The 144,179-nt window shown below is 43.1% G+C and overlaps 5 protein-coding genes and 1 pseudogene across 14 annotated transcripts in view; 2 read left to right on the top strand and 4 right to left on the bottom strand.

The window, feature by feature from the left end:
- LOC106613116 (cell division cycle and apoptosis regulator protein 1) overlaps positions 1-2,616 on the bottom strand; it is a 37,256-nt gene extending 34,640 nt beyond the window's left edge. For 3 of the 5 annotated variants that reach the window (XM_045722543.1, XM_045722552.1, XM_045722556.1), the window contains exons 1-2: positions 2,533-2,616; positions 652-815 (exon numbers count right to left, since the gene is read on the bottom strand). In XM_045722543.1, coding sequence (XP_045578499.1) covers positions 652-763 — 112 coding nt within the window. In that variant the 5' untranslated portion in view covers positions 764-815; positions 2,533-2,616. Of the gene's footprint in view, positions 1-651; positions 816-957; positions 1,076-2,524 lie in introns of those variants that run through there. The other 2 variants (XM_045722545.1, XM_014215062.2) reach the window with 2 other exon arrangements.
- A 14,789-nt stretch (positions 2,617-17,405) lies between these two features.
- LOC106613154 (NFU1 iron-sulfur cluster scaffold homolog, mitochondrial-like) lies at positions 17,406-28,505 on the bottom strand (annotated as a pseudogene).
- Positions 28,506-28,558: 53 nt separating this feature from the next.
- LOC106613146 (transmembrane protein 150A) lies at positions 28,559-39,656 on the top strand. Its single transcript, XM_014215124.2, has 7 exons — positions 28,559-28,940; positions 33,010-33,057; positions 33,435-33,497; positions 33,829-33,896; positions 34,876-35,006; positions 37,342-37,519; positions 37,921-39,656. Exons 1-7 carry the CDS (start codon positions 28,681-28,683, stop codon positions 38,106-38,108), a joined length of 936 nt encoding a protein of 311 aa, XP_014070599.1. The 5' UTR covers positions 28,559-28,680; the 3' UTR covers positions 38,109-39,656.
- A 5,923-nt stretch (positions 39,657-45,579) lies between these two features.
- if4e (Eukaryotic translation initiation factor 4E) lies at positions 45,580-73,584 on the bottom strand. Of its 2 annotated transcripts, none has more exons than XM_014211689.2 (7): positions 72,942-73,584; positions 70,739-70,839; positions 54,764-54,859; positions 54,138-54,201; positions 48,091-48,204; positions 47,582-47,721; positions 45,580-46,808 (listed from the first exon to the last, which is right to left on the bottom strand). In XM_014211689.2, exons 1-7 carry the CDS (start codon positions 72,957-72,959, stop codon positions 46,694-46,696), a joined length of 648 nt encoding a protein of 215 aa, XP_014067164.1. In that variant the 5' UTR covers positions 72,960-73,584; the 3' UTR covers positions 45,580-46,693.
- Positions 73,585-76,222: 2,638 nt separating this feature from the next.
- Positions 76,223-126,058, bottom strand: tet1 (tet methylcytosine dioxygenase 1). 3 transcript variants are annotated; one of them, XM_014215163.2, is made up of 12 exons: positions 125,767-126,058; positions 122,184-124,813; positions 96,373-96,423; positions 87,157-89,500; positions 86,891-86,981; positions 84,844-84,937; positions 84,273-84,481; positions 83,910-84,060; positions 83,105-83,332; positions 82,144-82,320; positions 81,332-81,482; positions 76,223-80,992 (listed from the first exon to the last, which is right to left on the bottom strand). In XM_014215163.2, the coding sequence occupies exons 2-12, from the start codon at positions 124,647-124,649 to the stop codon at positions 79,818-79,820; spliced, it is 7,137 nt and encodes a 2,378-aa protein (XP_014070638.2). In that variant the 5' UTR covers positions 124,650-124,813; positions 125,767-126,058; the 3' UTR covers positions 76,223-79,817. The 3 variants fall into 3 exon arrangements, with proteins under 3 accessions (XP_014070638.2, XP_014070645.2, XP_045578475.1); XM_014215170.2 differs by lacking the exons at positions 122,184-124,813; positions 125,767-126,058 and adding an exon at positions 96,933-97,213; XM_045722519.1 differs by lacking the exons at positions 122,184-124,813; positions 125,767-126,058 and adding an exon at positions 89,736-89,775 and having other exon boundaries at positions 96,373-96,417.
- A 311-nt stretch (positions 126,059-126,369) lies between these two features.
- Positions 126,370-140,709, top strand: LOC106613176 (graves disease carrier protein homolog). 3 transcript variants are annotated; one of them, XR_006770710.1, is made up of 10 exons: positions 126,396-126,738; positions 127,197-127,329; positions 133,381-133,473; positions 133,738-133,935; positions 134,098-134,219; positions 134,365-134,431; positions 134,518-134,680; positions 134,848-134,916; positions 137,349-137,561; positions 137,843-140,709. XR_006770710.1 is itself a non-coding variant. In XM_045722534.1 (9 exons), the coding sequence occupies exons 2-9, from the start codon at positions 127,233-127,235 to the stop codon at positions 137,503-137,505; spliced, it is 966 nt and encodes a 321-aa protein (XP_045578490.1). In that variant the 5' UTR covers positions 126,370-126,495; positions 127,197-127,232; the 3' UTR covers positions 137,506-140,709. The 3 variants fall into 3 exon arrangements, 2 of the variants coding, with proteins under 2 accessions (XP_045578490.1, XP_014070653.1); XM_045722534.1 differs by having other exon boundaries at positions 126,370-126,495; positions 137,349-140,709; XM_014215178.2 differs by having other exon boundaries at positions 126,397-126,738; positions 137,349-140,709.
- The last annotated feature ends 3,470 nt before the right edge of the window (positions 140,710-144,179 follow it).

Raw genomic sequence — 144,179 nt, 5'->3', positions numbered from 1 at the left:
TTCCTTAGAGGGGGGCATATTAGTATGTTGCCCAAACTGTTCGGACACTACTGACAGAAGTTGGCACATCGGCTGTACCGACTTTAGTCCTGTGACGTTTGTGGGGGTCGTAGAGCAAAACGGAGAACACCATCGTGTTCGTGGGAGTCATCTTTAGTTTGTAGGTCAAACTGTTCGTACGTTATAGATGTTTTCGTGAGAAGACCGATTTTCGGAATGTTTCATGATCTGACAAACACTGCTCTAGCTCTGCCACCTTCACCGCAGATGCGGAAGGGCGACATCGGTAGATGCTGTGGATTGAGACGCAGCCCATGCCAAAAAAAACCCTGACGGATATTGATGGGAAATATTTGATTGTGTTAATTAATTTAGACTCTAGGGGGTGAATATGAATTACCATAATCTAAATGTGATTTCTGTCAGTCATTCTGAGCACCGTGGGTGGACACCCTAATCAGGGTACGCACCCAATGCATATGGGTCCGGTAAATTTCACAAATGTCTGGTAAATTAAAATACTGCCGGTCAAATGTCCGGCGTCACATTTTCCTAACTGAAATCCTGCCTCAACCTCACATTAATTGTATCCCACAGATGAGTACAGATTACAGAAGAAAAGGCAGTAATCCAGCAAAATATCATACTCACAGTGTAGGCTGTTGAGGTCCAGGGACTGTCCTGAGTGGCTGGGCTGGGACACCCCCGTGGCAGTGAACTGAGCCGCCCACGGTGGGTTCTTCTGTCCCCCAAACTGGGCCATGAGTCACGGCTCGAGCTTAAGTGTATTGCCGGAACTGATTTAGGTTTATATCCTGTCAGAACAACAACCGGAAATGGGCCTATTTGTATAAGGATTCTTCATTTGACATTTACCTTGCTTTCATTGAACACAAACACTGGCAACTAGCAACAAAAACAAACAATACAGGAGGAGATTGTTACAGATTTACTTACAGCTAATACAATACCTAGCTAAATCATATCAGGGCGGGATAGTGAGACTAGCAACAACAGAATTAATGGGCAGGTTAGCAAAATTTTCACTGCTGGAAAATGTCGCTTAGTTGGCCAGCTAGTGTAACAGTGTAGGTTCCGTCCCTCTCTTCGCCTCAACCCGGGCTCGAACCAGGGACCCTTGCACACATCAACAACTGACACCCCACGAAGCATCGTTACCCATCGCGCCACAAAAGCCGCGGCCCTTGCAACGAACCCTACTTCAAGTCTCAGAGCGGGTGACGTCACCGATTGAAACGCTATTAGCGCGCACCACCGCTAACTAACTAGCCATTTCACATCGGTTACACTAGCTATCCCTTGATCATGACTCTCAGTTTTATTACATTACACATAAGAGTCATTGGACGAAGGCGTCTTCTGTATGGGACTTTTTGTTAATAATTAGAAAAATTTGAATTAATGAATGTGGCATACTATTTATAGCTAGCCTCTTCAACTCTGATGCCCTCTGGTGGCATTTTCTAAACTACGCATAATATTGTATACTACCCTCAAAGTACATTTCAGTTTCAGAACTAAGTCCGACAAACACAAGCTTAGTACTGTTAGAAAGGTGGGAAACAATGTGTTTCACGGAGCCTGAGATACAACAGATTCCCAGTTCGTCCACTAGACAGCCTTCACATGATGTTTCTTGGCCACTTCAAAATCAAATCGTATTTGTCACACACACATGGTTAGCAATGTTAATGCGAGGGTAGTGAAATGTTTGTGCTTCTAGTTCCGACCATGCAGTAAAATCAGTTGAGTCACTGTGCCAAAACGGCTGAAAGGATTTTCAAGCCTGACATTAAAATGACCCTAACAATCAGGCCATACAAATTATCGAGGTGAGAAAACGTATTTTAATCATTCACGTTTCCTATTGTAAACGAGTGAGAAATCAACGGTGCATGTGGAGGATGCATACAGGGTAATTAATGTGGATGGAGAAGAAAATGCATTGCTTTACAATGACAATTAGTGTGTATCCTTTCCAACTAAATGTTTGGGGGGGTCTTACAAAAGACTGCTGCTTTGTAGCTGTCAAATGATTTTTACTTTCTATTTTCTGAACAAACATTTGTTTGGCGGTACCTGTACAGGGCCCAAAACAACCGAGTTTAACAGGCCATCTAGCTAATGCACATGCTAGGCAATTACAGATACCATCTACCTGGTTAGCCTTTAACTATAAATAGCCATAGGCTAACTAACAACATTTGCTGGGTTAGTTTGCTAACAGAGATAAATAGCTAGATAGCTACCTAGCTTGCTATTGAGATAGCTAGCTATGATGACTCGTGGGTTTTGTTATCAAAGCAAAGACGACTAGTAACGTAGCTAACGTTAGCTATAACGAGGCCTAACCAAGGCAACACACGACGCAGCTCTATAAAAGACTGATGGACAGCAAGGCTGATGGACATTCCAATTTTGCGACAATAATTGCATTCTGCAGTAAGGAAAGCATCCAAAATGTTTATTACATTAACAGATAGAGGAAAAATATTATCCTCACTCCTTTACCTCTGTCCTCTGTTCATTCGCCGGCGGAGATAGAGCAAAAACTGTCTCTGCGCATGCGTAGATCAGGGGGCGCGCACGCGTGCTACATACTTTTCTTTGACGACAAAATAACAAGGTCGGTCAGGCAATCTGTGTGCAGAGCCTTCAGAAAGTATTCATATCCCAAGATTTATTCCATATTTTGCTGTGTTACGGCCTGAATTCAAAATCGATTAAAAAAAAATTCATTCTCGACCATCTACACAAATATCCCATAATGACCAAGTGAAAACGTTTTTAGAAATGTTTGCAAATTTATTGAAAATTAAATACAGAAATATCTAATTTACATAAGTATTCACACCCCCGAGCCAATAAATGTCAGTCACCTTTGGCAGCGATTACAGCCGTGACTGTTTCTGGGTATGTCTAACATCTTTGCACATCTGGATTGTACAATATTTCCACATTTAAAAAAAAAAAGATTCATAATCTGTCAAGTGGGTTGTTGATTATTGTTAGACAGCCATTTTCAAGTCTTGCCATAGATTTTCAAGCCGATGTAAGTCCAAACGGTAACTAGGAACGTTCAATGTTGTCTTGGTGAGCAACTCCAGTGTATATTTGGCCTTGTATTTAAGTTTTTTTTTCCTGCTGAAAGATAAATTTGACTATGTGTCTGTTGAATAGCAGATTGAACTAGGTTTTCCTCTAGGATTTTGACTGTGCTTTAGCTCTATTCTGTTTATTTTTATCTTAAGAAACACCCTAGTCCTTGCCAATGACAAGCATACCCATAACATGATGCAGCCACCACCATGCTTGAAAATACACTGAACAAAAATATAAACGCAATATATTTACTGAGTTACAGTTCATATAAGGAAATCAGTCAATTCAAATAAATTAATTAGACCCTAATTTATGGATTTCACATTACTGGGAATACAGATACACATCTGTTGATTACAGATAACTTTTGTTTTTAAGTAGGGGCGTGGATCAGAAAACCAGTCAGTATCTGGTGTGTTCACCATTTGCCTCATGCAGCGCGACATCTCCTTTGCATAGAGTTGATCAGGCTGTTGATTATGGCCTGTAGAATGTTGTCCTACTGCTCTTCAATGGCTGTGCAAAGTTACTGGATATTGGCGGTAACTGGAACACTCTGTCGATCCAGATCATCCCAAACATGCTCAAAAGGTGACATGTCTGGTGAGTATGCAGGCCATGGAAGAAGTGGCACATTTTCAGCTTCTGGGAATTGTGTACAGATCCTTGCGACAAGGGGCCGTGCACTATCATGCTGAAACATGAGGTGATGGTGGCGGATGAATGGCACGACAATGGGCCTCAGGATCTCGTTTCAGTGTCTCTGTGCATTCAAATTGAAATTGATAAAAAAGCAATTGTGTTCATTGTCCCTAGCTTATGCCTGCCAATACCATAACCCCACCTCCACCATAAGGCACTCTGTTCACAACGCTGACATAAGCAAACTGCTCACCCACACAAAGCCATTACCTGCCATCTGCCCAGTACAGTTGAAACCAGGACTCATCCGTGAAGAGCACACTTCTCCCCCGTGCCAGTGCCCATCGAAGGTGAGCATTAGTCCACTGAAGTCGGTTACGACGCCGACCTGCAGTCAGGTAAAGACCCCGGTGAGGAAGACGAGCACAAAGCTGAGCTTCCCTGAGACTGTCCGCGTGGCTGGTCTCAGACGATCCCGCAAGTGAAGAAGCCGGATGTGGAGGTCCTGGGCTGGCGTGGTTACACGTGGTCGGCGTTTGTGAGGATGGTTGGACGTACTGCCAAATTCTCTAAAACAACATTGGAGGCGGCTTATGGTTGATAAATTAACATTACATTCTCTGGCCACAGCTCTGGTGGACATCCCTGCAGTCAGCATGCCCTTTCTGCAGTCAGCATGCCAATTGCACGATCCCTCAAAAACTGTGGCATTTTGATATGTGACAAAACTGAACATTTTAGTGGCCTTTTATTGTCCTCAGCACAAAGTGCACCTGTGTAATGATCATGCTGTTTAATCAGCTTCTTTATATGCCACACCTATTCAGGTGGATGGATTTCTTGGCAAAGGAGAAATGCTCACTAACAGTGATGTAAATAAATTTGTGGCCAAAATTTTAGAGAAATACGTTTTTTTTTGTGCACAGGGGAAATATCTGGGATCTTTTATGCCTAATGAAGACCTAAGGGTTGAAACGTTGTTATAAATAAATATCACCTGGGAGCATGAGCAGCAGTGTGCAGCGTTTTCCTTTCTGTTTTCAACTCATGAAATATGGGACCAACACTATACATGTTGTGTTTTATATATTCTTTCAGTGTATGAAGAGTGGTACTCAGTGATGTGTTGTGTTGGATTTGGCCCAAACATAACACTTTGTATTCAGGACATAAAGTTCATTTATTTGGCCATTTTTATTGCACTTTAGTGCATGTTTTGGAATGTATATTCTGTACAGGCTTCCTTCTTTTCACTCTGTCATTTATGTTAGTATTGTGGATTAACTACAATGTTGATCCATCCTCACTTATGTCCTATCACTGCCATTAAATTATATAACTGCTTTAAAGTCACCATTGGCCTCATGGTGAAATGAATGAGCGGTTTCCTTCCTCTCCGGCAACTAAGTTAGGAAGGACGCCTGCATCTCTTTGTAGTGACCGGGTGTATTGATACACCATCCAAAGTGTAAATAATAATTTACCATGCTCAAAAGGATATTTGTCTCTCTTTTTTACCCATCTATCAATAAGTGCCCTTCTTTGTGAGGCATTGGAAAACCTCCCTGGTCTTTGTGGTTGAATCTTTGTTTGAAATTCACTGCTTGACTGAGGGACCTTACAGATACTTGTATGTGTGGGGTACAGAGATGAGGTAGTCAATCAAATGTCATGTTAAACACTATTGCACACTGTAAGTCCATGCAACTTATTATGTGACTTGTTAAGCACATTTTTACTCCTGAACTTATTGCTATAACAAAGGGGTGTAACATTTTTTGTAACATTTTCTAAAAACATAATTCCACTTTGACATTATGGGGTGTTTTGTGTAGTCCAGGGACACAATCTATATTTAATTCATTTTAAATTCAGGCTGTAATACAACAAAATGTGGAAAAAGTCAAGGGGTGTGAATTCTTTCTAACTACTGAAATGGGGTCAGGTCTATGTACAGGTGTAGTGTATTTTACGGTCATGACTCATGATACATGTAGGGAGTTATTACCGGTAACAAGGCTCATCTTCGACCAGTGGCTAAATAGTCTAAAGACGAGCAATAAGTGTGACCCACACTGGGGGAAAAGATTGAAGTATCATTGCTGCTCTGTTAAACTTGGAGAAAATATTAAATACTGTGTGAGAAATAATAAATACATTATAATTATATGGAAAATATTTCACAGTGTACAAAACATCTGCTCTTTCCATGACATAGACTGACCAGGTGAAAGGTATGATCCCTTATTGATGTCACTACCACTTCAACCAGTGGAAATGAAGGGGGAAGACAGGTTGAAGGATTTTTAAGCGTTGATACATTTAAGACATGGATTGTGTATTTGTGTCATTCAGAGGGTGAATGGGCAAAACAAAATATTCAAGTGCCTTTGAATGGGGTATGGTAGTAGGTGCCAGGCGCACCGGTTTGAGTGTGTCAAGAACTGCAACGCTGCTGGGTTTTTCCCGCTCAACAGTTTCCTGTCTGTATCAAGAATGGTCCACCACCCAAAAGACATCCAGGCTGTGGAAGGGGCGGCAGGTTGCCTAGTGGTTAGAGCGCTGGACTAGTTGGACAAAATCGAATCCCCGAGCCGATAAGGTATAAATCTGTTGTTCTGCCTCTGAACAAGGCAGTTAAACCACTGTTCCTAGGCCGTCATTGAAAATAAGAATTTGTTCTTAACTGACTTGCCTAGTAAAATTAAAAAATAAAGGGCTATTTGACCAAGAAGGCGAGTGATGGAGTGCTGCATCAGATGGCCTGGCCTCCAGAATCACCCAGCCTCAACCCTATTGAGATGGTTTGGGATGAGTTGGACCGCAGAGTGAAGGAAATGCAGCCAACAAGTGCTTAGCATATGTGGGAACTCCTTCAAGACTGTTGGAAAAGCATTCCAGGTGACTACCTCATAAAGCTGGTTGAGAGAATGCCAAGAGTGTGCAAAGGATGTGTACTCTGAGCATCCGCTGACCAACTGGCAAGTGTTTACACTGACATTTTCAACCTGTCCCTGACTGAGTCTGTAGTAATGGTAGTCATTTTGTCCAAAATCAAGGTTTTAGGTATGGAATTTTGATTTGTAATGAAGGTTTTGATGTTGAAGTTAGTATCCTGTGTAACTCCTTGCGAAAAAAAACTTGATTTTATCTACATTTATCCAACTGTAAAATCTTTTTGCAGAAGAACTATAGAAAACTAGTATGTGTGTGCGTGCATTATCATTAAATTGTTTGTGTGCAATTCTCTAATCTTTCTCAAATCATTCCGTTGTGTATGTTTGTCACTCATGTTTTTATGTTAGTGGTGTTCATCAGATTCCTCTCCCCGAACTACAGATCTCACACAAGTACAGCAAAAAAATAATGTCAAACTGTCTGTGTAAAAAAAGTTTTATGTTGAGCAACAAGCTAAAGACAATAATAGGATGACGACATCTTGAAAACAGACACTTCTTTTCGGTGCTGACAGAGTCTTTGACATATTTAGAAATGCCAAAGAAAAGTATTCAGCTTTCAGAATACTGTACTACAATCACCCTATTATCACCTTGTCTCTGTAGAGGTCCAGCTTCACTCAAATCCATAAGCTTGGTATTGAGACAGTCAAAATGGAGGATACACTTCTCTCGATCGAGAGCACATTCATGTAAAACAAACCCAACTTCAGTAAGGAAATATTAAGGGAAAAGTGAGCGGCTCTATCACATTTACACCAACCCCCTCCTTATTTATGCTGCTTGATTGACCTCCCCCTACTCTGATACTTATCATTTATTTGTGATATTACACTTTTTATGAGACCCTGCCATCCCACAGACATATTCATCATATGGGCAGAGTCATGTTTATAGGACTCCGCTTTATTGACTTTAGTACCTTTAATCTTGCATGGCGCTCGGCTCTGCCTGCCTGGCGTCCTCTGCATGGAGAAAAACACTGCTGCTCCTTCCGGTTCTCCCAGGACCCAGAGGACATGAAGAGGGATGTAATTGGTGCAATTCTTCATCCTGGGGAATAAATATGTTATTGTGATGCAGAAGCCTTTTGTTTTCTCCCAGGAAGAACACTGTTAAGGTATCTTAACCCTGATTAATAGATTTGCAGGGAGGTGTATAATTACTTCTCTGTCTAGCCTGTCCTCATCCTGTCTGTATGGAAATGAATTTCTGATCGCTCCGTGGTCTACACACGTTCTTTTACAGAATACAGAGACGGTCGAGATACTCGCTGTATAAGCTGTAAATATGCAGATCTTTGGAAGTGACTGTTTGTGTTTGACTTGCCTCTTTTGTTCTGTGTTGCAGAACTGGGGCGGCATGCGGTGTCCATACAAGCTCCTCGGCATGATTCTGGTGCTGGTGTGCAGTAAGTTTCATACTATATCCATATTTTCATTCCATAGCCACACTATATTTATTCCCAAGGAAGCCATTGGTGTTATGATCATAGCTGCATCCTGACATAATTGGTGTGAGGTGGTATGCTCCATTGAAGACTTTCCTTTTTAACTAAACAGTTAGGTGTGCGTATAACACCCCTTAACTTTCAGCCTCACAGTATAATTTAATTGCGAGGTAATTATAAATTGAGTGGGATTTATTGGCCTCCTAAAATGAGCTGTGGTACTGCTTCAAGTGCAGTTGTAAATGGGGAAAAATAAGTGGCCCTCGGGTTCAATATTGGGTATGTTGTATTTTGTTCAGACGATATGACCCATGCTATATGGCAGTGACTTTTCCCCACATGGGGGAAAAACAACTTTCGTTATTGTTCAATATGTCCCCTCATCTGTCCCTCGTCTGACTCATACCTCAACCTAGTCTATCCTTAGCCAGAACCCTAACCATTAACATAGCCCTAGTCTTGACCATAATTGTAACTCTTATGTAATCTGCACCCTGGCTTTTGCCTTCTACTGAACTGTACTCAAAACCATAAATCTGCCAAATCCCACATTTCCACTGATATTGATGACTTACGATATGATATACTTTACTGGCCATTTCCATAGAAATTCATTTTGTGACATCAGCACACAAATTCACAAACACAACACAATATATTACATGCAGTAAGGAAAACTGGAAAGATAGTACACAAGTCACAAATTTACATTTTCACATATCAAAGTCTCTGTGGCCTGCATCTCTCCCATGTCCCACTGTTCAGTAGCCTAAAGGAGGAGGAGATTAAAACTTCCTCCACTCCTTTCCATTGCAGTGAGTTCGGAGGTGGGCCGTGCCGTGTGGCTGCGCTTCTCCCCGCCTTTGCACTCTTCAGGGCCCCAGCCCAGCTTCATGACCCACCTGTTGGGGGTGGTGGTAGGCATCAGCATGGGCCTGCTCATCCTGCACAGCTATGGGGAGAGCCCGCAGAAGCAGTGCTCCTGGTGGGTCATCATCTTCTCCATCATCATGTTCCTTATCTTCGCCATCTTCTGGAACATCTTCACCTACAAGTTGCTGGGGGTGCAGCTCCCGCCCACTCCCTGACACCAAGAAGCTCCTTCCCACTCCATTACATTGTCCCTCTCATTGTTATATGTCAAGACCCATCTCCTTCACCATATCCTTTTCTCAACCAACCTCCCGACAACACCATTCAAAACACAAGGTTTTTTAATTTAAAACTGTACAGAGCAGGAATTATTCTTTCCATGTACCCATTTCATCAGAATTATCTGTTTTGTGGTGGGAGGGAATTTGGTAGCAACATATGCAGGTGAAAGCTGTGTAGCTCTCTTCATATCCTCATTGTGGAGCAGCCATGTAAAAAGGTCATCCCTTTTGTCTTTTCTGTTGAAGCTTTACCCACCTCGAGGTCAAACATGTCAGAGAGACATTTTGATAAATACCCATGCAGCTTCAGTTCTCCTCTGTGTGGGTTCATGACCTTCTAGGTGCTTCTTGTGTGTGTTCTATCAGTATCCCTCACTGTCCCTTTGAAAGCCACGAGGCAGTACGGCACCAGTGTTATATTGCTCTACATGCACCTAAACACTAGATCTACACTGTGGAATAATGATAGGAATTCACAGGAATATGTATTACATGTAACAAGGCATGCAGCTAGGAAGTATAGAGGTGGAAAAGAGGGAAAAGGGAAAAAATAGATGCTGACCATCTCTTCACCATCACCACCTTGGTGCTCATGTTCCTAGTAGCCATTGTCACTCTCCTTTTCCACCCAACCTAAATGCTTCAGTAGATTAGCATAATCTCAACCAGTACCATATGCTAGCCTGCTAAATCACCAGCATCTCATCTAGCTAATGCTATAAGGTTGGAACTAAAACGCTTGCCCTGTGCACCCCGGACACACCAGCCCTCACCCTTCTCCTGTGTCGCCGGGAATGCAAAGAGAGAGACGCACACACTGGCCTCTGTCAATTCTCACTCTAACAGACTAAACTGGGGAGGGCAAATGCCATGTTATCATCACCTGACCTCGGACTTCCGTGTCCCAGCGGGCATTGGGGTCGGTCTCTCAAGGCCCAGTCTATACCTCAGTGTCTCATTTTTAGGGACTGTACACTTTTGTAAATAATGTACGCATAAAAAAGGGGTGTTAATCCTTTCTTTCTGTTTTTCCTTTGATAGTGGATGTGTATATTACTATATGTTCATAATTAAGAGTAGATTTATTTGTATTTTTTCCTCGTTTGGGGAAACAAAAGACATTCGAATGGCGCAGGAGAAGAAGGAATACGTTTTACGTGCCCCCAACCGACTTGTTTTTTTGTTTGTTTATCTGCGTTGTTTGTAACTTTATTTTTTTACTATTTTTGTACATAATGTTGCCGCTACCGTCTCTTATGACCGAAAATAACTTCTAGACATCAGGACTGCGATTACTCACCACGGACTAGCAGAATCCTTTTTCTTCTTACACGACTCTGACGAGCCCGAGGCGGAGGATATACGGCTCCCTCGGGAACAGGCCCCGACCCCAGTGATCTGCGTGAAGAGGAGGTGGACAAAGAGAGGCCAGAGGGCAGGCTGCCTTCTGAGGAGTAGGAGGCAATCGAATAAACCCCCACTCCCCTCAATTCTACTCGCAAAATGCAATCTTTGGACAATAAAATGGACGAGTTATTGGGAAGACTATCCTACCAACGGGACATTAAAAACTGTAATATCTTATGCTTCACGGAGTCGTGGCTGAACTAAGACAATATCAACATACAGCTGGCTGGTTATATGATGTACCGGTAGGATAGAACAGCGGCGTCTGGTAAGACAAGGGCCGGCGGTCTATGTATTTTTGTAAACAACAGCTGGTGCACGATATCGAAGGAAGTCTCGAGCCATTGCTCACCTGAGGTAGAGTTTCTCATGATAAGCTGCAGACAACATTACCTACCGAGAGAGATTTTGTCTATATTCTTTGTAGCTGTTTACATACCACCACAGTCAGAGGCTGGCACCAACATATCATTGAATGAGCTGTATTCCACTATAAGCAAATAAGAAAATGCTCACCCAGAGGCGGCTCTCCTAGTAGCCGAGGACTTTAATGCAGGGAAACTTAAATCAGTTTTACCTAACTTCCTCATTTTTGTGAACCATCAAACAGGCAAAGCATCAATACAGGACTAAGATCAAATCGTACTACACCGGCTGTGACGCTCGTCGGATATGGCAGGGCCTGCAAACCATTACAGACTACAAAGGGAAGCACAGCCGAGAGCTGCCCAGTGACACAAGTCTACCGGACGAGCTAAAGTACTTCTATGCTCACTTCGAGGAAAATAACACTGAAAACATGCATGAGAGCACCAACTGTACAGGAAGACTGTGCGATCACGCTCTCCTCAGACGATGTGAGTAAGACCTTTAGACAGGTCAACATTCACAAGGTCGCAGGGCCAGACGGATTACCAGGACGTGTACAGCGAGAATGCGCTGACCAACTAGCAAGTGTCTTCACTGACATTTTCAACCTCTCCCTGTCCTTGTCTAATACCAATATATTTTAAGCAGACCACCATAGTGCCTGTGCCCAAGAACACTAAGATAACCTGCCTAAATGACTACTGACCCGTAGCACTCACGTCTGTAGCCATGATGCGCTTTGAAAGGCTGGTCATGGCTCACATCAACACCATTATCACAGAAACCCTAGACCCACTCCAATTTGCATATCGCCCCAACAGATCCACAGATGATGCAGTCTCTATTGCACTCCACACTGCCCTTTCCCACCTGGACAAAAGGAACACCTATGTGAGAATGCTATTCATTAACTACAGCTCAGCATTCAACACCATAGTGACCTTAAAGCTGGATCCTGGACTTCCTGACGGGCCACCCCCAGGTGGTAAGGGTAGGTAACAACACATCCACCACGCTAAACACAGGGGCCCCTCGGGTGCGTGCTCAGCCCCCTCCTGTACTCCCTGTTCACTCATGACTGCATTGCCAGGCACGACTCCAACACCATCATTAAATTTGCCGATGACAGAACAGTGGTAGGCCTGATGCCCGACAACAATGAGACAGCCTATAGGGAGGAGGTCAGATACCTGGCCGTGTGGTGCCAAGACAACAACCTCTCCCTCAGTGTGAGCAAGACAAAGGAGCTGATCGTGGACTACAGGAAAAGGAGGGCCAAACAGGCCCCCATTAACATCGACGGGGCTGAAGTGGAGCGGGTCGAGAGCTTCAAGTTCCTTGGTGTCCACATCACCAACAAACTATCATGGTCCAAACACACCAAGACAGTCGTGAAGAGGGCACGACAAAACCTATTCCCCCTCAGGAGACTGAAAAGATTTGGCATAGGTCCTCAGATCCTCAAAAGGTTCTACAGCTGCACCATCGAGAGCATCCTGGCTGGTTGCATCACTGCCTGGTATAGCAACTGCTCAGCCTCCGACCGCAAGGCACTACAGAGGGTAGTGTGAACGGCCCAGTACATCACTGGGGCCAAGCTTCCTGCCATCCAGGACCTCTATACCAGGCAGTGTCATATTCAGGCCCTGAAAATTGTCCAAGACTCCAGCCACCCCAGTCATAGACTGTTCTCTCTGCTAACACACGGCGAGCGGTACCGGAGCACCAAGTCTAGGTCCAAGAAGCTTCTAAACAGCTTCTACCCCCAAGCCATAAGACTCCTGAACATCTAGTCAAATGGCTACCGAGACTACTCACATTGCCCCCCCCACCTCTCCACACTACTGCCACTCTCTGTTTATCATCTATGCATAGTCACTTTAATTAACTCTACCTACATGTACATACTACCTCAACCAACCGATGCCCCCGCACATTGACTCTGTACCGGCACCCCCCTGTTATTTTTTACGGCTCCTCTTGAATTGCTTGTTACTTTTATCTCTTATTCCTATGTCTATTTTTTTAAACTGCGCTGTCGGTTAGGGGCTCGTAAGTAAGCATTTCACTATCTACACCTGTTGTATTCGGCGCATGTGACTAATAAAATTTGATTTAAAAAAGACGTTTCTAATTATGTCATCTGTTACTTTACTGAGAACACGTTCTCATTTACAGCAACGACCTGGGGAATAGTTACAGGGGAGAAATGAGCCAATTGTAAACTGGGGATTATTAGGTGACCATGATGGTTGGAGGGCCAGATTGGGAATTTAGCTAGGACACCGGGGTTAACACCCCTACTCTTACGATAAGTGCCATGGGATCTTTAATGATCTCAGAGAGTCAGGACACCCATTTAACATCCCATCTGAAAGACAGCACCCTACACAGGGTAGTGTCCCCAATCACTGCCCTGGGGCATTGAGATATTTTTTAGACCAGAGGAAATAGTGCTTCCTACTGGCCCTCCAACACCACTTCCAGTAGCATCTGGTCTCCCATCCAGGGACTGACCAGGACCAACCCTGCTTAGCTTCAGAAGCAAGCCAGCAGTGGTATGCAGGATGGTATGCTGCTGGCAAATGGTGCAGACCTAATACTATGATTGTTCTTATGATCACTCTCAGAATACAGCTTTGATCCTCTGAAATTAATCGGCGAACAGAAATCCCTGGTTATTATGACGAATGTACACCAATGACGCAAGTTACACTCGTCTTTATAAATCTTAGTGCTTCACAGAATAAGCCATAGAAGAACCATTTCAACATAGACATGGATAACAAAGGATGAGTGAAAACAGTCAGTGAATGGTTGCTGGTATATGTCTCAGTGAATGTTTCTGCCGTGTAGTCATTATTAAGGTCAAAGCTGATAACAAAATATATCATGAGTTATGTGGTAAATAAAAGACAAGATGACAAAACCTAACTCTTTGTGCAAGAACATGCTTTAGACACAGCATTACTGTATGGTTGACAGATTCCAAATCACTGTAAGGTCTAGACAACAGCTTACAGTGAAATGCTTACATTCAAGCCCTTAACCAACAATGCAGTTTTAAGAAAAATAAGTGTTAACAAAGTATTTACTAAAATAAACTGAAGTGTGTGAGGGGTGCAAATAGTCTGGGTAGAAGTCTTATGACTTGGGGGTAGAAGCTGTTAAGGAGCCGTTTGGACCTAGACATGGTGCTCCGGTACTGCTTGTCGTACGGTAGCCGAGAGAACAGTCTATATGACTAAAGTGGCTGGAGTCTTTGTCAATTTTTAGGGCCTTCCTCTGACACCGACTGGTATAGAGGTCCTGGATGGCAGGAAGCTTGGCCCCAGTGATGTACTGGGCCGTACGCACTACCCTCTGTAGTGCCTTGCAGTCGGAGGCCGAGCAGTTGCCATACCAGGTGGTGATGCAATCAGTCAGGATGCTCTCGATGGGGCAGCTGTAGAACTTTTTGAGAATCTGAGGACCCATGCCAAATCTTTTCAGTCTTCTGAGGGGGAATAGGTGTTGTCGTGCCCTCTTCACGACTGTCTTGGTGTGTTTGGACCGTGATAGTTTGTTGGTGATGTGGACACCAAGGCACTTGCCAAGACATTTCACAACCAGTCAGGGAGCAGGGAGTTTAAAGAGATTTCTCTGCTCATGGAAAGTAAGTAAAGCACAGCTATATTTATCTCATTTCACATTATTACCTTGAATATCAGAAACATCTAACAAATGGCATGCACCACCTACTATTGAGTCAATAAAGCTCTGCATCTATCTGCACTACAGTACTTAGTGAGTATCCACTCCATCAGTTTCACCAGCTCTGGCTGGGTGAGGTGTATTTGTAAAGACACCCAGCGATGGCTGCAGGCAGCTCCTCTTGATACCTGGCCGGAGACAAGTCTCAGACTCAATATCCCATGTTAACTTACATCAATCAAAAGCATGGTGAATAGTGCTCCACTCATTGCTGTACAGGGTTAATGGTGGGCTGAAACTACCTCAGACCTGGGGAGACAGCACACACAAGGGAATGTTTTTATTACCCAAAACTTCTGAGGGTGCCTTTTCCCCTGACACACACTGCAGGCGTAATGGAGGAAATTGAGAAAGTTAGTGAAGCAACAGCAGTGGTGGAATGTGAACAATATGGCTGTCAGTTCTGATTATATGGAGCGGGAGGATGAGGGTCAAGGACCGGAATGGTCGGTAGTGGAAAGACATGGGAAGAAGAGAGATCATGATACAGAAAGCAGTGAAGCATCTCATAAAGAAAGCATAAAGAGGGCCAAGGTAGGAAGCAAGAGTAGTGATGTGTTGGAGTGGAAAGTGGTGATAGTGTTTGATGAGAACACAGGGCCTCACACCCTATCTGACTAACTAATGCAGTAGAGAAAGAGATAGGTGAAGCAAAATTAGTTTGGTTCATTGGAAATGGTAGATTGTTCATATTTTGTGGTAGCCAGGCTCAGCAAGAGAAGATTCTGAAAATGGAAAAGCTAATGGGAAGAAGATTAAAGAAGATTAAAAATGTCCCTGGTGCTTATACTACATTGAGGGGAGTCATCACTGGGGTCCGAATATCTATGTCTGTAGATGATATGAAAGAACATGTGAAGGGAGGCAGAGTGATTGAGGACAAAAGGTTGATCAGTAGGAAAGAAGGTCAAAGAAGTGCCTATCAGTGCTGCTGAGGTTTGACAAGGTTATGCCTGGGAAAGTACACATAGGATTCCCTAGTTTCAATGTCAGAGAATTTGTCCCATCCCCATTGCGGTGTTTTAAATGCCAAAGAAGGGGACATGTAGCTGTTCAATGTAAAGGAAGGAAAAGATGTGGCGACTGTGGAGGGGAACATGATTCCTGTGAATGTGGGAGCAATGTGAAGGTTAAGTGTTGTAATTGTGTGGGGGAACATAGTGCAGCATTTGGTGGATGCCAGGTTCAGAGAGAGGCTCAGAGATATAGAATCAGTCATGCTGTATCGTATGCAGAAGCTGTAAAACAGATTGGTGGAATGATGGAGTTTCCATGGCTGCTCCTGTACTAAGTGAACCTAATTTCGGGACTGGGTTATTCCTAGTAAGCGGTGTCTTTTCTTTTCTCCCCTGTGTGTGGCCAATTGTGCGCCGCCTCATGGGTCTCCCGATCACGGCCGACTGTGACACAGCCGGGATCGAACCTGGGTCTGTAGTGACGCCTCAAGCACTGTGATGCAGTGCCTTAGACCGCTGCACCACTCAGGAGGCCTAGCGGTGCCTTTTCAGTCCCCAGAAAATAGAAGTTCTTATTTAGTGTAAAATGTGGATTCCAAAAGGCTTTAAATATAATGTCAGGTGTCCTTTACCTTAAACACCAAATATGGATCTTGAAAGGGAATTTTATGCATTTTAAACACATTTGTTAGTGGATGTAAGCATTTTTGCCATGTCCCAAGGTGTTATCAACTTCCACAAGAAATATAAGTCTTAAAATAATAACATGTTTAAAAAAAATTCTTCATTATTTTATAGTCCTAGTTAAAGTATCTTTCATCAATATTTTTCTTCTTCATGATTATTGTATTTATTATTATTTTATTTAAGATTTTCTGCGATACCACTTTCCACCCTGTTAGTTTGCTGTAATTCTCTATTTAAGAAATCAACCCCTTCCTACAATATTCAGGAAGTGACATGGAAACCCCACACCCTTGAACCTGCTACAATATACAAACATTTTTCCAAAAGTTTTGAGGTCCAAATGGCACCGCATTGTAGGAATAACCCGGCTGGTGTTTCTGCAGGTCCTGTCATGGTTTGGACGCCTGTTCAGAAATCTTGCGCTCATGAATGTGCACTGTAAAAGGACACTTAGCTATGAAGTCAACTTCATTATCATTTATTGGTAAGGTTATCAATACGACTCAGGTTGTGGAAAGCAGAAATGCCAGGTTGAAGGTTCTTGTGGAGATGGCAAAAGAGATATTGGGGGTATGAGATGTTAATGTTGAAATGGTTGTTGACATGCTGAACAATACTAAGGGTGGAGTGTTTCAGCATGATATAGATCAGGGGGGGTTGGGGAGTTTTTTGGGGGGAGGGGAAGGGTGTGATAGAAGTTAATACGGATTTATTTGGATTTTATTTTCATGGTAGTACTGAATTGGTCAGATCATGATTGATCGTATATTCCAGCACAAACGATTGTTTGCGGACCGCCATGATATCGGAGAAAAATGAGGAATTAATTCCTTTTAGAGCACGTACTTCCGTTTTGTAATCCTTGTTTTTGCTAGATTCGTGGGAATGACAACTTCCAGTTCTTCAGTGCGGTGAACTACATTTTTTATTCAGAAGCAAGGTTAGTCCTACAAAATTACGGCCAATTACGGTGCACTGAAAATATTTATGTAGAGTCAATAACAGTAATTTTCTCGCCACACTAATAGACAACAGCACACAGAACACTTCTAGATATTTTGAAATTGCAATGCTGAATATTATTTTCTCATCATGAACATTGCACTAGGGTAGTGGAAGCAGTGTCTACCTGGTTTGCATGACATCTATACAACAGGCTGTTTATCTATAGGCATGGGGGCAGACAGTTTTTTGTCTCCAAACATGCATTTCAACTCGGTGAAAACGTTTGCGTTGACATGATCCACTTCATCTTCCACCTACAGAAATAAAACAAAAAGAACAGTTATAACTGGCAGACATAAAAGCTTAATGCTGTTACCCTCCTCCCTCCCTCCCTCCCTCCCTCCCTCCCTCCCTCCCTCCCTCCCTCCCTCCCTCCCTTTATCCTCATTCTGCCTCTATGGGTTTCTCCCTCCTTCTCACTCTCCTCTTCCCTGTCCCTCCCTCCTCTCTGTCTCTCACCTGTTCCACCTCAGGGATGTAGAACTGCAGCATGTTCAGGATGCTATTCTTCAGGGTGACAGTGGAGCTGGGGCAGCCGGTGCACGAGCCAACCAGCTTCAGCTTTACCGTGCCGTTCTCAAAGCCCTTAAAGATTATATCACCGCCATCCTCCATCACTGTGGGCCTGTGTGAAACGGGAGGGTTTATTAGTAGAGTTTGTCACTGAACAACATAACAGGTATTATTACAATTGTTATTAAAAACTAGGAGGGAGAGAAGAATGGAGGGGAGGAAGAAGAGAGGTTTAAGAGGGGGGAGGGGATGGGAGAATTTGTACCGAGCTGTCCTTGAAGATAAAATCACTATAGTATTTATTTCATATCTACATAATTTCTATAATTTGTTTGTGGAACAACTTCAGTGCCCAAACAATCTGCCTGAGGGTGGTCTACAGAGATAGGTGGAATGGGCTGAGTGTAGCTGAGGGGTGGGATTAAAAGCGCATGATCTGTAATGATTATGACCGAAAACACTACATACATTCAGGTTCGAAATTATTGGCACCCTAGATAAAGATGAGCAAGAAAGACTATAAAATAAATAATTAGAATTGTCTCGCTGGAAGATCCACTTCCGGTCATGTTTCAGGCTCCTGGCAGAGGCAACAAGGTTTTTGTTTAAAATGTCCTGGTACTGGGTAAAGTTCATGATGCGGTTGACCTTAAAGGTCGACTCAGCGAAATTACGTTGCCACGAGCAGCATCGCAGATATTGAGATGAGCAAGATGCAAGACTTCACTCTCACAGTCACACACAGTATCTGCGCATGTGCACGGGTTCACTTCATGCTGTTCACAGCATGACCCACTATGCTATTTACGTTTACGTTCTTCATCTATATTATAGTCGCTGAATCTACCTTTAACACGGGACCCAGGACCAGTGGAAGCAAAATAGCCCCATAACATCAAAGATCCACCACCATATTTTAGGTTAGGTATGTTTTTTTATTCTGCATATGCATCTTTCTTTCAACACCAAATCCACTACTGGTGTGCATGGCCAAATAGCTCTATTGTCATGTCATCTGACCAAAGCACCAGTTCCAATTCAAGTGCCAATGTCGTTTAGCAAACTCCAGGCATTGTTTGGATGACATGAAAATAGAGCTCTTTGGCTACGCACACCAGTCGTGGGTTTTGCGTCAAAAGAAAGATGCATATGGTGGTGGATCTCAGATGTTATGGGGTTATTTTCTTCCACTAGTCCTGGGGCCTTTGTTTTTTTATTTTGTATAATCTATATATATATACATACACACACACACTGCTCAAAAAAATAAAGGGAACACTTAAACAACACAATGTAACTCTAAGTCAATCACACTTCTGTGAAATCAAACTGTCCACTTAGGAAGCAACACTGATTGACAATACATTTCACATGCTGTTGTGCAAATGGAATAGACAACAGGTGGAAATTATAGGCAATTAGCAAGACACCCCCAATAAAGGAGTGGTTCTGCAGGTGGTGACCACAGACCACTTCTCAGTTCCTATGCTTCCTGGCTGATGTTTTGGTCACTTTTGAATGCTGGCGTTGCTTTCACTCTAGTGGTAGCATGAGACGGAGTCTACAACCCATACAAGTGGCTCAGGTAGTGCAGCTCATCCAGGATGGCACATCAATGCGAGCTGTGGCAAGAAGGTTTGCTGTGTCTGTCAGCGTAGTGTCCAGAGCATGGAGGCGCTACCAGGAGACAGGCCAGTACATCAGGAGACGTGGAGGAGGCCGTAGGAGGGCAACAACCCAGCAGCAGGACCGCTACCTCCGCCTTTGTGCAAGGAGGAGCACTGCCAGAGCCCTGCAAAATGACCTCCAGCAGGCCACAAATGTTCATGTGTCTGCTCAAACGGTTAGAAACAGACTCCATGAGGGTGGTATGAGGGCCCGACGTCCACAGGTGGCGGTTGTGCTTACAGCCCAACACCGTGCAGGACGTTTGGCATTTGCCAGAGAACACCAAGATTGGCAAATTCGCCACTGGCGCCCTGTGCTCTTCACAGATGAAAGCAGGTTCACACTGAGCACATGTGACAGACGTGACAGAGTCTGGAGACGCCGTGGAGAACGTTCTGCTGCCTGCAACATCCTCCAGCATGACCGGTTTGCGGTGGGTCAGTCATGGTGTGGGGTGGCATTTCTTTGGGGGGCCGCACAGCCCTCCATGTGCTCGCCAAAGGTAGCCTGACTGCCATTAGGTACCGAGATGAGATCCTCAGACCCCTTGTGAGACCATATGCTGGTGCGGTTGGCCCTGGGTTCCTCCTAATGCAAGACAATGCTAGACCTCATGTGGCTGGAGTGTGTCAGCAGTTCCTGCAAGAGGAAGGCATTGATGCTATGGACTGGCCCGCCCGTTCCCCAGACCTGAATCCAATTGAGCACATCTGGGACATCATGTCTCGCTCCACCCACCAACGCCACGTTGCACCACAGACTGTCCAGGAGTTGGCGGATGCTTTAGTCCAGGTCTGGGAGGAGATCCCTCAGGAGACCATCCGCCACCTCATCAGGAGCATGCCCAGGCGTTGTAGGGAGGTCATACAGGCACGTGGAGGCCACACACACTACTGAGCCTCATTTTGACTTGTTTTAAGGACATTACATCAAAGTTGGATCAGCCTGTAGTGTGGTTTTCCACTTTAATTTTGAGTGTGACTCCAAATCCAGACCTCCATGGGTTGATAAATTGGATTTCCATCGATTATTTTTGTGTGATTTTGTTGTCAGCACATTCAACTATGTACAGAAAAAAGTATTTAATAAGATTATTTCATTCATTCAGATCTAGGATGTGTTATTTTAGTGTTCCCTTTATTCTTTTGAGCAGTGTGTATATATATATATACATATATATATATTTTTTTATTCCCCAATTTCGTGACTACGATCTTGTCTCATCGCTGCAACTCCCCAACGGGCTCGGGAGAGGTGAAGATCGAATCATGCGTCCTCAGAAACATGACCCGCCAAACCGCGCTTCTTAATACCAGCCCGCTTAACCCGGGAGCCAGCTGCACCAATGTGTCGGAGGAAACACCGAGTGGCGCAGCGGTCTAAGGCACTGCATCTCAGTGCGAGAGGCGTCACTACAGACCCTGTTTCGATCCCGGGCTGTATCACAACCGTCCATGATCGGGAGTCCCATAGGGCGGCGCACAATTGGCCCAGCATCGTCCGGGTTAGGGGAGGGTTTGGCCGGGGTAGCCCGTCATTGTAAATAAGATTTTTTTCTTAACTGACTTGCTTAGTTAAATAAAGGTTAAATAAAAAATAAACTGAAGCTGGGCCAATTTTGCGCCGCTCTATGGGACTCCCGGTCGCAAACTGCGATGCAGTGCCTTAGACCACTGCGCCACTCGGGAAGCCCCTGGGGCCCTTATTAAGGTCAACGGCATCATGAACTTTACCCACTACAAGGACATTTTAGCCAAAATCCTGGTTTCCTCTACCATTAGGCTGAAACTTGGCCTAAAGTGGATCTTCCAGCAAAATAATAACCCCAAGCACATCAAAATCCTTTTTTTTTTATTGACCACAACACAACATTTTGCAATGGCCAGCCTAGTGAAAACCTGTGGTTTGAATTGAAGAGAGCAGTCCATAAGCGCAGATGAATGATATCAAGGATCTTGAAAGATTCTGTATGGAGGAATAGTCCAAGATCCCTCCCAATGGGTTCTCTAAGGCTCAGTGCCATTATCCTTGAAAGGTGTTGAAAACAAGGGTGTCAATAATTTTGGCCCCTATCTTTTTGAGAAAAACAATTATTATTGTTTTCTCTTTCTCTGAGCAGTTGTATTAGTACAAAATAATATCTTTTTTTTGCATACAACATAGCTCAATGTTTTAATTATTTATTTTATACAGTCATTTTTGCTCATCTTTATCAACAGTGTCAATAATTTCAGACCCCACTGTACATCATACTAATAGTATATGGGGATTTTACCTGATCCGTGTATCTAGAAGCTCGTTAATCATTGAAACAATTTCATCATCTTCAAAGTGACCTAAGACAGGAACAGCACGTCGAAAAGTCTTAAATTCATAATACAAAAAAAATAACATTTTCATTAGATGTATGTAATTTATCAAGATGACAATACAGTACAGATTGACCCTCAACACCCATATGAAGAAGAGTTTTGTTCCTGTCATACTCACTGATCTCATGGTGGGTCACCCCCGTGGTCATGGGGTCTCCACTTAGTGATGGCATCCATGACATGGTGCTTGATGTCTGTCCACTCCACATCGTCATCTGCCTGACAAAGATAATACAAAACATGCAAAGGCCTGTTAGTAAGTGAACATGGCCCGATACCCCACGCTTCTCCCGAATTCTGCACTTGCATGGATTTAGCAATGGTGAAAACTCACTCTTGCCAATGCTTATACCAATCCTGTTTTCAAATCAATGACAAGGATTGTGCAAGTGCACAATTTGGGAGAATGTTGAAAATTTGGACATGGCCCATGAATTGAATCAGAAAATGTAAGTTAAATTGTATTTGTGACATGATCCATTCAGTCATCATGGTCTAATTGCACACCATATCCCAGAGCAAATGGATAGGGTGCAGGCCAGGCAGCAGGCTGTTAGCCAGCCTACCAGCTTAGTGGAGTCTGCCACTAGCACAGTTAGTGTAGTCAGCTCAGCTATCCCCATTGAGACCGTGTCTGTGCCTCGACCTAGGTTGGGCAAAACTAAACATGGCGGTGTTCGCCTTAGTAATCTCACTAGAATAAAGTCCTCCTCCATTCCTGCCATTATTGAAAGAGATCGTGATACCTCACATCTCAAAATAGGGCTACTTAATGTTAGATCCCTCACTTCCAAGACAGTTATAGTCAATGAACTAATCACTGATCATAATCTTGATGTGATTGGCTTGACTGAAACATGGCTTAAGCCTGATGAATTTACTGTGTTAAATGAGGCCTCACCTCCTGGTTACACTAGTGACCTTATCCCCCGCGCATCCCGCAAAGGCGGAGGTGTTGCTAACATTTACAATAGCAAATTTCAATTTACAAAAAAAACCCCGAAGTTTTCGTGTTTTGAGCTTCTAGTCATGAAATTTATGCAGCCTACTCAAATACTTTTTATAGCTACTGTTTACAGGCCTCCTGGGCCTTGTCTCAGGATGGTAAGTTGGTAGTTGAAGATATCCCTCTAGTGGTGTGGGGGCTGTGCTTTGACAAAGGGGGTGGGGTTATATCCTGCCTGTTTGGCCCTGTCCGGGGGTATCATCAGATGGGGCCACAGTGTCTCCTGACACCTCCTGTCTCAGCCTCCAGTATTTATGCTGCAGTAGTTTATGTGTCGGGGGGCTAGGGTCAGTCTGTTATATCTGGAGTATTTCTCCTGTCTTATCCTGTGTGAATTTAAGTATGCTCTCTCTAATTCTATCTTTCTTTCTCTCTCAGAGGACCTGAGCCCTAGGACCATGCCTCAGGACTACCTGGCATGATGACGCCTTGTTGTCCCCAGTCCACCTGGCCGTGCTGCTGCTCCAGTTTCAACTGTTCTGCCAGCGGCTATGGAACCCTGACCGGTTCACTGTGGTTACTATTATTTGACCATGCTGGTCATTTATGAACATTTGAACATCTTGGCCATGTTCTGTTATAATCTCCACCCGGCACAGCCAGAAGAGGACTGGCCACCCCTCATAGCCTGGTTCCTCTCTAGGTTTCTTCCTAGGTTTTGGCCTTTCTAGGGACTTTTTCCTAGCCACCGTGCTTCTACACCTGCATTGCTTGCTGTTTGGGGTTTTAGGCTGGGTTTCTGTACAGCACTTTGATATATCAGCTGATGTAAGAAGGGCTATATAAATACATTTGGTTGGTAAATGAGGGTTTAAACTTTAAAGTGTATTTATTGGGTACCTTGGTCACTGTGATGAAGTCAGGGCCATAGAACGCACTTTTCACTCCTTCCATTTCAAACAGGTTCCTGTGAAAACCAAGGGGGGGGGGGGGTCAACAAACAGTGGAGAAGCACATTGCACTTTGCAATAGATTTTTACTTGAGGCATGCACAGAACTGTAACTTAGGCTAATCAATACAGTAAACCTCTAAGAAATATGTTCCTAGACCAGAAATTATTATCTTTGGTTCGAGTTCTCCTACAGCAGTTCATGTACAAACGTCACTGGTTCTCCCACACTCTGAAAAGCAAACAAGCTGATGTTTAAAGAACAATTTGTGATTCACGTTGGAAAACCTCAGTTTATTCACACTGTCTGGTTTTGTCATGGTTACTGCTCATTGTTCATATTTCCAATATGGGGAAAAGATGCACTGAGTACAACCCAGGGAATAACACATTAAATCAATTCCACTTGTTTCCAACGTGATCCCCGATGGAATAAACACAATATAGACAAAACCAGAAAATGACAGTAATCCCTACAGTAAAAAAAAAAAAAACGTATTACACAGCATAGAATAAATACATTTAAAATAAGAGATAATCAACCTATCCTATTCCCATCATTTGTTCTCACAGACTCAATACATTATACATCAATAAATCTATATTGCTATCAATACAACTGTAACCGCAATCATTTGAGCATATAGCTACAGGTAACTGCCAAAATAAAGGAAACACCAACATAAAGTGTCTTAATAGGGAGTTGGGCCACCACAGGCCTTGGCATAGATTCTACAAGTGTCTGGAACTCTATTGGAGGCATGTGACACCATTCTTCCACGAGAAATTCCCTCATTGGTGTTTTGTTGATGGTGGTAGTAGAAAACGCTTTCTCAGGCGCTGCTCCAGAATCTTCCATAACTGTTCAATTTGGTTGAGATCTGGTGACACACACACACACACACACACACACACACACACACACACACACACACACACACACACACACACACACACACACACACACACACACACACACACACACACACACACACACACACTAATCCTACTATGCTCCATTGAGACCCTTCTTTCAAAGGCACTGAGATCTCTTCTTCTAGCCATGGTAGCCAAAATGATGGGCAACTGGGCATTGTTATACATGACCCTAAGCATGACGGGATGTTAATTTCTTAACTTGGGAACCAGGGTGCGATGACACAAAAGCATAAAAATGGCACTAGGTACATACCTACGTCTCCTGAGTACAAACCTTTGTTCAATCATTTTCTTCTCCTGAATACAAACCAAGTAAAATTACCTATAAATCTACTTGTGCTCTTGAGAACATCGGTCAGCAGTAGTGAGTGCTCTGAAGTCGAGCCAGACCAGGATGAAGTACCTGCAGCTACAGGTGTGGTAGACACTTCCAGTGGTTGCCATGGGAGTCCTGTCACAGATTATTTTGGACCGGTTGGAGTGAGATTTAAGGAAAAAGTGGATTCCTGCTTTTTGGCCAAACCGTACATTGTTTCAGGCACGGTAAAGGACAAACTGGGAGCGGTTACATCTGCCCAGAGGCAGCGGGCGCTGAGCATCATGCATCTCGTGGCTCAGCCTGTGTCGTGCTCAAAGGGGTGACTGGTGGGGAACGTTGAGCATAGAGGTGGATCAAATGAAAAAGAATATCCCTGGTGTTTGTGATTCCTACCTTTTGGTAAGATGTAGACCCAGTGGCAATGCAACTGAGAATAGCCTGTCTGTCTTGTTGAACTTTAACAGAGAGTTTCTACCTGATAAGGTCAGGTTAGGTTATATGTGCTAATTCTGTGAGGGCCTATGTTCCAAACACGCTACGGTGCTTTAGGTGTCAAGGATTCAGACATGTTGCAGCAGTGTGTAGAAAGGAGATCCCACAATGTGAGAAATGTGCAGAAGGGCATAGTCAATGGGAGTGTAAAGTTGGGTTAGAAAAATCACTGTGTGTCAACTGTCCATGCAGTTGGAGATCCGAAGTGCCCTGTGAAAGAGAGACCGGTTGAGTGGGGCATTAAGTTTCCTATGAGGCAGTGAAGAGACTAGAGGACAGCCCAAAGGTGAGTGATTCAACTGGGAGTTCCCCAGTGAGTAGGCCTGAAGAAAGACCCAGAGAGGATGAGTTTTTCAGTAAGGTTGGATTTCTTGCGTTTATAGCAATGGTGATCAACTGCAAATCACAGAACATAGATGTGGTAGTCACATGGGCGGAAAAATATTTGGGTGAGAGATTGTAGTGCAGAAGATCTACAGGGAGTTTTGAGAAAAGGAGTTAGATGGTGGTGCAATTTAAGAGTTTCCCCTTCCACTTTTTTTTGGGACCAAAATGTGCAATCTGCACTCCGACCTGTGAAAGGCAGAAATATGCAAAGCACCGTCTAGTCTGCCAGAAATTCACACGAAGAACTCCGGAACCACACCTGTGTGGAAGCACCTGCTTTCAATATACTTTGCATCCAAAATGTACGCAAGTGTTTCCTTTATTTTGGCAGTTACCTGTAGTTCCACTAGTATTCCTACGCAGTATATACTACAGAAAACATGACAACTGTTGCCTTTGAATGTGGTTCTTCTAGTTAGTAAATGTGATCAGAAAGGACGGTTTCTCACCTGCGAACTGTGTGGGTCCCGTCAGAGGCAGCCGTTTTCTGAAGTTCTGGCCAATGTGTATTGCGTGTGGAACTGGTTTCTCGTTTTAATTGTAACCCTATAACAGACAGTTATGTCAGGTCATGTATTTAGATGGTCGGACATTCATTCAACAGAGTGGGTTTATCCTTACAAACCGACTCTGTTGGATGAATGTCCGATGGTCTTGAAACATTAACTTGAAACTGTCAAAAAGCAAAGAAACGACAAAGCAGCTAACGTTAGCTACCTATGGTTGTGCAGTGACACTGACTAGGCTAGGTAATGCCTCAATGACCAGCTTGCAGAACAAAACAGAATGGTTTTTAGATAACGTCGTTAGCTACTTCACTCAATCAAGTTGCTGATGACGGGTTTAATGTTAGCTAGATAACTGAAGAAGACCCAGGCAAACAGAGTTCTTGTTATACTTCTTGGCCCATCGTGATTGACTGAACTTTATCATTAATACATTTAGGGAAATTTCAGCTGCGCAACATGAGGATGCGATTAGGCTATGACCTGGTTTGACATCGACGATGTGGCAGTTAGGGTTTGGCTACTGTAACGTCCTAACGATATTGGTAACCAATCGAGCTGAAATCACAGCAAGACGTTCATTAAGTTGGTATACCCAAGTGGAACTCTTAATTTAATAGAAAATGTTGAAACTCAAACCTAAAATGTGATGTATTTCGTGACCGAATCAACTGTAGAAAACTCAATTTTACGCGTGCCGCCATGATTTTATTTGTTTTGAAAATGAGGACTCCAGACAGCTGGCTTGACATATCCTGTTTAAAATGGATTCCAATTGCTCCACTGTTTATTAATTGTACGTCTGCTAAGTAAATATTCTTAGTCATTACAAAAAATAAACATAAATTCAACCTATATAGCTAGCTAGATGCATTTATAGAAAGTACGAATATTGGCATCTTGAACAGCCAGCTACTATTGAGATTAATTAACTGTTGGTTCTGCAGACTATGCAATGATAAACATAAATCAGAATTCTTGCATGGAATGTTTTGGGATTTTGTTGCTGCTACTAAAGCAAAATATAGGTATTTAATGTAAATGATCACTGAAGTGGGAATATGTGTGATAGACTACATAAATAATCATCTCTAAATTTGGTATGCATTTTGTCAAATTTGCCACTATAGTTTCCGAAATTTGCAACAAGATGTTAAGGAATGACAAGACATGCATTCAAATCAGAACTTCGACACCCATTTACTACAAAGCTGCAGTTCTCTCTCTCTCCCCCCTCCCTCTCTACTCCACTTTCATGAGTTGTGTTGGACAATTATTTCAAATCAATCTCATCATTTACCATAGCATAAAGTTTGATTTCAGGACAACTTTAATAACACATATTTTTTAAGCTCATCTGAAAGTTATAGTTTTAGTTTACAGTTCAGTAAAGGAATCTAAGAAACATACATTTTACATTTTAGTCATTTAGCAGACGCTCTTATCCAGAGCAACTTACAGTAGTGAATGCATACATTTCATACATTTTTTCCCCGTACTGGTCCACCGTGGGAATCAAACCCACAACCCTGGTGTTGCAAACACCATGCTCTACCAACTGAGCCACACGGGACCACATATAGTTGGCTAGAGCTCCACACTGCCCCTGGGGAACAGTGTGGTCTTCCCTGTGGCTCAGTTGGTAGAGCATGGTGTTTGCAACACCAGCATGGTGTGTGCAATGCCAGGGTTGTGGGTTTGGTTCCCACGGGGGGCCAGTACAAAAAATAAATAAATATGCATGAAATGTATGCATTCACTACTGTAAGTCGCTCTGGATAAGAGCGTCTGTTAAATTACTAAAATGTAAATGTAAAAATGGGAACTAGAGTTTGACCGCTATGCAGTCTACAGTGTGTGCTATGTAATTTAAAACAAACAGGGAGATAGCGTCGAGAGGGCCCACCCATTGTTTCCTCACGTCTGTCCTCTGACAGGACAAGGTGGTACTCCCTTCCAAAAGGAGTGGCAATAGTGGTTAGAACTTTAGTTTCCTCTGCTGCTCTCAAATGGCAGGAATGTTGCCTGGGTGGTGGAAGGTACAAAGACAAACTGGTGCTACGTCAATCTGCTGGATATACTTGAATGATCGAGTTTGGTGACAGGACATACCTATTGGGATTCTACAGTTACGATGAGGCGTCAGGTTTATGGGTGACTGACTCTGCTGTGGGGGAATCTAGAGGCAGAAATCTTCAAAGTGCCAGAAAGACAGACCGTGTCTGGACCCAGATTGTCACTACTGTACTTCTGCTGCTGCTCTCACTGAACTACCAAGGCATGGTCCTCTGGAGTCTACTCCCCATCTCCCTCTCCTTGGTGTCTCTCATTGGCACATGGGTGACGTAAGTTATATTTATATTTTCTTCTAATGTCTTATAAGATAATAATAACATGTTCTTGAGTTTATTGACTTAGATTTCTGTTCAGCCTGGTCTCATAGACTAGATGTAATTTAGTAAACGTAAATCCGGGACACTCAAATTAGTATGTTACGTTACACTGAGTGTACAAAAGATGAGGAACTCTTTCCATGACATAGACTGACCAGGTGAATTCAGGTGAAAGCTATGATCCTTTATTGATGTCACTTGTTAAATCCACTTCAATCAGTGTAGATGAAGGGGAGGAAACAGGTGACATGGATTGTATATCAAATCAAGTCAAACTGTATTTGTCACATGCGCCGAATACAACAAGTGCAGACTTTACCGTGAAATGCTTACTTACAAGCCCTTAACCAACAGTACAGTTCAAGAAGAGTTAAGAAAATATTTACCAAGTAGACTAAAATAAAAAGTAATAATAAAAAAGTAACACAATGAGAATAACAAGTAATCCATTACTTTTTTATTATTACTATTTTTTTTGTCTACTTGGTAAATATTTTCTTAACTCTTCTTGAACTGCACTGTTGGTTAAGGGCTTGTAAGTAAGCATTTCACGGTAAAGTCTGCACTTGTTGTATTCGGCGCATGTGACAAATAAAGTTTGACTTGATTTGATATACAATCCATGTCACAGGTTAATTGAGGTAATTTGTACATGTAGGTGGGGGTGAAGTAACTATACATAGATAATAAACAGCGAGTCCCTTTGTACAAAAGGGAGGGGGGGTCAATGTAAATTGTCTGGTGGTGATTTTATTAATTGTTCTAGCAGTCTTATGGCTTTGGGGTAGAAGGTGTTGAGGAGCCTCTTGGTCCTAGACTTGGCGCACCGGTACCACTTGCCATGCGGTAGCAGAGAAAACAGTCTATAACTTGGGTGACTGGAGTCTCTGACAATCTTATGGGCTTTCCTCTGACGCCACCTATTATATAGGTCCTTGATGGCAGGAAGCTTGGCCCCAGTGATGTACTGGGTCATTTGCACTACCCTCTGTAGTGCCTTACAGTCAGATATAAAGCAGTTGCCATACCAGGCGGTGATGCAAGCGGTCAGGATGCCCTCAATGGTGCAGCTGTAGAACCTTTTTTATTTTACTAGGCAAGTCAGTTAAGAACAAATTCTTATTTTCAATGATGGCCAAGGAACAGTGGGTTAACTGCCTTGTTCAGGGGCAGAACGACAGATTTGTACCTTGTCAGCTCGGGGATTTGAACTTGCAACCTTTCGGTTACTAGCCCAACACTCTAACTACTAGGCTACTCTGCCACTAAGAACCTTTTGAGGATCTGGGGACACATGCCAAATCTTTTCAGTCTCCTGAGGGGGAAAAGGTTTTGTTGTGCCCTCTTCACGACTGTCTTAGTATGTTTGGACCATGATAGTTCGTTGGTGATGTGGACACCAAGGAACTTGAAACTCTCGACCCGCTCCACTACAGCCCTGTCAATGTTAATGGGGGCCTGTTCGGCCCGCCTTTTCCTTTAGTCCACGATCAGCTCCTTAGTCTTGCTCACATTGACGGAGAGGTTGTTGTCCTGGCACCATGCAGTCGTGGGTGAACATGGAGTACAGGAGGGGACTAAGTACACATCCCTGAGGGGCCCCAGTGTTAAGGATCAGCGTGGCAGATGTGTTGCTACCTACCCTCACCAGCTGGGGGCGGCCCATCAGGAAGTCCAGGATCCAGTTGCAGAGGGAGGTGTTTAGTCCCAGGATCCTTAGCTTAGTGATGAGCTTTGAGGATACAATGGTGTTGAATGCTGAGCTGTAGTCAATGAATAGCATTCTCACATAGGTGTTCCTTTTGTCCAGTTGGGAAAGGGCAGTGTGGAGTGCAATAGAGATTGCATCATCTGTGGATCTGTTGGGGCGGTATGCAAATTGGAGTGAGTCTAGGGTTTCTGGGATAATGGTGTTGTTGTGAGCCATGACCAGCCTTTCAAAGCATTTCATGGCTACGGACGTGAGTGCTACGGGTCTGTAGTCATTAAGGCAGGTTGCCTTAGTGTCCTTGGGCACAGGGACTATGGTGGGCTGCTTGAAACATGTTGGTATTACAGACTCAATCAGGGACATGTTGAAAATGTCAGTGAAGACACCTGCCAGTTGGTCAGCACATGCCCGGAGCACACGTCCAGGTAATCCGTCTGGCCCCGCGGCCTTGTGAATCTTGACCTGTTTAAAGGTCTTACTCACATTGGCTACGTAGAGCATGATCACACATTTGTCCGGAACAGCTGATGCTCTCAGGCATGCCTCAGTGTTGCTTGCCTCGAAGCGAGCATAGAAGTGATTTAGCTCGTCTGGTAGGCTCGTGTCACTGGGCAGCTCGCAGCTGTGCTTCCCTTTGTAGTCTGTAATAGTTTGCAAGCCCTGCCACATAAGACGAGAGTCGGAGCCGGTGTAGTACGATTCAATCTTAGCCCTGTTTTGACGCTTTGCCTGTTTGATGGTTCGTCGAAGGGCATAGCAGGATTTCTTATAAGCTTCCGGGTTAGAGTCACACACCTTGAAAGCGGCAGCTCTACCCTTTAGCTCATTGCGAATGTTGCCTGTAATCCATGGCTTCTGGTTGGGGTATGCACGTACAGTTACTGTGGGGACTACGTCATCGATGCACTTATTGATGAATCCAGTGACTGATGTGGTGTACTCCTCTATGGCATTGGAAGAATCCCAGGAACATATTCCAGTCTGTGATAGCAAAACAGTCCTGTGGTTTAGCATCTGCTTCATCTGACCGAGTCACTGGTGCTTCCTGCTTTAATTTTTGCTTGGAATCAGGAGGATAGAATTATGGTCAGATTTGCCAAATGGAGGGCGAGGGAGAGCTTTGTACGCGTCTCTGTGTGTGGAGTAAAGGTGGTTTAGAGTTTTTTTCCCCCTCTGGTTGCACATTTAACATGCTGATAGAAATGAGGTAATACTGATTTAAGTTCCCTGCATTAAAGTCCCCAGCCACTAGGAGCGCCGCCTCTGGATCAGTTGTGGCAGCTTTGCGTGATGTATTGTTGTCTTTATCGTCTTGCCCTTTGTGCTGTTGTCTGTGCCCAATAATGTTTGTAACCTGTTTTGTACTGCTACCATGTTGTGCTGCTACCATGTTGTACTGCTGCCATGTTGTGCCCATCCCCCGTCCCCGCAGGAGGCCTTTTGGTTGGCCATCATTGTAAATAAGAATTTGTTCTTAACTGACTTGCCTAGTTAAATAAAGGTTAAATAAATAAAATGTCGCTTAGTGGCTAGGGCCGACCCTGAACAAAACTTTCCAGAAAGAAAGTCCCATGCTGATACTAAATATTTTCATTCGGTTGAGTTATCTTTTAAGATACCTGTAGAGCCAGAGCCACCACCTTACACCCCACCTCACAACGTGCAAAATATAAACCAATTGTTTCACTGATTCATACACTGTGAGACATTTTATTTAACCTTCATGCTAATAATATTCTAATGACCTCCAACTGTGTACTCTTGCTTAGTCACCCTCATCAGTTCCTGGTTACCCATTGTACCTCTCAAGATTATCAGTGTTTTTTTATGCGAGCGTACTGTATATCATATTGTAAGTTGAGGGTGCGAGTACAAGTGGATGGATGACTTTTCTGTAGGAGCAAAGCCTGGATGGAGACGGATAACTATTTAGCAGCTTTAAAGGTCATACCACATTGAACACCATCAGCAACCATACTAGAACTGACTATCACTTTCTGGTTCAATAAAACGTATGCAACACAATTAATGCATTGGGCAATAAGAAAACAGGTAATTAGTTACTAGGTAAAGAATTAGGTAAACAGTTATTTCCTAAAAGACCGATTCACCACATATACTGTAAGCAATGTGTATAAAAGCCAAAGGGAACAGGTTATTTAAGTTTGACAAAATATAAATGCTCATAAAATAATTATTACAATATTACAATATTAGTACAATATTATACATTGAAAAAACATACGCCCTAACATAGATAATTAGGCACTTCAATCATATCAAATGGGTATGTTTGTTTTTTTGTTTCAGGTATGGCCTGGCTTACAGCTATGACCATGTGTGTTCCCTCAACAACTGGTACGTTGTGTTCTGTCTGTGAGAATTCCTACAGACCATTGTGAATGGTTATCTCAGCCAATTCTATGTCAACGAAATACATTGCTTTAATGTAACACAAGCATATTTATAAAGCAGTATTGTTCAACACAAGTCCTGGAGATTGACAGGGTGTCCAGTCTCTTCATTTTAGCTCAGCACCAACACACCTGATTAAATGAATCCACTAATCATCAACTTGATTAGTTGAATCAGGTGTGTTGCTGCTATTGGGTTGGAACAAATGCCTGCACACCCTGTAGCCCTCCAAGACCAGGGATGAAGACCACTGCATACTATATACACACTATACATAAAAGGAAGGTCTGTAACCATGATTATTTCCCCTCTGTCTTCAGGGCCCCCGGGAACCCCTGCGGAAACAATACAACTATTGCATGTTGTCAAGTTCCCACCATAAGGTAACCATAGACCACTATACCAAGGCTGGGGTCAACTAACAGAATTTAATCTTAGTTCAGAAAGTGAAGAAAATAATTGAAATTATAGTAAAAAATTCATACAAATACTTACTGAACATACATTTTTTTGAATCAGACTTTCATTTTTAAGTTTGTCAATTTAAATGGAATTTAACATAGAATTTGAATTTGAACTTTAACTCTGTTCCATTCACATCAGAACACTTAGTCAGCTTTTTAACAGACATTCCTTAGAATGTTCTCTGTCACTGGGGAATTTGCGTATTGTTTGAAATAATAGTTTCTTACACATGCTTTGGCCTTGTTGCAGCACGAGTGGAACAAGCTCACCAGAAAACTCTTTGTTCACAGCCACCATCAATGCTGCTTCATTTCTGTGTAAGATTACCTCTGTGACTGTACAGATTACCCACTCTATACATACACAGGTCAACCTGGATCTCTATGCACTATGCAGATGTCTATACTGACACAAAGATGAGAGTGTGCGAGTATGTGCTCATAATGTTGTAATGTAATGGGAGAATCATGAGGCATCGTACGGGTTAGGGTAGGGTTTGGCCAGGAAGGCCTTGTCCCATCGCGCTCTAGCAACTCCTGTGGCGGGCCGGGCGAATGCGCGCTGACACGGTCGCCAAGTGTACGGTGTTTTCTCCGACACATTGGTGCGGTTGGCTACCGGGTTAAACGAGCAGTGTGTCAAGAAGCAGTGCGGCTTGGCTGGGTCGTGTTTCAGGGACGCACGGCTCTCGACCATCACCTCTCCCGAGTCCGTACGGGAGTTGCAGCGATGGGACAAGACTGTAACTACCAATTGGATATCACAAAATTGAGGAGAAAAGTGGTAAAAGTATGAAAAAATTACAATAAATAAAAAAGGGTTTGGTATGTCATATTTAGGGCCATGTGTTTTGGATAATCATGTCACATGACCTGGATTTTAACCTTTATTTAAAGCTTTTTCATCAAACTGTCCCATTTTCTTTTTATATCAGATGGTCCAGCACCATCCTCAGACAATTGCTTATATTTTTTGTTGAATTCTTGTTTCTGGAAAGGCTTAAAATGAAGGTTAAAATCCAGGTCATATGACATGACTAACCAAAGCACAGGGCCCTAGTCCTATTTCATATCAAATGTGTTGCTTGTCCTGCTCAGAAAACATCTTCCCGAAAGAAAAGTTATTACGAGTTGTCATTGTTGTGTTATTGAATAATAATCATATAAACACATTGTTTTAGATCAGATGTGATGTTGCACCTATTGTATAAACATGTAATAAACATCTTATGAACATTTGATCAATTATACTGTTATAGATGCATTATAATATCAATTTTTACTCTCTCCTCCTTAGTTATGGTGTTCTGTATCTTCCACCATGCTCACATCTTGGAGAGGAACAGTGTCCACTCCATGCTCAGTAGAATCGCCCTGGTGTTTGGTGGAGTGGCAGCCGTCGGGGCCTTCGTGGCTGGGAACTGCAATGTTAGTACTTCATGTATTACATACAGTAAATATAATATATGCCATTTAGTAGACACTTTTATCCAAAGTGACTTACATGCGACTTAGGCCTGCGCGGCTGGCTACACTGTACACAACGATGCAGAGAATACATTTTTTTTTAATAATAATGGAGCTATATACAGGGAGTACCAATACCAGTTCAAGTTGCAGGGGTACGAGGTATTTGAAGTAGATATGTACATGAAGGCAGTGTTAAGTGACTAGTCATCAGGATAGATAAGAATAAAATAAAGAACAGAGTAGCAGCAGCACATGATGAGTATAAAAGCGTGTGTGTGTGTGTGTGTGTGTTTGTGGTGTCGGTATGTGTGTGTGTTTGTCAGTGGAGGCTGGTGGGAGGGGCTATAGGAGGATGGGCTCATTGTAGTGGTAGGAATGGAATGAATTGAACGGAGTCAAGCGTGTGGTTTCAATATGTTTGATGTGTTTGATACCATTCCATTCATTCCATTCCAGCCATTACAACGAGCCCTTCCTCCTATAGCTCCTCCCACCAGCCTCCACTGGTGTGTGTTTGTGTTGTGTCGGTATGCGTGTGTGTGTGTGTGTGTGTGTTATGTGTGAGTATGGATATGAAGTGTATGTGAATGTGTGTGGGTTTTATGTGAGAGTGGTAGTGTGTGTATGTACACCACCTCGTTCACCATTTTGGTGAACGGGGCATTCAGTTACAGTTCGATTGCATATTGGAATGGGCAAAACGAGTGACCTAAGCGACTTTCAGCATGGCATGATCGTCGATGCCAGGCTCGCCGGTTCCAGTATCTCAGAAACGGCTGCCCTCCTGGGCTTTTCACGCACGACAGTGTCTAGGGTTGACAGAGAACTGTGGGACAAACAAAAAAACATCCAGTCAGTGGCAGTCCTGTGGGCGAAAACAGCTTGTTGATGAGTGGTCGAAGGAGAATGGCAAGAATCGTGCAAGCTAGCATGCTGGCCACAAACAGGCAGATAACAGCGCAGTACAACAGTGGTGTGCAGAACAGCATCTCGGAATGCACAACTCATCGGTCCTTGTCACGGATGGGCTATTGCAGCAGATTGAGGGGATTCGATTAATCTGTCTCGGGCACCCGGGTAGGCGTGAGCCAGGTGCCACATTCAAAGCCCAAGGCGACGTTGGTGTAATAATGAGTAGGATTCTGTGTTTTCACATGCAAAAGTGATTGCTTTTGATAAAAACACTTCATCTGCCTTCCCAAATTCAAACATACTGTATATTTTATGGAAAAGAGATGTTGTATGTTTCTGGACTAAACACCATGCTGCCTGGCTGACAACATGACAGAGCGGCATAGATTACTGAGAAGGGAGCTTCTCCCTCACCGCTTTTGCAGCTCAGCATAATCCAATCCGCCCATTGCTATAACTTATGTGGTTAGCTGATACTTAAAATAACTATCCAGCCATTGTAAGATCTGGCATGCATCAGCAACACCTGGGCAGAGGAACACACCAAAAGTCTGTATAGGCCAAAAAATGGGAGACGTCGTGACCTGTGCTCTTAAGGTCGTAATGCCTTAGTTAGCGACCGGAATCACACATACACCTATTCAGTTGAATGGTACGACCTTTCCGTTTGTCTCTAGAGCTGCCACAAAGACACATTCAGAACAGAGAGGAAAAGGCAAAGCGAGAGGGTTTACTCCGCCCAAAATCTGCCCACGTTAAGCAGATCATGAATTATACTAAACAAAAATGTAAAACATGCAATAATGTATTTTATTGAGTTACAGTTCATATAAGAAAATCAGTCAATTGAAATAAATTCATTAGGCCCTAATCTATGGATTTCACATGGATTTCACATGACTGGGCAAGGGCGCAGCCATGGGTGGGCCTGGGAGGGCATAGACCCACCCACTTGGGAGCCATGCCCAGCCAGGCCCAGGAGCTTGACACTGCTGTCAAGCTCCTGCCTCTTCCTCTCTTTGGATTGGTGGATACATCTCGGTATTTTAATACTTTTTGGAATATTTGGTGAGAGGTGTTGATGTCAACTGCCTGTATTCAATGGAAAGTGAGATGCTATGCTAGCCTCATGAATATGCATAGACCGTCCTGAATTTCAACAGGGACAACTCCGATAAGTGTTTTTTAGGTTCCTAGAATGTTCTCTGTAACACAAACATATCCATCATTGAGGAATTGGAGTATTGTGTGACATAATGGTTTCTTAGAAGTGCTTTGGCTTTGTCATTTGACGCTAGAATAGTTAAATGGAACCTTGTCTTAAGCCTCTCCTCTAGCCAAGGTACCTGATACTAACTGTAACCTGTCCTCTCTCCTCCAGCCCGCGTACCTAACGCTGGCCCATTACCTGGGGGCTGCGGTGAGCTTCCTGTGTGTCTGTTTCTACAGCCTGCTCCTCACGGTGCTCACAGGGAAGTGTGTTCTGACCCGGATGGAGTGGTTCCTCTACCCAGCACGGATCATGTCTACTGCGGTCCAAATCATTGTCACTATTGGCTGTATCCTTTCACTTGCTCTGATGAACACTATAAGCCTAACCCCTGAACCCTGACCTTATAACCCCTGAACCTATTAAACTCTGCTGGGTGTGCATACACTCAGGAAAATTATAGGGACGACACAATGCAAGAGTAAATATACAAGAATAGGAGTGTCCTCTTCCATACGTCTTCAACTTTGCAAACGCTCACAGGCCCTGAAAGGCACAGAACTTTCTAGGTAGTAGTGGTATTTGATAATAAGATACCATCCAGAACATTGACAGTGAGGTTGCCTATCTGTGTGTTTTGTCTGTTTACTGATGAGTAATGTTTGAACATCTTCGACGTTCCTTTGAACATATGCGTAGGGTTACTATTAACAACTACAGTTCTCCCTCCTTGACCTCTGACCACGACAGATGCAATCTTGTTTGTACAGGAGGAATACATGTACAAGCACTCAGCGGCCGTGTTTGAGTGGATACTGAGCGTCAACCTGGAGCTGTTTGAGCTCAGCTTCGCTGTTGAGTTCTGTTTCTTCTCCTCCTCCATGTTGTGTACGCTGCTGGGGAAGAAAGATGAGGAGAAGCCTATCCTTCTGGCCTGAGAAGATAAGATGCTACTGGGCTGGGGGAGACCTACTGTAAGAGATACTTGGGTCATGTGATGCATGAAATGGAAGAAAACGTTCCAAAACGGAGAGACCAGCTGGACTTGTCCATAAAAAAAAATCACGCTGTGCCCTAATGAAATAACCCAGTAGTTTACACATTTTTCTATGTTGTGACCAATCTAAAGCTTGTGGAATTGGACCAACCAAATAAAGGGAACAATTGTTTGTAATCGGTTCTGGCTGCGACCAAAAAACGAATCAGCTGAATTGTCCACGACCCACCGTTTGGGGAAACACTGACCTAGTGGCATCAAAGATGGGGATCATACATAACCTTTGATCTCGTCCTCAGACCAAGTCTTATTATTGAGAATGATTTTAATTTTTTTTTAATCAGGGCCGAAATAATTTTTCTTATGCAGTCCCTAAATACAAAACGAAAGATGAGTTATTTGGGTCACAACAAATCAAAGTATCTCTGAAAGCTTTGGAAAAGGAAAACTGTCAATCCTACAACTTTCATAGCCACTGATGGACCAATACCAGGACACCTTAGCATTTGAGTAGTAGTCACTGTAAGTACTAAAATCATTATTTCTATTCCCATGTTCCTAATTGATCAAGGTGAAATGTCCTATTTTATAGGCCATGGAGAATTGTGAATGATGTTATTTTTTCAATGTTTTGTCTATATGTCTAAAACGTAAAGTCTTGGGGGCATTACTCTGCCTTTGAAGTATGCCAGGCAACAACAGAAAAAGTTTTAATATACACTGTTGTATAAAAATGTAAGTGTCTGCAAAGTGAAGTATTGAGGTGTAATGTTGTGATGGAATCTGCGGCCAGTAATCTCTCGACAGCTTTAACATTAAAATGATGATCAAGCAGCTGATTTGGTTATTAGTGTGGAGATTAGAAACCAGTGATGATTCTAAACCTTTGTGATAGAACAGGTGATGTAATGTGAAGGAGGCAGGAAATTCAGGCAGTGGTGGTTAAGATTTATTAATAGAGGCCTCTGTGTTTTGTGATCGATCATTCTGGAAAACTTTTTGATGGCAGAACAGCTGGTTGTACAAGTGTTACTGCATACCTGTCAAATGAGAGAAGAATCAGAACATAAGCAATCATTCATCCAGAAACAATGTAACTGAAAATGTTATGAACAGAACAAATTTCTTAGCAAGGCATAATACTTTGTATTTGTTCCTTTCTTCTTATGTACCGGTCTCATTTTCTACTGCTTTTCTACAGTGTTCCTATTCAGGGATCTGTGCACTGATGATTCAGACTTGTTTACAACAACAATATATCATGGACTATATGGTTACATCTTAGCAAAGTGGTACATAAATAAAGAAATATATAAGGAAATAGTGACAAACTGATATTTACTAAGGGTAGAAATAAATAAAAGCATTTAGCCTAATTCAGTATGAAAATATCGACTTGGAAGGTTTCCTTAAAAGGCTCTTAATTTTTGTAGGCATTTCTTTTGCCAAGCGTAATTGAATAATAAAACGTGTGTAAGATCAAATCTAATCATTGTTGTATTTGTGATTCCTCTGCAGGACTGTCCCATGATATCACACACTTTATAACAAGTTCTAATCGTCACATCCCTTAAGCTGTCATATCAGTGACGTGAAAACTTCTCTGACAAGTTCAACCGCATGGTTTCCGGATCGACACACCTCACTCCAGGGTCTGTCGTGTTTATGTAATGCTCCAAAGGGGACATTGTGTAGGCCGTTCGTTATAGGTGTGTGTGTGTGTAGGAATGCAGACAGGAGTCAGTAAAAAGCATGTAATGTCAACATATCTAAGGGGAGTGACTTAGCTATTCCTGGGGTATACTGTACAGAGTTGGGGTCAATTCTGGGGACAACCCTGATACTGTATATGAGTTGTGTCCACAAAAACATCCCCCTTGCCTCACTCATATGTGGGAAGATGTGGAAACAAGTAGTGCTGTCTCTTCACGCTTGCTCAATTGTCTGAGGAAATGTACAAACACAATGAATGTCAAAAACATGCATACCTCTGGAACACAAGTATTAAGTGTTCTTAGAACACAGGCATGACTCATGTCAGTGGTGTTCGGTACAGTAGGTGTTGTCCCATCATTATATAATTACTATGGCATTGTGGAGTGTTAACAGTTGTTGGCTCCCAGGTGGTATTTGCGTGGGGACAGGTGTGTACTGTAGGTGCACAGGTAACTCAGGTGGAGTTTGAACCGGAGATGTTTGGGAAACCTAGTCATTGTGTTGTTGACTCTCACTGTGGACTGATAGCTGTCTGAATGTTAGGGTCTTGGAAGAATGAATGTCTGTTGGGTGTGTGCACTGGCTGAGGATGACTTGGGAATGTACAGAACAAGAAGTACTTGAAATTGATTAGCCTACTTTATGTACAAAGGGTGCATAATTATAAAAAATATATATAAATATGTTTTTGTCACTTCCCCCAGATAGGTGCAGTGAAATGTGTTGTTCTACAGAGTCAGCCATAGTAGTACGGGTCCACTGGGGCAAATTAGGGTTAAGTGCTTTGCTCAAGGGCACATTGACCAATTTTTCACCTTATCGGCTCGGGTATTCGAACCAGCGACGAACACTCCAACCGCTAGGTAAGCAATATGGCAAGGTGAAGCTACTATATCCAATCCTTTGAAATGTATGTACATTGTAGGGGTAGGGAACGATCTGGATTTCAATATAGAGCAAAAGTAGATACTGGGTGCATTTTATTAGGAGATTATTTGATGTTCATACAATATGTTTCCTGGGATTGTTATTAAACACTACAGGCTTTGTACAGATCGGATTATCTATTCAGACCAGAGCGGTATACTATGATTGAATCTAGTTCTACCTAGGGTTTTCTAAAGCTAGCAGGCTACCATCTTCACATTCCAGCTCAGGCTTCATCTGTAGAGACCCCCAGCGCTGCTAAAACCAATGACAACTACGTGCCGTTTAAGGGATTGTTAAATAAATGTTATAACTATTTGGTTTTAAATAATATCATCACCTCTTGTCAGAACTACACATTTCCAATGATTCCACATTTAGCTATAGCATCAGTTGCACAGCAAGTAACGGCATGCTTTTCATGATCAGTAAACATCCATTGATCCTCATCCTGATAAAGTTGTCAGTCGGACTACTGTCATCACCACTAGATGGCAAGTAAATATAGCCTAGCCATCTAGTTTATCCCTTGGAAGTTAGCTTGTCTAGCCAATTTGACGTGGTCCATCAATCACTGTAGCCTACCATGTCTGTCAACATAAATCGCGATTAAACACTCACAATGTTGAAAAGGGGATAAAATAATGTTAGCTAACTTCGCTAGGTAGGCCTACGTTGGTTGGAGAAAACAATACATGAGCTCTACTTAACTTACCAATATGTTTAGCCAACTGTATAACGTTTCTACCGGTAGCTTGCATTGTAAATATTATGCCTATAAGCTACCGTACATCTGCAAATGCGACATTCTGCTAGCACGCAGTTGTCAATGGTTTTGGCGGAGCTTGGAGTCTCGTTGGACCTCGAAGCTACTCCATCAGGCTTGTAAATTGCGCGGGCATGTCGCACGTGGCTAGACGAACGCTGAACTCGTCATTGCCACAATGCTAACACGTCAATCTATGGGCGACTCCGTGCCACATAAAGATAAATGCTCTTGAAAATTCCGCAGAATATGCTGTGAAATGTTGAAGTACCGTCTTTATTTTATTACTTATCGTTAATGCCTACTGTTAACTCTTTGGCGTGCTTATCTATGCACAAGCAACATTTTCCCCACTCATATCAACAAAATGAATGTATTATGTCATACACTAGTTTTACTGTCAAGTTTCAAATGCATTCTGTCATTAAATGTGTAATGTGATAGGTATTTTAACATTACAAATGTTTAAAACACACAAAAAAATGATTCAACTATTGAATCAGCTGTTTTACTCAAATGAATGGGATGATGAAGCAATCTTTGCAAAAGGGAGGGGTTCTGATTTCATTTATCCTGAACTTGCAGCTCTGAAGTATTTGTACTATCATTCATGCAAATTGTTGACAAGCACTTCAAGAAATGAACTGTGAGAACTGTTAGAGTCCCCTGGATTGATGACGAATAAAACAACGCTATGGTTCGATGAAATGATGCAAAAGAGGTTGGTTGACACACTGTACATTGAGAAATGTTGTGGCTAAACTTAAACTAACAAAAATAAGAAATTATATTACCAAACCAAGATAAATGGTAAAGTTAGTGTGGGAGAGGTGGAAAAACTATTGTTATCCATCAATAATGATAAGCCACCAGGTATAGACAACATTGATGGGCAACTATAGAGAATGGAGGCAGACTGTATTGCCACCCCTATTTGCTATATCTTTAGCCAAAGCCTAAAGGAATGTGTGTGTCCACAGGTGTGGAAGGAAGCTAATGTAATTCCCCTGCCTAAAAATATTAAAGCACCCTTTGCTGGCTCTAACAGCCACCCAATCAGTTTGAGGATTGCAATATTTTTTTGTGAGGTGATACTGTAGTTGGAGCTGCATTGTTAGATTTCAGTGTAGTCTTGTGTCATTGATCATAAATTGTTATTGAAAAAAACTGCCATCACATGGTTGGAGTTATTTATCTAATATAACCCAGTGTTCTTCAGTGGGAGCTTCGCTAACATAAGATATGTACAGTGCGCTGTGCTGTTACTGTTTTCTATTTTTACAAATGATTTGCCACTGGTCTTACACGAAGCTGAATGAATATGTATATGGATGATTCCACACTTTTGTCAGCACCCAAAGCCAGTGAGCTCACTGAAATTCAAAATAATATTTTAGTCAGTATCAGAGTGGGTAATTAATAACAAACGGGTCTTAAATACATCGAAAACTAAAAGCATTGTATTTGGTTCAAAACATTCTCTAAGACCTAAACCAGAGTTTTGCATAAAGGGTGTAACCTTTGAACAAATTGAGGAAGCTAAACTCCTAGGTATAACATTGGATGGTCAAGTCATCTTGACAAAGTTGTTGTAAAAATGGGGAGGTGGTATGTCTGTTATAACAAATCAACTGTACTAGTTGTTCGGGCTTTGCTCTGGTCTTGTCCCATCTTGATTACTGTCCAGTAATATGGTCAAGTGCAGCAAAGAAAGACCTAGCAAAGCTGCAGCTGGCTCAATGCAGAGCAGCACGTCTTGCCCTTAACTACACCTAAAGAACATCAACAACATGCATACCAGTCTTTCCTGGTTGAGGGTTGAGAGATGAACTTATCTTCTAGTTTTTTATAAATATTAGTCATAAATTCCAGATTGTCTGCATTGTCAAATAACATACAGCTCAGACACCCATACTTGCCCCACAAGACAAGCCTCCAGGGGTCTCTTCGGAGTCCAAGTCCAAAACAAATTCATGGCACCTCACAGTATTATACAGAGCCATAATCGCATAGAACTCCCATCTACAATTACTCAAGCAAACAGCAAAATTACCTTTACATTTTTTTTTACAAATAAAACATCATGGCACAATAGGGACTGTGACATGACATACAAACACAATCCACACTGAATTGAGTAGTATTGTTTGTCTATTGTATTTACAATTTGTGTGACTGTTCTTGTATATTAGTGTATCAGTGTTTGTTACTTGTTGTGTTTTACGTTTTTGTGTGGACCCCAAGAAGAATAGCTGCTGCTTCAGCAAAGCTAATGGGGAGCCGAATAAACCAATAATTGGACACTTCATTCAGGATAAATCGGGGTTAGTTTTAAAGGATTCGTTACCATAAAAATGTACCTGGCTAAAAGGTGAGCCACTTTCATGGTACCGGTTATCCCGAGTTGAACTCAGTTGACCAAAGTTACCGAACTACCTGCACAAACCACATATCAGTGCATTCAGAAAGTATTCAGACTTCTTGACTTTTTCCACATTGTTACGTTACAGCCTTAGTCTAAAATTGATTAAAGAAATTGTATTCCTCATCTACACACAATACCCCATAATGACAAAGTGAGAACAAGTTTAGACATTTTTGCAAATGCATTAAAAATAAAAACATTAATACCTTATTTACATAAGTATGCTATGAGACTCAAAATTGAGCTCAGGTGCATCCAGTTTCCTTTGATCATCCTTGAGATGTTTCTACAACTTGATTGGACTCCACCTGTGGTAAATTCAATTGATTGGACATGATTTGGAAAGACACACCTGTCTATATAATTTCCCACAGTTGACAGTACATGTCAGAGCAAAAACCAAGCCATGAGGTCAAATGAATTGTCTATTGAGCACCGAGACAGGATTGTGTCGAAGCACAGATCTGGGGAAGGGTACCAAAACATTTCTGCAGCATTGGTCACAAAGAAAACAGTGGCCTCCATCATTCTTAAATTTGAGACGTTTGGAACCATCAACACGCTTCCTAGAGCTGGCCACCTGGCCAAACCTAGCAATCGGGGGAGAAGGGCCTCGGGCAGGGGGGTGAAAAGAAACCCGATGGTCACTCTGACAGAGCTCTAGAGTTCGTCTGTGGAGATGGGATAACCTTCCAGGAGGACAACCATCGCTGCAGCACTCCACCAATCAGGCCTTTATGGTAGAGTGGCCAGACAGAAGCCACTCCTCAGTAAAAGGCACATGACAGCCCACTTGGAGTTTGCCAAAAGGCACCTAAAGGACTCTCAGCATCACGTCTGGAGGAAACCTGGCACCATCCCTACGGTGAAGCATGGGTGGCAGAATAATGCTGTGGGGATGTTTTTCAGCGGCAGAGATTGGGAGACTATTCAGGATTGAGGGAAAGATGAACAGAGCGAAGTGCAGAGATCCTTGATGCGCGCTCAGGACCTGACTGGGGCAAAGGTTCACCTTCCGGGACAACGACCCTAAGCATGCATGAGTGGCTTCGGGACAAATCTCTAAATGTCCTTGAGTGGCCCAGCCAGAACCTGGACTTGAACATCTCTGGAGACCTGAAAATAGCTGTGCAGCGACACTCCCCAACCAACCTGAGAGCTTGAGAAGATCTGAGAATGGGAGAAACTCCCCAAAAACAGGTGTGCCAAGCTTGTAGCATCATACCTAAGACTCAAAGCTGTTATCGCTCCCAGGGGTGCTTCAACAAAGTACTGAGTAAAGGGTCTGAATACCTATGTAATTTATTATTTTTGAATACATTTGAAATTCTTTCTAAAAACCTGTTAACTTTTGTCATTATGGGGGTACTGTGTGTAGATTGAGAGAAAAAAAAAAGATTTAATCCATTTTAGAATAAGGCTGTAACTTAATAAAATGTGGAAAAGTCAAGGGGTTTGAATACTTTTCAAATGCACTGTATGTGGTATAGGGCTCTGATCTATGTATAATCTGTATATTGAACGCACCCTCATGACCCTATAGGAAGTGATGCTAAACAGACGACACAGAAAAGGAGACCGTGTGGTTCTGGTTTTAATGCAAAGCACTTAACCTTTACTTGAAAGAAGGTAATATACATCCTGGAATTACAGATAAGATACATTATCAGCTAAATCATTTCACGATGGATAGATATCCTTTTTGCTCCACTCGCACAGGCCCCAGAGTAGTGCGAAATGTTCTACAGTTTGTTAGGAAGAAAACGGTAAGAAGCAGACCTAAAACTTGTCCAGGCATCTTTACTTCGTATGATACACTGTAAAAAATGTTCTATATTATTAAGCAGTAGTCCATGTCGTTAACCTCCTCAAATACAAAAAAACTGTAAGGAACTTGAGTTTTTTTTCATGGTTGTCCTCCAACTATGTAGTTCAACTGCAATGCATATATATCATAAATGCATATAAGGGAAACAAAAGTTCAAAATAGTTCTACAAGCAAAGGATCCACAATCCCAGCATGGCTGAAACTATATGTGGCCGTTCTTCTGTTACCGCTACTATTCTTTTACACAAAAAAAAAAAATGAAGGTACCGTTGTCTTTTCTGCAACAGGTGCATCTGCAATCCCTTCTCATGCCAAACACCTCCAATTAAAGAAGGTTAAAACGCTGGTTGCCCTTTAAAATCTGCTGAATGAATGAATCTCGTTTACTTTTCTATCCTGGGTGGTTGGTGAGAAACACTTTTCATAACAGGGAATGATCATAAACTCTGCATGAGAAAAGGAAAAGGTTTTACAGCTAAGAAAGTTGTCTGTCTTTTAATCAAGCCTTAAATGACAGATCTTCTCCACAGTTACATTAGTAGGGGGAAAGCCACTGGTATTATTAGTCACATATACTCTCCAATTCTAAAATTAACTCATTTAACGATCTTCTAGCTCAAATCCCAACAGCTTCAGCTGACACTGTCCTTTCTTTCTTTCCTCTTCTTCCCGACAAGAACCGGAGGTTAGCCAGCCGGTCCATCGGGTGTCAGGGAGGCGGCTCTAATTTTGTATACGTTTCAACAATTCTCTCGTCTGTAAAAAGGAAGGACACTAACAGCAGTTGACAACTGAAAAGTATTAATGGGTTGGTGATGCAGGGAGTTGATAGTTGAGCTGAGATGGGGGGGTAGGTGTTGTTGATCAGACTGAGTACATGTTCTTGGTGGTGGAACCACTCTTGCTAGACGTGTCGTCGTGTGACTGGTAGCCAATCAGGAGCTTGATGGGGATACTCAGGCGCTCTTTATACTGTTGTCTGGAGAGAGATGAGTGAGATAATATTGAATAGGTTCTCAGTACAGTCTTACATGCATTGTCTCTACTTAGTGGGGAACTAGAAACAGTGCAGTTCTGTTAGTCTCAGAACTGATGGCATTTCTGCCAACTACACACTTTTTGCACTCCCGGGTTAACTTAAAAGAAAACCTTTTGATCTGAAAAGTTTCACACTTCAATAACATACATATATGATTATCTGAACCTGTTCAATTCACATAATATACAGAATGCACTTATGTGCCAAATTAAATGTGTAATGGATAAAAGAGTGTGTGCGCACGAGACTCAATTGGGTTTTCTCAACTCCTCACGTTCTTTCCTCACCTCCATTTGAAAAAGGTCAATGATAAGCGAGGAAACGTAGAAACCAATGCGCGTGTATGAAATTAAGCAAATTCCGTTTACAGGGGTGCAATCCCAAAATACATGTGTAAAGTGGTAAAAAGAAATCCGCTAGTTGTGCTAGACATTTTTTTGATAAAATAATAAGCAGCATATTGTTTTTAATCAATGTGTGCACGCCTTTCTCCTTCTAGAAAACAACTGTGGTTTCAAAGGGTGTGTGGCTGATTTCAAAACTCTTCAGCGGTAGGGTACACCTGAGCATCCTCTACTGGAGGAAGGCATTCGAGGAAGAAAATCCTCTTCACTTATTAACAAAGTGAACACTTATCGGTTTCCAAGTCACAGAGGAGTGGAGGAAAGGACAGACTTTTGCCCAAATGACAAAAGGCCAGAGAGATGACCTACCCTATTGTCACGATGGCTTCCTTGTTCTGACAGTTTCCGGTCCAGATGGATATTTTATCTCCCTTGGGTCGGATGTTGACCACCGCTCCACACACATCTTCACTGGCCTCGTCAAACGACTCACCGATTAAACACAACAGCTACAACACACACAGTACATGATATTATGGAATTAATAAAATGTTATTTACAGGTTAAGTTGCCCTCTAGCAATCCATCCCATACATTAGATTATTTGACAATACTTTGGAAGCATAGTCATGGATAGTTCCAGCAGGGTTGTGTTCATTAGGTACCATATGGAAGAAAACTGACTGGACCATCCCAAAATATTTTTGTGTGTCCTAGTGAACTATTCAAAACTCAGGGCCGTATTCGTCAGGGCACACAACGGGAAACATTTAGCAATGAAAATGAGCTTTCAGTTCAGGTAGTCCATCCTTGTTTCAGTCCCATTTTCTTCCGTTTGGTGTCTAAGAACAGGACCCAGGTTTAAGGATGATGCTGACCGTCTCCATCCAGTAGCGGTCGAGGTCGATTTGTCTCTGCTGTTTGCTGAGGGTCATCAGCCACCTCCCACCCAGCTTGTTCTTGTCATCCTCCCACATTGGCTTCACCCCATCCTGAAACACACAGAGAGCAGTAGGGGAACGTTAGCTAACTTGACCCCAATCTACATTCTGGGCAGGGTTTCCGTTAGCCGGCAAATTTTGAGACATGTCTTACCTTGCCTTAAAGTAGCCTATAAACAAAATCAGAGTTAGTTCATAAAAGGAATTCAGGCAAATGAAATAAATTCATTAGCCCTAATCTATGGATGTCACATGACTGGCAATACAGATATGCATCTGTTGGTCATAGATACCTTTAAAAAAAGGTAGGGACATGGTTCAGAAAACCAGTCAGTATCTGGTGTGACCATTTGCCTCGTGTCGCGACTCATCTCCTTCGCATAGAGCTGTTCAGGCTGTTGATTGTAGCCTGTGGAATGTTGTCCCACTCGTCAATGGCGGTGCGAAGTTTCTGGATATTGGCAGGAACTGGAACACGCTGTCGTACACGTCGATCCAAAGCATCCCAAACATGCTCAATGGGTGACATGTCTGGTGGAGTATGCAGGCCATGGAAGAACGGGACCATTTTCAGCAACCAGAATTTGTGTACAGATCCTTGCGACATGGGGCCATGCATTATCATGCTGAAACATGAGGTGATGGTGGCGGCTGAATGGCGGCGGCTGAATGGCACGACAATGGGCCTCAGGATCTCGTCACAGTATCTCTGTGCATTCAAATTGCCATCGATAAAATGCAATTGTTTGCTATCTGTAGCTTATGCCCGCCCATACCATAACACCATCGCCACCATGGGGCACTCTGTTCACAACGTTGACATCAGCAAACCGCTCGCCCACACGACCCCATACACGCTGTCTGCCAACTGCCCGGTACAATTGAAACCGGATTTCATCCGTGAAGAGCACACTTCTCCAGTGTGCCAGTGGCCATCAAAGGTGAACATTTGCCCACTGAAGTCTGTTATGACGCCAAACTGCAGTCAGGTCAAGACCCTGGTGAGGACAACGAGCAAGCAGATGAGCTTCCCTGAGACGGTTTCTGACAGTTTGAGCAGCAATTCTTCAGTTGTCTCAATTTGAGACGTCTGTGGCATTGTGTTGTGACAAAACTGCACATTTAAAAGTGGCCTTTTAATGTCCCAAGCATAAGGTGCACGTGTGTACTGATCATGCTCTTTATTCAGCTTCTTGATATGCCACACCTGTCAGGTGGATGGATTATTTTGGCCACGGGGAAATGCTCACTAACAGTGATGTAAATACATTACGTGCACCAAATTTGAGCGAAATAAGCTTTTTGTGTACATGGAACATTTTTGGGATCTTTTATTTCAGCTCATGTAACATGGGACCAACACTTTACATGTTGCATTTATACTTTTGTTCATTGTGTATTATCATTCGCAATGGATGTAAAAAAAACAACACTTTCCTTCATGTCCGCGCAGCAGGCCAGGTAGTTCTATGCGTGCTCAGGCACACACGCTCCCTCAACATTATCAGGACAGAGAAACCAGGCATGCTCATATGGAGCACTCCAAATAAAAGACAATGAAAAAATAGACAAATCTCATTAATGATGGTTATGAAATAAACCAAAACTTGTTTCTCACAAGTGTAGCGGGTTGTGAACTCCGCAAATAACGTTTCCACTCCGAGAATGAGAACGACAAATGACTAATACATGCATTAAAATAAATGTAACCAAAATGGGGATTAATAGTACATCTACTACTGGTGACATATGAAATGGGTATTTATTTTAATTTTTATCTAAGTGCAAACAATTCACACAATGAATGCACAAGTATTGGCAGGAGATAGCTGAGCCATTCTGGAGAGACTCGTCTATATCTTTGCCACACACCCCTCCCCTTATTGTCTCAATTTTTTATTATACTCAAGACACATTATCTTCACACATATTTTAGATGCTTTTCACTGACAGCCCTAACTCAATAAGAAACTAGGCCTATTGCCACGCGCACTGCCCAAACTGCGGGCTTCCCAAATAGGCATAGGCCTACGAGCTTGTGATTTTAAGCAATCCACATCTATTTTTTAAAAGAAGCTAATGATCCTCGATTCCTCTATGGCTAAGTTCTGCTTTCTGGTGAAGTATTTGGAATGATTTAATTTATTTCTCTGTATAGACGAGTAATTATATAATTTTGGAAAATGTATTTCTATTTGCTTCCCTATTAGACCTACCACTATGCCATTTCTCTCCTGTTCTACTGGTTTTCATAGCAACTTTCTTTCATTGTCCAGAAGCCAAAGGCATAATCCTAGTCATATTAGCAACACATCTTAGTTGTTGCATCTTTAGATTCCCCCTCTAAGTTTTCCATCTCTGTCACAAATGGAACCACTATCAGGTGCGCCGTTTACAGTGGTGTTTTCCCAGGTGCGCCGTTTACAGTGGTGTTTTCCCAGGTGCGCCGTTTACAGTGGTGTTTTCCCAGGTGCGCCGTTTACAGTGGTGTTTTCCCTAGGTGCGCCGTTTACAGTGGTGTTTTCCCTAGGTGCGCCGTTTACAGTGGTGTTTTCCCAGGCGCGCCGTTTACAGTGGTGTTTTCCCTAGGTGCGCCGTTTACAGTGGTGTTTTCCCTAGGTGCGCCGTTTACAGTGGTGTTTTCCCAGGCGCGCCGTTTACAGTGGTGTTTTCCCAGGTGCGCCGTTTACAGTGGTGTTTTCCCAGGTGCGCCGTTTACAGTGGTGTTTTCCCAGGTGTGCTGTTTTGCCAAATTGTATTTTGGGAAATGTTTGAAAATAACGTTTTATTGGCTGCTTCATTACATGAGTTGCATGTTCTGTTAAGATGCATTGTAGAAAAAAAGAAACGCACACCTTTAAAGGCGAGGTGCTGGCTAGCGGAGTAGAACACTAGAAAATAAAGGAAAGCCGCACACTCTAAGAGCTCAGATGCAAAAATGTAATCACCAACGTTTCGACAGCGAAGCTGTCTTCATCAGGGTATCATCAAACACTGCGAGATGAGTCATTTATATAGTGTCAAGAGACACACAGGTGTTTGTAATCATGGCCAAGTATGGCCTAATATCATTGGTTAACTCAAATATTTAAAAAAATGGCATACAAAGAACATACAAAAAGACAAACAAATGGATAGCATACGATCATAGCATTTGTAGTCTAAAATGTATCTAACAAACAATTACAATGGCAAAAATCACAATTATCACAAGAATGGCTTCAGATCAAAGTCTATGTTGAGACCGAAGGGAGCAAGGGTCTTTAAATTAAAGATCCAGGCAGCCTCTCGTTTTAACAATAAATTATCAAGGTCACCCCCTCTCCTCGGGAGGGTGACATGTTCAATACCAATATAACGCAGAGACGAAATCGGATGGTTTGCTTCCAAAAAGTGGGCCGCAACTGGGTAAGTTAAGTTTTTGCACCTAATGGTGCTACGATGCTCTGAGATACGTACTTTTAATTCACGCTTTGTTTTACCCACATAATTTTTACCACAAGGACAAGTTATAAGATAAATAACTGCCTTAGTGGAACACGTAATAACACCTTTAATTGGGATAGATTTCCCTGTTTGGGGGTGTTTGAAGGATCTACATTTATAAGTGCCACCCTAAAATTGCCACTTTCTATACTTTGCCGAAATTACACAAGAATGTTACAAACCCTCCAGGGCGCCCTATTGTAGCGGGCATTGATGCAGTAACGGCCCCTCTATCTACTTTTGTGGATTTTTTTATTAGACCACTTGCAGAACAGCTCCCCTCCTTTGTAAAGGACACCAGCAGTATGATCTCTATCATTGAATCTCTTGATCCTCTGCCTGAGAACACCTTGTTAGTTACTTTTGATGTTGAGTCGTTATACACAAATATTCCACATGAGGGCGGTATTGAAGCCATGGAACATTTTCTTCTGCAACGTGACCCTAATGAGCTACCTTCCAGTGCCTGCATTATAACATTGGCTGAAATAGTACTCACACATAACTACTTCATGTTTCTAAATGATTTCTTTATTCAGACGAAGGGTACTGCTATGGGATTCCCCATGGCTCCTAACTATGCTAATTTGTATGTGGGTTACATGGAGAAACAATCCATTTTCAACCCTCTCAAAAATGTTTTCTTGCCTAACATCATTATTTGGAAACGGTATATTGACGATATTTTTGTTCTATGGAGGGGTGATGCAGAACTGCTCCAGGCGTTTTATGCTTTCCTTAACTCCTGTTCTGAACATTTGAGATTTACTATGCAATCTGATACACGTCAAATTCGTTTTCTTGATCTTCTGATCGTGTGTGAAGATAATGTTTTATACACTGATCTTTACAGGAAACCTACTGATCGTAACAGTTTGTTGAGGGCTGATAGTTGTCACCCACTGCCCTTGAAAAATAGTTTGCCCTACAGCCAATTCTGTCGAATCAAAAGAATTTGTATTAAACAATCAGATTTCGACAGAAATATGGCTGAGACTCAGGATAAGTTCAAGGAGAGGGGGTTCAACAATGATCAGATTAATATTGCCATTGAGAAAATTCAAAACAAAACGAGACATGACCTTTTTCAAGGTCAGTCTCGCAAAAAGACGCATTCTTGCGTTCTCACTACCCGCTATTCAAAGTGCTCTGAACAAATTAAAGGAATCGTTCACAAACATTGGCACATTCTGAAATATGATGATAGTCTCGTTAATGTGTTTTCTGATCTTCCCCTGGTCGTATTCTCGCGGGGAAGAAATCTCAGAGACCAATTGGTACTCTGATTTACCACCCCAAGATATTCCTGAACAACGTCTATTTGCGCCCATACTGGATGGAAATTACAAGTGTAATGGCTGTGCTCAATGTAATGGCACTTATAAATGTAGATCCTTCAAACACCCCCAAACAGGGAAATCTATCCCAATTAAAGGTGTTATTACGTGTTCCACTAAGGCAGTTATTTATCTTATAACTTGTCCTTGTGGTAAAAATTATGTGGGTAAAACAAAGCGTGAATTAAAAGTACGTATCTCAGAGCATCGTAGCACCATTAGGTGCAAAAACTTAACTTACCCAGTTGCGGCCCACTTTTTGGAAGCAAACCATCCGATTTCGTCTCTGCGTTATATTGGTATTGAACATGTCACCCTCCCGAGGAGAGGGGGTGACCTTGATAATTTATTGTTAAAACGAGAGGCTGCCTGGATCTTTAATTTAAAGACCCTTGCTCCCTTCGGTCTCAACATAGACTTTGATCTGAAGCCATTCTTGTGATAATTGTGATTTTTGCCATTGTAATTGTTTGTTAGATACATTTTAGACTACAAATGCTATGATCGTATGCTATCCATTTGTTTGTCTTTTTGTATGTTCTTTGTATGCCATTTTTTTTTAAATATTTGAGTTAACCAATGATATTAGGCCATACTTGGCCATGATTACAAACACCTGTGTGTCTCTTGACACTATATAAATGACTCATCTCGCAGTGTTTGATGATACCCTGATGAAGACAGCTTCGCTGTCGAAACGTTGGTGATTAAATTTTTGCATCTGAGCTCTTAGAGTGTGCGGCTTTCCTTTATTTTCTACTGTTAAGATGTATTACCATAATCTAAATGTGATTTCTGTCATTCTGATCACCGTGGGTAGACGCCCTAATGAGTTATGCACCCAATGCATATGGGTCCAGTACATTTCTCAAAATGGCCGGTAAATTAAAATCTTTCCGGACATATTGTCCGGCGCCACATTTTCTTAATGGAAACCCTGATCCTGGGCCCGTATTCATAGTGTCTTACAGTAGAAGTGCTGATCCAGGATCAGTTTTGCCTATCAGATCATAATAAGATTTAAATGGACAGGAGAAACCTGATCTTAGATCATCACTCCTACTCTGAGATGGTTTATGCATATGGGCCCTGATGTTTTCATTTAACAGAACAGCGACAAGTCCTCTGAAGGGATACGGTTTGTTTCAGAAGTGAACTTACCTTAAATAAGCAGTAGTCACAGCCGAAGCCCAACTTGCTGGGCTGCTGTATGTGGTTATATAATCTACAACACAAAACCAAGAGGCACACTTAAACAAAGGCCCATATGCAACAATATTAGACACCACGATTATAAACATCAATGTCCTATTCCATGTCATTCTCCATCATTTCTATTTGGAGAGAACTAATGACTAATTTGGGCTCCCGAGTGGCGTGGCGGTCTAAGCACTGCATCTCAGTGCTAGAGGCGTCACTACAGACCCTGGTTCGATTCCAGGCTGTAACACAACCGGCCGTGATTGGGAGTCCCATAGGGTGGCACACAATTGGCCCAGCGACGTCCGGGTTAGGATTTGGTCGGGGTAGGCCCTCATTGTAAAATAAAAAAAATAAAAAAAATAAAAAAAAAGTTCTTACCCTACTTGCCTAGTTAAATAAAGGTTAAATATATATATAATAATACATGAGGCATAGATAGCAATGCAATGCATAGAACTGCCAGTCATTTACCCCACATAGAAACTTGTTTCCATTCTGTACAATGCACTCTGATTGTCATGGGTACGTCATAGCGTGGAGAGGAGAAAGAGGATAAGGAGAAGAGAAAGAGGACAAGTACTCACGCCCAGAAGTCTTCCACTGTGTCAAACTTTGCGATGAGACGGAGGTTCTCTGTCCAGCTTTTGCTCTTGTCGTTTTTGAAATACCACAGGGCCCATCTGAGGAGAGAAGACTCAGTCAGAGATTCCCCATCGTGCTCCCCAGTACCCACAGACAGAACAGGTTGGACGTTTACTGTCATCAATCAGCAGTCATAAGACCTGATCACAGTAAAATTCCACGTGACCGTTGAGTAACTGTGATCTCCTCTTATGCACTCTGGACATGCATTGGTAGTACCTAACTCGCTAATGACCAAGCTAATGGGCTAGTACTCAATTGTCCATCTAACCACTCTGACAATACAACTGCAATAAAAAAACACTCACATCACTGTGATTGATCAATTTGAAGATAGAAGTTCAACAACTGTTTGAAACGGAGTGTAAAATATGGTCGTTGTGGATGTTGTTTCAAAGCCTAACAACGAAATGGACAGCTTTCTAAGATGATGATTGATTAAACACGCATACGCATATTACAGTTTATGCATACACATAGCTCAGACATTTATACAGTGCATTCGGAAATGTATTCATACCAATTTACTTTTTCTACATTGTTACGCTGCAACCTTATTCTAAAATGTATTAAAATATATATTTGTCTTATCAATCGACACATAATACACCATAATAACAAAGCAAAAACAGGTTTTTAGAAATTCAGCAAATGTATTAAAAGTTAAACTGCACGTAGCCATTCCTCTGGTGCAGTGGTTCCCAAACTTTTTATAGTCCCGTACCCCTTCAACATTCAACCTCCAGCTGTGTACCCCCTCTAGCACCAGGGTCAGCGCACTCTCAAATGTTCTTTTTTGCCATCATTGTAAGCCTGCACACACACACACTATATGATACATTTATTAAACATATAAATGAGTGCGAGTTGTCACAATACAGCTCGTGGGAAGTGACAAATAGCTCTTATAGGACCAGGGCACAAATAATAATAATCAATCATTTTGCTCTTTTATTTAGCCATCTTATATATAAAACCGTATTTGTTCATCAAACATTGTGAATAACTCACCACAGGTTAATGAGAAGGGTGTGCTTTAAAGGATGCACACAACTCTGCAATGTTGGGTTGTATTGGAGAGAGTCTCAGTCTTAAATAATTTTCCACACAGTCTGTGCCTGTATTTTGTTTCAAGCTAGTGAGGGCCGAGAATCTACTCTCACATAGGTACGTGGTTGCAAAGGGCATCAGTGTCTTAACAGCGCAATTTGCCAAGGTAGGAAACTCTGAGCGCAGCCCAATCCAGAAATCTGGCAGTGGCTTCTGATTAAATTCTATTTTCACAGAACCACTTGTTGCAATTTCGATGAGGCTCTCTTGTTCAGATATCAGTAAGTGGATTGGAGGCAGGACATGAAAGGGATAACGAATCCAGTTGTTTTTGTCATCGGTTTCAGGAAAGTACCTGCGTTCTTTCAGGGGCGGCCGGTAGCCTAGCGGTTAGAGCTTTGGGCCAGTGACCGAAAGATTGCTAGATCGAATCCCCGAGCTGACAAGGTAAAAATCTGTCGTTCTGCCCCTGAACAGTTAACCCACTGTTCCTATCAACGTTAATAAGAATTTGTTCTTAAATGACTTTCCTTGTTAAATAAAGGTTAAATAAAAGAAATTGAACACTCAACTCACTCAGCTATATCACATTTGACATTGCCCGTAAGCTTGAGTTCCTTTCCACCCCCCCCAAAAAAAATCATACAATGACCTGTGTTGTCCTTGTTAATGCAGACAGAAAAGAGCTCTAACCTCTTAACCTCTATGGGCTTGGTGGGACGCTAGCGTCCCCCCCGTGGTGCACTCCATCAACAGCAGGTGCATTTCAAGAGCGGCAAATTTGAAACCAAATAAATGTCAAAATTCAAATTTTTCAAACATACAACTATCTTACACCCTTTGAAAGATAAACATCTCCTTAATCTAACCACGTTGTCCGATTTCAAAAAGGTTTTACGGCGAAAGCATAAAGTTAGATTATGTTAGGAGAGTACATTGACAATAGCTGTGTGTAATGTTTTGTCAATTCAAAGACAGGGTCAACAAAACCATAAAACCAGCTAAAATGATGCACTAACCTTTTATAATCTCCATCAGATGACACTCCTAGGACATTATGTTAGACAATGCATGCATTTTTAGTTCTATCAAGTTCATATTTATATCCAAAAACAGCGTTTTACTATGGCATTGATGTTGAGGAAATCGTTTCCCTCCAATAACCGGCAGTCAAGTCAGCACCACAAATTAAATAATTACAATTAGAAAACATTGGTAAAATATTATATTGTCATTTAAAGAATTATAGATTTACATCTCTTGAACGCAATCAACTTGCCAGATTTAAAAATAACCTTACTGGGAAATCACACTTTGCAATAATCTGAGCACTGCGCCCAGAAAAATACGCGTTGCGATACAGACTAGCCGCCATGTTGGGGAGATCTAAAATCGAAAATACTATGTAAATAATCCATTACCTTTGATTCTCTTCATCAGATGTCACTTCCAGGTATCACAGGTCCATAACGAATGTAGTTTTGTTCAAAAAAGCTCATCATTTATGTCCAAAAATCTCCGTCTCGTTAGCACATGATCTAAGCCCGCCGGACTTCACTTCATGAACGAGGGGAAAAAATATATTTACGTTCGTTCAAACATGTCAAACGTTGTATAGCATAAATCATTAGGGCCTTTTTTAACCAGAACATGAATAATATTCAAGGTGGACGAATGCATTCTCTTTTATAACGTATTGGAACGAGGGTACCCAACATGAACTCGCGCGCCAGAGTCTAATCGGCCATCACCGTTCCATGGCTCTTGTTCGGTCAGATCTCACAGTAAAAGACTCAAAACACTTTGTAAAGGCTGGTGACATCTAGTGGAAGCAATAGGAAGTGCCAAAACATTAATCAACCCCTGTGTGTTTCAATGGCATAGGCTTAAAGGTAATTCAACACATCAGGTATCCACTTCCTGTCAGAAAATGTCTCAGGGTTTTGCCTGCCAAATGAGTTCTGTTATACTCACAGACACCATTCAAACAGTTTTAGAAACTTTAGGGTGTTTTCTATCCATATATAATAAGTATATGCATATTCTATTTACTGGGTAGGATTAGTAACCAGATTAAATCGGGTACGTTTTTTTATCCAGCCGTGAAAATACTGCCCCCTAGCCCCAACAGGTTAATCACAGCCTCAATTTTGTCCCGCACATTGAATATAGTTGCGGAGAGTCCCTGTAATCCTAGATTAAGATCATTCAGGCGAGAAAAAACATCACCCAGATAGGCCAGTCGTGTGAGAAACTCGTCATCATGCAAGTGGTCAGACAAGTGAAAATTATGGTCAGTAAAGAACTTGAAGCCCGTCTCTCAATAAAAACAAAAAAAACGTGTCAATACTTTGCCCCTTGATAACCAGCGCACTTCTGTATGTTGTAAAAGTGTTAGTGCATAGTGCAGAAAATACACAAGAGTTCAGGGGCCTTGCTTTAACAAAGTTAACCATTTTCACTGTAGTGTCCAAAATGTCTTTCAAGCTGTCAGGCATTCCTTTGGCAGCAAGAGCCTCTCCGTGGATGCTGCAGTGTACCTAAGTGGCGTCGGGAGCAACTGCTGGCATGCGGGTTACCACTCCACTATGTCTCCCTGTCATGGCTTTTGCACCATCAGTACAGATACCAACACATCTTGACCACCAAAGTCCATTTGATGTCACAAACCTGTCCAGTACTTTAAAAACATCCTCATGTTGTCATGGTTTCCAGTGGTTTGCGGAAGAGGATGTCTTCCTTAATTGACCCCCCATAAACGTAATGGACATATACCAGGAGCTGTGCCAAGCCTGCCACATCTGTTGACTCATCCAGCTGTAACGTATATAATTCACTGGCTTGTATGCGAAGCAGTAAGTGTTTCAAAACATGTCCTGCCATGTCACTGATGCGTCGTGAAACAGTGTTGTTTGATGAAGGCATTGTCTGTATACTTTTTTTGGCATTTTCCCCCAGCATTGTCCCAGCCATATCCGCGGCAGCAGGAAGAATTAAGTCCTCCACAGTGGTCCCGTGTGGCTCAGTTGGTAGAGCATGGTGTTTGCAACGCCAGGGTTGTGGGTTCGATTCCCACGGGGGACCAGTACGGAGAAAAAAATGTATGAAATGTATGCATTCACTACTGTAAGTCGCTCTGGATAAGAGCGTCTGCTAAATGACTAAAAATGTAAAAAAAATGCTATGGAGCTTGCCTGTCCTAGCCATTCGGTAGCTCACCATAAGATGCTTCTAGCCCCTTCTTATTAATGGTATTTGTTGCTTTTAAATAATGTCTTACTACTCAAAAGTCATCTTCATTCTCGCTAAAAAAACTTGTGGCTTATTTTTCAAGTTGTCATGTTTCGTTTTTAAATGTCTGCGCAAGAATGAAGGTATCCCGCGAGAGCAACAGTTAATGTGATTGGATGTTAATTATTTGACTAGGCTACCTGTATTTGACATTGTGTTATTTCGGTGAACACTAAATGGTTACATTTTATTTTTGGCAGTGAAACGAGGCTACTCACACAACAACAAAAAAACTCACCCAAATGTATAGCCCCGTTGGAAAATATAAACGTACTGTTTAAAAATGTGAAAGGGATAACGAATCCAGTTGTTTGTGTCGTCCGTTTCGGGAAAGTACCTGCGTAATTGCACACCCAGCTCACTCAGGTGCTTGTGCCAAGAAACACGAGCAATGGACATTAGAGCGTTGGAAGTCTGTCCTTTGTTCTGATGAGTCCAAATTTGCGATTTTTGGTTCCAACCGCCGTGTCTTTGTGAGGTGCAGAGTTGGTGAATGGGTGCTCTCCACATATGCGGTTCCCACCAATAAAGCATGGAGGTGGTTTTGTGATGGTGCTTTGCTGGTGACACTGTCAGTGAATTATTTAGAATTCAAGACAGCATTCTGACAACGATACGCCATCCTATCTGGTTTGCACTTAGTGGGACTATCATTTGTTTTTCCACAGGACAATGACCTAAAACACACCTCCAGGCTGTTTGACCAAGAAGGAGAGTGATGGAGTGCTGCATCAGATGACCCGGCCTCCACAATCACCGGACCTCAACCTAAATTGAGATGGTTTGGGATGAGTTGGACCGCAGAGTGAAAGAAAAGCAGCCAACAAGTGCTCAGCATATGTGGGAACTCCTTCAAGACTGTTGGAAAAGCATTCCTCATGAAGCTGGTTGAGAGAATGCCAAGAGTGTGCCAAGGGTGTGCAAAGCTGTCATCAAGGCAAAGGGTGGCTATTTGAAGAATCTCAAATATATTTTGATTTGTTTAACACTTTTTTGGTTACTACATGGTTCCATATGTTATTTCATAGTTTGTCTTCACTATTATTCTACAACGTAGAAAATAGTAACGTACAGAAAAACCCTTGAATGAGTAGGTGTCCAAACTTTTGACTGGTACTGTACCTTAATAGGATAACACAGTGCCACTGACGCGGCCTGCTACCAAAGACTGTGGTCTCTCCTCCTCCGTGGCCGACGTGAGTAAGACATTTAAGCGTGATAACACTAGCAAGACTGCTGGCCCAGACGCCATCCCTAGCAGCGTCCTCAGAGCATGAGCAGACAAGCTGGCTGGAGTGTTTACGGACATATTCAATCTCTCTCTATCCCAGTCTGCTGTCCCCACATGCTTCAAGATGTCCACCATTGTTCCTGTTATCAAGTCAGCAAAGGTAACTGAACTAAATTACTATCACCCCGTAGCACTCACTTCTGTCATCATGACTAGTCAAGGACCATGTCACCTCTTCCTTACCTGACATCCTAGACCAACTTCAATTTGATTACTGCCCAAATAGATCCACAGACGATGCAATCGCCATCCCTCTGCACACTGCCCTATCCCATCTGGACCAGACGAATACCTATGTAAGAATGCTGTTTATTAACTATAGCTCAGCATTCAACACCATAGTACCCTCCAAGCACATCATTAAGCTTGAGGCCCTGGGTCTCAACCCCGCCATGTGCAACTGGGTCCTGGACTTCCTGACGGGCCGCACCCAGGTGGCGAAGGTAGGAAACGAAACCTCCACTTCACTGATCCTCAACACTGGGGCCCCACAAGGATGCGTGCTCAGCCCCATCCTGTACGCCATGTTCACCCATGACCGCATGGCCTCCAACTCAAACATCAAGTTTGTAGACGACAATTGTGGTTCCAGGAAAATAACCTCTCACCCAACGTCAACAAAACAAAGGAGCTGATCGTGGATGTCAGGAAACAGCAGAGGGAGCACCCACTATCCACATTGACGGGACAGCAGTGGAGAAGGTGGAAAGCTTCAAGTTCCTCGGCGTACACATCACAGACAAACTGAAATGGTCCACCCACACAGACAGTGTGGGGAAGAAAGTGCAACAGCACCTCTTTGACCTCAGGAGGCTGAAGAAATTTGGCTTGTCACCTAAAACCCTCAAACTTTTACAGGCACTTGCAATTGAGAGCATCCTGTCGGGCTGTATCACTGCCTGGTACGGCAACTGCACCGCCATGGGTGGTGTGGTCTGCCCAACGCATCACCGGGGTTAAACTACCTGCCCTCCAGGACACCTACAGCACCTGATGTCAAAGGAAGGAGCAACTGCCTGTTCACCCGGCTATCATCCAGAAGGCTAGGTCAGTACAGGTGCATCAAAGCTGGAACCGAGAGACTGAAAGACAGCTTCTATCTCAAGGCCATCAGACTGTTAAATGGCCATCACTAGCACTTTAGAGGCTGCTGCCCTATATACACTAGCCACTTAAAAAAATTAACACTAGTTACTAATAATGCCGCTCTGACATTGCTCGTCCAAATATTTATATATTCTTAATTCCATTCCTTTAGATGTGTGTATTGTTGTGAAATTGTTAGACATTACTTGTTAGATATTACTGCACTGTTGGAGCTAGAAACACCAGCATTTTGCTATACCCACAATAACAGCTGCTAAACACGTGATAAATAAAATTTGATTTTAATAGTAGAAAGCGCCTTTCCTTTGTCTAATCATTCCTGTAGAAACGACAGGATTACTGGAATAGAGCACTGGAATGGCACTGTCTGATTTAGAGCACCATTCCACAAATACGCAACATTTACAATCATAAAGGGACCTGGTGGATGAGGCTGTAGTACTCTGAATAGTTGAAATGACATTTTGGGGAAGCCCAGCAGTGTTCAAGTTGAACCGTTCACGAGCCATGCCCAGAGCGCCAACCATTCTGGTTGAGGAAATCTCCCGGCACGACTGGGGGGGTGGGGGCACGGTTGACCGCATAGTAGTTGAGTGATCTCCTCTAGCCAGTGTTTCTCTGTCCAATGTGGTGCTATTAGTATGAGAGACCCTTCTCCTGCACTTTGGCTAAGGTGGTAGAAATCAGGGCCAGTGGGGAAAATGCATACAGGAGGACCCGTGGCCACTTGTGCGCCAACGCGTCCAAAACGTTAATGCTAGGGACACTGCAAGGAGTTCCAGGCAGTTTGTGTGAGCAGAACAGAAATGGGGTCCCCACACCCCTCTGACCGTTCTGCCCTTGTGGTTTGCACCCCAACCCAAGAGAGACGTGTCCGTCGTGACTACTTCTCTGGATAAAACAGTGCACATCTGGGCACCCTGTGACAAAAACGTTGGGTGTCTCCAGGAATGCAGTGCTACCATGCAATCTAGTGAATTTGTACACAGTGATGGTTGTAACGTAATGGGCTCAGACCTAGAGACGAGACCCAGCATTGAAACCCTCTCATATTCAAGCATCCCAATGGGGTGACTACTAAAGCCGATGCCATCAAACCTAGCAGCCTCAGGCATGTTTTGAAGGAGACCAGGTTCCCTCTGCGAAACAGTACTAGGCAATTCTGGGCAATTCCAGACAGGTGAGCTTTGAATGATACCGAATCTAGGGTTAAACCTAGAAAAGAGATTGTTTGTTTGTGTGGGAATCAGAATGCTCTTTACGGTGTTTATTCTGAAACCTAGAAATGTCAGGTGTTCCAAGAACAGCTGACTGTGTTCTAAGACAACTTGTCTCGATTGAGTGCACAGCAGCCAGTCATCTATGTATGTCATCAGCCGAATGCCCCGGTACACTTCGTAAAAACCTAAGGTGACAGCGAGAGACCAAAACGGAGGACCAGAAATGATTAGATTACGCACTGAAAAGCAAATCTGAGAAATTTCCTGTGAGGAGGGTATATTGAGATGTGAAAGTAAGCGTCCTTCAGGTCGACGGATACGAACCAAACGCCTGGGCACACAGAACGTAGCAGAGAAGTGTGTGTCAACATTCTGAACGTGTACTTTCGCATGTGTCTGTTCAAAGCACGTAGATCTAAGATCAGGCGTATGCCGCCACCCTTTTTTGGAACCAATAAATATATTGAGTAAAAACCGCAGTCGCTTTGCTCGGGAGGAACAATTCTTATTTCCCTTTTCCCTATTAGCGATTTCTTCTCAGAGGACATGCGTGGAATCCACCAGCTCTCTCTCCGCTCCGAGGGAGGGCTGACGGGGGCTTACCCCTACAGACAATGCAGCAGCACCCTCTGTCGGGGGAGGATGTATGACAGTCCACGACGAACTGCACATGTTCAGCTGGCCCACACCGGGAGAGCACTTATGTGGCCCATCACCACAGAAGGATTGGTAGCTCCCTCTGGAGGCATTATAGGGAAGCACCCTGTTTGTTTCTCACAAAATCAAAACAACATGTCTGACGGCGCCCTTGGCCTGTAGCCTGGTTGCACTAGTGTCTACATTTTTTATGTGAAATGACATTGGGGAGCGTTTGTAAGAAAAGAGGGGTGCCTTATAGGAGCGTCCACCTGAACATTGTCTCTTCTCTTTGGGCTGTACTCTGACTACAGACTTGGGACAGGTACGCCGGAAAGAACACTGAGGTGCCTGGGAACTTGCAAATTGGAACAAGCTCAGGATTGGCAGAGGAGTTACAACTGCGCTTGTGGGAGGCCGTTCTCACCGCTCTGGCGATGGGGACACCGCTAGGCCAATTTTTTTGTACCCCACCAATTGGTAGTTACAGTCTTGTCTCATCACTGCAACTCCCGTACGGACTCGGGAGAGGCGAAGGTCGAGAGCCATGCTTCCTCCGAAACATGACCCAACCAAGCCACACTGCTTCTTGACACAATGCTCGCTTAAGCCAGCCACACCAATGTGTCGGAGGAAACACCGTACGTGACCGTGTCAGCGTTCATGCACCTTCCAGGTTAAGGTTAAGTGGGGTCGACCTCCTGCAGCCTGGGCGAAGGTGTGGCAAGGCAGACAGAGCTGGAGGGCTTCACCCTTCCTCATTTTCTCCTTGCACCGTTTCTGCATCATCTCGACTGTGGGACCGAAAAGGCTTTCAGGAAGAGCCCCATCGCTCTTCCTGACGCCTGGACGGCGGCTTTCAGCAGACGCAGGGTGAGGTCTGTGGCAATGCAGATCTCGTCCCATAAACCCGGATTCGATGTGACTGCCATCTTTTCCTGTGGCTTAGCTTGGTATGCCAAGAGCAGGGAGGCGGTGCTGAGAGCCCTCACCGTTGGGGCAACCGACCTGTAGACCTCTGTCGCGGAGGATTGGAAGCGCTCGTACGTGGTAGTTAAGGTGGGCCTAGTCGAGGTCATGGAGGACTTCTGGCTGGGAAGTAGATGGGACGAGTTAGCTGTGTTACAGCTGTAGCCGTTCCTCCCTCTAACTATGGTTAAGGAAAAGGAAAATTGCCACCACCGCACAGTCCCGAGAAAAGCACCCGGTGAGTGAGTTGTAAGCTCTGTCTGTGTGCAGTTAACCTCTTCGCTATAGGGGGCAGTATTTTCACGGCCGGATGAAAAACGTACCCAAATTAAACGGCCTACTTCTCGGGCCCAGAGTCAAATATTTGCATATGATTAGTAGATTTGGATAGAAAACACTCGGAAGTTTCTAAAACTGTTTGAATGGTGTCTGTGAGTATAACAGAACTCATATGGCAGGCAAAAACCGGAGAAAATTCCAAGCAAACATAATGTCCTAGGAGTGTCATCTGATGAAGATCATCAAAGGTTAGTGCTTCATTTAGCTGTGTTTTGGGTTTTTGTGACATATATGCTTGCTTGGAAAATGGCTGTGTGATTATTTTTGGCTATGTACTCTCCTAACATAATCTAATGTTTTGCTTTCGCTGTAAAGCCTTTTTGAAATCGGACAATGTGGTTAGATTAACAAGAGTCTTATCTTTAAAATGGTGTAAAATAGTCGTATGTTTGAAAAATTGAAATTATTGCATTTGAGGTTTTTGTATTTCGCGCCACGCTCTACCATTGGATATTGGTGAGCGGAACGTCTAGATGCAACAGGTTTAAGCTCATTTTGGAAAATGCAGTCATGTCAGTAAGCTTTCTGATGAAAAGCGAGATGTGTTTGAATGACTGAGACGCTGTGTCTGACCTTTTATACGGTATGAGGGACACCCTTCCCCAACGCACACGTCTCGACGTCCAGCCCTAGTGGTTAGAGCATTGGGCCAGTAACCGGAAGGTTGCTGGATCGAATCCCTGAGCTGACACAGTAAAAATCTGTCGTTCTGCCCCTGAGCAAGGCAGTTAACCCACTGTTCCCCGAAGACGTGGACGTCGATTAACCTGTTTGGGACAGGGGGCAGTATTTTCACATTCGGATGAAAAGCGTGCCCAGAGTAAACTGCCTGCTACTCAGGCCCAGAGTCAAATATTTGCATATTATTAGTAGATTTGGATAGAAAACACTGAGTTTCTAAAATTGTTTGAATGATGTCTGTGAGTATAACAAAACTCATATGGCAGGCAAAAACCTGAGACAAATCCAACCAGGAAGTGGGAAATATGAGGTTTGTAGTTTTTCAAGTGATTGCCTATCCAAACTACAGTGCCTGTGGGGTCATTTTGCACTTCCTAAGGCTTCCACTAGATGTCAACAGTCTTTAGAACCTTGTTTCATGCTTCTACTGTGACTGGGGAGAGAATAAGAGCTGACTCAACAAGTGGACTGCCTGAGGCCAATGAGTTGTTTACTACGCAGGCACGCCGTTCCTTCTTTTTCCTCTGTAATGAATACGCTATTGTCCGGTTGGAATATTATCGAAGATTTATGATAAAAAGACCCTAAGGGTTGATTGTAAACATCGTTTGACATGTTTCTACGAACGGTAATGGAACTTTTTGACTTTTTGTCTAGGGTTTTGCGCTCATGCATTGTGCCTTTGGAATAGTGATCTGAACGCGCGAACAAAACAACCTTTAAGTCTTTACTGAAGACTTATCTCTTCAGTAGGTCCTATGATTAAGTATAGTCTGGCCCAGGAGTGTGAAGGTGAACGGAAAGGCTGGAGCAACGAACCGCCCTTGCTGTCTCTGCCTTGCCGGTTCCCCTCTTTCCACTGGGATTCTCTGCCTCTAACCCTTTTATAGGGGCTGAGTCACTGGCCTACTGGTGTTCTTCCATGCCGTCCATGGGAGGGGTGCGTCACTTGAGTGGGTTGAGTCACTGACGTGGTCTTCCTGTCTGGGTTGGCGCCCCCCCCTTGGGTTGTGCCATGGCGGAGATCGTTGTGGGCTATACTCGGCCTTGTCTTAGGACGGTAAGTTGGTGGTTGGAGACATCCCTCTAGTGGTGTGGGGGCTGTGCTTTGGCAAAGTGGGTGGGGTTATATCCTGCCTGTTTGGCCCTGTCCGGGGGTATCATCGGATGGGGCCACAGTGTCTTCTGATCCCTCCTGTCTCAGCCTCCAGTATTTATGCTGCAGTAGTTTATGTGTCGGGGGGCTAGGGTCAGTCTGTTACATCTGGAGTATTTCTCTTGTCTTATCCGGTGTCCTGTGTGAATTTAAATATGCTCTCTCTAATTCTCTCTCTCTCTTTTTCTGTCTTTCTCTCGGAGGACCTGAGCCCTAGGACCATGCCTCAGGACTACCTGGTATGATGACTCCTTGCTGTCCCCAGTCCACCTGGCCGTGCTGCTGCTCCAGTTTCAACTGTTCTGCCTGCGGCTATGGAACCCTGACCTGTTCACCGGACGTGCTTGTTGCACCCTCGACAACTACTATGATTATTATTATTTGACCATGCTGGTCATTTATGAACATTTTAACATTTTGACCATGTTCTGTTATAATATCCACCCTGCACAGCCAGAAGAGGACTGGCCACCCCTCATAGCCTGGTTCCTCTCTAGGTTTCTTCCTAGGTTTTTGGCCTTTCTAGGGAGTTTTTCCTAGGGAGTTTTTCCTAGCCACCGTGCTTCTTTCACATGCTTTGCTTGCTGTTTGGGGTTTTAGGCTGGGTTTCTGTACAGCACTTTGAGAATATCAGCTGATGTACGAAGGGCTATATAAAAATAAATTTGATATTTGGACATAAATATGGAGTTTATCGAACAAAACGAACATTTCTTGTGGAAGTAGGAGTCCTGGGAGTGCATTCCGACGAAGATCAGCAAAGGTAAGTGAAGATTTATAATACTATTTCTGAGTTTTGTTGACTCCAGAACTTGGCAGGTAACTGTATAGCTTGCTTTGATGGCTGAGCTCTGTACTCAGAATATTGAACAATGTGCTTTTGCCGTAAAGCTGTTTTGAAATCTGACACAGCGGTCTATCTATAATTCTTTCAATAACTGTTGTAAATTTTATCAACGTTTATGATGAGTATTTTTGTATGTAAAATGGGGTTTTTGGATATAAATATGAACTTTATCGAACAAAACATGTATTGTGTAACACTGAGTCCTGGGAGTGTCATCTGATGAAGATCGTCAAAGGTTAGTGATTAATTTTAGCTGTATTTCTGGTTTTTGTGACGCGTCTCCTTGCTTGGAAAATGGCTGTGTGGTTTTTCTTGTCAAGGTGATGTCCTAACATAATCTAATGCTATGCTTTCGCCGTAAAGCCTTTTTGAAATCGGACAATGTGGTTGGATTAACTTGAAGTTTATCTTTAAAATGGTGTAAAATAATTGATTGTTTGATAAATTTGAATTATGAGATTTTTGTTGTTTTGTATTTCGCGCCCTGCTATTCCATTGGCTGTTGGCGAGGGGTACCGCTGGCAGAACGTCTGTCCTCAACAGGTTTTAAGGCAACCTGCCGCACCTCTCTGATTCAGAGGGGTTGGGTTAAATGCAGAACACATATTTCAGTTGAATACATTCAATTGGACAATTGACTAGGTATCCCCCTTTCCCAATCATGACTGACATAGTGTAATAAAGGCTTCTGACGAATACGCTGGGGGCGTATCCAATAAGTTAAATACTGAAACGAATACTAGAAAAAGAACAGAGCACAAGCTTTTTTAGCGACTTTCTCAAATCCTCAATAATGTTGAGAAACAAGACGGCGTGTGCCATGACTCGTCTGGTGAACCAGGGTGAGGTCACAGACAGATGCGTAAACAAACACTAATGTGTCACTTGATGTAAAGCCTGTGACTTTAGGTAATTCCTACTACAGTCACACAGTGTGAGTGTGTGTTGAGTGACTCCAGACTTCCTAATCCCTGGTATCACCCTGAAAAACATAATAAACAGGAGGAAGAAGTTTCACAAGGCAGTGTTTGGCCTTGTTTTTTCTCTGGTGCAAAGACACCCCAAAGTAACATTCAGAGGGCTGCAAAGTACCAACAGCAAAACCAATAGAATCTGAAATCCACTGGACTAAGATCACGTTTTCAAACAGGAAAAAAGACCAGAACCATGGAGTTTTAAAGCATCATACATGTCCAGAATCGGTGGCTAGGGAGGAACCGCCTCCACCTGAGAGGCAGGGACAGAACAGACGGAAAGGTCTAGAGAGGGTCTATCCTAAGGCTGTGCTCTATGTCAGCAGTTCTACCCAGCCTGCTGTACTGCCTACAGTAGTCTATGGCCTAGCGCCCTATTGAATAGACAGCCACTGGATGGGATGTGCTAGAAGAGACAAAAATGGTGATATCACAATGTCACATCTGTAGAGCGCAAGTATGATCAGCTTTGTTCTTCATCTAGGTTTAGGGTTAAAGCTAGCTGTGAAAATGTAAAGGGAAATATGGGAAAAACATTTTGGGAAGCACCAAAGCGTTTTATTGGCCTAGTGAGCGTGACCCTAGTATCCCAACTGGGTCGTGTTCATTTGGGCACACAACAACGTGTTAAAACGTTTTGCAACCGAAATCAAAACTTAATTTGACAAGCCCTGCTGTCCTTTTCTTCCGTTTAGTGCCTATGCCTAATGAATAAACACAACCCTGGTGTCAACAATGAGCAGCAAGTGTGTTGTAATCAGCAGCCAGTTATCAAAAAAGTTGAACTATTGTACCAAACAAGCACTACTTCAAGCTGAAACATCTACAGGACCCAGAGTGCATTCGTTAAGTATTCAGACCCCTTGACCTTCTCCACATGTTTTAAAATTATTATCCCCAATATACACGCAATACCACATAATGACAAATCAAAAACATATTTTTAGAAATAACTGCAAATGTATAAAATAAAAACTGAAATATCAAATTGGCTGTGTGCTTAGGGTCATTGTCCTGTTGGAAGGTGAACCTTCTCTCCAGTCTGTGGTCCTGAGCGCTCTGGAGCAGGTTTTCATCAAGGATCTCTCTATACTTTGTTCATCTTTCCCTCGATCCTGACTAGTCTCCCAGTCCCTGCCGCTGAAAAACATCCCCACAGCATGATCATGCCACCACCATGCTACACCGTAGGTAGGCCAGGTTTCCGTAGGCCAGGTTTCCTCCAGACGTGACGCTTGGCATTCATCAGACCAGAGAATCTTGTTTCTCATGGTCTGAGAGTCCTTTAGGTGCCTTTTGGCAAACTCCAAACGGGTTGTCATGTACCTTTTACTGAAGAGTGGCTTCCGTCTGGCCACTCTACCATAAAGGCCTGATTGATGGTGTGCTGCAGAGATGGTTGTCCTTCGGGAAGGTTCTCCCATCTCCCCAGAGGAACTCCGGAGCTCTGTCAGAGGGACCATCGGGTTCTTGGTTACCTCCCCGGCCAAGGCCCTTCTCTCTCGCTTGCTCAGTTTGGCCGGGCAACCAGCTCTAGGAAGAGTCTTGGAGTTTTCAAACTTCTTCCATTTAAGAATGATAGAGGGGCACTGTGTTCTTGGGGACCTTTTTGGTACCCTTCCCCAGATCTGTACCTCGACACAATCCTGTCTCAGAGCTCTACGCTCAATTTATTCGACCTCATGGCTTGGTTTTTGCGCTGACAGGCACTATCAACTGTGGGACCTTATATAGACAGGTGTGTGCCTTTCCAAAATCATGTCCAAACAATTGAATTTACCACAGGTGGACTCCAACTGAGTTGTAGAAACATCAGGACGATCAATTTCTAAAAACCTGTTTTCGTTTGGTCAGTATGGGGTATTGTGTGTAGATTGATGAGGGAAAACATTTATTTAATCCATTTTGAAATAAGGCTGTAAGGTAACAAAATGTGGAAAAAGCGAAAGGTTCTGAATACTTTCCGAATGCACTGTAAGTCATATGTCTTACACAGCTACTGTACACCACCTGGGTCAGAGAGAAAGTCTCAGCTACTTGCTGTAGTGTGTCACGGGATACAGTGGCAGACACTGCAGTTTCTCTGTGTATTAACCTATGGTGAATAATATGGCAATCACTGACAGAGTAGATTCAATTAGGTCACATTCTCTCTATTCTAGTTCTCTCTCGCATGCTATATAAACCCGTTATTCTGCAAAGTAATAAGCTTATGTTTCGGTCTACCTTTGTCACTAATTGTTGCATGTGCTAACTTCCACAAGAATTTGTCTTGCTGGAAAATGCACTAATTGTAATGCCTAAATAGAGACAGACATACAGACAAGCACACACACACACCCAGCGGTGTCCATACTTATTTTGCAGGGGGTGTTTGATGTACTGTTGAGAACCATCAACCACAGGTGGTGCAGTGAGGATAACTTCAGGTTGGGGCTCTTCTGTTTCAGGTGCATTCTGGGTGGGATGAAACCAAAAACAATCAATAGAATATAAGCTGTTTGCAGGAAATCTGACACTAATATCCTTAGACCCATCCTGCCAATAGTTCTAAACATTTACAATCATGTCAAAATCAAGGATAATCATGTATACTAACTACTTCTGATACTAGATCAATACTAAATGTGCAGGTATTCCATTCATGTCTGACTAGAATATACAATTTTGATTCAAGCCAAACCTAGAATTTTAGATCCATGTCAGCCATTTCTACAACTGAATGATGCATACAATGACTCAACATGCCTACTGAATATCTACCAACATCTCTGTAGGAGTGGTGAAGATCTAGACTTTCACTATTGAAAGATCAAGAACAAGCTCTAACAAACACACTGCCCTAATTTGGGTGAGGAGACATTGGGTAGCTAGTCTGCTTACTGAAGAGCTCAGTGACTTTCAATGTGGCACCGTCATAGGATGCCATCTTTCCAACAATTCAGTTCATTAAATTTCCGCCCTGGTCAACTGTAAGTCCTGCAATGCACAATGACGCTGTAGGTGTGATGGAGGCATAAGATCATCATGCGCAATGCCAAGTATCGGCTGGAGTGGTGTAAAGCTCCGCCGCCATTGTACTCTGGAGCGGTGGAAATGTGTTCTCTGGAGTGATGAATCCCGCTTCACCATCTGGCAGTCAGAGACGAATCTGGGTTTGGCGGATGCAAGGATAATGCTACCTGTACAAATGCATAGTGCCAACTGTAAAATTCGGTGGAGGAGGAATAATGGCCTGGGGCTGTTTTTTTTTCTCTTCATAGTTCGGGCTAGGGCCTGTAGTTCCAGTGATGGGAAATCTTAACGCTACAGCGTTCAATGACATTGTAAACGATTCTGTGCTTCCAACTTTGTGGCAACAGTTTGGGGAAGGCCCTTTCCTGTTTCAGCATCACAATGCCCCTGTGCAGGTCCATTCAGAAATGTTTTGTTGAGATCGGTGTGGAAGAACTTGACCTCAACCCTGTCTAACACCTTTGGGATGAATTGGAACGCAGACTGCAAGCCAGGCCTATCGTCCAACATCAGTGCCCGATCTCACTAATACTCTTGTGGCTGAATGGAAGAAAGTCTCCGCAGAAATGTTCAAACATCTAGTGAAAAGTCTTCCCAGAAGAGTGGAGACTTATGGGGGGGGGCGGCGAACGACGACTCCCATGATTTTGGAATGAGATGTTCGACGAACAGGTGTCTACATACGTTTGGTCTGGGAGACTCACTCACTAACGTTATCTACCTAAACCACTTTCAAACACTAATGTTGGCATCTAGCTACCCAATTAATTAATGTCAGAGTATGTCGTATAGCTAACGTTAGCTAGTTTACGTAGCTAGGTAGGTAACATTAGCTAATTCAAATTAGGAACACCATTTAGCTAACGTTAGCTACCTAGCCTAGAAAGGAAGCTAATAATTAGCTAACTAGTTAGTTACAGATATTCGAATAGTTAATGATAGATCAGTTGCAAATTCATTACGATTGGCCCCAGAACTGGTAGTTACATTCGGAAAAATCGTTCCGATTCAAATGGTCTAGGTAGCCCCATGGCCCCAGAACAGGTAGTTACATTTGGACAAATCCTTCCGATTCAAAATGGTCTAGGTAGCCCCATAGCAACTAGTTAGCAAATGAATGTAAAACTTAGCTAGCACAGGCAGCACGGACACACGTGTCCAGATGTCACCAGTTTTTGATTAGTGTAAATAAAACCGATCACAAATACGATCAATATCTTTGAAAGGACACAATTAAAATGATAGGTAGTGTGATATATCAAAGTATATTGAATTAAAGATCCAAGTGTGAACCACCGATGTCCAGTCCCTCCTTATCACCAATGCCACCCCCTAAATCCATCGATAACGTTAGCATCCATTGCTGAACATGTTGGAACCAGACACCCAAGGTTTCACAGCTTCCGAAGCCAAATATTCAATTGCAACCGGGTATATTTAACTGCCATAAGATTAAACTTAATATAAAAACATGATTGGTTTTATTTTTTGTTTTATGTGTCGTGTGGTACCACGAAATGTCCATATACCTCAATCTCGCTTACCGGCTCCGAAGTCGCCATCTTGCCTGTCAAAATTATCCTGTCCGTTCCGCGCTAGTGCGTCACGAACCACTAAAAAAATTCTACGGAAACCGAGTAAGCCCACTATATTTGAGGGTATACTTTCCGCACGCAGGACTTGTATCACTATTTATGGACAATTATAACAACTCTTTCAATTTCCATTACAGACTGATAGGGAAATATGTTGACTTCTGTTCACAAAAGAAAATTCCTCACATTTCGAGTAGGCCTACACATATATCAGGAGTCTTGCTATAATAAAAGGTTGTGTCTGAAGAAAGATTATTTATTATATTGACCCGATTGATATTCAAGTGGCGGCTCTAACTAACAATTAAAATAAATGTCTTCAAAAATGGAAGGCAGTTGGCAGGCTTAATTATACCAGATATTTTAGAGAAAGGAGGAGATGGGAATCCCGATGGACAAGAGAAGTAGAACGTATAACGCAGCAAACTGTCGACCAATCGTGTTCACGTTGTCATACTGCTTCACGCAGTTGATAAACGAATCGCATGCAATTCTTTCTCAAAGTCAGGGTATGAGTCTTGAAACGTGCCTATTTTCCTCGAAAGTACGTAATGTCACGATTCCAAAGCTGTACAATGTTACAGATAGCAAGTTAATTTTCTCACATCTTGGAAAATAATTATATTGTTGTACTACTTGTTCACGAAATTCATGCTAATGTTGGATTTTTGAGCTGGCGGCCAATTCACTCCTTGGAGGAAAGCTCGCCTTGTCCCAAAATGCACCGCGCGGCCTGTTGACGTAGCAAGGGCAACGTCCACAATGGTTGTTAATACGACTCCAAGGAAGTTTGTTATCTCCTTAAAAATATCTACGATTATACCTCACTGTCGGGAGCGGGCCACTATCGGCAGGGGACAAGATCAGGTGGGATCATTCTAGCCAATGAGAGGGCAGATACGCGGAGCAACTACGGAGGTCCAGAGAGGACATATGCAAAAAATACAATAAATCCCTAATTATTTCGAGATAACAACTTATTTATCTCGTGATCATGATGTAACAAATGTTGTTTTGTTGGGCCTCACGAGTGGCGCAGCGGTCTATCCGGTGTTCGATCCAGGGCTGTATCACAACTGGCCGTGATCGGGAGTCCCATAGGGCGGTGCACAAATGGCCCATAGGGGGAGCAGCATGACCATTGAGGGGGTGTGGGGACCAAGTGAAATAAAAAAAACTATAAAAATTGTAGTTCAATTGTAATAATATACATATTAACAACTGCAACAGTGATGCATGTTGTTGATTCATAATCTTAAAATTCATGAATTCTGAGTGGATAGACTATTGTAAGTATCTAAAGCCAGCTACATCTGAATCAGCCGTCTGAGTTTGTGTTTGATCTGAGGTTTGATACTGGGTAAGAAGGGATTGTCTTTGGGCAGCAGGAGACAGAATGTAGTTCTAGTGGTGGCTATTCAGCAGCCTGATGGTCTGAGGGTGGAAACTATTGGCCAGTCTTTCAGTTTTTGCAATGATGCTCCTGTACTACCCGTGTCTGAGTGATTGAAGCAGGAAGAAAAGGGCATTGCTTGGGTGGCTGGGGTCCCTGATTATCTTCTTGGCCTTCCTTCGACACCTGGTGTTGTAGGTGTCCTGTAGGGAAGGCAGTGTGCACCCAATGGTGTGTTTGGCTGCATGTATCACCCTCTGAAGATCCTTGCGGTCCGCAGCGTGAATTTGCCGTACCAGGCTGTGATGCACCTCGACAGTATGCTCTCGATGGTGCTCCTGTAGGACACTGTGAGGGCCCTCAGGGATAGGCCAAATTTCTTCAGAATCCTGTGGTTGAAGAGTCGCTGTCATGGCTTCTTCACTATGGTGTCCGTGTGGTCAGACCATTTCAGCTTCTCTGAGATGTGTATGCCGAAGAATTTGAAGTTATTGACCGTCTCCACGGTGGCCCCGTTGATGAGGATGGGGGTGGTCCAGCCTGGTTCCTCCTGAAGTCCACAATCAGCTCATTTGTTTTGCTAACGTTGAGGGAGAGGTTGTTTACCTGGCACCACACCTCAAATGTGCCTACCTCCTCCCTGTAGGCTATCTCGTCGTTGTTGGTAATTAGGCCTACTACTGTCATGTCGTCAGTGAACTTGATGATGGAGCTGGAACTGTATACCACTATGTGACATTTGCTGATGTAAAAAGGCTTCATAAATACATTTGATTTGATTTGATCGGTGTGAGGCTACGCAGTCGTGGGTATACAGGGAATACAGGAGGAAACTGAGGACGCACACCAACCTCGACATGTGATTCACTTCACCTGCTTTACTATTTGTATTTTTCTGTGCAACTTGTTAATTGTTGTTTGTGACTTTGTTTTTTCTGCTATTGACAGGCCAACCTCCGTAAAAAATATTAAAATCAACTTTTATTGGTAGTCTGGTAAACTTTGGTAAGCTTTCATTGGTAGTCTGCAACCACAGACCTCAATGTTAACTTTTCTTGCACTGAACATTTCATTTAATCCATTTAAAATAGAAGTGAAACCACACTTTTACATATCTTTAAAATGAGATTGGAGACAAAATTGGAAGACATCTATAACTGACAGGCATAATGACATTTTCCCCTGGGTTAATCCCTGAACAAAATAAAAATGGATGTGGTGATCCACCGTGGACTCTGCCTCCTCAGCTATAATTTCAGTGTCAATCTATCATCAGTAAGTCCACTCCTATTTTATAGAGTTTATCTTGTGATATCGACAAAACAAGGGATTTTTTAAATGTATATATATATGTCAATATGTCATCTCTGGACTTCTGTACTACAACTCCAATATAAAGTGTTTTTTTCTCAAATTTGCCTACTTATATCAGTACACTCGCAACAACCTAAGCATTACGAAACATATATTTGATCAAATAAGCCACAGGTAGAAAATAAGCCATATAATATTTTGTTAACCAAATTTGACACTCTCATTAACTTCCATACAAAAACTCCTAGCTTGGTGAGCAAAACAAAACAAAAACGGCACCTGCTAGAGAAGACAGATTTTGGGCCCGGTTATCCCTCTCGCTTCGCCTCTTCCTCTCTGGTCTGAATGAGTTTAATTCACATTTCAAAATGGGTCAATGTGACACAGTGGACAGACAGAACACACACACACACACACACACACACACACACACACACACACACACACACACACACAATGTTGTATTATAGCTTGTACAGTTTGAAGTAGCTTATTGTCAATAATGCAAAAACAGACACACAAGTCCAAAATATAAATACATCTTTATTTCAAAATCACCAGAGGGCAGCCATTGACAGGAATGCTGAATTTAGTATTTTTTTCAAGTCTGTCAAATTGATATACACACCTTTCAGTTATGTACAGTAATTTTGGCAATCAGTTTCAAAATATCAAAACTGCTCGTTATCTACAAACCATGAATAGTACAGGAAAAACAGTCCGTTTCACATGATGTGTATTTTATATAGTATTATTCCAATAAAAACCTTGAGTTTTAAATGCTGGTGCTAGTTTTTCCTCCTTGATGTAAGTTACATTTTTCAAGTCACACATAAAGGAAGATCCGAGAAATCTTCAAGTGAAGCAATTACAAAAGTTTACAGGATAATATTTTTCTTACAAACTGTCTTATGTAAAGGTGGAAACATTTTAAAGTGACTGTTTTCTACCACAACAGTAACTTGCAACGGCCTACATTCAATATAATGTAATAGACTATATATGTACTGTATATACCTTTCTACTTTGTATAAAATGTATTCAATCTATGTGTCAACATACTTATCTCAGAGGAAAGGTCTAAGTATATGGTTTGACTTTGTGAATCTGTTAAAGACATTATTGGAAGACAAGAGAGTTTTTTAGGAGACTGTCTGCCCTAGTTGGGTTGAAGACTGGGTAATGCCCTAGTTGGGTTGAAGCCTGGGTAATGCCCTAGTTGGGTTGAAGCCTGGGTAATGCCCTAGTTGGGTTGAAGACTGGGTAATGCCCTAGTTGGGTTGAAGCCTGGGTAATGCCCTAGTTGGGTTGAAGCCTGGGTAATGCCCTAGTTGGGTTGAAGACTGGGTAATGCCCTAGTTGGGTTGAAGCCTGGGTAATGCCCTAGTTGGGTTGAAGCCTGGGTAATGCCCTAGTTTTGTTGAAGACTGGGTAAATTAACAACCTCACTCACACCTGAGAAACAAAGAGAAAAACAACAGAAAATAAAGATGACAAAAACCAAACAAACATTTCCAGCTCTGTGTATTAGTAAAATGAAAGCACCAGTGAAATCTTTATCTGCGTTGAGCTGATTTAGATTCATCATATGCTAAGACAGATCAATACAACAGATGCCTAATCGATTACATTAGTAGCAGTGCTTGACTTGGACTGCACTAGGTGTCGGTACCTCTTTTGGATGCCGGTACTGTTTATATGTATTTTGCAGGAGCTCCACAATACTTTTGAGCTAATAATCTATAAGAGGAACAGGAGCTCAAGCTGTAGAACATTTGAGGTAATGGTATTCAGCTCCGGCTCGCTCCTACCCCAGCAAAGCACTGAGTATTAGTGAATGGGCCTATTATTACATGGTTATGATTGACTAATGTGAGCATGAATTAATACTCAAAATGGTTGCCCCTATCAGAAGAAGGTTTATAATCTGCGGAGGTCTACTGTCAGACTCAATACGTGATAAGCCTACAATTTATGACGATGCAACGATCTGAGGAGATGAAACGATCTGAGGAGATGAAACGATCTGAGGAGATGAAACGATCTGAGGAGATGAAACGATTTGAGGAGATGCAACGATCTGAGGTGATGAAACGATCTGAGGAGATGAAACGATCTGAGGAGATGAAACGATCTGAGGAGATGAAACGATCTGAGGAGATGAAACGATTTGAGGAGATGCAACGATCTGAGGAGATGAAACGATCTGAGGAGATGAAACGATCTGAGGAGATGAAACGATCTGAGGAGATGAAACGATCTGAGGAGATGAAACGATTTGAGGAGATGCAACGATCTGAGGTGATGAAACGATCTGAGGAGATGAAACGATCTGAGGAGATGAAACGATCTGAGGAGATGAAACGATCTGAGGAGATGAAACGATCTGAGGAGATGAAACGATCTGAGGAGATGAAACGATCTGAGGAGATGAAACGATCTGAGGAGATGAAACGATCTGAGGAGTGTGTTAGTTTGTCAGAGCAGCGTCTCCCAATAATTGAAGAGGAGGCAATGAGAAACAACAAAGGGGTTTGATTGGTTTGGTATCCACTTGTATAATGTATTTATACTCAGCATATGGAAAAAGATAACTGTCAATCAATGCCCTAGTCAGTTAAAAAGAGGGTACAGACCTTGTTAGCACCAGTAACAAATATACAGTAATATAGTAACCATTTCTGAACAGGTTTTATGTGGTCTTTTAAGCTATGTCGGTATAAAAACATGTCCTATTTAAAACACTCTAGAAGTCCAGACAGTGAACAAACATGATTATCCAGATTCATATAAATGAAGTGCCGTTGACAATAAGCACCATAATCTGACACAATCTTTATATGCAGCATTTCACAATTGCTTAGTAAGCTTGGTTTTCTGTGAGACTGATATGTAATTTATCATTCTACAACAAAAAACTACAAATAAACACAAAACTACTGAATAAAAAGGAGAAGAGGTTTCACACAAGCTGTCTGATATATCTCTCGATCTGTACATATTGGAACAGGACCTTTTTCAAGTTATGAAATATAAAAAAGTGCTTTTTCAATATGTCATCATATTGAACAAAAAGAGTAAAACTATCCAGACCAAAACAAAAACGAAGGTAGTACAGTTCCTTCATGACCACCAATAGAGGAACGGGGAAGTACAGTTCCTTCATGACCACCAATAGAGGAACGGGGAAGTACAGTTCCTTCATGACCACCAATAGAGGAACGGGGAAGTACAGTTCCTTCATGACCACCAATAGAGGAACGGGGAAGTACAGTTCCTTCATGACCACCAATAGAGGAACGGGGAAGTACAGTTCCTTTATGACCACCAATAGAGGAACGGGGAAGTACAGTTCCTTCATGACCACCAAGAGAGGAACGGGGAAGTACAGTTCCTTCATGACCACCAATAGAGGAACGGGGAAGTACTGTTCCTTCATGACCACCAATAGAGGAACGGGGAAGGGAAGGAAAAGCACCATGCTACATGTGTTCATTATTTTCACATAAAACTACATACTGTTTCAAATGTGTAATATGTGGTCTGTTTATCAAAAGTTGCTGCTACAAATGGCACCATTATATAAATCAATCATTGTTAAAACTCATCTTGTGAAAAGAGCACTCTTGGCTGAAACAAAGACCACAGAGACTTAACATGAGTGTTTACTAGTGTAAAATGCTGGTTGACAGTAAAATTGCAGTAAATAGCCTTGCACCAAAAAAATAAAAAAATAATCAGAATAAATAATCACATCTTGTTTGTTGTTATTAATCAATTCCTATATAAAACCAGTTAAAAAAATTGGTTCAGAGCAACATCTCTTTACATGAAAAACCAGACCAAAATGTTTTATCATCAAATACCAAAACTCACAGTTAAAACCCCACAAACGATAGTCTTCCTCATCACTTTGAAAGCAGAGACAAAGAGAAACTAAAATAAACAGACATACATTAGAAAAAGTATCACAACGAAATAACACATAACGAGACTAGAAGTGTAATGTTGATTGAGGTAAGGCAGTAGCACAGGGTGGTGTGTGTGTGTATGGTGGTGTGTGTTCAAATGTATTTGTCGTATGCGTCTCGTGTGTGTGTGTACATAACAGTATCATCTCATGTCCAGCGGTTGTAAGGGCCCGTGACCTGTGTCAGAGCATAAGGGGAAACAGTGACCACTCCATCCCGCGGGACAGTCACCGCCTTCCGGGTAGGAACCGTCAACACACCCTTCTTCTCCTCCGGGCCCTCCTCCTCTACCTCCTCCTCAGGCTCCACACTCTCACCGCCTGCCCCATTCCCCCTCTTCCCCTTGACCAGGCTAACCTCTTCCAGGTCTAGGCCCATCCCCAGCCTCTCAGCCTCCTCCTCTCTCTCCCGCTCCCTCCGGGCCTTCTTGGCCTCCCACATGTGCAGGCCATGGTCGGGCTCGTTGAGGGACTTGTGCTGGTAGAAGACCAGGGAGATGCGGGTGGGGTGGCTGCGGTCGGGCCGGAGGATGGGGGTGGTGGCATGGAGCTCTCGGCGGGCGCATTCGATCAGGATGGAACCGTGGGAGGGAGCCACTGCCACCCCGCCGATGTCACTGTCCAGGAAGTTGTGCTCGCTGTCCGACCACACCTCTTCCTGTTCCTGTTTGACCTCTTTTGGGTTGGGGAAGAGAGGGGGAGGGGCCTGATGAGGGGGATGGGGGGCACTGTGAGGAATAACATGACCTACATGACCTCTAACCACGTCCTTGACTCCCACCTCCCCCTCCGCCCTGAGGAGCCCATTGAGTCTGCTGTGGAGGCCCTCTGGGTGGGTGTGGGTGGAGGAGGGAGGAGGAGTGCTGTGGCTGTGAGGGGGTCTGAGGAGAGGGGAGCAGTGCACCTCGTTGGGCTCTGTTTTAAAAATCCTGGGGGGGTAGTCGCCACCCCGGGGCATCCCTGGGGGGGTCCGACATGTCTCAGGGTCCACCAGCTGCTTTCTGCTGAGTCCTGGGGAGTAATCATTCACAGCCACAGCCTCTTCCATTGTCTTGTAATGGAATGGGGAACCATTGCTCTGGGCCCCTGGTGGCCCTCTGTACTGGGGGGCAGGCAGGCCGGGGCGATGGGGGGAAAGAGCCTCCATCCCTGGTGTGGATCTTCCGGGAGGAGTTGGGTAGGTGGGGGTGCTGTGGTTGTAAGCGCTAGGGGAGTTAGAGTCTGGTACATATAAACCCACACTTCCTGGCCTGTAAGAGCTGAAGGACTGAGGCTCTCTTTTGAACAAGGGGGACTGATCTGCTGAAGAAGCACTTTTCAAACCTGTCAAGTTAAACATACAAACCGGGATTAATGATGAGTATTTGATGAGTATTTACATACCACATTTTTCAAGCTTTTTCTTGAACATGATTTTGAAGCAACAATCAATCAACCAATTAATCAATGAATCCACCCACCCCATCCACCCAATCACCCATCCATCAATCAATTGATAAATCAATGACCCAACCAACCAATTGACTAATCATTCAACCAACCAACCAACCAATCAATCAATCAATCAATCAATCAATCAATCAATCAATCAATCAATCAATCAATCAATCAATCAATCAATCAATCAATCAATCAATCAATCAATCAACCAGAGATCTATACCTTTGTTGGCGGTCTTGACCTTGCCCGGGGTTAGTGGACTCTGTCCAGGCTTCCTGTCCTGAGCTGCAGCTTGTTTGTCAGCCTGGGCCTTCAGCTTGGCCTCCTGCTTCCTCTTACGGGCTGATTTCACCGGCTCAGCCAGCAGACGCACCTGGTGATGATATAAACATGGTCATTAAGGAGAGCTTTTAGTAGATGCTTTTATCAAGTGGCTTCCCTGTGGCTCAGTTGGTAGAGCATGGTGTGTGCAATGCCAGGGTTGTGGGTTTGATTCCCACGGGGGGCCAGTACAACAAAATAAATGAAATGAATGAAATCTATGCAATCACTACTGTAAGTCGCTCTGGATAAGAGTGTCTGCTAAATGACTAAAATGTAAATGTAAGTGTCTTGAAGTAAACACGCAAATGTGACTCATGCAAGAATCAAACCCAAAACTCTCCTATTGACATGTCCTTGACACCAACTAATTTCAATCCAAAAGGGCACAATGGTGACCAACCCTTGCCCTGGAGAGCAACTGGATGTGCAGGTTGATTAGTAAAATCAGGTGTGGTAGAGCAGGACTGGAACACAAGCCTGCACACCCAGTAACTCTATAAGAGGAGGGTTGGCCACCCGATCTTATAGCCTCTTGGTTCTCCTGGTCGCTACAGGGGGTACGAACCAATTTAGGGTGAAGTTGCCCCTAGATGCTGATCTCTTGGGTCAGTTTCACATTTTCCCCACTAATAAGGTTAGGACTGGGGGAGAGGAAGCTGCTCATAGATCTTTACCCAGGGGAGACTTCAACCTGGAGCGTAGGAACCTACCTCTCTGGGGAAGGCTGAGAGCACCTGCAGGGCCCCAGTCTGGATCTTGGCCCACTGGCCATCGGCACTGCCAAACTCATCCCTCTGTGAGATCTTATAGAGGGGCAGGACGTGGAGCTGTTCGTCCTCAGGGACGTTACGCACTGCACGGTTGTCCTCCTTGGTTAAAGTGCAAACCTGCAGGAGGGTCAGACATTTTACGTAAATGGAAAAGACTAACACAGTATCTGGCAGTTTTCCAGGATAAAATGCCTATCTTGGTTGAAGTGAAAACAGGTATTTTTGGTATTTTATTAGGATCCCCATTAGCTGTTGAAAAAGCAGCAGCTACTCTTCCTGGGGTCCACACAAAACATGAAACATAACACAGAATGAGATAATACAGAACATCATTAGACAAGGACAGAACTACCTACATTTTTAAAAAGGCACACGTAGCCTACATCTCAGTGCATACAGACAAACGATCAAATAGGGGAGAGGCGTTGTGCCGCGAGGTGATATGATAGCTGATATTGATTTTTGGTTCAACTATGGAAACATGTTAATGATTTGATATTGACATTTGTCTAAGATATGTTCATTAATATATAAAAAATATATATGTGTATATATACTGTATATATTTACAAAATAATATATGGGGGATTGGAAATGATGCAGACAATTACATTGATGGTACAATGCTACAATCTCTCTGCAGTATTAAAGCTGACTTACCCAGCCCCCCAAAAATAAAAAAGATATGATATGTCCATTAATGTGCTGGCACGCAATCAGAAGCCAGTGTCTAAGTATCTGTGTCTGTGGTTCTCTCTATGTGTGACAGTGAGTGTGTGTGCGTGTGCGCGATTGAGCGAGCGTGCGTATGTATCTGTGTCTATGTCTCTGTGTGTTTGACAGTGAATGTGTGTGCACCTGTGTGTGTGTCCATTGACAAACAGTCATGTGAGCAGCGTACCACAGTGCTGCCATTGTTCATGTTGTGTGTGTCTTTGTGAGCGTGGGCACAGAAATCCACACACGCCGTGACCCCGGAGAAAGGTCGGCCCGCCCTCCGACCCAGCCTGCAGTCCTGGCCCGCCTGCTCCTGATCCACCTGGTTTTGGAAAGCCTCCGGGGCCAGTCTCTGGTAGACAGGACCCAGGTCTGTAGCCAGGTTCTGCAGCCGATTCTCCAGCTTCTCCTCCTGAACAACCCACAGACAGACAACACACAGATCAGAGGAAGAGTGGGACAAAAAGGGACAGGAACAGATGAGGGAAAAGGTATGAGGAAATAAAGGAGAGGCCCCTGGAGAATGTGGGAGTGTTCAAGATAATACCAGTAATGTTTAAGTCACTATCCTCCATGTCACGCTTTGACTGTCATATCCACCTGAGGCCACTAGGATGTGTCTATTAGCCACTTTAACATGCCAAGAAGACTATTCACAGAGGAATATCTATTCTAAACCATTGTTTGTGAAGCTATAACAAGGCTTAGATTAGCAAAGCAAAGAGCTAGGGTTCTTTTCAGACCAGGCTCTCAAATCTAATTCAGGGCTGTCAGACTCAATTCCTAGAGAGTCAAATTGGCTGCTGGTTTTTTGCTCTTTCCCTTAAGCTAGTTCTGATTTAGACCAGGAAAACCAGGTATGTGGACTCCCTAGCTAATCAATGACCTTAACTGAGCATATAAGTGCAAGGGAGGAATGAAGACCTGCTGACAGGGGGACTAGAGTTTGACAGAGGACTAGAGTTTGACTGGAGTGTCCTGGTCCTCACCTCCTGTGGCATGTCTCCCAGCAGGCGGTACTTTCGGGGGATCTTGCTGCGAGCGAACTTGCAGCCGTTGAAGTACATACTCCAGGAGCAGCCGAAGGAGAACGAGGTGCCACAAGTGTCTGGGTCCAAACCCTGGCACGCACACGTCCGACTGGAGAGACAGAAAGAGGGAGAAAGATGGGGAGAGGGGGAAGAACCATTTAGATCCTGGCACATAAGTGCAACTGAAGAGAGAGAGGGAGAGAGACAGGTCACTAAGTGCTAGAAAGGAAAGAACTCACTCCTTTGTTCTATGAATGTAAATGTGTATGTGTTAGCCTGTTATTGAAAAATACACATAGGTCTGTTGTTTCAGTAACTCACTCCTCGTTGAGGGCGCAGCGTCGACTGGTGGGGGAGCCGTATTTACAGAGGGTCTGGGTGAGCTCTTGGTACAGACTGTCTGCCACCCCCCGGGGGATGCCCTCCCATGCCAGGATGAGAATCACCACCACGGCACTCTCACAGCGGTGCCCTGCCCGGTGTCTCACCAGACACAGCAGCTTCTCCTCCTCACTGCCCCGACGGATCACCTGGGGGAGAGAGAAGATTTACTACACAGACATGCAGATGTGTACACACACACACACACACACACACACACACACACACACACACACACACACACACACACACACACACACACACACACACACACACACACACACACACACACACATACGCACCCATACACATACACACGCAGCAGTGTACACACAGGCACGCGCACACACACACACACACACACACACACACACACACACACACACACACACACACACACACACACACACACACACACACACACACACACACAGATACACACACACACACACACACACACACACACACACACACACACACACACACACACACACACACAGGAGGTACTTACCCACTTGGCGATGGGACAACCCTGGGAACTGCGTCCTTCTTTCCCAGTGTACACCACCACCTCCAGCCTTACTGCCTTCCCTTTCTCTCCATACCTTTGAACATACACAGCAATAACATACAGAGCCGGATTATTTCAGGGACTTACTGGGGATAAAGCACCTGGGTCCAGGCCAACGGGGGGCACAAGAGGCAGCAAAAAAAATAAAATATATATGTATATACAGTATATGTTCCTTTTTTTATATTACAATTCCTAATCCAAACACAGCCCACTCTCAATGTTAAAAATACACCAGAGAACATAATTTACCCATAGAGGATCAATAGTTTATAAAAACATAACTGTGGATTAAGTTTTGTCACAAGCACATACAGGTATCTGCCAAAAAGGAAACACCAACATAAATTGTCTTAAAAGGGTGTTGCAGAACAGCTTCAATGCGCTTTGGCATAGATTCTAAAAGACCTAAACCATGCTAGGAAAATGCACCCCACACCATAACACATACTTGGTATCCCTTGTTTACTCAAGTAGTTCCTTTATTTTGGCACTTACCGGTATGCCTACAGTCAGGAAGGCTGCAGTTTGGGCAGCATACGTGCCAAATAGGCTACAGCTTGTTGCGTTGTGGCCATAGACATATAATCCATAGAAGGGTTTTGTAACGCCGTACCCTGGCAATTTGACTGTTAAAAGTCATGGGTACACTAGCAATGGATGCCAGTCCTGACTTGAATTGGAGCAGCCATCTGTGGAATATATTTATATGCTTGGTTGCGGCTGTCAGTTTCCTTTCGCAGATTTCAAAATACAATCGTGGGAAAAATGTACAGTTTGGAAAGCAAATGCCTACTGCTGAAAAGAGAAGATGAATCTGTCTGTAGAACCAATATAAATCATTTTTCTCAACAACTCCTAATTTGTAGCTAACAGCAGCACTGTTTTTCAAAGTAGCTCATCTTGAAATAGGCTGTTGCCACAACGAGCCCATTGGCCATCACCATGAGTAGCCTCTGGGTTCATCTTCCTCCTTAGGTGAGTCAGTGTGCCACTGGCCATTTTAATTAGATATAAAAATAAAAAAACAAAGCCCCGGGGCCTATGATTTCTTAATACGGACCTGATAACGTAAATCACATCTTCATGACATTTCACACTTGTCATCTTAGAACACAAACACAATCCTTTAAGCAATGACATACTGTATAAAGCATTCCTCCCTTTATCTGCGACCACCAACATCTTTCAATGAATGCCAATACAACAACAAATCACATTTGGAGAACTTCATCAAAATACAATGGGACAGTGGGACTACATCACTAGCCAAAATGCAGCAATAGTTTTTGGAGTAACTGTCAAAACAGTTCAAAACCAGGCACTGAGGCCATTCAGCAGTGAGACTACAGAGCAGAGAGACTGTGAGTGTTTGGTTGTTGTAGAGGTTGTCATTTCTCCTCATGTGGCCCTCGACTTGGCCCTAGGGGTTTCCTGTTCTAACTCGCAGGGTGTGTTTTTGTATTTGTGAATGTGTGTGTGTACAAGTGTGTGTTTTGCCAGCGGGGTGCTGCTTTCCTTCAATGACAGGCTCTATAATATATGAGCTATAATATGATTGTAAGCCCTACCTCATTCCATGAACACCAAGAGCCCTTTGGGAAACCAGGCCTTTGGCAGGGCAAATGGTTCATACAGTAGGCTAATAAGAGTATGTACCAGACTTTTAGAAATATATACAGCTACATAGAGTAGTGGCAGTGGTACATATTAGCCTAGCTCTATAAGCCTACTGGTAAGCCAACCTGTGAGGCACTGAGCCACTCCTGTTTTCATATCAACTCTTACCTTAGCAGTATTATACAGCCAATAGATTTGTCATGAAAACAGAAGTGGATTAGCACCTCACAGGTTTGCCGTCCCAATGGACTATGAATGTAGAAAGTAAAATGGCTAGGCAGCAACAAACACTTATTTCCCCCCAAGATTGGTTATGGAATGGAATAAAATAACTGATGCAGTTTGGCTTGTTAGTTTTTGTTGTTACCTGTTCTCCATCATCTCTCTGACGGCTGACACACTGGGTCCAGCACCAAGGTGAGTGTAGTACGGACCCTCCTCCTTCTCTATGATTTGCTCTGTGGAGAGAGAGTCGTTTGTAGAACTGTACATGGATGTGACAAATACAGCCCCAGTTAACCAGTCATGTTGTGGCATGCAGAGAAAATCATATTCATAATCATCATAATCCTCCTCATTATTATGTTCACCACCACTACCATCATCATCATCATCATCACCAAGGTGACTCACCCATGCAGCCACAGGAGGGGATCTCAGAGAGTTTCTTAGACGGGGTGTTGAGCAGGTTCTTAGTGGGCGTGTCCAGGAATATGAGGGGCGATTCCAGGAAGCTGTTTACGTTGTGTTTGGTTGGCGTCAACTCCTCCGATAGGTCCAAAGCGCCGTCAGTTGACGTGGACAAGATGGTGACCGGACCGGACCTCTCCACCTTGTAATACCCCTGCCGTTGACCCCCAGAGGAGTAGCCGTTGGGTAAACTATTGTTCAACCCGGTTCTGTGGTTGTTAGAGTCTAAACTGGTGAAACTGGGGTTAGTGGAGCTAGCCTTTAGGTTAGCACCGTGCTGCTGCCCAACGAAGGGCTGCGATACCTGAGAATACAATTGTCTTTCACACTCATGTCCCTGTCCAACTCCTTGTCCTTGTAAAGGGTCCAGGTGACCGTTCAGAGGACCACTGTGGTCACCGTTCAAATGTGACCACTGTTGGTTGTCATGACCATAACCTTGACATTGACCACGATCGACGGCTCCAGAGGTTTTGTGGTATTTGACCCCACTGTGGCTGTTGCTGTAGTAAAAGAGCTGCCGTTGTTCCTCCTGAGCCTCAGCCAGGTATCTCTTTAGATCCATTTGAGTCTGAGGCAGGAACAGGCTCCTCTTGTGGCTGAGCGACAATGTCTTCGGCTGGGGCAGAACCTTCTGGACCCTGGCTCTGTGGGGGGTCTTGCCGTTGGGTGTCCGTTTGGATAGGGGGGTCTTGTTGTTGGGGTTGTAGCCCTCCTCTTCAACCCCCTCCATCCCCTTCTTCTTCCTAGGTTTGGAAGGCGTGGACCTTGGTTTCCTCACAGGGATTTTCTTGTTGTTGGGTGGTGCATGCTGGGAATTGTAGTTGTACTTGATGGCCGAGACTGGAGTTCCTCTGGGAGGGTTGTTCTCAGAGTGCTGGGAGGGTTGGAAACCCTGCTGCTTGTGACGTGATTGGATGATGAATGCCAACTCGGCCAGTTGAGCCGCCACCTCTTCCTCATCCCTGTTCCTCCCGCTCTTACCCACCGTCCTCTCTGTTGTTTCCTTACTATTCCTCTCCATGTCTTTCCGCTCTCTGAAAGTGCCTTCGGACCTGTTATGGTGAGAACCAAGGTCTTGGTCTGCTCTCCTGTACAGGTGTTGCCCTGCTCTCTCGGTGCTGTCGTAGGGAAGTCTGCCACAGTCCGAGCTGGCTTCTAGCAGGTCCTGTAGGGACTGCTTGCCAGTGGCGGCGGGACTACGGGAATGACACTGGATGACAAGACTCTGTCTGGCCACCGGGGACCTGATGACTGAGGTCTGGTGCAGAGGGGAGCGTATGACTGAGGTCTGGTGCAGAGGGGAGCTGATGACTAGAACTTTGTTGGGGAGGAAACCTGTAGGGGGTTTGACGTCCTGGAGAGAGGTGTTTCTACTGGATAAGTGCATGGAAGGTGTGGTGGGGTTTTGACCATGTGCGTCCATTCTTAAGGGTTCTGGGGGGTTTTGGGGGATAGATGCCAGTAAGGTTAGCGCCTCGATAGCGATAGCTTGGTCATGGCTAATATTCCTCTCTTGCACCAATGACTGGATGCTTGGCAGAGAGAGATCTGGAGAGGGTTGCTCTCGTTTGACAATAATGTCAAGACCTTTCCGTGGACTGATGGGAGTGCTTTTCAGGAGAAGGTCAACCTTAAAGTCCTCCGGCTCTGTTTTTAACTCTGTTTTTAACGAGTGTAGCACCGGGGAATGGGAGCTACACAGCTTGTCCTCCAGACCCTTCCTGTCTGTGATAGAAAAACACACAACTGCTGCTAGTGTGGACAGAGCGTCAACATAGACATCGTCATCATTGCCCCCTAGTAGGGTGGAGGACTGGTCCGTAGACCACACCCACGGCTCCTCCAACTTGATCTTCTTCAGAGGAACGGCCATGGTGTCATCCGGAAGTGCATCATTGGGCTCAGAGCTGCCTTTGGGGTATGTGGTTTTTGTAGTCCTTTGGGACTCAAATTGTCTTGTAGTCTTTTGGGACTCTGGTGACACTGGAGCACTGTTGGCTTTAGACAGGTTTTCGTCAGCACCATTGTGAAAAGTCCCAGATGAAGAGTAGTGGTGTTGCAGAAGAAGTGCATCGTTGGTGTCCTCCAGGCCAGGCTCTCTCTTGATAAGTACTGCTGGTCGGCCATCTAGGATTGGGGTGAGAGTGTGGGCGTGGGGAGGGTGTGTGTGAGGGTCTGTCTGGGGGTGTGTGGGAGGTATGTGACCCTCCTCCTCTGCCGTATATGTTTCCTCTACCATCTGGACAGGGCTTCTGCCATTTATTGCGACGCCCTCTGGAACCACCTGAGAGAGAGCGAGAGAGAGTTGCCACAAGAAAAGGGCAACCAGTTAAGAATAAACACAATTGCAAATACAACCCACATTTATGTTTATTTATTTTCCCTATTGTACTTCATTTGCGCATCGTTATAACACTGTACATAGCCATAATGTGACATTCTAAATGTATCGATTCCTTTTAAACTTTTGTGAGTGTAATGTTTATTGTTCACTTTTGTTCATTATCTATTTCACTTACTTTGGCAATGTGAACACATGTTTCCCATGCCAATAAAGCCCTTTGAATTGAATTGAATTTAGAGAGAGAGAGCAAGAGAGAAAGCGAGGGAGAGACACACAGAGAAAGACAGATTTGAATCTGTAATTTCCACTTTAAAATGTCAGACTTGATTTGTCCTAACGACAAATATATCAACCCCTACAAACATTCCATTAATTATAATCCACATAATAATTTACTGTTGCTGTAGGATTATTGTCTTGCTGTGAGAAACTGGTTGAATTAAGATAGCAGGTCTGTACCTTACTGCTTTATGTGTGTGTGTGAATTGATACAGTAGTGTACATACCATAATACTGTCATGGAGCAAGGTCAAATCTTTGCTGAACCCCAGAGTTTCTATATTAATAGGAACTTGCAACACTTTCCATAATTAATGATAATGTCGTTGGCAGATCCAATCTGATTAAAACAATATGGCAGAGATAAAAACACCACAGGGCCAAGACTCCGCCCACTAAATTGTGTGTGTGCCTGTTTTATGTAAAGCTAATGAACTGTTCTAACTACAGGGAGCCTGGAGGTGGGTGGATGTCAGCTACTTGTTTACCTTGTCTGAACTGTCATTAAACTCACTGTTTAACCACTCTTTATAGACTACACTACCCAGCATGCACTCTCTGTTTTAACGCCTCCAGGCCTACAGTACCTAACATGCCCTGTGAGAAAGGACAGCCACCAGCAGTCTAGTCTAGAGTCACATCCTTCTTCTAGGCCACTACTAACACAACTGACTCAACCCTAGTTCAATTAGTTGAATTAGGTGTGTTAGTACAGGGCTGGAACAAAAATGTGGACTGGAGTTGAGAAACACTGCTGTAGTACAGGATTAACTGAGCTAATAAGACACACGAGGGTTTGTGTTACTGCTGTTACTGGCACAGAGACAGCTCTATCTTACAGACGACCAGTGCAGCTCACATCATCATCACATCTCTGTTGCTGGGTAAATCAAGACTTGTCTATCTAATGGAGAAAGGACACCCTTACGTGACAGACAAAGGGTAGGCAGGTAGTACGAAGTGTGAACATACTTTTACAGTATTGGTGGTACTCTAAAGCCTTACAAACCCTACAACAACCCTATAAATAGTCTGAGCTGCTACTGTAGGTCACTGATATTAAATTAGATTAGCAAGAGGGACATTGCTTACAACAACAACAACAATAACAACAACAACAATAGAAAGGCAACATCCAACATAAAATCATCACCATAAGCATACAGTAAGAAAAATGCACTTTACATTGGAACAGAGCATAGTAACTGTGAACTTAAAACACTGTCTACACTTTCTCTAACCCACACACCAAACAGAAAACTCAGTCTGTGTGTCAATTACGGGGTGAAGCCCTCTTCTCTCCTTCCACTAGAGATGAGAATTATACACAATAATACCCTCCCAATGCAGCGTAGTAAAAGCCCAACTCTATTTACAGTCATGTAGTATTCAGGACAGCCCTCCTCTCCTCCTCTCCTGGTCTCGTGACACTCCCTTACCACTAAGAGCATGCTGCTACTGATAGCGGGAGAGGAGGCTGAGGCAATATCTTGACTGCTGCTGAAATTATAAGAGAGAGAGAGACATCACAGAGAATGTGGAAATGAGCTACTATTGAGAAAGAGAGAGAGAGCAAGAGAAAAAGAGAGAGAGGGAGAGAAAGAGAGAGGGAAGGAGAGAAAGCGAGAGAGGGACAGAGAGAGAAATAAAGACAAATACAGAAAGAGGAGACAGTAGGAGAGAGAGAAATAGGGAGAGGAAAGAGAGAGAAAGAAAGGGGTAAAGGCAGTGTGTCACTCACGTTAACCTGCTTTTCATAACAAAGCAGTAGTGGCTGGGTTCCAGCAGTACGCCAGCAGTGTGTATGAATCATAACATTTCATATAACACTACATAAATATATTTTTTGACATATACTGTAGATATGGGTGTCTGTAATTTTTTTGTAAGATATACAGTACCAGTCAAAAGTTTGGACACACCTACTCATTCAAGGGTTTTTCTTTATTTTTACTATTTTCTACATTGTAGAATAATAGTGAAGACATCAAAACTATGAAATAACACATGGAATCATGTAGTAACCAAAAAATATATTTTAGATTTTAGATTCTTCAAAGTATCCACCCTTTCCTTGATGACAGCTTGCACAAATTTTCACTCCTGTCCTAGCAACAAGACTACGACTGCTCTCTGACTCCTAACGACCCTCTCAGAGGAGAAGGGTTTCCAAGGAGGTTTCAACCGAGGGACTATCCATCCCTAACAAACACACACACACACACACACACACACACACACACACACACACACACACACACACACACACACACACACACACACACACACACACACACACACACACACACACAGCTCCACATAGGGAGTGTTCATACACCATATACAATGCACTCCACACACAGAAACGCATACAAAGATTTCCCTTTTATGCTCGCTTCGAGGCAAGCAACACTAAAGCATGCATGAGAGCCCCAGCTGTTCCGGACGACCGTGTGATCACACTCTCTGTAGCCCATGTGAGCAAGAACTTTAAACAGGTCAACATTCACAAGGCCGCGGGGCCAGACAGATTACCATAATGTGTACTTAGAGCATGCGCGGACCAAGTGTCTTCACTAACATTTCCAACCTCTACCTGACCGAGTATGTAATACCTACAGTTGAAGTCGGAAGTTTACATACACCGTAGCCAAATATATTTAAACTCAGTTTTTCACAATTCCTGACATTTAATCCTAGTAAAAATTCCCTGTCTTAGGTCAGTTAGGATCACCACTTTATTTTAAGAATGTGAAATGTCAGAATAATAGTAGAGAAAATTATATATTTCAGCTTTTATTTATTTCATCACATACCCAGTGGGTGAGAAGTTTACATACACTCAATTAGTATTTGGTGCATTGCTTTTAAATTGCTTAACTTGGGTCAAACGTTTCAGGTAGCCTTCCACAAGCTTCCCAAAATAAATTTTGGCCCATTCCTCCCGACAGAGCTGGTGTTTCTGAGTCAGATTTGTAGGCCTCCTTGCTCACACACGCTTTTTCAGTTCTTCCCACAGATTTTCTAAAGGATTGAGGTCAGGGCTTTGTGATAGCCACTCCAATACCTTGAATTTGTTGTCCTTAAGCCATTTTGCCACAACTTTGGAAGTATGCTTGGGGTCATTGTCCATTTGGAAGACCCATTTGCGACCAAGCTTTAACTTCCTGATTGATGTCTTGAGATGTTGCTTCAATATATCCACATAATTTTCCTTCCTCACTATGCCATCTATTTTGTGAAGTGCACCAGGCCCTCCTGCAGCAAATTACCCCCACAACATGATGCTGCTACCCCGTGCTTCACGGTTGGGTTGGTGTTCTTCAGCTTGCAAGCCTCGCCTTTTTTCCTCCAAAGATAACGATGGACATTATGGCCAAACAGTTCTATTTTTGTTTCATCGGATCAGAGGACATTTCTCCAAAAAGTACGATCTTTGTCCCCATGTGAAGTTGCAAACCATAGTCTGGCATTTTTATGGTGGTTTTGGAGCAGTGGCTTCTTCCACGCTGAGCGGCCTTTCAGGTTATGTCGATATAGGACTCGTTTTACTGTGGATATAGATACTTTTGTACCGGTTTCGTCCAGCATCTTCACATGGTCCTTTGCTGTTGTTCTGGGATTGATTTGCACTTTTCGCACCAAAGTCCGTTCATCTCTAGGAGACAGAACGCGTCTCCTTCCTGAGCGGTATGACGGCTGCGTGGTCCCATGGTGTTTATACTTGCGTACTATTGTTTGTACAGATGAACATGGTACCTTCAGGCGTTTGGAAATTGCTCCCAAGGATGAAACAGACTTGTGGAGGTCTACAATTTTCTTTCTGAGGTCTTTCTTTCTGAGGTCTTTCTGAGGAGCTGATTTCTTTTGATTTTCCCATGATGTCAAGCAAAGAGGCACTGAGTTTGAAGGTAGGCCTTGAAATACATCCACAGGTACACCTCCAATTGACTCAAATGATGTCAATCAGCCTATCAGAAGCTTCTAAAGCCATAACATAATTTTCTGGAATTTTCCAAGCTGTTTAAAGGCACAGTCAACTTAGTGTATGTAAACTTCTGACCCACTGGAATTGTGATACAGTGAATTATAAGTGAAATAATCTGTCTGTAAACAATTGTTGGAAAAATTACTAGTGTCATGCACAAAGTAGATGTCCTAACCGACTTGCCAAAGTTATAGTTTGTTAACAAGACATTTGTGGAGTGGTTGAAAAACAAGTTTTAATGACTTCAACCTCAGAATTGAAAAAGCATGTGTGAGCAAGGAGGCCTACAAATCTGACTCAGTTATACCAGCTCTGTCAGGAGGAATCGGCCAAAATTCACCCAACTTATTGTGGGAAGTTTGTGGAAGGCTACCTGTAACGTTTGACCCAAGTTAAACAATTTAAAGGCAATGCACCAAATACTAATTGAGTGTATGTAAACTTCTGGCCCACTGGGAATGTAATGAAATAAATAAAAGCTGAAATAAATCATTCTCTCTACTATTATTCTGACATTTCACATTCTTAAAATAAAGTGGTGATCCTAACTGACCTAAGATAGTGTATGTAAACTTCTAACTTGAACTGCATATACTAGGTCGTGTCAGAGGATAGCCCAAAAAATTGTCAAAGAGTCCAGTTACCCAAGTCATAGACTTTTCTCTCGGCTACCGCACGGCAAGCAGTACCAGAGTGCCAAGTCTAGGTCCAAATGGCTCCTTAACAGCTTCTACCCCCTGCTGAACAATTAATCAAATGGCCATCCAGACCAATGGCCACCCAGACTAATTACAAATGACCTCGACTAACCTGTACCCCCGCACATAGACTCGGTACCGGTACCCCCTGTATATAGCCTTGGTATTGTTGTTTTCTTGTGTTACTTTTTAAAATTATTTTTTCAACTTTATTTACTAAATATTTTCTCAACTCTATTTCTTGAACTGAATTGTTGGTTAAGGGCTTGTAAGTAAGCATTTCACGGTAAGGTTTACACCTGTTGTATTCGGCGCATGTGACAAATAATATTTATTTTATTTTACTTCTGAAAAGAAGTGACATCATAAGAATACAGTAGGCATTTTCACATCCTTATTGAATGTCACAGACAGCAAACAGGTGGTTCTACTGTCAATCCTTTCAGAACATTCTCTTAAAATGATACATTAAAAAGGCTTATTTAAAAGTATTTGAAAAGTAATTCCTGATAAAGTAGCTCTTAGGCTGCTTTCAGCTCTGATAATCCTCAAAAACATCCACAGAGTTCAAAGCCAGACCACAGGCTGCAGACAATCTTACGACAACTATCCCACGGTGTGCTGTGCTTAAGATAAGACATTAAAAAAACATGCTTCCTTCCTGGGCTGAGTGTGTGAGTGTGTTTCTGTGAAGTTCTGTGCATCGTATTCGTTTCATTCATAGAGCGTAATGCCGCCTTCCTCTCTGAACTCAACTTCACAGAGTCAGACACAGACTGACTAAACAGAGCAGTGCACAAATACTTTAACTCCTAATAATACTCTTTCTTCCAGCCAGTCAGGCTAAAAACAGAATCAAACCGACTCACGCAAACACAGTAGCACAAAAAGAAAACATTGCATAATGTACTATCACTACTGCTACTACTGCAGCTAAAACTACCACAGCACAACCTACAAACACTCGTCTCCATTTTTCAATGAAAGGTTACTACTACTACTAGTCCTGTCCTAGCAACAAGACTACGACTGCTCTCTGACTCCTAACGACCCTCTCAGAGGAGAAGGGTTTCCAAGGAGGTTTCAACCGAGGGACTATCCATCCCTAACAAACACACACACAGACACGCATCAATACACACACACACACACACACACACACACACACACACACACACACACACACACACACACACACACACACACACACACACACACACACACACACACACACGCATCAATACACACACACACACACACACACACACACACACACACACACACACACACACACACACACACACACACTCCACATAGGGAGTATCCATCCATAGCATCCACAAACAGAGAGACAAGAAGCGTCTACATCTCACCAAAATATATAATGATATGCCTTACACCATATACTACTACTACTACTACTACTACTACTACTACTACTGTAGCCTGATGGGTAGGAGCGTTGGGCCAGTGACCGAAAGGTTGCTGGATTGAATCCCTAGCTGACAAGGTAAAAATCTGTCGTTCTGCCCCTGAGCAAGGCAGTTAACCCGCTGTTCCCCGGGCGCTGATGACGTGGATGTCGATTAAGGCAGCCCCCCGCACCTCTCTGATTCAGAGGGTTAAATGTGGAAGACACATTTCAGTTGAATACAATCAGTTGTACAACTGACTAGGTATTTCCCTCTACTAGAACCAGACAGTAATGCTAGTCTAACTACTGTTAACTCTCCTCTCTCACACAAACAAATAAATAGATAGACAGAAAGAGAAGGACGCAGAAGGATCCTTGCCCCACCACGGCTAAAAAAGACATTAAGAGAAAAAAAGAGAAGGGTGGTTGTTACCGTGGAAACTGGTTTCTTTAACGCTCCTTTGGCCACGTCCTTGCACGCCACCTGGAAAACACACCGCACACACACACACACACACACACACACACACACACACACACACAGACACACACACACACACAGACACGCATCAATACACACACACGCGCACACACACACACACACACACACACACACACACACACCATCGTTAGTGATTTAGATGTTACACAGCCCAACAGGAATAGTAATAATAACAATCAACTATTTGTATCAAACCTTTCATACATTGTTTGTATTCTAATAGTAGTATACAGAAACTGCTTCCAAATACAAACACAACACAAACAACACTGAAAAACAGTACAGATAGTTATCATAATAATACATTCTACTGTAAAGTATCTTTCATACACTACATTGTTTGTATCCTGATATCCTGAAACTGTTCCCAAATCCACACACAGCCCAGCAGCACAGCAGACAGGGTTAGTCTCCTGCTAGAATGCTGTACTGTATTAATATGCGTCTAGACAATAGCCTCCAGGGCTACTAAACGCTCCGGGCAGCTTTACCTTGTCTGTCCTCAGAGGCAGAGCCTCCAGTTTGGGTAGCATTATATTCCTACAAGGTACCGGTGGCCATCTTGCTTTGCTTTTGCTCCCCTCAGCTCTAGATAGAAGAATAGCAGGCTACTATAACAGCAGTCTCTGAGAGGAGGGCGAGCTGAGCTCTCCACTACCATCGCCAGAGCAGAGAGAGGCTGCCTGCCTGTCTGCCTGCCTGCGAGACACTGTGTAGAGAACTGCTGTTGCCGCAGACACGAACACAGACATACACACACTCACGTAAACACACGCACCCACACACACACACACACACACACACACACACACACACACACACACACACACACACACACACACACACACACACACACACACACACACACACACACACACACACACACACACACACGGCATGCCTCTCGCAGACACAGACTGAGCCCCACCAGCCAATGGGGTGAGGGCGTCAGCGGCTTGTAAATGATCTCCCATGCCTAGTCCCTCCTAAACAAAGGAGCTCCTATGTGGGCTTTTACTCCAGCCCCTAGGAACGGGACACACACAAACTGTGGAATGGACAACGTACACGCACCAGACTGGAGCTGAGCTGAGGAAGAAGAGATAGATGTGTCCACCGAGCTGTGTCTGTCTGAGATATTAACCCTTTAAACACAAACTGGGTGTGGGAAACAACACGTTATTTCAAAATATGTTTATAAATGGCGTATTCAACATTATGGAAAAGTTGATTAACAAAATGAGGTCTAACACATGTATTATATTGTTTTCTATTGTATTATATTCTATTCATACAGAAGTAGACAGGCTCAGAGTTAGATAGAAAATACAATTACTCTGAGATGATATTGCATGAGAGACAACAAGAACATATGACTGAATTCATATCACTGGTTTAATTATTTAGCATCTTAATGGACGCTGACTGTAATGCAAAGCACACACTCCTGTCTGTCTGGCATCAGTCACAGCTCCGATGGTTCCTCCAAGTCACCTCAGAGTTCAAACTACAAACACTTGTCCTAGCCTCTATGGTCTCATTGCGTTAGCTTTTTATGAACTCTGTCATAACGCTGTGAGAAAATGTCAATCTTAAAAAATATATATTAAAAGTATCAGTTTTATAACAAGACGAGAGTTGCAGAGTATTTTTATTATCTAAGCTGTGATTTGGGGCTGTGATTTCTTTAAGCTGTTATTTCTCCAACTAACTCAATGTACACAAAACATGACAGAATCCACCCTAAGCCATGCCACACTTTCCAGGCTTGTGTTCATTAGGCACGAAACGGAAGAAAATGGACTGAAACAAGGACGGACTACCTGCACTTTTACAATAAACCCAATGTACGTTTTCCGTTGCAAAATGTTGTCAGACGTTTTCCGTTTCGTACCCTAATGAACACAACCCAGCATTGTGAAACACCAAAACACAGTCAGGTGGTCAACTGCTGCTGCATGAGTGTAGCACCAGCCCACAGTGGTTCCGCTCCAGTAACTCTCTACTCCCTGGCATACAAGGGTAGTGGCACGAGTTGTGTGTGTTTGGGGTGGAGAAGAAACACACCCTTACTCCGATGAGTAGACACCCAGCCCTTCTCTCTCTCTCTCTCTCTCTCTCTCTCTCGTTCCCTCTGTCATTTCTATCTATATCTCTCCCAGGGCCTCCCCTTTTCTCTCCTCTAGCCTCTCTTTCACCCTCTCCCAGCAACTTCTCTTCCTTTCCCCACTCTTTCTCAGCCTCTTCTCAGAGAGAACTCCCTCTTCTCTCTCTCCTCTCTAAAGATGACCATGTGGTGTCGGCAAGGCGGAGGTCATACCAGGACAAGGGAACAAACTCAGGCAGGCTCCCTGTGTGTGTGTGTGTGTGTGTGTGTGTGTGTGTGTGTGTGTGTGTGTGTGTGTGTGTGTGTGTGTGTGTGTGTGTGTGTGTGTGTGTGTGTGTGTGTGTGTGTGTGGTGTAGCTCAGGTACTACGACAACAGCTTTTAAGTGTATTCATAACAACCGCTAGCAACAGGCAGCATACCAACCCCAAACAAACACACACGGACATCTCTCTTGAGGCTAAACCACTGAATTAAAAGGACATCATAGTAAGCACAACTAAGATGGGGCAGTGTTTAACAGACTACTGTTCTAATGTTCATAAGAATCCTCATTCTAACTTGACAGTCTATACAAGTACATTAAAATCTAAGTGCAGAGGAAAAAATATATTTTAGAATTCCATTCAACTACAAGGTGTAATTGAGGCAGGTTAGAAAAGGAAAGTTTAGATGCAGACAAGGCTATAGTGAAGTCTGGACTTAAACAGCTAGTGCCAGTGCTATAGGTAGATGATGACAGAGAGAGAGAGAGAGAGAGAGAGAGAGAGAGAGAGAGAGAGAGAGAGAGAGAGAGAGAGAGAGAGAGAGAGCGTGTGTGTGCATGTGACTAATTATAGCTGTCTATGGTAGTTGGACAGGTTTGTCTCTTTTGGGCAAGTGTCTGACCGACCGTGTGTGTTCTAAACAGGTCAGGTTGGCTTTCCAGTCACCTTTAATATGAATCACCACACCTATCAACTACCATCTGGTAACATACTGTAACGAGCCTGTAAGACCACCGAAACTCGCACAGAGTCTGTTGACTTAGGACACAGATTTCCCATAAAAGAATCAAGTTGTCATTTATTTGGATGAACACAGACAGTGCACCCCAGCACTTGTCCGCCGCACAAAATGCCTCACCAAAACTCTCCCCCAGCATGCCTCACCTACAGCAACTAATTTGCATAACACTGTGTGACAGGCTGAGAGACTTTCGAATGTGTAAAACATTACAATACCACACTTAAGAAAGGCTGGCAGCCTGCAGGACGCATGGTCAGTAATTTGGATAGTTCTCTACACCATACTTTACTTGGAAGTTTCATTCAATTACATTTTTCCTTGGATCTTAGCAAATCTATTTGGCAAAACCTTCTGACAACACCAGCCCACAAATGCCAGTCAGATAATCTGCAATGCTCATCTGTGTTGGACTAAAGGTCTGCACGGGACTGATTTCTTCATCCCGCTCCAACCCGTTCCCACTGATTTTAATACAGCGCCCGCCTGCTCCTGCTGACTTCATGTCCGACTCCCACCTGCTCCCGCAAGAACTGGTCTAACCCACCGCAAGAACTGGTCTAACCCACCGCAAGAACTGGTCTAACCCACCGCAAGACCTGGTCTCCAACCCACCGCAAGACCTGGTCTCCAACCCACCGCAAGAACTGGTCTCTAACCCACCGCAAGACCTGGTCTCCAACCCACCGCAAGACCTGGTCTCCAACCCACCGCAAGACCTGGTCTCCAACCCACCGCAAGAACTGGTCTCTAACCCACCGCAAGACCTGGTCTCCAACCCACCGCAAGACCTGGTCTCCAACCCACCGCAAGACCTGGTCTCCAACCCACCGCAACAACTGGTCTCCAACCCACCGCAAGAACTGGTCTAACCCACCGCAAGAACTGGTCTAACCCACCGCAAGAACTGGTCTAACCCACCGCAAGACCTTTTTCAGAGTGCAGGGATTGCGCAATGTGCCATGCCTTTATTTTTCGTTTTCCAGGAATGATGTACATACGAGGAGAAAGCAGAAGTCGTAACCTTTTCGCTGATGTAATTAGATCTCATGTCTGATTCCCAGTTAGTCCACTAGAAGATCACATGACGTGACTTGGCCACTTGAAACCAAATGTGTCTGGTTTGATCTGGTTTGGGTTGTACCTCACTGTGTGAAAATGTCTGAACGGATTCTCAAGCCTGACATCATAAAATGACCCAAGCGATTAGGCCTTTCAAGTTCTAAAACATATTTTCCCCCATTTGAAATGAGTGAGATAGATCAGCGGCACATATGGAGGATGCATTCAAGGTAATATCAGGGTGGCTGGTAGCCTAGCGGTTAAGAGCGTTGGGCCAGGAACCAAAAGGTCACTGGTTTGAATCTCAGAGCCAACTAGGTGAAAAATATGTTGATGTGCCCTTGAGCAAGGCAATTAACCCTAATTGCTCCTGTAAGTCTCTCTGGATGAGAGTGTATTGTAAATGTAACATTAAATGTTGATGGAAAAGAAATGCATTATGATGACCTTGCATACAACTTTTTTTCACTTTCTGTGACTTTCCCTCCATTGCATACTCTATAAATATGACTGTAGTGTATGATTTATGGCCTGTAGAGGGGGGGGGCATTGGCATTCTTATGACTCCCCCAGCAAAAAGACAAGTGCTGTAGCTTTAGAGTTATATGTCACTTTGTATTTTCTGACTGAAATTGACGGAGTGGGTACCACTTAAGCTCCAAAACAACCGTTTCACAGGTTAAACTACCAGAGATTCTCACCTTCCAGACGTGGAATTGTATCAACTCGCCACCCAGGGCTTTTACCTGTGACATATAGTTAAATAAACTAAAGAGGAAAAATGGGTGCATATTGAAGATGGCCATACTCATCCCCAAAACCTTTTCACATGTCAATTTTCAAAGGATAAATCTAAGAACATTAACAACTTCATAGTTAAGAATATTATAACAATATGGAAGAAAATTAAACATATTCTACAAGAAACAATATCACTCCCTAATAACACAACTCTATGCAACAATCCTTCAATAGCTTTTCAGAATTCACTGATAAATTGGTTCACATGGAACACTAAAGGTAAATGACTTGGTAATAGGAAATGTAAAAAGTTCCATGACAGAATTAAAAAGCAATTTTGGACCGGCTAATGTAGCTATTTTCAAATGAACTTAAAAGTTTCATATCACAAAATTTGTATTTGAAATATTTTGGGACATCAGAGCAATCTTGAGAGAATCCTATTTGAGTCAGAAAAGGATATTCATATGATAGGTAAATTACAGGAAATGAAAATGTACACTTAATCCAGTTTAAACTAATGTATAGAATTTACTCTACAAAATTCACAAATTACACAGCACAACAGCAGTCATGTCTTAAGTGTAAAACTGACAATGACTCAATAAGCCATGCCTTCTGGGAATGCTATAAAGTCCAAAAGTTATGAGCGGAGTTAGAAAGTGTAAATTGACCTTTAATCTGTCTGTCTGGATATTTCAAGACATGACATATGGGTGCAGTGAGATACCCGATGGGTTGAACGTCAATCATCTTGAAAAAAAGTATACTTAAAAACTAGAAATCAACCAATCCTCCATTGTCAACACAATGGAAAGGTCAAATGCTTTATTGTCTAAATGTTGAAAGTGTGTGGGTGACGGATAGAAACAAAATGGTGCAGTTTGAGGCCATGTGGCGGAGAATGATGCGGGCACTGGTGATGGTGGTGTGAGCTGGGTCTGGGCAGGTGTGATGTCGTTGATGTTTGTGTGCATCTGTATGTTGTTAGTATGTGTATGTTTTGTTAAAATATATATATATGTTTAAAGTCATTCAAAAAAATACCAGAGATTTTCACATGGCCCCTTATATTAGGTAATCAGTACCACAGGATGAGTCATAATACCCGATAACCCTGTACATCTCTCTAGGATAAGTTGACTTTTATTCATATATTCGCCTCTATTTACCCCCCAAAAATGAAAAGCAAATTAGCTGCTGATGTGGCTATCATAAAGAACTACAAATACCATGATGACCTGGTTGAGACTGCCGAATCGAGGCAAAAATAAGAATCTCTGCATTAACTTTCTAATGTTAGCTAAATGTAGTAATGAATAAATGATCAAAATGTCTTAAATTGACAAGTCTGTGAACTGTTTTGTGCAAGTTTTATATTGACACAATACCTGTTAGCAAAGGTGTCAGCTAGAGAAGATGTGCAGGAGCTTGCAGGGATTTGTAGTTTTGCATGATTTTACTTTGATGCTAATTAGCATTTTTCGAATCTGAGAGTAAATAGAGCCGACTATATTGATAAAAGTCACCTTGTCCTAGAGAGATTTACATGGTTATCAAAACATCACACCATGGTAAGCCTACACGAAACAAAGCCCTTATTTTAAGTGTTTCTAAAATCCCCTATGGGAAAATTAATGGTGGAAAAACAATTGGAACCATTTCCATGTTTGACCACTAGGTTTTATGGGTATTATGACACCTCCACCATGGGACTCTATTGGGCTACATCAGCCAATAGGGTAGACGTAGTTTGAAAGACAAATTAAAATAGGAGAGCGGACACTTACTTGACCTGAACAACGTTTTACATAACTTTTAGGAGTGGGATGATTTGCAGATAAATGTGTTATCAATATTTTTTTTCTGTGAATGTCGGAACCTAAACTATAGCCTTTAATATAGTATTTAGGAAGTTAATTTAATTGCTTCTCTGCCCATGCTTGCATAGCCTACAGGCTTTTTAAATGAGACCATGCATAGGCACATTTCTGGCTGTTAAACAGCCATCACTGGCTCATCTCATATGTATATACTGTATTCTATACTATCTATTGCATCTTAGCCTATGCCGCTCTGATATTGCTCTGACATTGCTCATCCATATATTTATATTTATATATTCTTATTCCATTCCTTACTTAGATTTGTGTGTATTAGGTATTTGTTGTAGAATTGTTAGATATTACTTGTTAGATATTGCTGCACTATCGGAACTAGAAGCACAAACATTTCGCTACACTCGCAATAACATCTGCTAACCATGTGTATGTGACCAATAACATTTTATTTTATTTTATTTCATCTCACATGCTCACCAAGTTTAGGTTGGCTACTGAACTTGAAGCAGAATGATCCTATGAGAGTTTGTGAATAGCGCGAGAAAGAGGTGCTTTTAATACAATAGATAACACATTCAAAACAGAAAGACAACCGTTCTAAATAATCTGCGGGACAACAAAATATTTTCATCCCAAAGTTATCTGTCTGACCGCCCTCTCCCGCCCGTAGCATGAAAATGAAAAATGCAGACTGAGCCACCTCTCGGGTCCCACGGGATGCTCGCAGGAATGAATCTCTCTACTTGAAACCACTACACAACACATAGCCTAATGCTTCCTCAGACATTAACTAGGCAAGTCAGTTAAGAACAATTCTTATTTTCAATGACGGCCTATGAACAGTGGGTTAACTGCCTTGTTCAGGGGCAGAACGACAGATTTTTACCTTGTCAGCTCAGGGATTCGATCTTGCAACCTTCCGGTTACTAGTCCAACGGTCTAACCACTAGCCTACCTGCACCCCAAAGATCTACACAGTCAAAGTGTAATGTAGCCTACAGTTGAAGATTGATTTCTGAAAGTCTGAAGCCTTTGAGTGGATGGACCACTTTAACTACTATAAGTCCTGCACCACTCAGCCCCTTCCAATACCCTTTTCTCTCCCCACCACCCCTTTACAGCACCCCTAACTCCTGTTCCATACTACAGTTACCCCTTCTCCCTACTCCTGCACCCCTCCTCCCATCCCCTACCCCCTCCACTGGACCCCTAATAGCGTGCTCTTAAAATGTCCAATATGTTTATATTTTAACAAGTTGTCCAGACCTCGTTAGGCACAAGTAGTCCTGGCATTAATCATCCTCCACTCTCTCAGCACCCTGGCGAGGTAAAGTAGTCCCTCTGCTGCTAAGCTGTAATGTGTCTTGATGACATCTGGAAACCAATTCCACAGGACAGATCGGATTTATGGCAAAACGTTGTCACTGCCAAAAGCTGACAATGGCAGTGCACTGCCAATAGACCGCCATTACTGCCAATAGTAATGTCAATGTAATATACTGGTAATGTCTCTCATTTGCTAGGTATAACACAAGGTATATGCCAAGAACCACTAATTTCCTACTTCCTAGCTCCCGTCCCTTGTTTGCATCTCTCTCGTCTCTCTCTGCTTCTTGGCTTATGTCTTTCCCTTCTCCTCTCTTGCCTCGCTCCTCCTATGTCTCCTCTCTCTCTCCTCTCTTACTCTCCCCCTCTTCTCCTGCCCTCTCACCTCCTCTCCTGCCCTCTCACCTCCTCTCCTCTCCTCTCCTCTACTCTCCTCTCTTCTCCTCTCCTCTCCTCTCCTCTCCTCTCCTCTCCTCTCCTCTCCTCTCCTCTCCTCTCCTCTCCTCTCCTCTCCTCTCCTCTCCTCTCCTCTCCTCTCCTCTCCTCTCCTCTCCTCTTGTCATATCACTGAAAGACATGCTCAATTGTCAGATGGACATTTGACTTTCTAGTGGCGGTGGAAAAAGCTGCCTGTTCTTCTGGAGCCAACTAGGAGCGCGTGGTGACAACCTTGGGAAAACATGACTCCATGCCTGGACCTGTCCCCATCCCCGACACTAAACTCACACTCTGTAAATGAAAGCTATACAAATACACACACACAAACACACGCACGGAAACACACACAACCCACACCCTAAAACTGTATATTAACTCCTACACACCAGGTGTGAGGAAAAACGAGGGCCTTAATTCTCCATGAAAGGCACAGTGGGGCAGTAAAGCCATGTAGAGGCTGAACACAGACGACAATGGCTCGCTCATACAGGACACCCATGGGACGGATCATACTACACTGTACTACACTGTAGTAACTACAGCGTTCAAATTAAACACTACAGTGGGAAAAAGATCTAGGTCTAGTCACAGTCAAACTCTCTGTGTTTCTGCCTCTCTGTCTAATAACCTTGTCTCTCTCTCTCCGTTGGTTGGCTAAGTAAGTTAGTTGTAACTCATGTCACCCTACACACATTTGACAGTATATACAGTGCATTTGGAAAGTATTCAGACCCTTTGACTTTTTCCATATTTTGTTATGTTACAGCCTTATTCTAAAATGTATTAAATTGTTTTTTCCCTCGTCAATCTACACAAAATACTGCATAATGACAAATCAAAAACTGGTGTTTAGACATTTTCGCAAATTAATAATAAAAAATAAATAATGAAATATCACCTTTACATAAGTATTCAGACCCTTTACTCAGTACTTTGTTGAAGCACCTTTGGCAGTGATTACAGCCTCGAGTCTTCTTGGGTATGACACTACAAGCTTGGCACACCTGTATTTGGGGAGTTTCTCCCATTTTTCTCTGCAGATCATCTCAAGCTCTGTCAGGTTGGATGGGGAGCGTCGCTGCAGAGCTATTTTCAGGTCTCTCCAGAGATGTTCTATCAGGTTCAAGTCTGGGCTCTGGCTGGGCCCCTCAAGGACATTCAGAGACTTGTCCTGAAGCCACTCCTGCGTTGTCTTGTCTGTGTGCTTAGGGTTGTTGTCCTGTTGGAGGGTGAGTGAGAGATTTACCAACAACTATGAGACAGGGAGGAGGTGAGGGCTCTGGAAGTGTGGTGTCAGGAAAATAAACTCTCACTTAACGTCAACAAAGCAAAGGAGATGATCCTTCGCCCCAATCTGAGGTCCTGAGCGCTCTGGATCAGGTTTTCATCAAGGATCTCTCTGTACATTGCTCCATTCATCTTTCCATCAATCTTTACTAGTCTCCCAGTCCCTGCCACTGAAAAACATCCCCACAGCATGATGCTGCCACCACCATGCTTCACCGTAGGGATGGTGTCAGGTTTCTTCCAGATGTGACGCTTGGCATTCAGGCCAGAGAGTTCAATCTTGGTTTCATCAGACCAGAGAATCTTGTTTCTCATGGTCTGAGAGTCCTTTAGGTGCCTTTTGGCAAACTTCAAGCGGGCTGTCATGTGCCTTTTACTGAGGATTGACTTCCGTCTGGTCACTCTACCATAAAGGCCTGATTGGTGGAGTGCTGCAAAGATGGTTGTCCTTCTGGAAGGTTCTCCATCTCCACAGAGGAACTCTGGAGAGCTGTCAGTGACCATTGGGTTTTTGGTCACCTCCCTGACCAAGGCCTTTCTCCCCGATTGCTCAATTTGGCTGGGCGGTCAGCTCCAGGAAGAGCCTTGGTGTTCCAAACGTTTTCCATTTAAGAACAATGGAGGCCACTGTGTTCTTGGGGACCTTCAATGCTGCAGACATTTGTTTGTACCCTTCCCCAGATCTACGCCTCGACACAATCCTGTCTCAGAGCTCTAAGGACAATTTCTTCGACCTCATGGCTTGGTTTTTGCTCTGACATGCACTGTCAACTGTGGGACCTTATATAGACTGGTGTGTGCCTTTCCAAATCATGTCCAATCAATTGAATTTACCACAGGTGGAGTCCAATCAAGTTGTAGAAACATCTCAAGGATGATCAATGGAAACAGGATGTATCTGAGCTCAATTCTGAGTCTCATATCAAAGGGTCTGAATACTTTTAGAATGCGCTGTATAATACACACACAGCTGCAGACATATTTGAGAAAAGCTCACTGAAAAGCCCGTGAAATTTGTAAAAAGCTCATTTTGTGAAAAGCGCCACTAACTTGGTGGATTGATTAATTGATTGATTCGTACATTGTAGCAAAGCTGGACATGTCTTAGTCTCTCCTCTCTAACTCTCTAGTCTGTATCAGAGACTCTGGCTGGGTGATAGATTAGCTCACATGGAGCTCACCTTGAGATGAGAGAAGCAAGATGAGTGCTCCATCATTCACTGTCAACGTAGATGCAAGCACACACATACTCTAGCGAACTCACACACACACACACACACACACACACACACACACACACACACACACACACACACACACACACACACACACACACACACACACACACACACACACACACACACACAATGATGCCACATACACACAACCACATACACCACAGATATATGAGAACTTCATAGAAAATTGATGTCCACACACACACAAACACTGCCTGTGTGTGTACTGGGGCCCACCCCTCGGGGCCCACCCTCCTCTCACAGGAAGCAGCTTGCCTCAAGTTTGTGTAAATTTAGTCAGGGAAGAGGCCTGAGTGCTGGCAATCACACACACATACACACACACATATGCACACAAACATGCAGGCACACCAGCATTACCGCACTGCTGCATGTGAGGCTACGGCTACTCTCTACAAAGAGGAGAGAAAGAGGGAGTGACAGGAGATAAGAGATCAGACATGGGAAAGAGGGAGAGAAGGGAGAGTGAACGAGAGAAGGGAGATGTAACAGGAGAGATAGATCACGTCTCATGTTTTATTTCACTAACTAACATGTAACTCAATAATGAACCTCACAAGGATAAAATCCCACGTCCATTAATGGGTATAAAGCAACTGAAAATAAGGGAAGGGAGATTTACATATTCTTAACTTCGTCTGCGAGTTTGATGCTTGAACTGTCCCTGTCTGTTTGTCCAGGTGGCTATTGTCTGAATCAAAGTGGAGTGGTATTTTGGGGCAAAGTGAGCATTTCTAATTTCTATTCACCGAGACAAATCAAGTGGCACGGCTTCAAAGCTTCTCCGGGACTAAGAACATTTGCACAGAACTGCTCTGAACACATCCACATAAACTCATGCACGGACGCACGCACACACACACACAGGACTTCTGAGGGAATCCAAGTTTAGCTTACAAACTGACTTAGCTCACAGGTTTGGGCTTATTCCAAATGACTTCCAGTTCATAGCAAAGGAAAACTGTTCTGAGCCACAATCAAACAAGTCGCCAAGTATAAAATGAAAACCAAATGAGGGAAATATAGAGAGGAAATTGATTTCATATGATGATGACTATCATAATGTGTATGACTACAGTACATTACACTTGAATCACTCTATGGTTCAAGTGTTCCAAACTATTATCTCACAGTTCGAAGGCTAGTTCACCCTTACATTGCCTACACAGCAAATTGGCCAGTGTTGCCTAGTGTTGATTTTTCAGTGAAACATTTCTAGTGTTGATTCAGGTGTTAAATTAACTCTGTAAGTGTTAAATTAACACTCATTGGTGTAAAAGAACCCCAGTGTTGGTGTTAATAACCAGTAATAAACCATAACCACAACCATCATTATCATATTTCCCAGCATGTTCTATTGCAGGTTGATTTTGAAAATATATTTTTTCAATATCTATGTTTTTGCATGTAAATTGATTGATGAATTAATCTTATGCTGCTCAAATATAAGTAACATACATTTTGTTAAACTAATCCAATGTGTTACTTTGACTTATTGCACCCGTTACAGAAATGGTTCCAGTTTAGATGCTTTAGGTAGTCTCATATCTTAGTATTTCCAATCCGGTAGTCATTCTGAATGCAGGTTGCTGGTGAATAAAAATGTCAAATGTTGGATATCTCCACTCTGGATGGATTCCAATAGGAATTATATATCGCTTTGCAAGCCTGCATAATGTGACTTGCGGGCCTAATGTTGCCTGTAAACCATGAGATTCAGGCTGCTGTATTAGGGTAAAACTATGCCCTCGAAATAAGGCCTTATGAAATACACTACATGACCAAAAGTATGTGGACACCTGTTCGTCGAACATCTCATTCCAAAATTATGGGCATTAATATGAAATTGGTCCCCCCTTTGCTGCTATAACAGCCTCCACTCCTCCAGGCTTTCTACTAGATGTTGGAACATTGCTGCGGGGATTTGCTTCCATTCAGCCACAAGAACATTAGTGAGGTTGGGCACTAATGTTGGGCGATTAGGCCTAGCTCGCAGTCTGCGTTCCAATTCATCCCAAAGATATTTGATGGGGTTGAGGTCAGTGCTCTGTGCAGGTCAGTCAAGTTCTTCCACACCGATCTCGACAAACCATTTCTGTACGGACCTCGCTTTGTGCATGGTGGCATTGTCATGCTGAAAAAAGGAAAGGGCTTTCCCCAAACTGTTGCAACAAAGTCGGAAGGACAGAATCGTCTGGAATGTCATTGTATGCTGTGGCTTTAAGATTTCCCTTCAGTGGAACTAAGAGGCCTAGCTCGAACCATGAAAAACAGTCCCAGACCATTATTTCTCCTCCACTAAACTTTACAGTTGGCACTATGGTAGCATTCTCCTGGCATCCGCCAAACCCAGATTCGTTCGTCGGACTGCCAGATGTTGACACGTGATTCCTCACTCCAAAGAACTGGTTTCCAATGCCACAGAGTCCAACGGCTGCGAGCTTTACACCACTCCAGCCGACGCTTGGCATTGCGCATGGTGATCTTAGGCTTGTGTGCGGCTGGTCGGCCATGGAAACCCAATTCATGAAGCTCCCGATGAACAGTTCTTGTGCTGACATTGCTTCCAAAGGCAGTTTGGAACTAGGTAGTGAGTGTTGCAACTGAGTAGAGATGATTTTTACGTGCTATGCACTTCAGCACTCAGCAGTCCTGTCTGTGAGCTTGTGTGGCCTACCACTTCGTGGCTGAGCCGTTGTTGCTTCATAGACATTTCCACTTCACAATAACAGCACTTACAGTTGACTGGGGAAGTTCTAGCAGGACAGAAATTTACGGAACTGAATTGTTGGAAAGGTGGCATCCTATGACGGTGCCACGTTGAAAGTCACTGAGCTCTTCAGTACAGGCCATTCTACTGACAATGTTTCTGTATGGAGATTGCAGGGCTGTGTGCTCGATTTTATATACTTGTCAGCAACAGGTGTGGCTGAAATAGCCGAATCCACTCATTTGAAGGGGTGTCCACATACTTTTGTATATATAGTGTATGTGCTAAACCTAACCATGAACACTGATCTGAGGTCAGTTCTGTGTCTTTTACCCTTAAATGGTTACAGTAAGTAATTGGGGAGGGTATGCTGATCCTAAACCAGTGCTAGGCCAGACATGCTAGGTTATACCGTATGCTGCAGTCCATATGTGTTTACATTAGAGTGAATGGAGTCTCCAAACATTACCAACCTCTCTGGCTGTGTGTAAACATAAACACACGCACACATGCACACACAGTGATGCAAGCCTATGCTCGCTTCAAGGCAAGCAACAATAAACCATGCCCGAGAGCACCAGCAGTTCTGGATGACTGTCTGAGCTCGCTCTCCGTAGTCAATGTGAGTAGGACCTTTAAACAGGCCGCTGGGCCATATGGAGTACCGGGACGCGTACTCAGAGCATGCACTTATCAGCTGGCAAGTTCAATCTCTCCCTGACCCAGTCTGTAATACCTGCATGTTTCAAGCAGACCACCATAGTCCCTGTGCCCAAGAACGCAAAGATAAACCTGACTATCGCCCCGTAGCACTCACATCTGTAGCTATGAAATGCTTCGAAAGGCTGGTCATGGCTCACATCAACACGATTATCCCAGAAACCCAGGACCCACTCCAATTCGCATACTGCTCCAACAGATCCACAGATGATGCAATCTCTATTGCATTCTATACTGCCCTTTCCCACCTAGACAAAAGGAACACCTATGTGAGAATGCTATTCATTGACTACAGCTCAGCGTTCAACACCATAATACCCTCAAAGCTCATCACTAAGCTAAGGATGCTAGGACTGCAACTGGATTCTGGACTTCCTGACGGGCCGCCCCCAGGTGGTAAGGGTAGGTAACAACACATCCGCCACGCTGATCCCCAACACGGGGGCCCCTCAGGGGTGCATGCTTAGTCCCCTCCTGTACTCCCTGTTCACTCATGACTGCATGGCCTGGCACGACTCCAACACCATCATTAAGTTTTCCGATGCCACAAAATTGGTAGGCCTGATCACCGACAACGATGAGACAGCCTATAGGGAGGAGGTCAGAGACCTGGCTGTATGGTGCCAGGACAACAACCTCTCCCTCAACATGATCAAAACAAAGGAGATGATTGTGGACTACAGGAAAAGGAGGACCGAGCACGTCCCCATTCACATCGACGGGGCTGTAGTGGAGCAGGTTGAGAGCTGTTCCTTGGTGTCCACATCACCAAAAAACTATCATGGTCCAAACACACCAAGACAGTCGTGAAGAGGACATGACAAAGCCTATTCCCCCTCAGGAGACTGAAAAGATTTGTCATGTGTCCTCAGATCCTCACAAAGTTCTACAGCTGCACCATCGAGAGCATCGTGAACAGTTGCATCACTGCCTGGTATGGCAACTGCTCGGCCTCCGACTGCAAGGCACTAAGGAAGGTAGTGCGTACGGCCCAGGACATCACTGGGGCCAAGCTTCCTGCCATCCAGGACCTCTATACCAGGCGGTGTCAGAGGAAGGCCCACAAAATGGTCAAAGACTCCAGCCACCCTAGTCATAGACTGCTCTCTCTGCTACCGCACGGTAAGTGGCAAGTCTAGGTCCAAAAGGCTCTCTTAACAGCTTCTACCCCAAGCCATAAGACTCCTGAACAGCTAATCAACTGGCTACCCAGACTATTTGCATTGCCCACCCCTCCCTCTTTTACAATGCTGATACTCTCTGTTTATTATCTATGCATAGTCACTTTAACTCTACCTACATGTACATATTACCTCAATTACCTTGACTAATTGGTGCCCCCGCACATTGACTCTGTACCGGTACCCCATGTATATAGCCTCTCTATTGTTATTTTACTACTGCTCTTTAAGTATTTGTTAGTTTTATTTTTTATTTAACACATCTTTTTCTTCAAACTGCATTGTTGGTTAAGGGCTTATAAGTTGTATTTGGCGCATGTGACAAATAATATTTGATTTGTTTTTAAGGCAGGACCCACTAATTTCATTCATACTGACAAATAAGAAATGCCACATTATCCCTGTCAATAGTTGGGAGAAGAATGATTGCATCGCACCCTACCTCAGACTGTCAGGATGTTCATTTTCTAGCTCACAAACTACATTCCTTTGCTGCAATGATTTCTTTGATTAATTATTTTCTGTCACTTTTGTCTTGCATGATCTATTTAGTGCTCCTGTGTCCTGCTCCTAGAGATCAAGCAGTTTTGGAAATAGTACCCAATTGTCATACTTGAGTAAAAGTAAAGATTCCTTAAAAGAAAATGAAAGTCACCCTGTAAAATACTACTTGATTAAAAGTCTAAAAGTATTTGATTTTAAATATACTTAAGCATCAAAAGTAAATGTAATCGCTAAAATATACTTAAGTATCAAAAGCCAAAATAAAAGTATAAATCCTTTCAAATTCCTTATATTAAGCAAACTAGACGGCATGATTTTATAGTTTTTTAAAATTTACGGATAGCCAGGGGCACACTTAAACAGTCAGACATAATTTACAAACGACGCATTTGTGTTCAGTGAGTCTGCCAGATCAGAGGCAGTAGAGATGACCAGGGATGTTGATAAGTGCGTGAATTAGACAATTTTCCTGTCCTGCTAAGAATTCAAAATGTAATGAGTACTTTTGGGTGTCAGGGAAAATGTAAGGACTAAAAAGTACATTATTTTCTTTAGGAATATAGTGGAGTAAAAGTAAAAGTTGTCAAAAATATAAATAGTAAAGTAAAGTACAGATACCGCCAAAAAACTACTTATGTAGTACTTTAAAGTATTTTTTTAGTGCTTTGACCTCTTTCTCCCCTCTCTCCAGATGAAATCTTGCGACTTGTGACGGCCGGCCGCCCAACAACCTGCCCGCTTGACCCTATCCTCTCCTCTCTTCTCCAGACCATTTCCGGAGACCTTCTCCCTTACCTCACCTCGCTCATCAACTCATCCTTGACCGCAGGCTACGTCCCTTCCGTCTTCAAGAGAGCGAGAGTTGCACCCCTTCTCAAAAAACCTACACTCGATCCCTCCGATGTCAACAACTACAGACCAGTATCCCTTCTTTCTTTTCTCTCCAAAACTCTTGAGAGTGCCGTCCTTGGCCAGCTCTCTTGCTATCTCTCTCAGAATGACCTTCTTCATCCAAATCAGTCAGGTTTCAAGACTGGTCATTCAACTGAGACTGCTCTTCTCTGTGTCACGGAGGCGCTCCGCACTGCTAAAGCTAACTCTCTCTCCTCTGCTCTCATCCTTCTAGACCTATCTGCTGCCTTTGATACTGTGAACCATCAGATCCTCCTCTCAACCCTCTCCGAGTTGGGCATCTCCGGCGCGGCTCACTCTTAGATTGCGTCCTACCTGACAGGTCGCTCCTACCAGGTGGCGTGGTGAGAATCCGTCTCCGCACCACGTGCTCTCACCACTGGTGTCCCCCAGGGCTCAGTTCTAGGCCATCTCCTATTCTCGCTATACACCAAGTCACTTGGCTCTGTCATATCTTCACATGGTCTCTCCTATCATTGCTACGCAGACGACACACAATTAATCTTCTCCTTTCCCCCTTCTGATAACAAGGTGGCGAATCGCATCTCTGCATGTCTGGCAGACAACTCAGTGTGGATGACGGATCACAACCTCAAGCTGAAAAAAGGCAAGACAGAGCTGCTCTTCCTCCCGGGGAAGGACTGGCCGTTCCATGATCTCGCCATCACGGTTGACAACTCCATTGTGTCCTCCTCCCAGAGTGCTAAGAGCCTTGGCGTGACCCTGGACAACACCCTGTCGTTCTCCGCTAACATCAAGGCGGTGACCCGATCCTGTAGGTTCATGCTCTACAACATTTGCAGAGTACGACCCTGCCTTACACAGGAAGCGGCGCAGGTCCTAATCCAGGCACTTGTCATCTCCCGTCTGGATTACTGCGGGGCTCCCTGCCTGTGCCATTAAACCCCTACAACTCATCCAGAATGCCGCAGCCCGTCTGGTGTTCAACCTTCCCAAGTTCTCTCACGTCACCCCGCTCCTCCGCACACTCCACTGGCTTCCAGTTGAAGCTCGCATCTGCTACAAGACCATGGTGCTTGCCTACGGAGCTGTGAGGGGAACGGCACCTCCGTACCTTCAGGCTCTGATCAGTCCCAACACCCAAAGAAGGGCACTGCATTCATCCACCTCTGGCCTGCTCGCCTCCCTACCTCTGCGGAAGCACAGTTCTCGCTCAGCCCAGTCAAAACTGTTCGCTGTTCTGGCACCCCAATGGTGGAACAAGCTCCCTCACGACACCAGGACAGCGGAGTCAATCACCACCTTCCGGAGACACCTGAAACCCCACCTCTTTAAGGAATACCTGGGATAGGATAAAGTAATCCTTCTAACCCCCCCCCTACCCTCCACCCCCCCAAAAAAGATATAGCTGTACTATTGTAAAGTGGTTGTTCCACTGGATATCATAAGGTGAATGCACCAATTTGTAAGTCGCTCTGGATAAGAGCGTCTGCTAAATACGTAAATGTAAATGTAAATGTTTCCTTAAGGAATTTACACCACTGCAACCAAGTGCTATTCACTAAGCATTGGCTGATTCACTCACCTGTGAGGAGAACCATCCTACTCCAGTTTGAACTAGCACTGCAGTCACTATTTGGACATTGGGAAAATATATGCATTTGCCTGTTGTCTTTTCTTTGTGGGTTTTGTCTTAAACACTCTAGTGCATTTTAGAGTTGAAGAACACCAACTACAGATAGATGTGCTTGTTTGAGCATCTCCAATACTAAATTAAATGTAGAATCAGTGTAACAGGTGACAAACAGATTATTTTACTACTGTAACAAGCAGTGGGGAGAATTCTATTGTCCCTGTCAAGAGCCCAGGCTTTTGCCATAGTAGATGGTACAGTTCTCGTCTCTGGACCACAAAAGCTTTGGATTGCATTCTGCCAAGGCACTTGTCTCTCTCCACATCGGTCAGCTACCTTGGTGCCAGGGTGGGATCCTTTCGATATGCCTATGGGGCCTGGGCACACAAATGCTCCTAGAGAGAAGGGGGAATACTGAAGCATGCTTTGATGACAGTTATACAGTCTCCATCAGAGGCCCAGACTTTCGGTATAGATGGTAAAGCTCTCATTTCTGTACTGCAACACTGTACGATTGTGCCCTCCACGGCACTTGACATGCATTGATTGGTAGGTTATACTATACTTAGATACTACAAATACTGCCTGAGACACCTTTGCTATTTGTCTCACCGATCAACAAATACTATTTGACATGGAGTTCTTTGTTTGTATGTACAGTATGTATGAAATGTACATTTTGGAAAAAACGTCTCACACTCAGTTAAAAAGGATCTGACCCTTTTTTTCCAATTTTTGCCTAAAATGGCATACTCAAATCTAATTGCCTGTAGCTCAGGACCTGAAGCAAGGATATGCATATTCTTGATACCATTTGAAAGGAAACACTTTGAAGTTTGTGGAAATGTGAAATTAATGTAGGAGAATATGACACATTAGATCTGGTAAAAGATAATACAAAGAAAAAAAAAAGTGTATTTTTTTTTCATCTTTGAAATGCAAGAGAAAGGCCTAATGTATTATTCCAGGTTAGGTGCAATTTAGATTTTGGCCACTAGACGGCAGAAGTGTGTGTGCAAAGTTTAAGACTGATCCAAGGAACCATTGCATTTATGTTCAAAATGTTGTATCAAGTCTGCCCAAATGTGCCTAATTGGTTTATTGATACCTTTTCAAGTTCATAACTGTGCAATCTCCTCAAACAATAGCATGGTATTATTTCACTGTAATATCTACTGTAAATTAGACAGTGCAGTTAGATTAACAATAATTTAAGCTTAAATTCTTGTTAATCTAACTGCACTGTCTAATTTACAGTAGATATTACAGTCTATGTCCTGGGAAATGTCCTGGGAAATGTTTATGTCCTGGGAAATGTTATTGTTACTTACAACCTCATGCTAATCACATTAGCCTACGTTAGCTCAACCGTCCCGCGGGGAAGACACCCGTAGAGCAGGTATTCCCGTAGAGCAGGTATTCCCAAAGCGTCGGAAGTACGCCAAATAAAAATGTGATTCACATAATTTTTTTTCACATTTTCAAACAGTACATTTATATTTTCCAACGGGGCTATACATTTGGCTGAGTTTCTTTGCTTGCCTGAGTAGCCTCGTTTCACTGCCAAAAAACAGTGTTCAGTGAAATAACACAATGTCAAATACAAGTAGCCTAGTCAAATAATTAACATCCAATCACATTAACCGTTACACTCTCGTGGGAAACCTTCACTCTTGCGCAGACATTTAGAAACAAAACATGACAATTTGAAAAATAAGCCACAGAAGTTTTTTGAGCGAGAATAAAGTCAATTTTCGAGTAGTAAGACATGTATAAAAGCAACAGATACCATTAATAAGAAGAGGCTAGAATCGTCTTATATGGTGAGCTACCGAGTGGCTAGGACAGGCAAGACCCATAGCACTGTGAAGGACTTAATTCTTCCTGCTGCCGCGGATATGGCTGGAACAATGCTGGGGGAAAAGGCCAAAAAAAGTATACAGACAATGCCTTCATAAAACAACACTGTTTCACGACGCATCAGTGACATGGAAGGAGATGTTTTTAAACAATTACTGCTTCGCATACAAGCCAGTGAATTATATGTTACAGCTGGATGAGTCAACATACGTGGTGAGCCTGGCACAGCTCCTGGTATACAGTTGAAGTTGGAAGTTTACATACACCTTAGCCACATACAATTAAACTCAGTTTTTCACAATTACTGACATTTAATCCTAGTAAAAATGACACGTCTTAGGTCAGTTAGGATCACCACTTTATTTTAAGAATGTGAAATGTCAGAATAATAGTAACGAGAATTATTCATTTCAGCTTTTATTTATTTAATCACATACCCAGTGGGTCAGAAGTGTACATACACTCAATTAGTATTTGGTAGCATTGCCTTTAAATTGTTTAACTTGGGTCAAACGTTTCGGGTAGCCTTCCACAAGCTTCCGACAATAATTTGGGTGAATATTGGCCCATTCCTCCTGACAGAGCTGGTGTAACTGAGTCAGGTTTGTAGGCCTCCTTGCTCACACATGCTTTTTCAGTTCTGCCCACACATTTTCTATAGGATTGAGGTCAGGGCTTTGTGATGGCCACTCCAATACCTTGAATTTGTTGTCCTTAAGCCATTTTGCCACAACTTTGGAAGTATGCTTGGGGTCATTGTCCATTTGGAAGACCCATTTGCGACCAAGCTTAAACTTCCTGACTGATGTCTTGAGATGTTGCTTCAATATATCCACATAATTTTCCTCCTCATGATGCCATCTATTTTGTGAAGTGCACCAGTCCCTCCTGCAGCAAAGCACCACCACAACATCTTGGCTTATTTCTTTTGATTTTCCCATGATGTCAGGCAAAGAGGCACTGAGTTTGAAGGTAGGCCTTGAAATACATCCACAGGTACACCTCCAATTGACTCAAATGATGTCAATTAGCCTATCAGAAGCTTCTAAAGCCATGACATTATTTTCTGGAATTTTCCAAGCTGTTTAAAGGCACAGTCAACTTAGTGTGTATGTAAACTTCTGACCCACTGGAATTGTGATACAGTGAATTATAAGTGAAATAATCTGTCTGTAAACAATTGTTGTAAAAATTACTTGTGTCATGCACAAAGTAGATGTCCTAACCGACTTGCCAAAACTATAGTTTGTTAACAAGACACTTGTGGAGTGGTTGAAAAACAAGTTTTAATGACTCCAACCTAAGTGTATGTAAACTTCCGACTTCAACTGTATGTCCGTTATGTTTATGGGGGGGGGGTCAATTAAGGAAGACATCCTCTTCTGCAAACCACTGGAAACCAGGACAACATGAGAGGATATTGTTAAAGTACTGGACAGCTTTGTGACCTCAAATGAACTTTGGTGGTCAAGATGTGTTGGCATCTGTACTGATGGCGCAAAAGCAATGACAGGGAGACATAGTGGAGTGGTAACCCGCATGCAAGCAGTTGCTCCCGACGCCACTTGGGTGCACTGCAGCATCCACCGAGAGGCTCTTGCTGCCAAGGGAATGCCTGACAGCTTGAAAGACGTTTTGGACACTACAGTGAAAATGCTTAACTTTGTTATAGCAAGGCCTCTGAACTCTCGTGTATTTTCTGCATTATGCAATGATATGGCCATGTAACGCTTTTACAACATATAGAAGTGCGCTGGTTATCATGGGGCAAAGTATTGACACATTTTTTTTTAATTGAGAGACGAGCTTAAAGTTTTCTTTACTGGCCATAATTTTCACTTGTCTAACTGCTTGCATGATAACGAGTTTCTCACAGGACTGGCCTATCTGGGTGATGTTTTTTCTCGCCTGAATTATCTGAATCTAGGATTAGAGGGACTCTCCTCAACTATATTTAATGTGCGGTACAAAATTGAGGCTATGATTAAGAAGTTGGAGCTCTTCTCTGTCTGCATTAACAAGGACAACACACAGGTCTTTCCATCATTGTATGATTGTTTTGTGTGCAAATGAACTCAAGCTTACGGACAATGTCAAATGTGATATAGCGAAGCACCTGAGTGAGCTGGGTGCGCAATTTCCCGAAACGGATGACACAAACAACTGGATTCGTTATCCCTTTCATGCCCTGCCTCCAATCCACTTACCAATATCTGAACATGGGAGCCTCATCGAAATTACAACAAGCGGTTCTGTGAAAATTTTATTTAATCAGAAGCCACTGCCACATTTCTGGATAGGGCTGCACTCACAGTTTCTTGCCTTGGCTAATTGTGCTGTTAAGACACGGATGCCCTTTGCAACCACGTACCTATGTGAGAGTGGATTCTCGGCCCTCACTAGCATGAAAACTAAATACAGGCACAGGCTGTATGTGGAAAATTATTTAAGACCGAGACTCTCTCCAATACAACCCAACATTGCAGAGTTATGTGCATCCTTTAAAGCACACCCTTCTCATTAAACTGTGGTGAGTTATTCACAATGTTTGATGAACAAATAAGGTTTTATATGTAAGATAGCTAAATAAAGAGCAAAATTATTGATTATTATTATATTATTATTTGTGCCTTGGTCCTATATGAGCTCTTTGTCACTTCCCACGAGCTGGGTTGAGACAAAAACTGACACTCATTCTTATATTTAATAAATGTATCGTATAGTGTGTGTGTGTGCAGGCTTACAATGATGGCAAAAAACAACATTTGAGAGTGCGCTGACCCTGGTGCTAGAGGGGGTACGCAGCTGGATGTTGAATGTTTAAAGGGGTACGGGACTATAAAAAGTTTGGGAACCACTGTTGTAGAGGTTAATAGAATAATGAACGTATTGGCAAGATTTTGGCACCATCAACTTTGATCTTAGTAGGAAAGTAATCATTTAAACCATCCTAAATATACTCACATTGACTGAACATTTATCTATATTCCTACAGGCTCTTTATCATTTTCCATACCTTATATTCCAATGCATCCAACCTTATGCATGTCCACCATGGTATTGGGCAGGTGCTATTCGAGAACTCTTCTGCTTATGTCACGTCCTGACCATAGTAAGATGTGATTTTCTATGGTAGAGTAGGTCAGGGGGTGACAGGGGGTGTTTTGTGTTTTTCTATTTTTATGTTTAAGTTATAGTTTTTCTATTTCTATGTTGTTGTTTTTTGGGTTGATCTCCAATTGGAGGCAGCTGGTCCTCGTTACCTCTGATTGGAGATCATATTTAAGTAGGGGTTTTTCTTCCTGGGTTTTGTGCGTGGTTATGTTTGTGAGTAGTGTTTGTTCTCCTCTGCGTCACGGTTTTTTTGGGGGGGTCGTCTATTCAGTTATTTTTATGTATTGCATGAGTTTCACAGAATAAATAAAATGTGGAACTATCAACATGCTGCGCTTTGGTCCGACCCTTTCGACAGCCGTGACAGCTTAAGAAATCAAACTCTGATTATCTTATTGCAGAGCACATTGTACAACTGTTTTTAGAGAATATATTATTACAATGTATGCTATACAGTGAGCTCCAAAAGTATTGGGATAGTGAATTTGTTTGTTTGTTTTGGCTCTGTACTCCAGCACGTTTGATTTGAAATGATATAATGACTATGAGGTTAAAGTGCAGACTGTCAGCTTTAATATGAGGGTATTTAAATCCATATCGGGCGAACCGTTGAGAAATTACAGCACTTTTTGTCGACCAAAAGTATTGGGAATAATTCACTTATGTGTATTAAAGTAGTAAAAAGTTAAGTATTTGGTCCCATATTCCTAGCACGCAATGACTATATTAAGCTTGTGACTCTACAAACTTGTTGGATGCATTTGCTGTTTGTTTTGGTTGTGTTTCAGATGATTTTGTGCCCAATAGAAATGAACGGTAAAAAATGTATTGTGTCATTTTGGAGTGACTTTTATTGTAAATAAGAATAGAATATGTTTCCACACCCTTCTACATTAATGTGGATTCTACCGTGATAATGGATACCCCTGAATGAATCGTGACTGATGATGAGTGAGAGTTAGTTACAGACGCACAAATGTCCTAACCCCAAGACAATCTAACCTCTCACCATTACAATAAAAAGGGAGGTTAGCATTTGTGGGGGGTATGAAATGTATGCCTCTGTAACTTTTGGTTCTCTAAAATAGAGGGACTATGTACAAGGAAGTGCTGTAATTTCTAAACGGTTTACCTGATCTGGACGAAAATACTGAGTCTGCACTTTAACCTCATAGTCACTGTTTAATTTCAAATCCAAAGTGCTGGAATACAGAGCCAAATCAACAAAAAATGTGTCACTGTCCCAATACTTTTGGAGCTCACTGTCCTTTTCCTGTGAAAATGCGCAAGAATAGAAGGTGCCAACAAATGTTATAGTCATCATAAGAATGGTTTACTGCCATATACAATAAATCTGCTCCCCCCTCGACGGGGATCGATCAACTTCATGTTTTAAGGCTTCGGCCCACCATCTACTTGGCCCGTGGTCTCTTTGGCCCTTGTGGGTGGAGGACAGCCGCAGGGACCCGGGAATCCCTCCTTATGTCACCTCCTTTGGTTCCCACAATTTGCGAGCACAGTATCCCTTTCTTTGTCATATAGTATATCAATGCAATCTCACCATCCAGTACATTCTATCCTCTCCAACTCTCCATCCTTTTTCTATCCTTAGCCCTTTACATGCTCTCTCTGCTCCCACTTCATTTAACCATATCTTATAGAGAACCTAGAGCAGACACACACACACACACCAAAAACTGCCACAGACCAGCAGACTACGCCCCACGTATTCTCTCAGTCAGTCCATAGCATAGCATCGCTAAAGGCATGACAACCAGGCCATGACAACTTCAAGAATTAGTGACAATAGCAAGCTGTCTCTAGACCCTATGTGGCTTTGGGGTCATGTGCACTAGCATCATAACTATGTTTATTTTTCAGCACGTACAGTATTCTCTAAAGAAAAGTAAATTGTCTTTGTCAATTTTACTTGAAGTTCTGCTTTTAAACTGCTCATAACAGTTATAAACAAGTTAGTGAATCACAAAAATAAGTAAAAAGTGATGAGGTTTATAAGTAGTTTCTAAGCAGTCTTTTCCAGTTTTAGCCTAAAGTTTACTCTACACCTTAGAGAAGTCTTACCTGAGCAGATGTTAGTGCGAGCAGTGACATGGGCCTCCTCTTCCTCAGCTCCATACACTTCCTCAGCTTACAGATCTGGTGTCCAGTCCTGCGATTCAGACAGCAGCTACACTGGCCACAGTTGATCTTCCTCAGGCACGGCTCACACCCTCCACAACTACTCCTCTTTTTCCTCTCCCTCCTCTGGTTGACTCGTGGAGGTCGGGGCAGAGATGTGCCCTCCTCCAGGGGTCTCGGGCCCAGGCTAGGGTGTCCAGGGGGGCTAGGGGCCCCATAGCCTTGCTCTGACTCTGTGTCGAAGGAGTAGGAGGATTGGGTGCTCTCTGAGCTGCAGGAGAATTTGGAGGTACAACTCTCCTGGTTAGGGATGGAGGAGGTCTTTGGCACTGAACCCAGATCAGATACAGAGACCGATGCAATGTCTGTGTTTGGTTCAGATCCAGTGTTTGTGTATGGGAGTGATGGTGGTGGCTCGTCTTGGTTGTTCGTGTTGTGAGTCTTTGGTACAGAACCTAGGTCAGATACAGAGACACACACGGTGTCTTTATCTGGTGCAGATCCAGTGGTGAAGAGGTCTATCTTTGTGTATGGGAGTGATGATGATGATGGTGGCGCTTCTGGGTTGTTGTTGTGGTTCTTTGGCACTGGACTTAGGTCTGGTACAGACACAGTGATGTTAACGTCTGTGTTTGATTGAGACAGAGTGGTGGGGACCTCCGCGTTCGTGTTCAGGTGTGACGAAGATGATGCAGATGATGAAGATGACATATATTTTGTGTTACTGTGATTGGATGACTCTTTGGTCTCTTCGTCCACTGGTCTGAGAAATTGTCTAGCCTCCAGAGAGATCGGGATCTCTAGGCTCTGACTGGGTGCTGGTTTTGCTGGGGTTACACACAGGGGCTTGTGGGGTTCACTAAGGAAGGCAACTGAGAGACTTAGTGATACTGGATGCATTGGGCTCACCTGTGATGTCTCATGGCAAGTAGTTGGGTCTTTTAAAGGTTTATGGATTTCAACAGTTTTGGTAGGTTGGATTGGTTTAACACCTTGGTTCAGAACCTTCATACCATGTGACACTGTGGGGTGAGGCGGAGAGGGCAGACGAAGGAGAGGGGGTGATGCCAGATCTGAGGTAGCTGGTTCAGAGACAGGTGAGGCATGGACAGGTGATTGCATCATCAACGTGTCATCCTGCGGAGTAGGCTTTTGGGGCTGAGCGACAGACATAATGGTGCTTGTGTCTGAAGGTCTGCTGATAACCTCTCCCTCCTTCTGTCTCTCGTTTTTCTCTTTTCTTTCCTCCGTCTCATTCACCTTGACTCTCTCCACTCTCTGCTTACCGTCTGCTTCCTTCTTTTCTTCATCTCTCTCTTCTTCCTGCTTCACTGTTTCCTCTCCTTCCTTCTCCAACCTCTCCCCTCCTCTCTGCTCGCCTGCATGGGTATCTCTCTCTCTTTGCTCCATCTCAATCTGCTCAGCTCCGAGGTTTATCTTGGCGTTGTCTTCACATTTAGGGCCAACTGACTCTTCCTGCCTGTCATCACTGGTAGAGTCACCAAGCTCATGGCTCAGGTTTAAAGAATTGCCCTCAGCAATATTGTTGATTAGCTTTTCCTGTTGTTGGTCAACACTGGTGGGCTCATCGAGGTCATAGTGGTTGCCCTCACCACTATGGCTGACAGTCTTATCGTGTGAGTCTGCCCCAACCGTTTCACCATTATGGGCAACTAACTCTTCCTGTTTGTCATCACTAGCCAAATCATCAGTCCTCAGGTTACGAGGTTTGCCCTCACTAGCATGGCCGACTCCCAGCTCCTGCTGGTCAACACAGGTAGTTTCATCAAGTTCAGTCCTCAGGTTAGGAAGTTTGCCCTTACCAACATGGCCAAATACTTTATTCCCTTGGTTAATCTCACTAGGGTCTACACTAACAGTGTCAGACTCCTCAGATCCTTTCTCAATCCCGCTCTTGCTCCCTCTCTGACCCACCGCTCCCCTCCCTCCCCTCACCCCCCTCCCCCTTGCTGTCTTCCCTCCTGTTCTAGGCTTTATTGCCAGGGGAGGAAACTGCTTGGCGCCCCCCATGCCCCTTAAGGATATCCTGCGCCCAGGGGGGTCCTCTCCCACACCATGCTGGAGCAGAGGATTACCCCAGCTCCTTAGCCTCACTGATCCTGTTATACCCACAGGGGCATGGTTAACCCTACCAGGGGATGCCCCCGGACCCTGACCGCCAAGCCTGCCAACCCCACTCCTCCCTGGGCTTCTGGCCGGCTGGGCCTGGGTCCTGGTTGTGGATCTTCGGGGTGGCTCTAAAGTTGACTGTGGACTCTGAAAGGCTTTTCCTCTGGGCTTGCTGGAATTCAGTCTCTTGGCGGTGGAGGTTGTTGTGGGTATCACCTTGCGGCCATTCCTTGTCAGTGGTGGGGGTTGTCTCTTAGGAGGTTTGGGAGTAGGAGGCATAGTGTATGATATGAGAGGGCGGAGATGGGGCAGTCGGCATGGGAACCAGGTGAATGGTTGTTAGCCCTGCTCCAATTTTCACTTTTTTTCTCTCTCCCTAAATTTTTTGGGGCACCAAAATTCTGAGTTATTTTCCCACCATGTTGAAAAAGATGTACAAGTACCTGGAGGGAATTGACAAAGAAAATAAAAATATGTTAAAAAAATTGGTTCGACATCTAGTGACTGCAAGTCCATGTTTGATTGACAACATAACTTTTTTTATTTCCTGAATAAAACATGCACGTTTTAGGTTTTTTTATGTACCATGTACAATAGCACCAAATTGTATAATTTGTAGCAAATGTTTGGAAATCTTAAATTGCATGTTGTTGCATTAGGGAATTAAGTGTGTGACTATTCAAATGTATGAGGTATCAGGTGTGACAATACGGGTTAGTTAGTTAGCTTGTCGAGTTACCAGCCATGTATTTCACTTTTAATTTATAATTTTCAATAAACTGGTCTTGTGAACCCACTCACTTCCTTAACGGAAGGAATGGCGCGGGTCTGCCATGCCAAAAAGAGTCAATTTCTGGCTAGGCACACACCGTCACAAGTTCACAACCTACACCTTGTCAAAGCAATTATCCGTGAAGTAAAACACATGCAAGAGATTACACCATTTCCTATAAATAAATAGTTCATTGCAATATGAATAGCTTTTAATATTCATCAATATATATGCTAAAGATCCTACTTCCGCCTGGCGGCGGTATTTATTTTCTATTTAAGCTAAGTCCTTTATTAACAGTTAAAACGCAGAGGAAAAGCTCTTTAAAAAGTATAGGTTGCTACACAGCACCGGACTTGTCTAGCTAGCTAGTTCTTTTCCGCACGAGTTTCGGACGGAAGCGTAATGACAATGTTGTAACCAGCTTGCAACATTGCCGCATCGAGTAGATTTTCTTGCAGTTGACCGAATGTCTGAAAAATATCGAGTATTTGACACTCGTGGCATTGGACGGCTGACTAAGCTATTCGTGAATGTCACCAAGAACATAGCATAATTAAGTGTTGTTGGTGTGGATTTTATTTACACGTTGACTTTAAAAGGCAGCTCAAATATTTTACATACCAGAGACAGTTGCACTGTCTGAATCGCTAATAATACTCCACTCCTGTTAGACACTGACGATCATTGTATTGGTTTCCCTCGGAAAATATGTCTGGTTCTTCTTTACCACACTGATAGATTGACACAATCTAGCAATAATTGTTATATCAAGCGGGTTTTGATAGTGTAAAACATGCATGTAGCCATACTGGATACAACACAATTTAAAGCGTAAATCCTTCTTGTGTCAATCCCTTCAGGGCAGCCCTCTCTCCCTCCTCTCCCAGATGCAACCTATCGAGTCAACTCAGCTCTGGAGTAAAGGGTTATCGGGAAAACCTGGAATGGAATTCACGTTTGTCCACTTTCTCCAATTAGTATAAGTATCCAACTTCTATCAAACTACTTCAAATCCTAGACAACCCTTAAACAAACTGATATTTTGCTTCATAGTCTGTATTAAAGTTAATAACTGTTTTACAACTGTGTAATAATAATACCTTTAAAAACACTAACCTGATCCACACAAGTGCTATATGACCCAATATTTAGCAAATGATAAAGTGTTTGGGCATAGTTGACATGTTATTATTAATTGACACGTTTATGGTTTTATTGTGCACTTTTTTTTTTTTATCAGTGACGTCATTGACATGCGCCGGTGCAACTCTCCATCTGTGCACGATGAAGGGCACTAGTGGTTGGTGATCATAAAAACACGTGCCTTCACCCTTCATACATTTAACCCAGGTAGCAAACTGGTTTTATTGCAGTTTTTGGCTATTAATTAGCTACGGATGACTCGCAAAAACAGGGACCGAAAACTGAACTCACAGACTTGTCGCTCGGTGAAGTTGTCTCCGCGAGCGCCCGCTAAGCATGTTTGTTTACTTGGGGAATCCGGAAGGGCCTGAGGCTGCCTGCAAATGCTAACGCGCCCGCTAGCTCAATTGTGCAACGTTCGTTCATCTGATAGTGTTGACCTTGCAGCGGGTAAGATTGCTAATATACGTTATCAATACAGCAACAGTCGTTTGAACTGTGAGTAACTGTTTGAACAGTCCATTCAATGGTAGATTGAAGATTGTATTTAGCTAGCTAGTTAAAGTTAATCTGCTAACGGTAACACGATAACGGTTAGTTCGAGTTCAGTGATAGCTAACATTAGCTACGTTCAATGACAGTTAGTACTAGTGATACGTGACTAGCCGGCTAGTAGCTACTTAGCTAGCCAAACCACACTATGTCTTTATTTATACTTTGTTTCAGTGATCAACTGACGTTAACGTTACATACAACGTTATGCCTCATCATCATAATGTGCCCCCCCTCCCCTCCCAGGCAAGGCAATAATGTCTTATTGGCTGTCCAATTGTGATGTAGAGTGATATCCTTTTTAATTGTGGGTGAAAAGGTAATTATATATCTGTTGTTTTTTATTCTTTCCATAGTTATGGATGCATTAGGGTCCTGATTGAACACACATCATGGCAACGGAGGCTGCAGTCTCCACCCCTGGTCGTCCTGCAATCCCCAACCACTCTCAGGGGGACTATCACTTTGTCCGCTCCTTCGTTGCTGGAGGTAAGTGTGGCTGCAGACTTAACTTGTGATTATAATACAGAAATGCAATACAGAACATACAGTAGTACACATCCAGTGACACAAACCCTGGTTCTGATGAGCTGCGTGGCTTGCAGGCTTTTTGTCCAGCAATAACGGACTACTATAATCTAAATCAGGGATGGGCAACACCACCACATCGAGAGCAAAACATTTTAGCAGCCCACCTCTTGAAGGCAGAGAGATTTATTTGTTTTAGTTAATGTTGTGCAATTCTAGACATTTTGTCATGGTGCATAGAGACAATTTTGGATTTTTAAAGCAAGTTTTCTGCAATTCTACACATTTCGACATGTGTTGGAGAGGAAAATTGGCTAATTTCCTGTAATCCTACACATTTTGCCATAGAGTGGAGAGAAATGTTTGCAGTTCAAATTCAATGTGGGCCCCCCCGGCCGATTATTCAACCATGAATACTAAGTTTAGATAGCTGGCTACTAGACTAATTTACCAATCTAAAAAGGTTAGCTGACATGGGCTAATTGAGTGACTATCAGTGACTGACATAACAAGAGAGAAACTGCTGTTGCACAACCAAATTTCGAAATTGCACCTTGTGTATTCTACTATTCTAACTTGCATCAGTATGTTGAAACCCCGACTGAGTTGTCAGAGGACCTTCCGTGGGCCGCCAGTAGCCAACCCCTGATTTTAAAATAATGGCTTAACCTCACCAGAGATCCAGAAAAGAAATGGGTACAGTCTAGAGTTGAATAACTGGAACAGGGTTATGAAGATTCAGAGATTTCCTGACAAAACCCACTCCCTTTTCCTGGAGTAAATAACTGTGTGAAGCCGGTAAATTATAATTATTTATTTGAACAGTGTAACAGTATAGCTTCCGTCCCTCTCCTCGCCCCTACTTGGGCTAGAACCAGGGACCCTCTGCACACATCTACAACTGCCTCCCACGAAGCATCGTTACCCATCGCTCCACAAAACCCGCAGCCCTTGCGAGCAAGGGGAACAACTACTTCAAGGTCTCAGAGCGAGTGACGTCACCGATTGAAACGCTATTAGCGCGCACCACCGCTAACTAGCTAGCCATTTCACATCGGTTTCAACAGCCTGACGTGAAATGGAACTGTTAAATTATATGGAGTGGCTATGGATACAGAGTTTCTTTATCTCAATTTGCCCAGACTAAAAATATGGATATTTCTGTGCATGTGTAGGATTATTTAATTTTTTTACTTAGCCGAGTTCCCACTCCGGTGCCTACTGCAGTGCTGAGTGCTCCACAACCGCTACCACCTCCTTGATCGCTTTTGTCTGGTCACTGATGTAGCCTACAAAACTTCATGTTAAACACACAACTGTTTGACCTATTGCATTCCATGCCTCAGTAAGCATAAGCACTATTTCATGTTATATTTTCAGGAGTTCTTACAAATTTTGTTGTCAGTATTACAAACATAAGTACGACACAAACAGGCAGTCTAGTGATTACATTTTCTTCTTAGCAGCTGTTATATGCAGCTATTTACTCTCACCACGATATCAGCATATATGGTATAACTATTGCACAGGGCGACGCAAAACGAACTTGCCCATTGTCAGACTATTTTTAGGCAAACAGGCAGTCAAGTAGTGTTATTTTTTCAGGAACTGATATATGGCAGCAGCTATAAAGATGATCTTACATCATCACACAAAATGTGTCAAAAGTGTAGGCACTGCGTCCTGCTTGTGCAACTGCAATATCCATTACAACAGAGAAGGTTGTAGCCTTCATAAAGTATTTACACCCCTTAACTTTTTTCACATTTTGTTATGCTACAAGGTGGGATTACATTTTTTTTTATTTAAGTGTAATTTTTTTGTCAACGATCTACACAAAATACTCTGTCAGAAGTGGAAGTCGTCCTGCTCCTGAGGCAGCAAACCATCCCCAAACCATCACACTACCACCACCATGCTTGACTGTTGGTGTAAGGTTCTTACTGTGGAATGCAGTGTTTGGTTTTCGTCAGGCATAATGGGCCCCTTGTCATCCAAAAAGTTATACTTTTGACTCATTTGACCATAGAAATTTCTTCCAAGAGTCTTGGTGATCATCCAGATGCTTCCAGGTGCTTTTTGACAAACTTGAGTCAACTTTTTGGCCTCAAGTCCTGGATGACTTGCCTTTAAAGAGCAGAATTCATAGTTCCTTCTATTATCAGATAGTTCTACAGGAGAATGTCAGGCCATCCGTCTGTGAGCTGTAGCACAGCTGGGTCATGCAGCAAGACAATGATCCAAAACACACAACGAAATCTAAATTGTTTTTTTAGTTTCGGAATGGCCTAGTCAAAGTCCCGACCTAATCCTAATTGAGATGTTGTGGCAAGACTTGAAATGAGCAGTTTTTATACTTGAAAAACCCACAAATGTCGCTAGGTTAAAGCAGTTCTGCATGCAAGAGTGGGCCAAAATTCCTCCACAGTGATGTGAGAGACTGATCAACAACTATAGGAAGCATTTGTTTGCTGTCATTGCAGCTAAAGATGGCACAACCAGTTTTTGAGTATAAGGGGGAAATTGTTTTTTGACACAGGGGATTGAGTGTTTCATAACTTTGTTAAATAAATCAAATAAGTATACTTGTTTTGTTATTTGTGAACTCTGGTTTCTGTTATCTAGCACTGTATGTAAAATTAATAATAATCATGGTCGAATTACCGGCCAGGGGGGCCCACTTGATTTTGTTAGTCAGCCTCGCTTAGATATCATATTCAAAAATGCAAAAGTTTGGCTCCACCCTATGGCAAAATGTGTAGAATTGGAGGACATTTGCTGTAAAACACTTGTGTCCATTGATCTGAGGTCCTAGCAGTATTACGCATATTCAAAGAGGAGTCCGTAGTTTGTTTTCTAATGATCATGATTTTTTTGTCAAATAAGTTAATGAATTTATCACTGCTGATGTGAATGCCAACTTCACTTGGGGAATGCTGCTTTTTCATTAGCTTTGCGACAGTATACAACATTTTAATTTAGGATTGTTTTATTCTCTACAATCAGGTTGGAAAAGTAGGTTGGTCGACCAGCAGTGAGGGCTTTTCGATATTGCATGGTACTGTCCTTCCAAGCTAGTCGGATTTGTCAGACTTCCAATTTGGTGGAGCGCAATTTCCATTCCAATTTTCTGGAAGCTTGCTTCAGGGCTCAGGTATTTTCTGTATACCAGGGAGCTAGTTTTTTGTGACTCTTTGTTTTTAGCAGGTGCGACCGCATCTAGGGTATTACGCAAGGTTAATTTAGATCCTCAGTTAGGTGGTTAACAGATTTTTGTACTCCAATGTCCTTGGGTACGTGAAGGGAGTCTGGAAGGGCATCTAGGAATCTTTGTATTTATTAAGGATCCCCACTCTTCCTGGGGTTCAGCAACATTAAGGCAGTTATAGACAAATATTACATTACATTTCATACCTTTTCACAACACATTAAGTATGTTCCCTCAGGCCACTACTCTGTCACTTATTATTATTTATATTTTAATTGAACCTTTATTATATATATTTTAATTGAACCTTTTATTTAACTAGGCAAGTCAGTTAAGAACAAATTCTTATTTACAATGATCAATTTTATTTATATAGCCCTTCTTACATCAGCTGATATCTCAAAGTGCTGTACAGAAACCCAGCCTAAAATCCCAAACAGCAAGCAATGCAGGTGTAGAAGCACGGTGGCTAGGGGAATCTAGAAAGGAACAAAACCTAGGAAGAAACCTAGAGAGAAACCAGGCTATGAGGAGTGGCCAGTCCTCTTCTGGCTGTGCCGGGTGGAGATTATAACAGAACATGGCCAAGATGTTCAAATGTTCATAAATGACCAGCATGGTCAAATAATAATAATCACAGTAGGTGTCGAGGGTGCAACAGGTCAGCACCACAGGAGTAAATGTCAGTTGGCTTTTCATAGCCGATCATTGAGAGTATCTCTACCGCTCCTGCAGTCTCTAGAGAGTTGAAAACAGCAGGTCTGGGACAGGTAGCACGTCCGGTGAACAGGTCAGGGTTCCATAGCCGCAGGCAGAACAGTTGAAACTGGAACAGCAGCACGGCCAGGTGGACTGGGGACAGCAAGGAGTCATCATGCCAGGTGGTCCTAGGGCTCTGGTCCCCCGAGAGAGAGAATTAGAGAGGGCATACTTAAATTCACACAGGACACTGGAGAAATACTCCAGATATAATAGACTGACCCTAGCCCCCTGACACATAAACTACTGCAGCATAAATACTGGAGGCTGAGACAGGAGGGGTCGGGAGACACTGTAGCCCCATTCGAAGGCCTACCCCGGCCAAACCTGGACGTCACTGGGTCAATTGTGCCCCGCCCTATGGGACTCCCAATCATGGCCGGATGTGATACAGCCTGGATTCAAATCAGGGACTGTAGTGACGCCTCTTGCACTGAGATGCAGTGCCTTAAACTGCTGCGCCACACGGGAGCCCGAATATCTACATTACAAAATCCATGTATGTGTAGAGTGGCGTGTCTTATTGTGTGTCTTTAGTCTCCACTGTTCCATAAGGTATCTTTTTATGTTTAAAAAAAAAATTGGATTCTTCTGCTTGTGTCAGTTACCTGATGTGGAATAGAGTTCCATGTAGTCCTGTGCGCCTCCCATAGTCTGTTCGCTTGGGGATTGTGAAGAGACCTCTGGTGGCATGTCTTGTGGGGTATGCATGGGTGTCTGAGCTGTGTGCTAGTAGTTTAAACAGACACCTCGGTGCATTCAGCTTGTCAACACTTCTTACAAAAACAAGTAGTGATGAAGACAATCTCTCCTCCACTTTGAGCCATGAGAGATGTACGTGCATATTATTGTTAGCTTTCCCTGTACATTTAGGGCTAGCCATGCTGCCCTGTTCTGAGCCAATTGCCGAGGTCCCTCTTTGTGGCACCTGACCACACGACTGAACAGTATTCCAGGTGCGACAAAACTAAAAGGCAGAGCAGCGCTTTATTATGGACAGACTTCTCTCCATCTTAACTACTGTTTTCCGAGAATTTACAGCTCAGCTTTTGATAGTCCTTGGTTGGTGTCCAATCAAATTATTTGTTGCGATTGGAAACGTAATAAGATCGTGGTCTGATAGTCCAGGATTGAGGAAAAACATTTAGATCCACTATCAATTTCATGGTAATCTGTAGTGAACAAAAATATAAATGCAACATGCAACAATTTCAAAGATTTTACCGAGTTACGGTTCATTAAAATAAATAAATTAAGCCCTAATCTATGGAATTCACATGACTGGGCAGGGTTGCAGCCATGGGTGGGCCTTGGAAGGGCATAAGCCCACCCACTTGGCGGCCTGGCCCACCTGCTGGTGATCCTGGCCCAGCCAATCAGAATACGTTTTTCCCCACAAAAGGGCTTTATTACAGACTGAAATACTCCTCAGCACCCCCCCTCAGACGATCCCGCAAGTGAAGAAACCAGATGTGGAGGTCCTGGGCTGGCGTGGTTACACGTGGTCTGCTGTTGTGAGACCGGTTGAACTTACTGCCAAATTCTCTAAAACATCATTGGAGACAGTTTTTTATGGTAGAAAAATGAACTTTCAATTATCTGGCAATAGCTCTGGTGGGCATTCCTGCAGTCAGCATGCCAATTGAACACTCCCTCAACTTGAGACATCAGTGGCATTGTGTTGTGTGATAAAACTGCACATTTTAGAGTAGCCTTTTATTGTCCCCAGTACAAGGTGCATCTGTGTAATGATCATGCTTTTTAATTATCTTGATATGCCACAGCTGTCAGGTGAATGGATTATCTTGGCTAAGGAGAAATGCTCACTAACAGGGATGTAAACAAAATTTTAGAGAAAAAAGCTTTTTGTGCAAATGTTGTTCAGTGTAATATGCACTAATTCGAACTAATGCGTCTAGATTCCGGTTTGAGCAAACATGCATCTAACAGATAATTATCTGCAGATTAATTTAATGGTTATTTTACTCAGTCCAGCTCAGAGATGCTCATGTTGTGGGTGTCTGTATCTCTCTGGGTGTGTTTAGGTGTAGCTGGATGCTGTGCCAAGTCCACCATCGCTCCTCTGGACAGAGTAAAGATCTTACTGCAAGCCCATAGCCCCCACTACAAAGATCTGGGTAAGGTTTGGATAACTCTGCTGTTCTGAAATGGAGTGTTCCTCTTCCTGTAAACATGTCTGTTGGTTGTCAATTTGGTTTGTCAGTGCCACTGACGTATTCCCCCTCCCATGTAAATGTTGTATCATGTCCCGTTTAATTAATCGGAGATGTTTTATCTTACACCAGATGGCACCAGAAACTAAGCAATGACATCACACTGATCTTTCTTATTTTTGTCCTTTGCTCTCTCTCCCCTCCCTCCGTCTCTCCTCTCTCCTGTAGGAGTGGTAGCCACTCTCCGTGCTGTGCCAAAGAAGGAGGGTTACCTGGGGCTGTATAAAGGCAATGGGGCTATGATGGTCAGGATATTCCCCTACGGAGCCATCCAGTTCATGGCCTTTGACAAATACAAGAAGATCCTCAGTCAACAGCTGGGCATCTCTGGACACATCCACAGGCTTATGGCCGGTTCTATGGCAGGTGAGAGGATCAGTGGGAAGAATCCAAAAAAGACAATAGGAAGTCTGTATAATGCAGAGAAGATACTTCCTCATTCCTGATTATTTTTCAACAACAATAGTTTCCACAGTAGATACAACAGTTAAGTATATTTTATCTGACCATGTTGTTGTGTTTCTTCAGGGATGACAGCAGTGATATGTACGTACCCTCTGGATGTGATCAGAGCCCGTCTGGCATACCAGGTGAAAGGACACCATCGCTACACAGGCATCGGAAATGCCTTCCACACTATATACCTAAAGGTGCCTTTCATTTGTTCCTCTCAGTTTAAAATTAAACCTGTAATTTGAGGGAGGTGTGCAAGTTTCCCTCCTGTGTTTGTGTTTATCTTGAGTTGAGTGTTTTATCGTGAATTGAGGCTCAGCTGTTGGTGTTCTCTTTTTAAAGGAAGGAGGCATCCCTGGCTTCTACAAGGGTCTCATCCCAACCCTTATAGGCATGGCTCCATACGCAGGTGAACATGCACGCACACACACAGTGTTGTCAAGAACTTTCTGTTGAGTTTTGTGGGCCTCATTTATTCTGCCCTCCATCCTCCAGGGTTCTCGTTCTTTACCTTCGGCACGTTGAAGAGTCTAGGTCTGGCCCACTTCCCAGAGCTACTGGGGCGACCGTCCTCAGACAACCCAGAGGTGATGGTGCTGAAGACCCACGTCAACCTGCTCTGTGGTGGGGTGGCTGGAGCTATCGCACAGACCATTTCGTAGGTTGATTGATTGATTGGGTGTTTGACTGATGGATTCATTGGATTTTAAAGACCTATGTCAACTGCTCTGTGGAGGGGTGGGTAATTGGTTGGTTGATCGATATGGTTGGTTAACTCATTTGCTCTCTCTGTCCCCCCCTTCTCTTCCCCGTCTCCTGTCCCAGCTATCCTCTGGATGTTGCCAGGAGAAGGATGCAGTTAGGGGTGGTGCTTCCTGATTCTGACAAATGTCTGTAAGTGGCACCATTTACCCCTTCCTCTCCAAACCCAGAGCTCGTATTACAAAATGAGGTGCTGATCTAGGATCAGGTTTCCCTTTCCATATAATCCAATTCTAAAAGGAAAAAGGACCCTGGACTAGACTTAGGGGGTGTACTGAATATACTGTATACTGGGGTATTTTGAAATAGCTGTATGATTTTCAATACCCTCCCCAATTTCTATTATTTACATTTTTATTCATAAAGTCAATTGAATCAGTCACATGGTATGTTTGTCTACAAAGAGCTACATGGAGCAAATTGAAGTTTTGTGATGTGATGATCCACTGTTGTTCAGCGGAAGAGAGAGGTGATCAAGTTACACTTGAAATTCACTACTAATATTTGCCAGCAAAATATCTTATAACTTTAAGTTAACTATCTAATTCTCCAGTCAGGGCTTCAGCCGTGCATTTGGTTTGCTAACTTGCTAGCTATAGGTGGCTAGCTTGCAAGATCAAGCTTCTTGGTTACAGTGGAGACAATCATCCCCTCCTGGATCAAGTGTGAGTAGCCTTTTGAGATAGTTGTATGAGCTGGGTTCTTTGTCCTTGCAATCACATTGTGTTCGCTTGATCTTGTTAGCATTTAGCTAGCGTCCGCTTTGGGAATTCACTAGTACTTTGCTAGTGCCTTCAGAAAGTATTCATGCACCTTGACTTTTTCCACATTTTGTTGTGTTCAGAACTAAGGTTCAAGAGTAAAAATGTGCTTTACAAGTCACATAATAAATAGCTTGGACTCCCTCTTTGTGCAATAATAGTGTTTAACATGATTTTTGAATGACTACCTCATCTCTGTACCCCATACATACAATTATCTGTAAGGTACCTCAGTCAAGGAGTGCATATCAAACACCGATTCCACCACAAAGACCAGGGAAGTTTTCCAATATCTCGCAAAGAAGGGCACCTATTGGTAGATGGGAAAAGCAGACATTGAATATCCCGTTGCGCTTGGTGAAGTTATTAATTACACTTTGGATGGTAAATAAATAGACCGAGTCACTACAAAGATAAAGGCGTCCTTCCTAACTCAGTTGACAGAGAAGAAGGAAACCACTCAGGGATTTCACCATGAGGCCAATGGTGACTAAAACAGTTACAGACTTTAATGGCTGTGATAGAAGACTGAGGATGTGTCAACAACATTGTACTTACTTGACAATAGTAACTTAATTGACAGAGTGAAAAGAAGGAGACCTGTACAGAATAAAAATGTTTCAAAACATGCATCCTGTTGGCAACAAGGCACTAAAGTAATACTGAAAAAAATGTGGCAAAGAAATGTTTCTCCTAAACACAAAGTGTTATGTTTGGGGCAGATACAACACATTACTGAGCACCACTCTCCATATTTTCAAGAACAGTGGTGGCAGCATCATGTTATGGTATGCTTGTAGTCTGAAAGACCTGAAAATGGTTGTCTAGCATTGACCAACAACCAATTTGACAGAGATTGAAGAATTTTTTTAAAGAATAATGGGCAAATGTTGCACAATCCAGGTGTGGAAAGCTCTTAGAGACTTACCCAGAAAGACTTACAGCTGTTAATCACTGCCAAAGGTGCTTCTACAAAGTATTGACTCAGGGGTGTGAATACTTCACTCTGATTCCATGTGTTATTTCATAGTTTTGATGTCTTCACTATTATTCTACAATGTAGAAAATAGTCAAAAATAAAGAAAAACACGGAAATGAGTAGGTGTATCCAAACTTTTGACCTGTCTATATTTATGTTTTAGTTTGGGAAAAATAACACCCCTTGTGTGCACTGCTGGTTATACTGCATAGCCCAGTATGGTACAGGAATGATATGGAAATCTGGATACTGCCCAACACTACCCTGGACCCTGTTTGAATACTTAGAAAAATCACTTAGGTATAGGAGTTTTGTGGAGTGTATGGTATTATTGAGTCCTAAGCCCTGGTTGGTCTTCCAGAAGACTACAGCTGTGTACCAGGCATGCCTTTCAAAGTTCGCCTGCTTCACAGTGGCAGTAGAAATACTTCACCACCTGACACTATGCTTCTAGAATGTATCCTCGTAATAATGTTTTTCTAGAGGTGGACAACCTCTGGGTTGTCAGGGCAAGAATAGACTACTCACTTAGAGTAAGACTGAGTTACTATGTTCTACTCCATACAATGAGAGCTTGTGTTTTAGATGTCAGTCCCCAGCCTGTGTACTGTGTCTGTATTAAACAGCTCTGTCTTTGAGGTTTAGAATGCTGAAACAGACTGGCACTGGCAGAATAACCTATTCTGAACATCTTTAACAAATAGAAAATGCAAATGTTATTATTTTGAATTAACATATTAAAATGTCATTGATAAGTACCTGGTAAGCCTCGCACTGTAAAATAAATTAACTTTTTTTGTCTTCCTACTTGTCTCCCTCTACAGTACCCTGACCAAGACTCTGAAGTATGTGTACAGTCAGTATGGGATGAAGAAGGGTCTGTACAGAGGGCTGTCTCTCAACTACATCCGCTGTGTGCCCTCTCAGGCTGTGGCCTTCACCACCTATGAGTTCATGAAGCAAACCCTCCACCTCAACTAGCTGCTCCCTCCCCATCCATCCAACTCCACCCTTCATCTCTGCATAGCTGGATTGGGGCACGTTCACTAAGGCTAAACACTCTGAAACGTTTAGAGAGAGAGAAAGACCGCTACTAGAGATCTATCTCAACACAACCTGACCGAGAGCATTGACTGGGGCTATACATTCTGAAATGTTTAGGAACTTCCTTAGAAACTCCCTGCATCTCAACACAACCTGACTGAGAGCATTCACTGGGGCTATACATTCTGAAATGTTTTTCTGAACGTCTTTCAGTGCCCTGAATATTCCTTATTAGATGTGTTAATTTACCCTAGTAAACCTTTTCTGTTTTAAGGAGGTCGGCTTCCGCTTGGAGGTATTGAACCCTGCTACCAGAGGAGGCCATTGGGGCTCAGCCACTGGAGCCATGCTGAGCCCAGTCGCTCTTTGCCCCAGTCGGAAAGCAGATGAAGGCACTGGCCCCCATAGCAATGCCTCAAACAACTGGCAGTGCCAATCCAGTGCCCCTGTCTGTTCTCAGCTCCTGCTTTTGTGATTCTCCCTCTTATAATGTCGTTCTAAAACCGCCCAACCTGTGGCTTTGGACAACACCCCGGCAACTATTGCCATGGATACCTATGGACAATGACTCCCTCTGCTTCGATGGGTGGCTATGTGCAATGAACCCCAAATGACTTTCGTTGGTAATGCCATAGCAACCCAATTCTGTACACTGCCTCCCACCCTACCTAAGAAGTCACACAGACAATAACGGAGGGGAAAGTCACACCGGGCAATCTGCCTTAACATAATCGGAGGTCTTCTTTTCCTCATGTACCTACCTGACACTTGTGAGTACAAACCTAGACACATAAAATAATGAGACAAGGATTTAAATGTGTAATATGTCTGTTTTTATAAGAGTTATAGGACAACTCCTACATTTTATGAGAATTAACAACACTCTCCCCAAGCTTGTGTTTAACACAGAACTGTGCTTTTTGAGCATCCTGAGTTTAGTAGAATCCAAATGATAAAATCCCAAAACATCACATTCAGTTTGTTCAAAACTGAACATCAAATTGTATTATTTTGATGGTCTCCAAAAAGTCTCATTGTCGGACATTGAAACAGGTTTGTCCCATGCAGTTTAACAGATATAACAGGTGTGTATCTGTAGGAGTGTTGTCTTTGGTTTTGACGTGTGTGTGTTTGTGTCCATTCAGGGTTTAGTGTGTAGTAAGTCTCTTCTCTACTGTGCAGGTTTGGGGTCCAATGCCTTGTTGTATACAAGTTGCTATTTATGTGTTGTGTTCCTATCCACAAAGCCTCTGTGCACTTTGCCAATCTTTTACCCGTATAGCCAACAAATCTATATAGATATATATCTAATTGCAACAGAGACATAGTGTCTGAAATGCCAACCTATTCCCTATATAGTGCACTAGTCAGGCTCTGGCCTAAAGTAGTGCACTATATAGGGAAAAGGGTGTCATCTTGGACATAACCATGGCTGCTAGTCAGTTTTTACTTTAACCAGGCCAGCTTGTCATTGGCTACGACGTAACAATGTAGGCTAACGTTGGGTACAAGGCAGTGGTGTAGCGTGCAGAAACATTCTCACAACGTTCTCTGGCTAATGATGATGTGCACCTACCTGAAGAGGATTTTGAAATGATAGAGATTTCTGTTGAGGAAAGAGTCTAGCAGGGTTGCAAAATTCTACTTTCCCAAAATGCCCTGCTTTCCCAGAAATTCCAGTTGGAGGATTTTGATATTGTTCCTGTGAGATGACAATGAACTGAGGTAGGCTATGGACTGACAGTGGTGGTTTTAACATATGTTGTGTTTTCTTTACCTCTTGCCTACATTTCCCTGTGTTCAGGTGTGTGTCGCGGGGTGTAGAAAGCATTTGTCAGCAACTGAACAAGATCTAGACACTAGTATTAAAAGATATGCATTATATAGCATCCTATGTAAGATTTGCTATATAGGTGAAGCACTCAAATGGAAACCTGAGTTAAGTACTTCAAGGGGGGAAAAACTAGCACTTTGGAGCCGTTGGCTTTTTTGTGTTTATTTATGAAAGTGTAGTGTGACTGTGTGGCCACAAGGTGTCCACAATGAGTCAGTAATAAGTTTACCGACAACATCATCTGTAGCCTGCCCTGCATGTAACTGGACATACATTGCCATGCTGAAGCCTTCATAACCACTACTACAGCGACGTATGTATTCTGATCTGTCCATGTATCATCATGATGACTTTGGATATGTCATTTTCCTCTTGGTTTGAATGTACATCTGTGTTCTGTACCCGTATTCATGAAGTGTCAGTTTTGCCTTTTCGATCATAATGAATAAGAGGGGGACCTGATGTCGGTACTAGTGCTTCATGACAGTATGCCCTGTTCTTCTCTTGTTTAGCAAAATGATGTAAGGCAGTAGGAAGACAAGAGTCATAATGCACATCTCACTGGTCTCAAGTCACTTCCTTTCCCAATCTACTGTACTTTCCGTCACCTGCACTGAACGAGCTGGATAGGTAAAAGCTACTTCCTGGTAGGCACATTGTTTTCCCAGACTTATTCCACTTAAAAAATGAACTGCTACTTTTGGTTTATAAAAGTTTAAATTCGCTATTCAGAAAAGTCTGAGCCCTCTCCCACTAGAACAGTGTTTCCCAAACTCTGTCATTGGGACTCCAAGGGGTGCACATTTCGTTTTTTGCACTGCACAGCTGAGTCAAATAATAAACAAATCATTAAGCTTTGATTATTTAATCGGCTGTGTAGTGCAGGTGCAAAAACCAAAATGTCCCCAGGACCGAGTTTGGGAAATGCTGCGCAAGAATGAACGATATTGATAGGACAGGCACTTGTCAGTCACAATGTGAACGATGACAGGGAAACGCTGCTGGTTTGACAATCTGCTGTCTGTCTCACCTCCAGGTACCTGTGGGATTTGTGTGCGCTGTGGTTGGTTTGAAGTCAAATTTCTTTACAGATAGCAAGATGCGCCTTCATCGTGGTAACGATGATTCGAAATCCACTGAGCCTAATTATTGTTTTCTTGCACATTTGTTTTTTGTGTGTTCCCTATAGCCAGCCACGGAATCGTGATGCATAGGCAATTTACTGTGCTTTGATTGACGACCGAACAGCAAATGTTGACTAGTTTATAAAACGTGTCAAACTGACTGAATAAAAGTGATCACCTATATCCCTTTGGAATTCATAAATCATACAACATAGTTTATGTTCATGGAATCGCCCCTGTACAAGTAAACCAAAGATCTCGTTTGTATTTTCCTAGGATATGAAGTCCATGTCGGGACTTTCCAGATAGTGGCGCAAAATTGAGTGTGACTATTCCGTACCGAATCGCATCAGAGAGAACTGTTAATTTGGCTCCCTCTTTTGCATACTGGTGTGTATATATATATATATATATATATAGTCCATAAAGAAGGTGAATCCTCGCTGAAGGAACAATAGGTAGTGGAGCGAGAGCCTAATTTTGTTCTAAATGTGCTAATTTTACTTTAATTCATTTCTGTAAAATCAGAAAGCTATAATACTTAAGACTGATATAACCATTTTATTTTTTTCAATTTAAACTTTAATTTATTTTTCAAGATAATGTGCCCTATTTACTTTAACTTGAACAACAAACATCATTCTGGCAATTTATATATTGCAGTAAAACTGTAAATACGACTTTAATCTTAAGGGAAGACAGGTTAAATGTTTTTATGTTTGCCTCTTAGAAATTAGTCCTGATCATATAGGCCTAGAAAATATCCAAAACAACTAACAATACACTGAATTCACACGTTTTCAGTCATTTAAATTGTAAAGTCATGTCTTTCTACACAATACCACAACTAATTTTACCAATCTGGGATGTGTACTCGATAAAGTATTCAATCATTTTGCTGTGTATTTGAGATGTAATCAAGGCATTAGAATGTACCAGAGGCCACCAAAATGGAGCTTGTTCGGCCAGGGAGGGCTACTTTTTTCTACTTGGCTGGCTAGTCTGTGTAGTGAGGGAAAACACTATAGGCAGCTTTACATATTGCTTTCACCCATCCTGTGTTTTCAGATCAGTGCAGATGAAGGCGAGGCGAGGAAGCCACTAGACTATTGAGATGCACCCTCACACTTTCACAGGTGGTGGATGCATGAATGCCAAGCGACAAAGGGGGAGGTAGTACTTACATGTTGCAGTGCTATAACAAAAAAGTGAAACCATACTTTCTTTGGAGCACTAATGCCCTGTCCCAATGCTCATCTCTCTCCTATGAGATTATGTTTACCTATGATTTCTCCCAGCCCTTTGCCTACACCTCTAAGCCCATATCATTGATGCTCAGACTCTATCCTCTATACTGTTTTGTTCTTTTGGTGCTAGAAAACTTTATACAACAGTGCATAGTTGACTGAAATCGGGATTGTATTCAGCGGGTATAAATGGGAGAAAACATTTTCAAATGAAAATTAAAGATTTATGATTTTATTACGATTCCCATTAGCCGACGACAGCCAGTCTTCCTGGAGTCCGACACATAACAAAAAAGACTTTACAATGTACATATATTTAAAACTTTAACATAGACGTTACAGACTTATATATAAAACATTTAATAGAAAAATGTCAAAGGCCCAAAAATATGAAGTAATAATAATGTGTGGGTGTGTGTGCACATCTATCAGTTACACATACAGTACCAGTCAAAAGTTTGGACACCTACTCATTCCAGGATTTTCTTTTCTTTTTACTATTTCCTACATTGTAGAATAATCGTGACAACATCAACTATGAAATAACACATGGAATCATGTAGAAACCAACAAAGTGTTAAACAAATCAAAATATATTTGACATTCTTCAGTAATAGTAGTAGCCAACCTTTGCCTTGATGACAGCTTTGCACACTCTTGCCATTCTCTCAACCAGCTTCATGAGGTAGTCACCTGGAATGCATTTCAATTATAAGGTGTTCCTTGTTAAAAGTGAATTTGTGGAATTTCTTTCCTTAATGCATTTGAGCCAATCAGTTGTTGTGACAAGGTAGGGGTGATGTACAGAAGATAAACTTATTTGGTAGAAGACCAAGTCCATATTATGGCAAGAACAGCTCAGATAAACAAAGAGAAATGACAGTCCATCATTGACTGACCTTCATGTCCTAAAGTAATCTGGACAATTTCAAGAACTTTCAAAGTTTCTTCAAGTGCAGTCGCAAAAACCACCAAGCTCTATGATGAAACTGGCTCTCATGAGGACTGCCACAGGTAAGGGAAACCCAGAGTTACCTCTGCTGCAGAGACTAAGTTCATTAGAGTTAATCACCAATTAACTGCACCTCAGATTGCAGTCCAAATAAATGCTTCACAGAGTTCAAGTAACACACATCTCAACATCAACTGTTCAGAGGAGATGGCGTGAAGCAGGCCTTCATGGTCGAATTGCTGCAAAGAAACCACTACTAAAGGACACCAATTAGAAGAAGAGACTTGCTTGTGCCAAGAAACACGAGCAATGGACATTAGACCGGTGGAAGTCTGTCCTTTGGTCTGATGAGCCCAAATGTTTTATTTTTGGTTCCAACCGCGTGTCTTTGTGAGACGCAGAGTAGGTGAACGGATGATCTCCGCATGTGTGGTTCCCACCGTGAAGCATGGAGGAGGAGGTGTGGGGGTGCTTTGCTGCTGACACTGTCTGTGATTTATTTAGAATACAAGGCACACTTAACCAGCATGGCTACCACAGCATTCTGCAGCGATACGCTATCCCATCTGGTTTGGGCTTAGTGGGACTAGCATCATTTGTTTTTTTAACAGGACAATGACCTAAAACACACTTCCAGGCTGTGTAAGGGCTATTTGACCAAGAAGAGTGATGGAGTGCTGCGTCAGATGACCTGGCCTCTACAAACACCCGACCTCTACCCAATTGAGATGGTTTGGGATGAGTTGGACGGCAGAGTGAAGGAAAAGCAGCATATGTAGGAACTCCTTCAAGACTGTTGGAAAAGCATTCCAGGTGACTACCTCAAGAAGCTGGTTGAGAGAATTCTAAGAATGTGCAAAGCTGTCATCAAGGCGAAATAATCTAAAATATATTTTAATTTAATTCACTTTTTTTGGTTACTACATGATTCCATATCTGTTATTTAATAGTTTTGACGTCTTCACTATTCTACACTGTAGAAAATAGAAAAATTAAGAAAAACCCTTGAATGAGTAGGTGTGTCCAAACTTTTCACTAGTACATACACACAAAAATTAAGTCAGATGGGGGAGAGACGTTGTGAGGTGTTGCTTTATTTCTTTTTTAACCCAGTTTGCTGTTTACTTGCGCTATGAGATGCAATCGTGGCTCTATATAATATTGTACGATTTCTTTGAATTTGTTCTGGACCTGGGGACTGTGAAGAGTCCCCTGGTTCGCAATCACACTGCCCTTACCCGCCTGGACAAGAGGAATACCTATGTAAGAACGCTGTTCATCGACTACAGCTCAGCATTTAACACCATAGTACTCTCCAAACTCGTCATTAAGACCCTGGGTCTCGACAGTGCCCTGCGCAACTGGGTCCTGGACTTTCTGACGGGCCGCCCCCAGGTGGTGAGGGTAGGAAACAAAATCGCAACCCCGCTGATCCTCAACACTGGGGCCCCACA

The sequence above is a fragment of the Salmo salar genome, chromosome ssa01, assembly GCF_905237065.1.
Source record: "Salmo salar chromosome ssa01, Ssal_v3.1, whole genome shotgun sequence".
In the NCBI taxonomy this organism is placed as follows: Eukaryota; Metazoa; Chordata; class Actinopteri; order Salmoniformes; family Salmonidae; genus Salmo; species Salmo salar.
The sequence above is the reverse complement of the archived record's forward strand: the minus strand, read 5'-3'. Positions and strand labels throughout refer to the sequence as shown.

What these genes read in the sequence shown, in the direction of transcription:
- LOC106613146 (XM_014215124.2), top strand. Translation starts at nt 28,681, where the DNA reads ATGATCGAGTTTGGTGACAGGACATACCTATTGGGATTCTACAGTTAC. An exon ending in CTCATTGGCACATGGGTGAC is followed by an intron (nt 28,941 to 33,009) that starts GTAAGTTATATT and finishes TTTTTGTTTCAG; the next exon opens with GTATGGCCTGGCTTACAGCT. An exon ending in CAATGCTGCTTCATTTCTGT is followed by an intron (nt 33,897 to 34,875) that starts GTAAGATTACCT and finishes TCTCCTCCTTAG; the next exon opens with TTATGGTGTTCTGTATCTTC.
- LOC106613176 (XM_045722534.1), top strand. Translation starts at nt 127,233, where the DNA reads ATGGCAACGGAGGCTGCAGTCTCCACCCCTGGTCGTCCTGCAATCCCC. An exon ending in CCCCCACTACAAAGATCTGG is followed by an intron (nt 133,474 to 133,737) that starts GTAAGGTTTGGA and finishes TCTCTCCTGTAG; the next exon opens with GAGTGGTAGCCACTCTCCGT. An exon ending in AGGCATGGCTCCATACGCAG is followed by an intron (nt 134,432 to 134,517) that starts GTGAACATGCAC and finishes TCCATCCTCCAG; the next exon opens with GGTTCTCGTTCTTTACCTTC.
- if4e (XM_014211689.2), bottom strand. An exon ending in AAACACCCCCTGCAAAATAA is followed by an intron (nt 54,860 to 70,738) that starts GTATGGACACCG and finishes TTCTCTCCTCAG; the next exon opens with ATGGGCCCTGTGGTATTTCA. An exon ending in GTGACTACTGCTTATTTAAG is followed by an intron (nt 48,205 to 54,137) that starts GTAAGTTCACTT and finishes TGTGTGTTTCAG; the next exon opens with GATGGGGTGAAGCCAATGTG.
- tet1 (XM_014215163.2), bottom strand. Translation starts at nt 124,649, where the DNA reads ATGCCTCCTACTCCCAAACCTCCTAAGAGACAACCCCCACCACTGACA. An exon ending in TCGCACTAACATCTGCTCAG is followed by an intron (nt 96,424 to 122,183) that starts GTAAGACTTCTC and finishes TGTGTTTTCCAG; the next exon opens with GTGGCGTGCAAGGACGTGGC. An exon ending in TGAACAATGGCAGCACTGTG is followed by an intron (nt 82,321 to 83,104) that starts GTACGCTGCTCA and finishes ACCCTCCTGCAG; the next exon opens with GTTTGCACTTTAACCAAGGA.